The following is a 121,896-nucleotide window of genomic DNA, read 5'->3' on the forward strand; positions in this document are numbered from 1 at the left end:
GTAATTATTCCATCCCACCAAATATGTTAATATCGTTCAGTGATAAGACTAATTTACGATGGCACACGGGTAGCTCATGCCTTCACTCCGATGTAATCACGCATTGCTCACAGTTGGCCCATGTAATCCACTCCTATGTTATCACACAACGGCACACAGGTATCCCACGTCTCCATTTCAATATAACCACACAATGGCACAAAAGTAACCCATGCCTCCACTCCGACGTAACCAGATATTGCTCACAGTTTGCTCATGTCTCCACTCCGATTTAATCACACAGTTGCACACAGGTAACCCATGCCTCCACTCCGACCTAATCAAATAACGGCACATGGGTAACCAATGCCTTTACTCCAATGTAATCACACAATGGCACACAGGTAACCCTTATCTCCACTCTGATGTAATCACACAATGGCACACAGGTAACCCTTATCTCTACTCCGATGTAATCACACACTGGCACAGAGGTGGCCCATGCCTCCACTCCGATGAAATTTAACAATGGCACACAGAAGGTCCATGCCTCCATTCTGAAGTAATCACAGAATACAGCACCTGTGTACAGTTTATTTATATATGTGACATCATAGTATTACAGGTATAATAATAAAATTGTTGAGGGCTGCAAAATAAAAACAACCTGACGAGGCATGACAGTGATTTTCGATGATAGGGAGCAATCGTCATTTCTGGAATTGGGTTTCGCAGAATGTATTTTATTTTATTGTTTTCAGTAATGAACACTAAGTTGATATTCTCTCTGATAACTTATAAGATTTGCTTTCATTTCTATACCTTGGTCGTAAGGCAATATGACTTTATGATATATATTCCTTCGCCCAGCTTGCGTCATACGCCGTCCTTCGTCTGTCAACATTTGCCATTTTAATTTATTCTTAAAGGTCACTGGACCAATTCAACCAAGCTTTGCATCAAGGTCTCTTAGATTTGTACCTTCTTGTACTACCTTCCCGCACCAAAGTTTTGTCTGAAGTTTAGATTGTTTCAAGTTTGTGGAGGTTGCAGGTTTGGAAAAACTTCAAATTCTGCATTGTTTTCAAAAACTGTTTCCTTAGTTTACCGGAAGGACTTTGCGTGGTTCTGACAATAATCACAGTTGTTATTAGATGTGCATGATTACACATATGATCATGTATCCTCGATACTTATTCAGTCTATAAATAAAATGGAATTGTTTACAGGTGTTTTCTTATTTATGATACTAGTGACTGGTTTACATTCCTGAAACCGTTAACGCTTGGGATAGGCAACCGACGCTTTGAAAATCACAGGAATACTTGAATGAACTTTTACTTGCTTGTTGGTGTTATTTGTTTAGTTCGCAACAACGGCATATACAGTAAGCCTAAGAGCTTAGACTAGGCATCTGAAATGGCGAAAATAAAATTCTCGGTTTGTCGAGTTTGCAGACATTGATGAGCTGCACTTCAAGGAAGTACCTCTAAACCTACTAAATATTAAAGTGAATCAAGTGAAAATTTAGATGACTGTGTTCCAAGTTTCTAGGTGATTGTATGTCTCTTTTTTGTCACGGGCAGAGGGCTACCCTCAGGCCAGGGTCTGACAACTCCCATTATAAATGTCCCTCTATATAGGTGGAGGACACAATGTAGTTCGAATCAGGTGTGTTGGGGACTGTAATTATTGTTTCTAATATGCTTGCGTGTGTATGTGTGCATGATTGTATGTATGTGTGCATGTATGTTGTTGTTGTTGTTGTGGGGTTTAACGCCATTTTTCAGCACACGATAGGCTATACATGGCGGCCAGTATTAATGGTGGAGGAAGAACCCGGAAAACCCCCAGAAAGAACCACCGACCCACGAGAAGCTACTGGCAAGCTTTCTCACATACCCACATTGGCCGAATCCGAGACTCGAACCTGTGCATGTATGTATGTATGTATGTATGTATGCATGCATGCATGCATGCATTCATGCATGTATGTATGTATGCATGTATGTACGTACGTACGCACGCACGTACATATGTATGTATGGATATATGTATACGTATGTATGTATGTGTGCATGTGTGTGCATGTATGTATGTATGTATGTACGTACGTACGTACGTATGTATGTATGTATGTATGTAACGTGTACATATGACGAAGGATTAATTTTGAAAAGTGAAGATTTGTGTGGAAAGTAGTTTAGATCATAATGGCCATTATGACCCAGCAATTGCCCTATGATAGTGAATTATGACCCACTATGCCATATGATAGTGAATTATTACCCACTATGCCCAGTGATAGTGAATTATGAGAACCAAATGCCCTATGATATTGAATTATGACCCACCAATTGCCCTATGATAGTGAACAGTCTGAATGATGCTTGTGTGTATAGCCTAATTTGTTCAGCTTCGACGTTTCTATAGAATATCAATTTCGTTGTTTTCGCATTCTGTCTAGACGGTCTGGGGAAAATTTTATTCGACGCAATTGTACTGCGTAAGATCAGTTATAGCGAAATAGTTGTCAATTTTTCTCTTAAGTGGATGAATATCGATGTTTTTACGAATAAGTTATCGTTAAGCGTCATAAACTTATTCATGAACTCAACGTGGTCATGGCAAGCTCCATTATACGACATAAACATAATAAAGTATTAAAACCTACACCATCTTACTTGTATATACATGATTCTCAGAGATCACATTACAAGAATCTAAATTTATATGTGAATAAAACCACAGTTTAACGCTGTTAAATTTCAGATGTCCGTCATTAAACAGCATAGATACGGCATATGGCCATGATGTCTGAATCATATGGCATTCAACTCTGTTTCTTGATTAACACAATTTACGTTTAAAATGGACACGTCCGTCATTAAACAGCATACATACGGCATATGACCATGATGTCTGAATCATATGGCATTCAACTCTGTTTCTTGATTAACAATTTACGTTTAAAATGGACATGTCCGTCATTGAACAGCATGCATACGGCATATGACCATGATGTCTGAATCATATGGCATTCAACTCTGTTTCTTGATTAACACAATTTACATTTAAAATGGACATAACCATGTAAAAATTAGCAACAATAATAGAAGAGTAGGCAAATTACAATGAAGTCTCTTCCACATTACCTAAATATGTATATCAAATTTGATTCATTGCCGTTTGGCAATTTCGTTTTGTGTATTAGTCAACAAAAATAATTTTCAAAAATAACATATACAGAAATGAACTTCAGCAAAGCAATATATTCCTATTTCATCGCAGTGAGGAAACGAGAAGGAAAGAATAAAAAAAGGAAACTTGACTAATACAATGGATCGGTCTTAGTTTGGGATCAGGTATAACCAGTATATCTTCCTTTTATTTTTCAAAACCTCTCATGATACTAAAGAAGAAAAGAGAGAGAGAAAAAGATTGACAAAATATAGTAGTACATATGTATATCTAGACATAAATTATTAAAAGATATTAGTTGAATTTAAGAGCCGTATAATAACATGAAGTCTCTATAAGGGAGGTAATCCACGCTAACGAAATCAAAACCCAAAATGCATGAGCTCGGTTCCTGCAGAAAACAACCTGGATCGACTGCTGTGACATGTCTCTGGGAGAGGCGATTTATTCCCATAGCCTCGGGAAATATATAGTCGTTTTTGTGTTCCTGTGCCGTTAAACACAAACAAACTTTATAGTGAGTATTCAGTATTTCCATTACAGAGCAACATTCATCTACAACCATGGAAGATGCAGAAACGAAACTCATCTTTGATTATTGGTTGCGTATTCGGTCATCAACGAATCAAATAAACGTCCAAAACACATCATCAAAGTCATGCCATGCCAAAGAAACAACCGATGGTTGTATGGAGTACGCGTAAGTGATATATAAACAAAAGTTTTTAGTTGTTATATCATGATCCTTTAGTCTTCAAGATTTTACTTCATGCAGCAGAAGTCTAGAGAATACGTCGTAGAAATATCTATAACGTGTAATAGGCATTCAGTATATTATTGTCAAGTTGAAAGACACTGTCACAAAGGACCTGACAACGATGGGATCAGGGACAGCGGCGTTTGATTTCATTTATCAAAGATCAATATTGCAAAAAGACAATATAAAATTAACTAAATCGCTAGCTTTTCTGTACCACCACGCGTAGTAACCTTTATGAGCGTATTTACGGGGATATTAAACAAAGACGGAGAGGAAAACACTAACCCCTTAACCTTAGCAATCAGTCGACTTATTTTCCTTCCTGGTACAAGAAGTTTTCAATATATCTAAACCTCACGTTTAAAAGCTGCGCCAGCCCGGAACATGCTTGTTTATTTTAACTCGAAGTAAAGGTACGTGGGGTTGAATGGCAATGTGGATAAATGATAAGCGGTATCTTGATCTTAATTTTGTACCACTAATTTCACGAATTACCAGGCCGGACAGTGAGGATTATAATTTTTACACAGGTGGAACAACGGCATGGTTAATTCCCGGGGACAAAATTCAGTTCCAAACTCAACATTTATCTTGATGGGTCCTTAACCGTCTTTGGTGTTTATGTTTAAGATTAGATTTTTGTCATTGTTTCTACGTAATGGAATCTGATCGTGGTGATGTGGTTGCAAAATTTACCTATGAGGTGTTGGATCAGCTGTCAGCGGATGTTAACATTGATAACAATTTCGCTCCACTTGTATAGGAATAGCTGCGTAAAAACCATAATTGTCGTATAATTTCGTTAAGCGCCAAGTAAAAATTGTCATTTAGAATCACCTTGATGTATCACTACCGACTCGATGCCAGCATGAAATCATCGTACTTGCACGCGAAAATCCTCAAGCGTTGATTGCAACATCAGGTGTAAGAACAGCCTGGGAATGTTTCTACAGTGGTTAGGTGGCATTCACCGATGTATCCACCCCATTTATATTCATCATCGAATATTTAAACAAATATTAATTCAAGTCAGAAAAGAAATACCTCGACTGTTACTCCACAAGGATGCACTTGTTCAGAACAGTTACTGGGCAAAGGGGCTGGCGTAATCGGTGTGTTTTTTGTATGAGAGGGGTGCCATGCCACCAGAATACACAATCGCCGGAGATTTCAATATTCCAGAGGCAGAGTTTTTTTTATAACTGCTCGACAATTGTGCCAGTAAAAAATAATAATTGGTTAGAAGCGCGTGTACGTTTTGTGCCTGCGCGTGATGATGAAACCGGATAAGGTCTGCCTGTGGTGCAATTGAAATACCCGATTGTATTATTAATATAAGAACCATGATGTACCCTAAGTCGAACCGTCGTGTAAACTAATCAAAGCGGAACAACAGTTGCGAATTTTTTTAATTAAAAAAATGATTTGCGTTGATCATAAAGTACAAACTCCCGTGTTTGGAAGTAAATGCTACTTGAGTCTTGCTTCACCAGCAACTGTTGTTCTTGGAGTGACTGAAATCAAAACCACAACAATCATTGTAGGTGCACCAATCGGTATTGTTGTCGGGACTTTATCGATAGTAACTGGTGTCTCTGGTGGTGTAAGCGAATTAATTTTGATGCAACTATATTCAAGAGTACGCATCTATTCCGAATTGCTTGCGGCCATACAGAGCAGTCTCAATACGATCAGTAAATTGTACTCGGTCGAAATCAAGCAGAAAATAATCAGTGCGGCCGAGTTTGAGACTGTACTGGTGGAAATTGAAAATCACAGCAGTTACGAGCACTAATTAAAAAAAAACAGCGCGGGTATACAAACATAAAAGTCAAATAAACAAAAATCTTGATGCAGCGTGCATATGAAGATCACTACCATACACTTGCCTGTTTGAGTACATCACTCTCCGCAGAATTTTTTTGTCCGTTTTACAATCACTAGAATAGTACAAAATGGGGGCTGTTTGGCCCTTTGGGCAGCTTTGCCGGCAATCCAATTCGGACGCGACTCTAACCACCATGACTGGATCATATTTGCTTAGTGAATATTAGTTGAAAACGGCATACAAAATTAGTATTGGTGTGAACTCTTTAAACAAGTCATATAAAGCAGTGAGATGCATTCATCTGCCTCAACTCCCCCACCCACAAAATCCCAAACAAACAAGCAATCATATATCCTGTGGGGACAGTAAAACAAACTCATTACCGGTATATCATATCTTTCCGGACGAAAATAGCTGGAAACTTTCAACTACCCGTGTGCAAAGTCCCTACTGGACCTAAAAAAGAATCAGATTTGGAACGTTGTATAACAATACCAACTAGTTTCCCGAGGAAACACTAAGAAACCTTCATGTAGAAATAAAAGTCATGTGGGGATTAAACCCACTTCCGCAAACATTTTCTGAGGAAATAATAATAATTGAGACATTAACGGTCCAATATTATTTGCCCAGCTGTTTATTAAATGAGAGAGAGAGAGAGAGAATTTTAATGTATACCAGACAGAACAGAAGGTACTATCACTGAATTCCTATAGAACAATGCTTGATAACAGTAAGTAGAATTAATATTTTGATACAGATAATACTATCATACAGGTTAGAGAATTTTTAATTCGTACTCTACGGAGATTCGAACCCAGGTCTCTATTCTCCATAATTCTCTATAATTAATTTTATATACCTTGATTTCTTTCATAGGAATCCGGAATGACTGTAGATACATGAAAATTAATTACTAGGTCGTCATGTGAGTGTGTCTGCTACACACGAGTGTATATGACACCGACTGAGTAACATCATTTTTTGGTGATGTGTGCTTAGTCGTGAGGGAATATGGGCTCGTGTGTGCAGGCAAGCCGATGAGTGCCGTTTACCCGCGGACTGGGTTCGAATCTCCGTAGAGTACGAATGAAAAATTTTAAAAGCAGCACATCCCAGGACAATCGTGGTGCTGCGAAATAGTGTGCTGGGCCTAACTTGTTTACCCACACAGCAGGGTCACGAGCGCGTTAAAGACATCAGCGAGCAAAAGCACAGCGTGCGCAAATACATATCGTGATAGTTTCCATGTTGGGGGGGGGGTATTTCTCTTTTATTTTCTTCTTTTTTTTCTTTTTCTGCTGCTTTGATTTGTTGTGTTATGTTTAGTGGAGGGGTGCTTCTTTTGGAACCAAATACGGATCATACGGGTTTGTATTGTTGATAATAATTTTCTGAAATTCTCTCGAGAGGGACAATAATGAATAAAGGGCCTCAATGGGTGGTAACTGAGTTTCTGACAAATTTTCCCAACAGCTCATGTAATCGTAAGGATACATCCCTTTCCTAGCCTGGCTAGTGATAAATTCAGAAACTTAAAAGAATATACTGATTACAATTGTCAAATCCTAAACATAATATATTTTTTCTTATTATTTCGAATTACGCTTATTGGTTCCTTTGATGTTGTTGCTACTACTTGCATAGTTTAATGGCTTTCATACCTAGGTAGGTTATGAAACCACTACAGGAATTTATATTTCGTTTGGTTAATCTGCGGTCACAAATTGCATGCATTGTGTGCAGCTGCTCTATACGTGACAATGATGTGACAGTGATCATGAACTTTGAGGTCTGTGGAGCAAAAGGCGCCATCACAGATCTAACAATAAGTGACTGCATAAGTAATAAGTGACCTTAGTAAAATTATTCATATCAACGTGAGTAGTGAAGGGGGATCCTATAGGGTCTATGGGACTTATCATTAAAAATACCCTTGGGAACATATAGGGTCTATGTAAATTTAACATGGAGAAAAATCGTGGGAACATATAGGGTCTATGGGAATTAACATGGCCAAAAATCGTGGGACAATATAGGGTCTATGGGAATTAACATGGCCAAAAACCCTGGGACAATATAGGGTCTATGTAAATTTAACATGGCCAAAAACCCTTGGGACTGTATAGGGTCTATGTAAAATTGAAACAGGGAGGGTCTCTATTTTTAAAAAAAAAAAAAAAAAAAACAAAAAAAAAAAAAAAAAACAAAATAAAAAAAGGGTAGGCAATGGAAAGGCTATCTCTTTTCGAGAAATATGGGGGCCCTGAAAAGGGCCTTTGGGTTTTCTTCTTCTTCTTCTAATTTCTTCTTTTTCTCCACCAAGTTCTCATTTTATCTCCTACACTCTTTTTCTTCTTTTTTTCTCCTCCTCTTCTTTCTTCTCTTCCTCTTCTTTCTTCTCTTCCTCCTCCTCTTCTTTCTTCCTCTTCTCATTTTCTTCTTCTTTTTCAATTTTTTCGTTCCATTTTGTGACGATCGTCGATAAATACCTATGTATCTATAATCAGCTGAAATTCCTATGAAATCCCACTATCTATTTATAGCTCCAACTTGTGGGTTTTTCCTTTGGAAAATCCCACTATCTTTTTATAGCCTCAGCTTGAGTGACGTTCCTGTTTATGAATTCTAGTATATATGTATAGCTACAAAATGTGGAAATCCCCAAGTCGATATTTATAGTCTCGAAATTTCCAGCGTCAGTGACGTCACTGTACTGAACACTAGGGATAAAATATCAACAGTGTTGCAAGTGGCTGACCTGAATACGCGCTACTGCAGGTAGGTAGGTAGAGTGTACCTGATAGGGATAAAGTGAGTTTTATACGGACAAACAGAGACCAATAGACACACACAACGTACGCGCGCAGACACACACACACACACACAAACACACAAACACACACACACAACGTACGCGCGCCGACATACTGACACACACACACATACTCTCACACACACACACACACACACAGAAACACACAACGTACGCGCGCAGACATACTCACACACACACATAAACACACACACTATAAAATAGATAAAATTAGTAACTACTTACAATATCAACTTCTGTGACGATCGTCGATAAATACCTATGTATCTATAATCAGCTGAAATTCCTATGAAATCCCACTATCTATTTATAGCTCCAACTTGTGGGTTTTTCCTTTGGAAAATCCCACTATCTTTTTATAGCCTCAGCTTGAGTGACGTTCCTGTTTATGAATTCTAGTATATATGTATAGCTACAAAATGTGGAAATCCCCAAGTCGATATTTATAGTCTCGAAATTTCCAGCGTCAGTGACGTCACTGTACTGAACACTAGGGATAAAATATCAACGGTGTTGCAAGTGGCTGACCTGAATACGCGCTACTGCAGATAGGTAGGTAGAGTGTATCTGATAGGGATAAAGTGAGTTTTATACGGACAAACAGAGACCATTAGACACACACAACGTACGCGCGCGCACACACACACACACACACACAAACACACAAACACACACACACACACACAACGTACGCGCGCCGACATACTCACACACACACACATACTCTCTCTCACACACACACACACACACACAGAAACACACAACGTACGCGCGCAGACATACTCACACACACACACATAAACACACACACACTATAAAATAGATAAAATTAGTAACTACTTACAATATCAACTTCTGTGACGATCGTCGATAAATACCTATGTATCTATAATCAGCTGAAATTCCTATGAAATCCCACTATCTATTTATAGCTCCAACTTGTGGGTTTTTCCTTTGGAAAATCCCACTATCTTTTTATAGCCTCAGCTTGAGTGACGTTCCTGTTTATGAATTCTAGTATATATGTATAGCTACAAAATGTGGAAATCCCCAAGTCGATATTTATAGTCTCGAAATTTCCAGCGTCAGTGACGTCACTGTACTGAACACTAGGGATAAAATATCAACAGTGTTGCAAGTGGCTGACCTGAATACGCGCTACTGTAGGTAGGTAGGTAGAGTGTATCTGATAGGGATAAAGTGAGTTTTATACGGACAAACAGAGACCAATAGACACACACAACGTACGCGCGCAGACACACACACACACACACAAACACACAAACACACACACACACACACACACACAACGTACGCGCGCCGACATACTCACACACACACATACTCTCTCTCTCTCACACACACACACACACACACACACACAGAGAAACACACAACGTACGCGCGCAGACATACTCACACACACACATAAACACACACACAATAAAATAGATAAAATTAGTAACTACTTACAATATCAACTTCTGTGACGATCGTCGATAAATACCTATGTATCTATAATCAGCTGAAATTCCTATGAAATCCCACTATCTATTTATAGCTCCAACTTGTGGGTTTTTCCTTTGGAAAATCCCACTATCTTTTTATAGCCTCAGCTTGAGTGACGTTCCTGTTTATGAATTCTAGTATATATGTATAGCTACAAAATGTGGAAATCCCCAAGTCGATATTTATAGTCTCGAAATTTCCAGCGTCAGTGACGTCACTGTACTGAACACTAGGGATAAAATATCAACGGTGTTGCAAGTGGCTGACCTGAATACGCGCTACTGCAGGTAGGTAGGTAGAGTGTATCTGATAGGGATAAAGTGAGTTTTATACGGACAAACAGAGACCAATAGACACACACAACGTACGCGCGCAGACACACACACACACACACAAACACACAAACACACACACACACACAACGTACGCGCGCCGACATACACACACACATACTCTCTCTCTCACACACACACACACACACACACACACACACACACACAGAAACACACAACGTACGTGCGCAGACATACTCACACACACACACATAAACACACACACTATAAAATAGATAAAATTAGTAACTACTTACAATATCAACTTCTGTGACGATCGTCGATAAATACCTATGTATCTATAATCAGCTGAAATTCCTATGAAATCCCACTATCTATTTATAGCTCCAACTTGTGGGTTTTTCCTTTGGAAAATCCCACTATCTTTTTATAGGCTCAGCTTGAGTGACGTTCCTGTTTATGAATTCTAGGATATATGTATAGCTACAAAATGTGGAAATCCCCAAGTCGATATTTATAGTCTCGAAATTTCCAGCGTCAGTGACGTCACTGTACTGAACACTAGGGATAAATATCAACAGTGTTGCAAGTGGCTGACCTGAATGCACGCTACTGCAGGTAGGTAGGTAGAGTGTATGTGATAGGGATAAAGTGAGTTTTATACGGACAAACAGAGACCAATACACACACCCACACAACGTACGCGCGCACACACACACACACACACACACACACATACACACATACACACACACACACATACAGAGGGAAGAGGAAAAAACAAACCCCAAATATACTATCAACACAGAAGGGAGATGATACAAACCCCAAATAAACTATCCACACAAACGTACGCGAACGCATACAAACCCCAAATATACTATCAACACAGAAGGGAGATGATACAAACCCCAAATAAACTATCCACACAAACGTACGCGAACGCATACAAACCCAAAATATACTATCAACACAGAAGGGAGATGATACAAACCCTAAATAAACTATCCACACAAACGTACGCGAACGCATACAAACCCCAAATATACTATCAACACAGAAGGGAGATGATACAAACCCCAAATAAACTATCCACACAAACGTACGCGAACGCATACAAACCCTAAATATATATCAACACAGAATGAAGAAGTAAAAGTTTTTTGAAAGCACCTAAGCCCTCACCTGCAATGACCAACTCTTCCAAACACCTACACCCCACCCCACCCCACCCCCCACTCCCAACACTACAAAACCCATTTGACCCGTTATTTTATGGCATCAGTGTGTGATTTAGGAAGCATCAAGACACAAAATAATGGAGGAATAGACTGACTATTGTTTACCGACTTGCATGCCTAAAGAGCGTGCGTGAAGGAAAACATCCTTCCATTTCAATTCTAACTAAAACATGATCCAGAGGGATAGAGATAGGTGAAAGGGCACAATTTCATAAAGTGTGAGTAGAAAACAAAACACGCCATCCTTATTATACAATGTCAAGACCAAGACACACGTACGTGTTCTTTCTGGTCTATTCTCTTTTAGAAGGTAGTATCAAATTTCACATCAGGGCCAACGCATCGGCTCACATTGTCAATTTTTCCATTTCCATGTCTTTACTGGCACAAGTTCTTCATCATCTTCAATTTCTTCTTCTTCTGAATCCCTCTTCTCTGTTTCGTCTTGTTTTTGTTTCTTCTCTTTTCTCGTAGGGCACTCTGAATTCCAGTGTCCTTTCTCCTGACAACGATATTAGGTATCTTGACTTTTGTCTCTCTTTCTTAGACGAAGCAGGTATTCTGGAGACAAATACCCATTTACCTTTGCAGATATAGCAAACTTCATTAGCACTTACACACTTTCGTATGACTCTCATCAAATCAACGATCAAAAGAGTAAGTTTTGTTGCCACTTTCGCATGTGAATTATGCTTTCGTATGACTTTTAGCAAATATTTGACCAGCAGGTCGATCTGTGCTGACTCTTCCATCTTCTTGATCGTTTGAGAGCGGAATGAATACTCTGACGCTAAGACACTCTCCTTATATACAGGGACCTGCTGCGTATGAAACCTAGTCAAATGTAATTTTGCAATAAGATGAAACGATTTCATTGAGGAAGTAAAAAGCAATGATGTACCGTATCGCCTCACACAAAACCTGAAGTGTTAGTTCAAATCCGTGTCAGCGATTTCGAAGACGACATAACTGAGCTTTAATCAATGCTCTCCAATTATGCCACAAAACCACGAGTCCTGATTCACGCCAAAAGAAATTTCGTTCGGTCCATAAAAAATAGTATCATATCTGAGAAACGCAAAAAGGAACTTCCAGAAAACTGAGAAAGACGGCTTACACCTACAACGTAAATGTATGAGTTCAAGTAGTGCGTAAAACTTAGTCAAATTAAATTTTTATAGTCAAGACGAAACGATCTCTTTTCGAACAAGAAAGCAGACACCAAGCGACAATGGCAATCCGTGTCACACAACACTTTTCAAAATGTATATTATCAGAGGTTTGTTCTAGCGATCTGCACGGTTAAATTAAATGTTGATGTATTTTGCAATAAGACGGACACAATTTCCATGGGATCGCCCATGGTACGAATGTTCGTGCATTAGTTTAATTTTTAAAAATATTTTTTTTATATAAATCGCCTATAGAATAGACCCAGTAAAGCATGGCCATTCTCGTCACTGTCTGAATAGCTACTCAAGTCAATTCGAAGCGAACGCGGTAAGAAAATAAGTATAGCCAATGAAATGGCTTACAACGGGTGATGCATTGTTTTGTTCTAGGACTGTGTGGCATAATAATCCCTATGTTCTTACGTTGTTACCATTACAGTGTAGACAGACTGAAATGTGAACTTACAAGCCCTCTTTGTGTGTGTTGTACCATTTCCTCTTACCACATCAAAATACTGAGCGTCACAGTATTGGTTCGCGTTTTCAAACTGACCATTTTTTTATATCTCACTTAAACATTTCGACATAAACACTCACACTCACATCGGTAGAGTCAGAACAGACGTGTTACAGTATTGAGGGGCATGTTATCTTTTCGTTTTCAAACTAATAAATTTGGGGCTTGTATGAAGTAAAGAACCGAAAGTACAGTGAAACTCAAGGATGATGACCCAATCTGTCTGTCTATTGATGCGTGTATTTACTTAAGAAGAAATATGACCTCTAAAACACAAAGAGATACGGCAAGCATGATTAGATCAAACACAACGATGTTTTCCTTCACGCCCGTGTAATTTAGAGTTTCAATCGTCTTTGAAGACAAACTTGGTCTCCTTTTGTAGGGCTTGAAATAATAAAAGAAACTGAAAAATCTTAAGCACTTTGCTATAGATAATTTCATCAACAGACTAAACAACATAAATACCGTTACAACAATAGAAAGCCTTAAATCTTCTATCAAAAAGAAATGCATGAAAAAAATTAAAGATTAACGATAACTAACCAATGAAACCGAATTTAACAAAGGCAATGACATGTGAACAAATGCCTCTCACTTTGGAAAGGTAGGCGAATGTACTCTGTCATGCACCATCAACTTGAAAAAAATTATAAACAGAGAGAAACCTGAATTCAAAATTCAGTTGTTTCTTTTTCTTCAAAATTGTTTCGTTTCTTTTTTCTTTTTTTTGGAACAAATCTAAGCACTAATATAGAGTGGAAAAGGGAAAATGCACATGCAAGCTTTGATATTTCTGAAAAAATGAGGGGATATTCCTAACGTTCATAACCACCTATATATGCTTGGACTTGTCTGTGACTTATCCACAAAACAAGATGTACATATTTCTGGTCAAGCTGCAAGTGTGTGCGTGTTTTTGAAAATGGTAAAAATGGGATATACAATTTTCTCGTGACACTTATAAAGTGAAGAGTCTGTGCAAGTGTCAAAAGCCAAAGTCATATAAGTTTTGTATTTTGTACGGCTTGTAAAGATTTCCACTTTAGAAAATGTGAAGTATCACAAGTTATTATCACAAACAGAAGTGGAACATAGGGGCATGCAAGAAAGAAAATAACCCAGACAGTTGGTGTCATCAAGAGTGCTAGAGACGGTACCCGAACTTGCTTGCTTGCTTACTTGAATTAAAGTGATTTTCGCTCTAATGGAGCATGTATCACTGGTTTAATAACGCACCGCGTGATTTTTAATTACTCCTGGGGAAGGAAAGAGAGCCTCATCCCCCCAGGCTTTTATGTACTCACAGACTACTTTCAAATTTAGCCAATCAGGTGTAGGACTAACTAGTCCTTAACAACCTGACTGAAAGGCTTTAAACATGAGTGGGAATTGTCTCACCACACACTCATTTTTCTGTCCGAGCGTGGTAAAGGAGGAAAAAGGTGCTCAGCAAGACAGCCATGGATGTTAAGTACTCACCAAAACGCTAGCCCGTACTTATTTCAAATCAAGTCGTGTCACCAAAAAAGACGACGTGTACGACATCAAAGGCATTGTCAAACGCAGAATACCTCAGTGCTAACTGGCTAGGTCTGCATTTCTTGCTCCCGCTGCTGTTGCGTATATTTCTTCCCTCCACACCGAGTTCTGGGCCTAATTCTTTAAATTTCGTTGTACCCGAACTTACATTATCCATATTATCACCAACAAAAAAAAAAACAAAAAAAAAAAAAAACGCACAGACCTAAAAGAAACACTCACTCACTTTTTACAGAACATTACTATTTTTAAAATTTTGATAAGCGACGGAAACGAACAACTTAGAGTCACACTTTCTAACCAAGATAAAGAAATCATGTGCTGATAGACTCACTTCTGTATTTTTTCTTCTAACTGACTAACATATCATAGGCAATGGAATGTTATTTCTTTTCGAGAGTATGGGGTAGCCCTAAAAATTTTGGGGAACTTGAAGCTATGGCTATGGCGATCGCTTCAAGTTCCCCAAAAAATTTTTAGGGCTACCCCATACTCTCGAAAAGAAATAACATTCCATTGCCTATGATATGTTAGTCAGTTAGAAGAAAAAATACAGAAGTGAGTCTATCAGCACATGATTTCTTTATCTTGGTTAGAAAGTGTGACTCTAAGTTGTTCGTTTCCGTCGCTTATCAAAATTTTTAAAATAGTAATGTTCTGTAAAAAGTGAGTGAGTGTTTCTTTTAGGTCTGTGCGTTTTTTTGTTTTTTTTTTGTTTTTTTTTTGTTGGTGATAATATGGATAATGTAAGTTCGGGTACAACGAAATTTAAAGAATTAGGCCCAGAACTCGGTGTGGAGGGAAGAAATATACGCAACAGCAGCGGGAGCAAGAAATGCAGACCTAGCCAGTTAGCACTGAGGTATTCTGCGTTTGACAATGCCTTTGATGTCGTACACGTCGTCTTTTTTGGTGACACGACTTGATTTGAAATAAGTACGGGCTAGCGTTTTGGTGAGTACTTAACATCCATGGCTGTCTTGCTGAGCACCTTTTTCCTCCTTTACCACGCTCGGACAGAAAAATGAGTGTGTGGTGAGACAATTCCCACTCATGTTTAAAGCCTTTCAGTCAGGTTGTTAAGGACTAGTTAGTCCTACACCTGATTGGCTAAATTTAAAAGTAGTCTGTGAGTACATAAAAGCCTGGGGGGATGAGGCTCTCTTTCCTTCCCCAGGAGTAATTAAAAATCACGCGGTGCGTTATTAAACCAGTGATACATGCTCCATTAGAGCGAAAATCACTTTAATTCAAGTAAGCAAGCAAGCAAGTTCGGGTACCGTCTCTAGCACTCTTGATGACACCAACTGTCTGGGTTATTTTCTTTCTTGCATGCCCCTATGTTCCACTTCTGTTTGTGATAATAACTTGTGATACTTCACATTTTCTAAAGTGGAAATCTTTACAAGCCGTACAAAATACAAAACTTATATGACTTTGGCTTTTGACACTTGCACAGACTCTTCACTTTATAAGTGTCACGAGAAAATTGTATATCCCATTTTTACCATTTTCAAAAACACGCACACACTTGCAGCTTGACCAGAAATATGTACATCTTGTTTTGTGGATAAGTCACAGACAAGTCCAAGCATATATAGGTGGTTATGAACGTTAGGAATATCCCCTCATTTTTTCAGAAATATCAAAGCTTGCATGTGCATTTTCCCTTTTCCACTCTATATTAGTGCTTAGATTTGTTCCAAAAAAAAGAAAAAAGAAACGAAACAATTTTGAAGAAAAAGAAACAACTGAATTTTGAATTCAGGTTTCTCTCTGTTTATAATTTTTTTCAAGTTGATGGTGCATGACAGAGTACATTCGCCTACCTTTCCAAAGTGAGAGGCATTTGTTCACATGTCATTGCCTTTGTTAAATTCGGTTTCATTGGTTAGTTATCGTTAATCTTTAATTTTTTTCATGCATTTCTTTTTGATAGAAGATTTAAGGCTTTCTATTGTTGTAACGGTATTTATGTTGTTTAGTCTGTTGATGAAATTATCTATAGCAAAGTGCTTAAGATTTTTCAGTTTCTTTTATTATTTCAAGCCCTACAAAAGGAGACCAAGTTTGTCTTCAAAGACGATTGAAACTCTAAATTACACGGGCGTGAAGGAAAACATCGTTGTGTTTGATCTAATCATGCTTGCCGTATCTCTTTGTGTTTTAGAGGTCATATTTCTTCTTAAGTAAATACACGCATCAATAGACAGACAGATTGGGTCATCATCCTTGAGTTTCACTGTACTTTCGGTTCTTTACTTCATACAAGCCCCAAATTTATTAGTTTGAAAACGAAAAGATAACATGCCCCTCAATACTGTAACACGTCTGTTCTGACTCTACCGATGTGAGTGTGAGTGTTTATGTCGAAATGTTTAAGTGAGATATAAAAAAATGGTCAGTTTGAAAACGCGAACCAATACTGTGACGCTCAGTATTTTGATGTGGTAAGAGGAAATGGTACAACACACACAAAGAGGGCTTGTAAGTTCACATTTCAGTCTGTCTACACTGTAATGGTAACAACGTAAGAACATAGGGATTATTATGCCACACAGTCCTAGAACAAAACAATGCATCACCCGTTGTAAGCCATTTCATTGGCTATACTTATTTTCTTACCGCGTTCGCTTCGAATTGACTTGAGTAGCTATTCAGACAGTGACGAGAATGGCCATGCTTTACTGGGTCTATTCTATAGGCGATTTATATAAAAAAAATATTTTTAAAAATTAAACTAATGCACGAACATTCGTACCATGGGCGATCCCATGGAAATTGTGTCCGTCTTATTGCAAAATACATCAACATTTAATTTAACCGTGCAGATCGCTAGAACAAACCTCTGATAATATACATTTTGAAAAGTGTTGTGTGACACGGATTGCCATTGTCGCTTGGTGTCTGCTTTCTTGTTCGAAAAGAGATCGTTTCGTCTTGACTATAAAAATTTAATTTGACTAAGTTTTACGCACTACTTGAACTCATACATTTACGTTGTAGGTGTAAGCCGTCTTTCTCAGTTTTCTGGAAGTTCCTTTTTGCGTTTCTCAGATATGATACTATTTTTTATGGACCGAACGAAATTTCTTTTGGCGTGAATCAGAACTCGTGGTTTTGTGGCATAATTGGAGAGCATTGATTAAAGCTCAGTTATGTCGTCTTCGAAATCGCTGACACGGATTTGAACTAACACTTCAGGTTTTGTGTGAGGCGATACGGTACATCATTGCTTTTTACTTCCTCAATGAAATCGTTTCATCTTATTGCAAAATTACATTTGACTAGGTTTCATACGCAGCAGGTCCCTGTATATAAGGAGAGTGTCTTAGCGTCAGAGTATTCATTCCGCTCTCAAACGATCAAGAAGATGGAAGAGTCAGCACAGATCGACCTGCTGGTCAAATATTTGCTAAAAGTCATACGAAAGCATAATTCACATGCGAAAGTGGCAACAAAACTTACTCTTTTGATCGTTGATTTGATGAGAGTCATACGAAAGTGTGTAAGTGCTAATGAAGTTTGCTATATCTGCAAAGGTAAATGGGTATTTGTCTCCAGAATACCTGCTTCGTCTAAGAAAGAGAGACAAAAGTCAAGATACCTAATATCGTTGTCAGGAGAAAGGACACTGGAATTCAGAGTGCCCTACGAGAAAAGAGAAGAAACAAAAACAAGACGAAACAGAGAAGAGGGATTCAGAAGAAGAAGAAATTGAAGATGATGAAGAACTTGTGCCAGTAAAGACATGGAAATGGAAAAATTGACAATGTGAGCCGATGCGTTGGCCCTGATGTGAAATTTGATACTACCTTCTAAAAGAGAATAGACCAGAAAGAACACGTACGTGTGTCTTGGTCTTGACATTGTATAATAAGGATGGCGTGTTTTGTTTTCTACTCACACTTTATGAAATTGTGCCCTTTCACCTATCTCTATCCCTCTGGATCATGTTTTAGTTAGAATTGAAATGGAAGGATGTTTTCCTTCACGCACGCTCTTTAGGCATGCAAGTCGGTAAACAATAGTCAGTCTATTCCTCCATTATTTTGTGTCTTGATGTTTCCTAAATCACACACTGATGCCATAAAATAACGGGTCAAATGGGTTTTGTAGTGTTGGGAGTGGGGGGTGGGGTGGGGTGGGGTGGGGTGTAGGTGTTTGGAAGAGTTGGTCATTGCAGGTGAGGGCTTAGGTGCTTTCAAAAAACTTTTACTTCTTCATTCTGTGTTGATATATATTTAGGGTTTGTATGCGTTCGCGTACGTTTGTGTGGATAGTTTATTTGGGGTTTGTATCATCTCCCTTCTGTGTTGATAGTATATTTGGGGTTTGTATGCGTTCGCGTACGTTTGTGTGGATAGTTTATTTAGGGTTTGTATCATCTCCCTTCTGTGTTGATAGTATATTTTGGGTTTGTATGCGTTCGCGTACGTTTGTGTGGATAGTTTATTTGGGGTTTGTATCATCTCCCTTCTGTGTTGATAGTATATTTGGGGTTTGTATGCGTTCGCGTACGTTTGTGTGGATAGTTTATTTGGGGTTTGTATCATCTCCCTTCTGTGTTGATAGTATATTTGGGGTTTGTTTTTTCTCTTCCCTCTGTATGTGTGTGTGTGTGTGTGTGTGTATGTGTGTGTGTGTGTGTGTGTGTGTGTGTGTGTCTGCGCGCGTACGTTGTGTGGGTGTGTGTATTGGTCTCTGTTTGTCCGTATAAAACTCACTTTATCCCTATCACATACACTCTACCTACCTACCTGCAGTAGCGTGCATTCAGGTCAGCCACTTGCAACACTGTTGATATTTATCCCTAGTGTTCAGTACAGTGACGTCACTGACGCTGGAAATTTCGAGACTATAAATATCGACTTGGGGATTTCCACATCTTGTAGCTATACATATATCCTAGAATTCATAAACAGGAACGTCACTCAAGCTGAGCCTATAAAAAGATAGTGGGATTTTCCAAAGGAAAAACCCACAAGTTGGAGCTATAAATAGATAGTGGGATTTCATAGGAATTTCAGCTGATTATAGATACATAGGTATTTATCGACGATCGTCACAGAAGTTGATATTGTAAGTAGTTACTAATTTTATCTATTTTATAGTGTGTGTGTTTATGTGTGTGTGTGTGAGTATGTCTGCGCGCGTACGTTGTGTGTTTCTGTGTGTGTGTGTGTGTGTGTGTGTGTGTGTGTGAGAGTATATGTGTGTGTGTGAGTATGTCGGCGCGCGTACGTTGTGTGTGTGTGTGTTTGTGTGTTTGTGTGTGTGTGTGTGTGTCTGCGCGCGTACGTTGTGTGTGTCTATTGGTCTCTGTTTGTCCGTATAAAACTCACTTTATCCCTATCAGATACACTCTACCTACCTACCTGCAGTAGCGCGTATTCAGGTCAGCCACTTGCAACACTGTTGATATTTATCCCTAGTGTTCAGTACAGTGACGTCACTGACGCTGGAAATTTCGAGACTATAAATATCGACTTGGGGATTTCCACATTTTGTAGCTATACATATATACTAGAATTCATAAACAGGAACGTCACTCAAGCTGAGGCTATAAAAAGATAGTGGGATTTTCCAAAGGAAAAACCCACAAGTTGGAGCTATAAATAGATAGTGGGATTTCATAGGAATTTCAGCTGATTATAGATACATAGGTATTTATCGACGATCGTCACAGAAGTTGATATTGTAAGTAGTTACTAATTTTATCTATTTTATCGTGTGTGTGTTTATGTGTGTGTTTGAGTATGTCTACGCGCGTACGTTGTGTGTTTCTCTGTGTGTGTGTGTGTGTGTGTGTGTGAGAGAGAGAGAGAGAGTATGTGTGTGTGTGTGAGTATGTCGGCGCGCGTACGTTGTGTGTGTGTGTGTGTGTGTGTGTGTGTGTGTTTGTGTGTTTGTGTGTGTGTCTGCGCGCGTACGTTGTGTGGGTGTGTGTATTGGTCTCTGTTTGTCCGTATAAAACTCACTTTATCCCTATCAGATACACTCTACCTATCTACCTACAGTAGCGCGTATTCAGGTCAGCCACTTGCAACACTGTTGATATTTTATCCCTAGTGTTCAGTACAGTGACGTCACTGACGCTGGAAATTTCGAGACTATAAATATCGACTTGGGGATTTCCACATTTTGTAGCTATACATATATACTAGAATTCATAAACAGGAACGTCACTCAAGCTGAGGCTATAAAAAGATAGTGGGATTTTCCAAAGGAAAAACCCACAAGTTGGAGCTATAAATAGATAGTGGGATTTCATAGGAATTTCAGCTGATTATAGATACATAGGTATTTATCGACGATCGTCACAGAAGTTGATATTGTAAGTAGTTACTAATTTTATCTATTTTATAGTGTGTGTGTTTATGTCTGTGTGTGTGAGTATGTCTGCGCGCGTACGTTGTGTGTTTCTCTGTGTGTGTGTGTGTGTGTGTGTGTGTGTGTGTGTGTGAGAGTATGTGTGTGTGTGAGTATGTCGGCGCGCGTACGTTGTGTGTGTGTGTGTGTTTGTGTGTTTGTGTGTGTGTGTGTGTGTCTGCGCGCGTACGTTGTGTGTGTCTATTGGTCTCTGTTTGTCCGTATAAAACTCACTTTATCCCTATCAGATACACTCTACCTACCTACCTGCAGTAGCGCGTATTCAGGTCAGCCACTTGCAACACTGTTGATATTTTATCCCTAGTGTTCAGTACAGTGACGTCACTGACGCTGGAAATTTCGAGACTATAAATATCGACTTGGGGATTTCCACATTTTGTAGCTATACATATATACTAGAATTCATAAACAGGAACGTCACTCAAGCTGAGGCTATAAAAAGATAGTGGGATTTTCCAAAGGAGAAACCCACAAGTTGGAGCTATAAATAGATAGTGGGATTTCATAGGAATTTCAGCTGATTATAGATACATAGGTATTTATCGACGATCGTCACAGAAGTTGATATTGTAAGTAGTTACTAATTTTATCTATTTTATAGTGTGTGTGTGTTTATGTGTGTGTGTGTGAGTATGTCTGCGCGCGTACGTTGTGTGTTTCTGTGTGTGTGTGTGTGTGTGTGAGAGAGAGTATGTGTGTGTGTGTGAGTATGTCGGCGCGCGTACGTTGTGTGTGTGTGTGTGTGTGTGTGTGTGTGTTTGTGTGTTTGTGTGTGTGTGTCTGCGCGCGTACGTTGTGTGTGTCTATTGGTCTCTGTTTGTCCGTATAAAACTCACTTTATCCCTATCAGATACACTCTACCTACCTACCTGCAGTAGCGCGTATTCAGGTCAGCCACTTGCAACACCGTTGATATTTTATCCCTAGTGTTCAGTACAGTGACGTCACTGACGCTGGAAATTTCGAGACTATAAATATCGACTTGGGGATTTCCACATTTTGTAGCTATACATATATACTAGAATTCATAAACAGGAACGTCACTCAAGCTGAGGCTATAAAAAGATAGTGGGATTTTCCAAAGGAAAAACCCACAAGTTGGAGCTATAAATAGATAGTGGGATTTCATAGGAATTTCAGCTGATTATAGATACATAGGTATTTATCGACGATCGTCACAAAATGGAACGAAAAAATTGAAAAAGAAGAAGAAAATGAGAAGAGGAAGAAAGAAGAGGAGGAGGAAGGGAAGAAAGAAGAGGAAGAGAAGAAAGAAGAGGAGGAGAAAAAAAGAAGAAAAAGAGTGTAGGAGATAAAATAAGAACTTGGTGGAGAAAAAGAAGAAATTAGAAGAAGAAGAAGAAAACCCAAAGGCCCTTTTCAGGGCCCCCATATTTCTCGAAAAGAGATAGGCTTTCCATTGCCTACCCTTTTTTTATTTTGTTTTTATTTTTTTTTTTTTTTTTTTTTTTAAAAATAGAGACCCTTCCTGTTTCAATTTTACATAGACCCTATACAGTCCCAAGGGTTTTTGGCCATGTTAAATTTACATAGACCCTATATTGTCCCAGGGTTTTTGGCCATGTTAATTCCCATAGACCCTATATTGTCCCACGATTTTTGGCCATGTTAATTCCCATAGACCCTATATGTTCCCACGATTTTTCTCCATGTTAAATTTACATAGACCCTATATGTTCCCAAGGGTATTTTTAATGATAAGTCCCATAGACCCTATAGGATCCCCCTTCACTACTAACGTGGGTCATTATCATGTCTGCCGCTGATTAGAGCTGTTGTCGGATATGTCACCGTAACATGCAGCGATTTAAGAAACACCTTAACTAACTCCTTATAACGATATAATCTTGTCGACTCGTGTTGTAAGTCACATCTGATACCAGTGTAACCATATCCGCATGCAACGAGTTCCGCAACTTGGAATGAAACGTCTAAAGACTAAAACTCGGCCTAGATGAATATGCGGTACTCTCATTCTCTATTGCATTGTTGTAAAGATTTAGGATATTTTATCAGGTTCTGGCATAGTTGTACCTTGCGGTTCTTCACTGATTTACAGTAAAAAGTAGTGGTCTTCAAGCAACTGCTGAATAAGTTCAAGTAGCGTCTGCAATGAAAATTTCGTACCGTTCAATGTTGTACTTAGTATGTCGATTAAGCAACCATGCAATATTCTTTACGCATACGTAATAAGACTGCGACTCTAAACGATTCATATTGCTCAGCAATAACATATTGATCTGTACACGAAGGGATAGTACAAACGGATAAATGCTTTTGTTCCAAGCGAACACATTAACAGCGACACCCGGGTTAAGAGTTTCAGACTTTTTGAGAGTGGTCTTGTTAACCGGCACTAGGAATTCTACACAATCAAAAACTTAATTCATGGAACTATTGCTGTAATTTCCGAGGCTGGTCTGTATTATCACTCGCGGCATGTAACTAGGACAAGATTGCCCACTGTCATCATTTCTAAGATTTATCACTGACCGTAGCGGAAAATTCTCTAGTTTCGGTATATAAAGTTACCCGCGAATGGGTTCTTAAGGGAAATATGCACCTCAGCAAGCGACCATCTTTTGGGAGTCTATCGTGATTCTGAATTTGTAAATTTTTCAAAGATAATAAGAATCTTTTCAGTGCTAATCGATTTTATTATTTATAGCCTTGGCGTCTTTACGGTTTAAGGCTATAAATAAACCACCGATCTTAATTGCACTCATGTTTGACGACTTACGATGTGTGATGTGTGATTTGGATTTTAACGTAGCTTTTTAAAAAAATTCAGTCATATCGCTACGATGTCTGCAATGGGGCAGTTTAAAGTGATGTCTAGCACTGAGTCATCATGCCACAGACATGTAGCATGATGTCCCACCCAGTCACATTATTCTGACACCAGGCTGACCAGTCCTAACACTAAACTCTTAATGCTGAACGCCAAGCGAGGCACCTGTTAGTACCAATTTTGTAAGTCTCTGGTATGACTCGGCCAGGGGTCGAAACCACGACCTCCCGCATCCGAGGCGGACGCTCTAACCACTAGGCCACAGGAGCGCTTGACTTACGATTAAGCGTCATAGTGAATGCACACTGAGAACAATATCCGCTTGAACTCCTGACGTACAAGAGCGCAATAACATTCCAGGAATAACTTTTTATAGATGTCAAACGTCGTCTCTGCCTGGTTTGTATGTGTGTGGGATAATTGCCTAATTACTCATTTTCTATCCATTTTCTAATTCACTAATACGCTTGTGAAACTTAAACTCGGGTATTTGTAATTGCTGTGTTTTCGCTGCAACCTCAGTAACAATGGAATGTGTAATACGGCGACGGCGGTCTTCGTCATCCTGGACCACATGTGAAATTTCAGCTCGTCTTGCTCGTGGATGAATTTGGATATTTAATTGTGCTGCAGTTCCACAAAACTGTCTCACAGTCTATCGCGGTTCGGTTATAATACCTAAAAGTGTAAGTGTGTCAGCTTTTCTGCCACCGATTAGAATTTGTCAATAACCATCATGCGCAAATTGTTTCAGTTGTTGTAATGGTGTCGTTGCTTTTGGCTGATTTGGGACAACCAGTTGTGGTTGATCCCTGCGGACCAATTGTGGACCTAATAACGTAATATTTCAACTTTACAAATATGGCTTGGTATTGATAGCAACTAATACAACGGATAGTAAGTAATATTACGGATAGTAACTAATGCCACGGATAGTAACTACTGCCACGGATATTAACTAAAACCACGGATAGCAACTAATGCCACGGATATTAACTAATACAACGGATAGTAACTAATACCACGGATAGTAACTAATGCCACGGATATTAACTAATACCACGGATAGCAACTAATGCCATGGATAGTAACTAATGCCACGTAACTAATGCCACGGACAGTAACTAATACCACGGATAGTAACTAATACCACGGATAACAACTAATATCACGGATAGCAACTAACAACCATTGATAGTAACTAATACCACGGATAGTAACTAATAACACGGATAGCAACTAGTATCACAGATAGCAACTAACAACTATTGATAGTAGCTAATACCACGGATATTAACTAATACCACGGATAGCAACTAATAGCATGGATAGCAACTAACCACCATTGATAGTAACTAATACCACGGATAGTAACCAATGCCACGGATAGTGACTAATACCACGGATAGCAACTAATACTACGGATCGTAACAAATATCACTGATAGTAACTAATACCACGTATAGCACCTAACCAATATTGATAGCAACTAACACAAATGATAGGACGATGTTTATGTTAAGTTTTAATCTGTAGGCATGAGCCAGTCTGAAATTCGAAAAAAAATTTGTAGTTAACAATAAAACTTAGACATTCCAAAATTTGTTTCTATGCCAGGGATTAGCATAACATCATTCTTCGGATGGATGGATGGATTGATGGTTTATTTAATTTGTATTATTTATTTATTTTTCTAAATGATTATATGTAATGTACATCTATATTTTGTACTTCAGCTTGTCCAAAAATCAAATTCATGGTGTACCTGACCATTGACATTTATTTTTATAAACTATATACTACATAGCTAGCATTTCTCTCTATGAGATTATATCAAGTATGAAGGTAAACATGCTAATTTTAATTTCAGTCATGGAAATTCATAAAAATGTTGACTACTCTGAATGTTTTATAGATTAGACTGACCTACATCCTCGCTCTGTTATAGTGTCTTAGCTTTTTATATAACATTGTTATCTGAAATTATTAATTCTTTCTTTAGCATGTGAAGCATAATCAGCATTAATGTTATGATCAATTTTTCATGTGTGGATTTATTTATTCAAATATTATTCACTGGAATTACAAAGTGCTCATTCATATTCTTGGGCAAACATTTATTTGGAATAAAAGTGAATTCAGACAGGAAAAATTTAGATAATAGTATTGTCATACATCGAAAGATGATTAAGACGTCGCTCAATCGAGGTTATCGGTACATTAGCACATTCGAGACTACAGTTTCACCAACACATTCAATATAAGAATTCAAAATAGATAGATAGATGTTAAAAGACTGAAAATAATCACACATAATGATATAATATACATGCACGCTTCATGCAATGAATGTAGCCATCATACAATGGCTTGATCAATATCAACGCATAGAGGAAAGTCATTTGTCTAATATTAATAATACTCGTGTTAGACACACCTGGGCCCATATTACTGAAACTAGTAGGTACTAAACTCAAGGTCAGGTTGAAAGTCCGTTAAGCTTTACATTCCCTAGTTTAGTCCAGATGCAGTAAATTCATGGACACGCTTACCATTGCACAAAAGCAGCTGCACTTGACAGTACACGGGCATACAAAATGACGTTACATGATTTATCAGCGGAATCGCAATATAAAAAATTACACTTTCTGGCTCCAAAACTGGCACGTGCCAACCGGCACTATCGTCTATGTTGATTTTCAATAAGGTTCGTATTTTAGATGAATACAGTGGGTGGGGAAGGTTCGTACTAGCATATAAATTCTCCTTCAATCTCTACGAACTTCTTGACTTGACTTTGTAAATTTCCAAATACAAACAACCTAACCGTCTACCTATATGTCTGTCTGTATGTCCGTATATAAACCCACTGAAGTATCAATGTACGTGAGTATTTATGTACCCACCTACCTACCTACATGTGGGGCCCCGAGTGGCCTAGTGGTCTAAAGCGCTCTCCGTTACGGATCACTGCCATCTCACCTCTGTCTGCGTGGGTTCGAGTCTAGGATTCAGCCAATGTGGGCATGTGAGAAAGCTTGCCAGTAGCTTCTCGTGGGTCGGTGGTTCTTCCTGGGGTTTTCCCGGGTTCTTCCTCCACCATTAATACTGGCCGCCATGCATAGCCTATCGTGTGCTGAAATATGGCGTTAAACCCAACAACAACAACAACAACAACCTATCTACATGTCTATCCATTTGGATGTATGTTCAGAGTTCGACATGTAAGGCTATAGCCTTATTTATTTATTGCATACTTTTCTTCCCTGCACACAGTGTTCATGTCACTTGTCGGTTTTTCTCAGTGTCAAAACACCCAGCTGTTGCACATTGTACAATCATGTTGATTCTCTTGTTTGACTGCAGGATATTGAATAGTGTGCGATTGTGTGTCTGAAAGATCTATATGAATATAGTCAGACGTATTTAAAAAAAGATATCGAAACCAAATGGACGCATTTACAAGCATTTGTCTGTCTTTACAATACTATTTGTCTGTCTTTACAATACTATTTGTCTGTCTTTACAATAATATTTGTCTGTCTTTACAATACTATTTGTCTGTCTTTACAATACTATTTGTCTGTATTGTGCCTTTGTGTCTTATACCTTTGTTTCCGTACAGTTACCACTATATATTATTCAGGCATGTATTCATAAGGAAATACGTATCTATATATCTATTTGCCCGTTTGTCTGTCTGTCTGTTCACATCTGACGTACACGTGAATGAGTGATCCAGCAAAAGACTAAGATATCCATACACGTAAGCAATGTTAAAATGGAACAGTTTTTATCTTTATAATGATAAGGTCATTTTGGGGGTTAATATTTATGAAAAAAGGGAACATGTCACGTCGCTTCATTCTCACCACACCAGACTCCGACCTTAAATTTGTTGATTCCAAATGACGGCAGATATTGAATCTCTGAAAAAGAAAAGAGAAAGCCTATCAAAGTTTTCTAATGTCCAAAAAGTATTTAATCCAAACTTTTATCTCCTTTTCTTTCGCTTTTTTAATGTAAAAATGTAGATTCTAAATTAGTAAGCAGCACCCGTTCTTTGTTGTTGTTCTTGTTGTTTTGTTGTTGTTGTTGTTTTTTTTTTGTTTTTTTTTGTTGTTGTTTTGTTGTTGTTGTTGTTTGTTGTTGTTGTTTTGTTGTTGTTTTGTTGTTGTTGTTGTTTTGTTGTTGTTGTTGTTGTTTTGATGTTGTTATTGTTTTGTTGTTGTTGTTGTTTTGTTGTTTTTATGGTATCGTATCGTATCTTATTAGCACCACTTCATACTTTGTTGTATAACTTTCAAATGAAAACTAGTTCCTTCCCACCCTTTCTTTACAATTCTAATCAAACTGCTGATTTTGTATGTTTTCCATGTATTTTCTAAAGTATCGATGACTGTTCCTTCCCTATGACTCTACACACAGTGGATATGAAAATGAGGTCACGTGTCTCAATACAATAGAAGGCCATAAATGGCTGCAGGATTTGCGTTATCGTCTTTTTCAAGAAAGGGAAGAATGAAAACCTCAGAATCCGGAAAAAGCTTTCGCTGGGTGGCCACGTATTCTTGTACATTTCGGAGCATGGGATCGAACAAAGATCTGGAAACTATCCAGCCTGCACCCACTTACCACCCCCGTATGACATTCTTTCCATTCTCATAACATCTGTCTAGAACGTTTCCTATCAGCTGAGGAATTCATCAACCAATCTGACGAGCTGAAATGACTTAATACAGTAATGTCAAATCACTGTGTAAAATTGTATAGTATCACCAGTAAGTAGAATCAAATAAAGAAATGAAGAGGCACTGTCACCATAGATTAGTATTAGCAACACACTGCATAACTGTTGGTGGAAATAGAGTTTCTGACATGTTCACCATACCGAAACATTAGTTAATATACATGCAGCCAGTGTTTCTTTAATAATAATAATAACTTTATTTAAAGAGGTTGACATAAGCAGCTGAAGAATCATTCTACCTACCACCCGCATACAAGGGATGATATATATATATATATATATATATATATATATATATATATATATATATGCATGGGTGCACGCACGCACACGCACATACACATGCATACACACACACATACACACACATACATACATATATACATACATACATACATACGTAATCTCCTCCCCCTCATTAAATCTCTCTACACTTTTATTATTTTTTTTAATTACATCTCTGAAGACTTTTATGGTTTATTCTTGGACGAAGGAAAAAGAGTGGACATTTATAATCAATACTGTAATAGTATTCAAATTTCCCTGGTACTAGTAACTTACTTCGAGTCATTCCTTATTTGGTTTGGGAACTTTTATACTGTTTGGAACACGTGGATTTCAGGTGGAAAGTGTTACCAGACTGTCTTGATTGGAATAGCAACTATAAAAAGATACGAGCACTGCTACTGGATATGTTAACTATATCTACAGATAAGTTAACATACCGGAACCTGGCGAGGGAATTTGAATCCCCCCACCCACCCAATTTCTAGACGCAACAGTCGCTACCGATAGGGTAATCATTATATACACTATCGACGAACTTTAAAAAACAATTATCAACTGTTAAATCAGTGGTAAGAGGATCCCCACTCCGTCCTTTCAATAAAATCACATAAAAATACACACAATACAATGGCTCAATATAATACAATTTCCTCTCTCCTCATATAGATTTGTTGCAGCTACAGCAGCCTGTTGCATGCTGGAAGAGTCGCGGTGCCGTTCCGGAGAACATATGTTACCCTCACATTGATCAACAATACAGTCCTGGGACTCACATGGGCTCTCTCTCTCTCTCTCTCTCTGACACGCAGATAGAGCCAACATAACGAAAGCGGGCAAACTTTTGTACTCCATTTAACCTCTCATATTCGCTCTACTCTAAATTTGATTTTTACTTCCCAGAACATCTTATAAAGCCAGTTTTTCATCAAATATTATGTTGTAGCGATTGTATTAAATTGTTACAAATACGTAAAGAAACGTATACAGTCTTAGCCAGGTGATGAGCTTCGAATATGCATTCAAAGTGTAAGTGGGTGGGGATAGGCGCACACATTATCAAAGCTTCAGAACAGGTTCACTCATCGTCTATTTGCACAGAAAAAAATGGCAAGAAAGAAAGTCTTATATAGAAATATATTAGGTCATAGATGTTTTATTTTCTCGGTAATTAACATTTTTATTATATGAGTCAAATCAGGAGATAGACAATAAGCAAAATATGACTTTGAATTTTTTTATGAAATAAATTAAACACTTCATGGTCGCGGTGAATACTTTTTTAAAACTTCTTTACGTAAGACAATTCCACGGTGATATAAGTCAGTATCACTCCTACACACACACACACACACACACACACACACACACACACACACACACATGTAAACACACACATATACACACATGCAAACACACACATACATGCAAACACACACACATGCAAACACACACATATGCAAACACACACACATGCATACACACAAACACATGCAAACACACACACATGCATACACACACACAGTTGTAATGTCCACAAGCAAATTTCAGATCGATCGCTTTGCTTTTGTCACTTCTGCAACGTTCCTGACAGTGTGCCCCTGAAGAAAATAAAATTGCCGAATATTTACACACACACGAACAAAAAAGAACAGACAAAAGAAGGAAAGAAGAAAGTTTTACGTGAATGGTGTAATTTGGAGGTGAGTTATGGTCTTTTGCCCACTCAGAAATGTAAGATGCAAATTTTTTTTTGGGGGGGGGGGGCAAAATTATAAACAAAGTATGGTATTTTGTGTGCAGAAGGCGTTGGGTGAGAGGTCAAATTTCTATGCAATTCAAAAGTTTCAGCTGGACCTTGCTCCGAAAGTATTGATGGCTCCCAGAGGTGAAAAAAATACGATAGTCATTTTGTAGAACAAAGATAGTGGCATATTACGAAGAGTGTTTAAACACACGACATTTACTGTCAATAAAAATTAACAAAATATTTGATTAAATGGTCATTAGTTAAATTAAGTTCAAACAAATTGTTTTTTTACCCGCTCTTAGCTTTGCCTTAAGAAAGTGTACATTTGCGACCATAAGAATTCAATAAAAATGTACCAAAAGTCACATCTATCCATCAAAAAACACAAAAGCTTATAAAGTGCAATGAAATATGACAGCACTGGGGGGGGGGGGTCCAGTCTTGCACAGTATCCTACAATTAAGGGTTTGCTCCGTGAGGCAATTCCAAAATGTTGCAATTTGACTTGACTTATTCGACTGTCAACCTAGTCATGCCAATATGGTAACTATGATATGTATTTAAAACATAGATGCACAGTTTCAGTATGACCAATTTTATTCCCTTGGGGGTCCCTGTAAACATGTGTTACAACCTGCCGCAAGCATGGTTGACAGTAAAAATGACACTATATGTATCGTCTTCAAACTGAAATCCACTAAATCTGGCTTCATCAATTGCCGGAGGAGAACGTGCGGTCTGGCGCACGCGCCAGCTGACATTTGAATGCTCTTTACTTGACCATCAAATACCCAGCAAATGTCCAGACTACATGAGAAGTAGCAATAACAAAGGGCTGGACGCTATAAATGGTAGGTAGACGTTTGTGCAGATCACATGACTTCAGTTTTGAGAAAGTGACAGAAACATTTCGCACATGGCGTCATCATTTTGAGGATTTTCTTTCTGAAACCGAGTACTCAGTTAGTCCTGAAGATTCGACTTGAGTAAGTATATTATTAACCTACCGCAATGATTACCTTATAAATTCTGAATATTCACAGTAAGCTCAGAAAAGTGTGTGTGTGTGTGACTCAACACCCGAAGTTTACTGTTGCGCTGTGGTTAATTATACTGAACGTTTGATTTGGAGAATCCGATTTTGAAATTCATTATATTCGTAAATGAATCAAAAGCTGAGGCTGTAACTTAAAACATCAGTGGATCTTTTTAAAAAATATAACTCTGTAAATCAATATAATAGAAATGTATCGTTTTATGTACAGCGAATGATTGTTATTCACATGTTTAATCAATACATTGTCGTTTTGTTGTTCTTGTATTTTTACAATATTAACTTTCAGGAGATGGTATTGGAAATGTTTGATGAAAAAGCACATATTTAATGTACATTACCTATCTCAGATTTATTGCGCGTCGGGTGTAATGGCAAAAATTCTGTAATTGTATTATAATTGATCTTTTAAATTTTACCGCATGATATACAGTTAGCATGTTGGACTCAATAAACTAATCAGTCATTATTTAATTATTACAGTCATTAAAATAAATTGTCTTCTTCGGATAGTTAATGGACATTTACTGACCAGTGAACATGTTTCTTTCGTTGAATGGAGAACAACCTTACTATCTAAACAGAAAATAAAATGTTATTGAATTTAGTTTGCCTTTCCTTAGGATGACAAATCGAATAGGTGTGATTCAATTGGTTCCTGAAAGTTCGCTTGTATTTACAATTCCAATCTTTTCATTTGGCTACAACTATATCCAGAACATGCAACATAAGGTATGTTGGCTTTTTCTTCCATGCTGTGTGACAGTTTCTAAGATAAGATGGTTGCATTGGATGCAATTCAATACAGCTCATCCACAATACATGAAAATGAAGGAGACATATTAGCAATAACGAGTGCTGGTACCTGATAGAGAACTCTTAATTTTCTAATAACATTATGTATAATTGCTTAATATTCCTGGGTTTTGACGTAATTTACATAAAATCTCACAATGACTGACCAGCCTCAATTTGCAAGAAATGTATAACAGAATTAAACTTAATTAATTTATAATGGAACCCCGATATGACCATTTTATATGTGACATTTGTTTTTAATGGACCACCTATGTGACCACCATTAGGTATATGTCATTTTTGTAATAGACCACCTATGTGACCATTTGATATGTGGCATGTGTTTTGAATGGATCCACTATATGACCATTTTATGTATGGCATTTGTTTTGAACGGACCACCTATGTGACCATTAGATATGTCATTTGTTTGTAATGGACCACCTATGTGATTGATTTCCATCATTTGTTTTGAATGGACCATCTGTGTGACCATTTGTTATAAGGCATTTCTTTTGAATGGACCACCTATGTGACCATTAGTTATATGGCATTTGATTTAAATGGACCCACCCCCACCCCCGTGGCATTTGATTTGCTTGGCTCACCAGTGTGAACTTTTGATATATGGCTTTTGCTTGAATGGACCACATGTTTGACCATTTGATACATGGAATTTCTTTTGAATGGACAACCTGTGTGACCATTTCATATATGGCATGTGTTTTGACCCAAGAGCAATATTTAGAGATACCTGGAATGTCAAATTTTCCTTGGATACTCCTTGAATTTTAAAATGGTCATAGTTGTTGTTGCTACCTTGTTTCCTTCTTTCTTTCTTTTTTAAACTCGGTATTGCTGTATCTTGGACAATGAGTCATTTGCCTAACGAAAGAGTTTTAAACTAGGGAGATCCCTGTTTGCACAACCTTTTCTTTTTGTCAAAAATACATATTTTGGCCCTGTTGTGGCCTTGTAATGACAAAATGATGTTTCTACTCATTGCAAATCTTACGCACTCATTAAGGCTAGATACTAAATAATAGACCAGAAACAAGTCTTCATTTTTGCAATAAATATAGAACTACACCTATGGAGATTATAACTATAGAACTACACTGAACCATACGGATATACAATTAGAAGGACACCTAACTATGCGGATTATAATATAGAACTACACCTAGCTATGGGGATTATAATATAGAACTACACCTAGCTATGGGAATTATAATATAGAACTACACCTAGCTATGGGGATTATAATATAGAACTACACCTAGCTATGGGGATTATAATATAGAACTACACCTGAATATGGGAATTATAATATAGAACTCCACCTAGCTATGGGAATTATAATATAGAACTACACTTAACTATGCAGATTATAATATAAAAATACACCTAACTATGCGGATTATAATATAGAACTACACCTAACTATGGGATTATAATATAGAACTACACCTGAATATGGGAATTATAATATAGAACTCCACCTAGCTATGGGAATTATAATATAGAACTACACCTGACTATGGGGATTATAATATAAAACTACACCTGACTATGGGATTATAATATAGAACTACGCCTGACTATGGGGATTATAATATAGAACTACACCTGCATATTGTGATTCTAATATAAAACTACATCTGACTATGGGGATTATAATATAGAACTACACCTAATTATGGGGATTAAAATATAGAACTACACCTGACTATGGGGATTATAATATAGAACTACACCAAGCTATGGGGATTATAATATAGAACTACACCTGACTATGGGATTATAATATAGAACTACCCCTGACTATGGGGATTAAAATATAAAACTACACCTGACTATGGGGACTGTAATATAAAATTACACCCAGCTATGGGGAGTATAATATAGAACTGCACCTGACTATGGGGATTATAAAATAAAATACACCTGACACTTGGAATTATAGATATAGAACTAGATCTGACTATGGGGATTATAATATAAAACTACACCTAACTATGGGGAATAAAATATAGAACTACCCCTGACTATTTGGATTATAAGTTCATAACTACACCTTACTGTTGGGATTATAAGTTCAGAACTAAACCTAACTAAGGAGATTATAAATATATAACTTCACCTAGCTATGGGAATGATAATATAAAACTACACCTAACTATGGGGATTATAGCTATAAAACTACACCTAACTATGGGGATTATAGCTATAGAACTACACCTAATTATGGGGGTGATAACATAGAACTACACCTAACTACGTGGATTATAGATATAGGACTACACATAACAATGGGGATTATGAATTTAGAACTACACCTAACTACGGGAATTATAGATATAGGACTACACATAACAATGGGGATTATGAATTTAGAACTACACCTAACTACGTGGATTATAGATATAGGATTACACATAACAATGGGGATTATGAATTTAGAACTACACCTATCTATGGGGATTACAGATATAGGACTACACATAACAATGGGGATTATGAATTTAGAACTACACCTATCTATGGGGATTACAGATATAGGACTACACATAACAATGGGGGATTATGAATTTAGAACTACACCTAACTACGTGGATTATAGATATAGGACTACACATAACAATGGGGATTATGAATTTAGAACTACACCTATCTATGGGGATTATAGATATAGGACTACACATAACAATGGGGATTATGAATTTAGAACTACACCTAACTACGTGGATTATAGATATAGGACTACACATAACAATGGGGATTATGAATTTAGAACTACACCTAACTACGTGGATTATAGATATAGGACTACACATAACAATGGGGATTATGAATTTAGAACTACACCTATCTATGGGGATTACAGATATAGGACTACACATAACAATGGGGATTATGAATTTAGAACTACACCTATCTATGGGGATTACAGATATAGGACTACACATAACAATGGGGATTATGAATTTAGAACTACACCTATCTATGGGGATTATAGATATAGGACTACACATAACAATGGGGATTATGAATTTAGAACTACACCTATCTATGGGGATTACAGATATAGGACTACACATAACAATGGGGATTATGAATTTAGAACTACACCTAACTACGTGGATTATAGATTTAGGACTACACATAACAATGGGGATTATGAATTTAGAACTACACCTATCTATGGGGATTATAGATATAGGACTACACATAACAATGGGGATTATGAATTTAGAACTACACCTATCTATGGGGATTATAGATATAGCACTACACCTAACTATGTTGATCACAAATGTCAGTTCGCGATATTGCAGTAAAATATGTTTGTAAGTGGAATGTTATGCGTAATACTGAAAATCAGAATGTATATTGTATGTATGCATCTCAAATACATAATTATTATTATTTTTTTAAAAATATTCTGTTCTTTTTGTTTATCCAATAACTATTATTTTATTTGAAAAAATATGAAACAAAAATGATTTTGATGATTAGTACTTTTATCTCACTTAATCAAAATTTATCTCTTTACTTCCTGGTCTGATAATTTACGAGCAACAGTTGGACTTTCTTCATATCAGACTCGTGCAGTAACGGCCTTATCAAACGCGGGGCCCGATTTTGATCATTTTGTCGGGGACCCCTGCTCCTATTTGGAAATAAACTTTTAAACAAGTACACATTATATTAAACTTAAAATTCTCCTCCATCGCTCTAAAATTACTTTCTCTGTATAGATAATTTTTAAATATTACTAGCGCGCGGGGACCCTGTGAGCGCGATGACCGATTGGGCCAAATATGTCCAATCGGACATTGGCCGGCCCTGGTTTCATACACTGATCGTACTTTAACTACAGCTAACAGTGTTCAACCATAGAAATTATCTTTAAATAAAGAAAAATAAAGATGAAGAAGAATAGCAACAAATACAATCAGCACGTGATTTCACCCCTAGTTAATATTTTTTTTAAATATTTGTTTTCTTTCTTTCCATCATCCACTTTTTATAACAAAGTGACAGTCCTTTATAACAACTCTGAAATTCATATATGATAGATAACACTGGTCAACAGTGAAATCATTACTGACTTGAAAAGGCCCTAATCTGTAGTATTTTGGTGTGCCGAACACGAATATAACTGTGAAAAATTTGTATTGGCTCTCGTTTTGAAGATATTCATATACCTCATTTTCTATGTTTCACTGTGTAAATTTCTCCAGTAGGACTGCAGCAACATCCGGAATAATGATGTAACATTGCATAATACCATCATGCTCACATCATCCACAGTTGATTGCATCATTTTCTGATGCAATGCAATACTAATGCCATGCGGCTGCTGAAGTAAGTTGACGTCAGCAGTGTACTATACATGTGTAGGCCTATTATACTAATGCCAGGCGGCTGCTGAAGCTGACGTAAGCAGTGTACTATATAAAGCCCAATCAGATAGGTTCAGCATTTAAAATATTTTAGACGTTGTGCGAGACAGTTCAAGCTACTGTTACATAAAACTTATTATTTTATCCATTTACGTACAATAAAGAACAGTAATGCCTCGAAAGTGTGTTAATACCGCGGACAATTTTTGCTATATTTGTGGGGAAGTGACATTTGCCAACCAGAAGAAAAGTATCAATTCTCAAGTGAAGAAGGCATATCATCTTTACTTCGGATGCAAGGTTGGTGACCAAGACAAGCCTTGGGCTCCGCATATATGCTGTGCTACATGTACAACACAGCTTTCACAGTGGTTGAATTGCAAAAGGTCATCAATGCCGTTTGCAGTCCCAATGGTGTGGAGAGAGCCAAGCAACCACCTAAATGACTGTTACTTCTGCTTGGTTCCTCCTCTTTCCGGCGGAATAACGAAGCGAAAGAAGTCTAGAATAGTCTACCCAAACATTCCGTCTGCATTGAGACCAGTTCCACATGGTGAGGGACTTCCTATTCCAGAACCTCCAGCAGAATATTCTCTTGATTCATCTGACGAAGACAAAGGTGAGTCGACCTGTTCTTCTCCTGGTCCATCAGCATGCAGTGATCCAGATTTTCACTGTGGTGCATCATCAACCCCACACAGAATAACACAGGAAGAACTATATGACCTGATTCGTGATTTGGACTTATCAAAGAACAAGGCAGAATTGCTAGGATCAAGACTCCAACAATGGAATCTTCTAGAAGAAGATGTCACAATTACTGCATATCGAAAGCGCCACCAGCAATTGGAGCCTTTCTTCAGAAAGGAAAGTAATCTGATATTCTGTTCCGATATTGAGGGCCTCATGAATGCTTTAAAAATCACTCATGACCCACAAGAATGGAGACTATTTGTGGACTCTTCGAAACTGAGTCTCAAGGCTGTGCTTTTGCACAATGGAAACATTCTTCCATCTATTCCAGTAGCGTATGCTGTCCACATGAAAGAGACATACGATAACTTAAGGCAGCTACTGAATTCCATTGAGTATAACAAGTACAGCTGGCACCTCTGTGGTGATTTGAAGGTAGTTGCCCTTTTAATGGGACTGCAGCAAGGATATACAAAATACATGTGTTTCTTATGCGAGTGGGATAGCCGAGCAAGGGAAATGCACTACATGAGGAAGGAATGGACTCACAGGCAGAATGTAGCCATTGGAGAGAAGAATATCCAACACCCAGCTCTGGTTGAGGCTCAGAAAATCTTGCTACCACCCCTTCACATCAAACTAGGTTTGATGAAGAACTTCGTGAAAGCCATTGACCGGACTTTGCCAGCATTCCGATACCTGCATGAAAAATTCCCTCGACTCAGCGAAGCAAAGATTAAAGAGGGAGTTTTTGTGGGTCCTCAGATTCGAGAGCTTTTCAAAGATGACCGGTTCAACAACTTGCTGGAAGGTGACGCGAAACAAGCATGGAATGCTTTTCGCCTAGTTTCTACAAACTTCCTCGGAAATGTTAGGGCAGAAAACTATAAGGAACTAGTAGAAGACATGTTGATGAAGTATAAGAAACTTGGCTGCAATGTGTCTCTAAAGATTCACTTCCTTCGTTCCCATTTGGATTTCTTTCCTAGCAACTGTGGTATTGTTAGTGATGAACACGGCGAACGTTTTCATCAAGATATCGCAACAATGGAACAAAGATACCAGGGAAAATGGTCCACTACAATGCTGGCTGACTACTGCTGGACACTCCTCAGAGATGCTCCCGAACAGCTGTACAAGAGACAGGCGAAGAAATCTAAGATGTAGTCAATGACTTGATTTTTTATAGGTAGGCTATTACAGTTGACCTTTAACTATTGGAATGCATTTCGTTATGTAAACATTAATTTCTTGCAGATTACAAAAAAACTAGAGCCAATTTTGCAATTTGACTGTCATATTCGTGTTCAGCACATAAAAATTGATAAGAATTGACTAATTTTATTTCAGTAACATGACTTTTGTAAAAATTTGTTGTCCAGTTGTTTATAAACGGGAGAGCGGACTATGCTCACTGAGCAATATGCCAAAAAATGTAATCAATATCAGAGATAATTATGTGAGAGGTGTCAAACATAAGGTCAAAGGTTAAAATCATATTTAGATAAAGTATACCGGGCTAAGTTCTATTAAAGTGCAATAAAATACAAATACGAACACTTCCATTCAGTACAAGATCCAATAGAATATTTGGCTACGTATATTTAACCTGTTATTGCATAAGTTGGAAATTTTTCAAAACTGGATGACAGTGATCATATGGCACGTGATACATAAAACGTCCCGTAAGGTATAGGATTTAATTATGTGGACTGCTGACAGAATTCCGATTTGTGGATTAGTTTTTCCGATTTATATTGAATAATGACCTGTGACCTGGAATAGTGCGTAGGTTTAACAAAGACCGTGCTTGAACAAACTGTGATATAAGTGACCAATGATATATTTACTATGTACGATCACGTAATAAACCCTTGTTAAATCTAGATTTTATTGTTAAATCCAGACTTTATTGTTAAATCCAGATTTTATTGTTAAATCCAGACTTTATTGTTAAATCCAGATTTTATTATTAGATCCAGATCATATTGTTAGATCCAGAGATAAAAGGTCCATCTCTGTTCAAGAGGATCTGAAGGTCATACTTTAGGTATGGATTTAATATTTCAATCATCTAACCTGTTAAACCAATATCCAAGGGATAAACGTTTGCCTACTCCTTATTGGACTGTAAGTTACAAAAACAGTACATAAAAAGATCATTGTCTAGCACGGACGCGAAAGAAAACATCTGAGAATATCTTCATCATGGTACGGATCTAATGGAAGGAAAAAAAAACATCGCGTCTTCTGTATTGTGACCGTTGTAATGGGCATTTAAATAAGATGGAGTGCTCCTTATAACGATCATAATGAAGAGGAGGCTGAGTTGCAATATTCCAAGCTCACTTACAGCATCTTTAAGTTTTCTCGTCCCACTGACTTAATTGTGTATTGACTGATATTTTATTCCCTTTATAAATACAAATCTCTACTTTCATTTCAACTACATAGTTTAAAGTTGCTGCCGTGTTAAGTAGTTATGCCGCAGATATGTTATACAGTACCTGCGTATAGCTGCTTTCCACAACGGCTACTAATACCTTCGAGTCGACACTGAACAATATTATCATCCGACATCATCAGGAACAATCTCGTCTCTTTCCGATACGAGTCGATTACCTTTAACTCTCTGAGAAAGTGTACAAGTAACCTTAGTGATGCTTCCCAAATAGTCTGGTTTCCAGCTTCGTATGCTCTTTGCTTTACGAAGTCAGGCGAAAACCGATGATATATAGTCATGTGATAAAATAAAATGTCAAAAGTGGAAATTATTCTGCACCACGGCCGATAAGTAAACGCTTCTGGTATCCGACGATTTGCTATCCAATTTTTTTATATTATCTCTACACCTACCAACTCCGAAGACACGTCTGCTGTATGTTAAGAGTAGCAAAATACTTGGCTACTCTATTTGTTATGATGACTTCCTAAGGTATATCTATGATATGTCTTGATTGTAATTAAACTAGGTAAATTCTTCGTTAAAATGTTTTTACAAAAATACCCCATACTTTATAGGAGTACTTTAGTTGTCAAGTCTACAGTTTAGACGTACATTCGTAGTTTTGCTTGTTGTCAAGGTCTTCAATTTCGGAAATAAGTAAATCTTGGATGAGGTCACAATCCCACAATGCCCAAACAGAGGTGACCGGTAAGGAAAAACACCGTAATTTTTTTTATGGATAAATTTTGATAATAAGACCAGGCACATTTTATTTCTTTAATTTTCAGTTTGTATGTGACCCAGTTTTACTAATACTTCATGTGTATAAGTGACACGATGCGAATTTTACTAATACATTATGTTTATGGTATCACGGTACCAATTGTTTTTCCATATACCTCAATGCTAATGTTTTGTGAAATAAATATACTTTCTGTCCTACTTGGGCATGCATGTCACACACTGTCATATAGAACAATGCTAGATTGTCAATTTGACAATGACATAACCAGGTACTCCATTGCATTTAAGAGAGATAACTCTACTGGAACTAGACAGGGGTAAGAGTTATCTAGTTACAACAAGCACATTTTCACCCATGTGTACCATATTTAAAAAAAATCATAAAAAATACAAAATATGATCTAGATAGAAATTAACACAAACTCACATGTGGCCAAGAGGCTCAACTTTTTTTTAAGCCAAACAGAAAGTACAACTCTTACATAATGCACCAATCACAGCTAGTGTTGTTCTTTAATTCTGAATACAATGTTCCATACACCTTAAGCTCCGCCCACCTGGACTTGCGCAATTGGTACCGTTATACCTTATAGTAGATTTCTTGATAACTGTTACGTCAGAATAGATATAAGGTGATACAGCATAGGCTTAGACCAAAATACCAACCATCTTCCACATGGACTCGTATAGTTGCTGACAGTTTACCGATGCACATATGCTATATATGAACCCATGTAAATATGCTATATATGTACCTCTCGTATAGTTGCTGACAGTTTACCGATGCACAGATACTGTAAATGAACCTATGGACATATGCTATATATGTACCTATAACATATTATATATGTACCTATACACATATTTTAACCATACAATAATAACTTGGGAGGGCACTTGTCCATCTGGCGTGACCTATTTAAGAATTGATGCTGGTATTTCAAGATACACTTAGAACGCGTCATAAATGCTGTACCAATGTTTAGCTCAGGCATTCGATCAGTTTATGCCTACAGGACGTCTGAGTCACTGTCACACCTTTAAGAAATGCTAGACCATTTTCACAAGTTACAGCTCGACATGCTCATGATCGCGCATACTTAATATGCGAGTGCAATACACTGAATGGAGTACTCCCCCTCCCCTTATACGAGCCCCTGTGTTCTCTTCAATGAATGTGGTGTATGGGGGGGGGGGGGACTGCATCATCAAAAGTATCTTGATCAATTTTACATTGATATTCATTTACCGCTCTGCGTGACAGCCCAGATGTTGCCAAGCATTAATCGTACTATGAATTATCCGCAGAGTGGACTACATTTGCTAAAGGAAAAGCGATTTTTGGGGGGAGAAAAGTACATGTTTTGCGATAAAATGACTTGATATAGCTGATTCTGGTTTTAGTTTTATCTTTTTGTAAATAGAAACAATTAAAAGCTCATTCTTGTTTTTTTTTAATTACATTAGATAAACATGGGAAATAAGATGAGGTTTTTTTCCAACCAAATGTTAAAAAGAGAGTTAACTATGAAAGCAAAGCAAATCAGTGTCAAGAACATTTAAACCTGCAGTACGGCGCTTCACTTTAAAAAAAACCCCACAATAATCAAAATATCATTCAGTTATTGTCATATAATTGGAGTAATTATTTAAAGGATCTTTGCAATAGAAGCATGCTAATAAAACCTAAAAGCAGTTCACAGCATTTGTAGATAAATGCAGGTATTGTCTACTGTTCAAATGTACCCGATTTCTAGAGCATCTTCCATTTGATACAAATGTCAAATCTGATTGCCAGTCTATTTCATTTTAACCTTTGAATTCATGAGATGCGTGTAGATTGCATTAATTTTGACTGAATAGTGTCTTTGTATCAGTCTGGCTATACTATGAATACTGACAGAATAGTATCTTTCTATAAATCTAGCTATAATATGAATGCTGATTGAATAGTTTATAAATCTAGCTATATTATGAATGTGGATTAAATAGTCCAAAAATCAATTCATACAAGGAATGCTGATTGAATATTATCTTTCGATCAATCTAGCTAAACTATGAATGTTGAGTGAATAGCATATTTCTATAAATCTAGTTATATTATGAATACTGATTGTAGAGTGTCTTTCCATCAACCTAGCTATACTATGAATGTAGACTGAAAAATATATTTCTGTAAATCTAGCTATACAATGGATGCCGATTGAATAGTATCTTCTAATAAATCTATTTATACTACGAATGCTGATTGAATAATATATTTCTATAAATCTATTTATACTACAAATGCTGATTGAATAGTATATTTCTATAAATCTATTTATACTACGAATGCCGATTGAATAGTATCTTTCTATAAATCTAGTTATACTACGAATGCCGATTGAATAGTATCTTTCTATAAATCTATCTATGCTATGAATGCCGATTGAATCGTATCTTTCTATAAATCTATTTATACAACGAATGCCGATTGAATCGTATCTTTCTATAAATCTATTTATACTACAAATGCCGATTGAATAGTATCTTTCTATAAATCTAGCTATACTACGAATGCCGATTGAATATTATCTTTCTATAAATTTACTTATACTACGAACGAAGATTGAATAGTATCTTTCTATAAATCTATTTATACTAGGAATGCCGATTGAATATTATCTTTCTATAAATTTACTTATACTACGAACGACGATTGAATAGTATCTTTCTATAAATCTATTTATACTAGGAATGCCGATTGAATAGTATCTTCCTATAAATCAAGTTATACTACGAATACCGATTGAATAGTATCTTTCTATAAATCTATTTATACTACGAATGCTGATTGAATAGTATCTTCCTATAAATCAAGTTATACTACGAATACCGATTGAATAGTATCTTTCTATAAATCTATTTATACTAGGAATGCCGATTGAATATTATCTTTCTATAAATTTACTTATACTACGAACGACGATTGAATAGTATCTTTCTATAAATCTATTTATACTAGGAATGCCGATTGAATAGTATCTTCCTATAAATCAAGTTATACTACGAATACCGATTGAATAGTATCTTCCTATAAATCAAGTTATACTACGAATACCGATTGAATAGTATCTTTCTATAAATCTATTTATACTACGAATGCTGATTGAATAGTATCTTCCTATAAATCAAGTTATACTACGAATACCGATTGAATAGTATCTTTCTATAAATCTATTTATACTACGAATGCTGATTGAATAGTATCTTCCTATAAATCAAGTTATACTACGAATACCGATTGAATAGTATCTTTCTATAAATCTATGCTATGAATGCTGACTGAATAGTATATTTCTATAAATCTAGCAATGCTCTGAATGCTGATTGAATTATATCTTTCTATAAATCTATATATACTATGAATGCTGACAGAATAGTATCTTTCTATAAATCTATATATACTATGAATGCTCATTGAATAACATATTTCTATAAATCTAGCAGTACTTTGAAAGTTGATTGAATAGTCCATAAATCTAGCTAGTTCTTTGAATACTGACCGAATATTATCTTTTTATAAATCTAGTCATACTATGAATGCTGACTGAATAGTATATTTCTTTAAATCAATCATACTATGAATGCCGATTGAATAGTATCTTTCTATAAATATAGCTATACTATGCATGCCGATTGAATAGTATCTTCCTATAAATCAAGTTATACTACGAATACCGATTGAATAGTATCTTCCTATAAATCAAGTTATACTACGAATACCGATTGAATAGTATCTTTCTATAAATCTATTTATACTACGAATGCTGATTGAATAGTATCTTCCTATAAATCAAGTTATACTACGAATACCGATTGAATAGTATCTTTCTATAAATCTATTTATACTACGAATGCTGATTGAATAGTATCTTCCTATAAATCAAGTTATACTACGAATACCGATTGAATAGTATCTTTCTATAAATCTATGCTATGAATGCTGACTGAATAGTATATTTCTATAAATCTAGCAATGCTCTGAATGCTGATTGAATTATATCTTTCTATAAATCTATATATACTATGAATGCTGACAGAATAGTATCTTTCTATAAATCTATATATACTATGAATGCTCATTGAATAACATATTTCTATAAATCTAGCAGTACTTTGAAAGTTGATTGAATAGTCCATAAATCTAGCTAGTTCTTTGAATACTGACCGAATATTATCTTTTTATAAATCTAGTCATACTATGAATGCTGACTGAATAGTATATTTCTTTAAATCAATCATACTATGAATGCTGTTTGAATATTATCTTTCTTTTAAATCTAGCTATACTGTTTAGAAGGTTATGAAGGTACATTATGTTTGCCTTATTTTAGGGAATATCTTACAACACGTCAGCACGTTCAAGTTCATATGATACTGATGAATGTACCTTACCAAATTACACTCGTATGTACAACGATACACCAATATCAATGTAAAACTAATGATGCAGTGGTGTAGCAAGAAATTCTGCCCCCTCCCGGAAACCTTGCCCCCCCCCCCATACAACTCTAGCGGCCCTGCCCCCCCCCCCCCTCCAGCTACGGTAGTTAAGGGGTTCCTAGCACGCTTGCAACTGTTCAAAATATGAACTGGAATGTTTAGATGACAAAGAACTCTCCAACATTTGCCAAAATATGGTCACCCTCACCCACTAATTGAAGATGGTTGGCAATTTGGTCTAAGTCTTAAGCAAACTTTGGGCTCTCATCTAGAACAGTATGTAGTATCAATGTAAAACTGATCAAGGAATGAATTGCAAATAGAACAGTATGTAGTATCAATGTAAAATTGATCAAGGAATGAATTGCAAATAAAAGTTTTAGCTGACGCAGTCTCTAATGTGCAACATTTGGCATAATAGTGTCACCTGACCCACCCCGTTTATCGAGATGATATTTTGGTCTTAATCGTTGGCAAATAAGTCTATCATCTATCATATTATATCAATTCCGACACAAGTTATCGAGGAATAGACTTTGAATTTAATTTTTTAACATCATGCAGCGACAATATACAATATCTGACAAAGGGATCGATCATATAATTTGGCAAAATCTTGGTTTTAGTATATTAAGATACAATGTTGTCGGGCCTTTCTGCGCATTTAAGGTTTCCGTCTCCAATACTGAAGCATACCGAATTCGACGATTGACGAAAATAAAATACTGCAACGCTTACCATTTGAAAAGAGGCAACTGTCACCAAAACATTCTGTTCAAAATAATGTTAATTTTGGAAACACGGGATACCACCACCCTGTTTTCGTAACTCGCTGTTATGTCGGCCTTTTCTGCGCACAGCTCTTAAAAGATGTAATGTTTATCTATCGAGCTATAGAAATGAAATATATTACTATGGACTGTTTCTGTCAGCAGTTCAGTCGAGTAATTAGGTCAGGTTTATAACTAGTTTTACAAAATTCAACGTAACAATGCCAATAAATAGGAAGATATATTAAGCAAACTAAAACGATCCTGTAAATTTTTTTTAGTAAAGTTCAACATTTTTATAATAAAAAAAGTTATTATGTGGAAGAGAAACAACAATGTATATGCTGTAATGTGTTTACAACGTCTTGTTTATAGGGAAAACTTACTAAAGAATTTAGAAACAGACTGTACGCGGGGAATTTCTTGAGAATCCCGTTATAGCGGCAAGTTGACACGAAGGGTAGCAGACGATTTGCAAAATTGGAAACTTGGATTAAGATGCAAACATTTTTTAAGGTATACATTTCCATTTTTTATGTTATGTATTTATTTGTATGATTCTAATTAATACATAGTAAATGGAGTGGGTCTTCATGTTGACATTGAGAAATCACATTTTCATGTGCATTTCGAGTCGAAATGTGAGATATTTTGGTACACTTTATGAATATAACTTTTCTTAATTAAAATACGATCGTTCTTTTACCCAAAATAACACGTGATCCAATGTTTTTCAGAAAGGACTTATCGTTGAGCAGAATTACCCGACGCGCAGAATTGTCCGAAATGGTGGGTATATCAATATCAAAGTAAAACTGATCAAGCCACCGGTGTTAATGCAAAATGCATCAGAGAAACTAATTTATTCTAGTAAAATCTGTTTCTTCGCGAATATTTACCCAATGATGATACCGTAAGATAACTAGTATATACTACCTCACAAATCCCTCCCAGCCTCCCCGCAATTAAATCCGGATAGGGAGCACGCCTTGCACAGTAAGGAACTGTGATATTCATGGATTTTGATGCCAAGCCTATATCAAGGGGAGATCACTCTCTCCGACCACCATATAACTATTAGCTCTTTTTACCAAAATGTTTTATATGGGAGAGCTGGATTTGCGAGGTAGTAGTAGTTCTCCTATGGCATTCTGATCAGGTAACATATTTAAAAAAGGAATTATAGTACAACTAAAGCATTTATCGCTTGGCTCCACTCCATTATGAATTGCACATCACCTCCAGTTTTCGAAAGTATTTACTCAGAACAGTTACTATCTAGCAGAGGATAATTTAATTCCTTTAAGTCTTATTAATTTCAAATCAAACTTTGTCCCATCTGAACATGACTTGCTGATAATTTTTCTTGATTACAAAAGGTGACCACTTGTAATGGAAGAGACCATACGGCATTTCAAGGACCGTACAACCAACTAAGGGACTAATGGAGTCTGTTTTAAGTACTTAAGCCGCGGGAAGTGATGCAATCTCTCGTGACTCAAGTGCTTAATGCAGAGCAAATCAAACATCTGTTTCGCATCAGCTTTCAAGAGAAGAAATTAGTGGAGGCGTAAAAGTGTCTTCCATTGAAACAAAACTTGAAATGGGTAGCCTTATTTTTGCACAAAATGACCAATAAAAAGTTAATAATGTAGTTGCCACTCTTTGTGACGTGACGGAAAATGAATGCAGAGAATACTATTACTACACGAGTCCAAATAAAATCAACAGATGTTTCTGGAGATGATCAAAAGAATAGAACGGTTATATATCAAATAGTCGAAAGACTGAAGACCCTATGGTTTTAATAAAGTCTTCTTGACATAAGGTACGAAAAATGTAAATGTTTACTATCACCACAATCTGTACACGTGATTATAAAACTGAAACATTCAACATAATCCGTTTCGGGAACAGCCTTGTCGAATAAGCATACTCACTGGGGCGCAAGGAAGCTCTGTGTGTGTGTGTGTGTGTGTGTGTGTGTGTGTGTGTGTGTGTGTGCTGTTGAAATAAGCAGGGTTTTTAATGTAAACGTCAAGGTTGGTCCCTTCTTTAATATTTGAGGAAAGGGGGAATAAGGAAGTGACAGTAATGGTCCCTTGACATAATAGTACGGCTTGTATACGAAGTCATACCCAGATAGCCGCCACACAAGTTTAGGGTAATACTAACGTCATACCCAGATAGCCGCCAGATAATTCAGGATGAGTCTTTGCTTTTGGTTTCCTTATTTTCCATACATCTTGAATAGAACTGTGAATAATGTACCTGGCAAATTGCAAGGAATCTACATATAGTAACAGTGGCGTACTAAGAGTAAATGGCACATGGGGCGATGGTGATGGCCTTTCCAACGAATTTTCTGCAATTAAACGTTTAGCAGCTGTTTTGGCGCCGAAAAGACCTCCGGCGCTCATTGTAACCGCCCGGTCCGCCCCTCCCCCCCCCCCCGTTAGTAAGCTATAGTGTATTAATGTTATTACTCAAGACTGTTTGGTTTCTGCAAACATTCGCCTACTGAGAAATAATAATAATAATAATAATAATAATAATGAGGACTTTGTATAGCGCCTAATCTTTAGAAGCTCTAAGCGCTTTACAACATTAGATAACACCTATAAGATAAAAAACATATATAACGATATGATTACAAACACAAATACCATGAAATTAGAAAACCTAGAAAAAATATGCTGAGAATATTTAAGGTAGGAAACATTATTAGGTCTTTAAGTTTGTTCTTGCAGTCGAAATAAGTTTGTTTTGAGAGCACTCTTGAATGTGATCACTGTGTCTTTGTGTCTAAGTTCAGTGGGCAATTCATTCCACGTAGCTGGGCCCTGGTATGCAAAAGAACGCTGTCCATATGACTTTGTTTTCATAGTGGGAATAATGAGTATACGACTGTCAGTAGAGGAGCGTAAGTATCTTGCTGGTGTGTACACATGGGTGAGGTCGGATAGGTATGTTGGACTAGAGTCCGTCAGTGAAACGTAGCACAGAGAACAAATTTTGTGTTTGATTCTGGATCGAATGGATAGCCATTGTAGTGCAAAAAGCAGCGGGGAGGTGTGCTCTGATCTTTCTACTCTAAGTATGATCCGAGCAGCTGTGTTTCGAACTTTTTGAAGATTTTGGAGTAGATATTGAGATGAACCAGACAGAACTGAGTTACACTAGTCCAGTCTTAGTACTAATGAACACATAAGTGTTTTAGTGGCATCAACTGAAAGATATTTGCGAATGGAGCTGATGCATCTCAGCTCAAGATATGCAGCCTTGCATATGTTCATGACATGTTGGTGCGTTGTGATAGTACTGTCCAGAGTAACATCTAGGTTTCGTATTGATTGTGTGAATTTAATGTTGGTGTTGCTGATATTTATTGTTTTAGGTAAAGGATGTGAATGAGAAAGTCTTTGGGTTGTAATCAGAATGGCCTCAGTTTTATTATCATTCATCTGCAGCTTGTTAAATGTCATCCATGATTTCACATCAGATATGCACCTCTTTACACCTTGGATGGTAGCATCTACTTCAGTTGGGTGGCTAGATTTGTATATTTGGGTGTCATCAGCGTACAGTTGGTGAGACACTGGATGATGATCTATGACACTTGAGAGCGGCTGAGTATATAGAATGAAGAGAACAGGTCCAAGAACAGACCCCTGTGGAACACCACAACATAGATCAACTAGGCCGGAGTGTATTCCATTTGCAGACACAATTTGAGTCCTGTTGACCAAGTAGTACTTGAACCACAGTAAGGCTGTATCAGGAATGCCAAATACATGTTGGAGACGGTGAAGTAATATATCATGGTCTATTGTGTCAAAGCTGTAGACAAATCAAGGAGGGTGAGGACTGTAATCTTTCCGCTATCCAAAGCAGAAAGAATGTCATTAGCTACTTTTAGAAGAGTAGTTTCAGTACTGTGGCAAGGACGATATGCAGATTGTACATTGCTAAAAAGATTGTTTGAATTCAGATGAGATACAAGCTGGGATAGAGCAACCTTTTCTAAGATTTTTTTTTTTATATGAATGGGAGATTAGAAACTGGGCGGTAGTTCTTTAAATCGTTATGGTCTAGTGTTGGTTTCTTCAGCAGAGGCTTTACAATGACAGTTTTGAAAAATGATGGGAATTCTCCTGATGAGAGAGAGGTATTAATAACATCAGTTAGTGAAGGCAATACTGGATCTAAGCACTCAAACAGCAGCGATGTTGGAATTGGATCAAGTTCACATGACTTTGGTGCACTCTTCATCAGGTATGTACGTACGAAATCCATAGATACAGGTTCAAATGATGCTAATGGTTGCCGCTCAAATTCTGTATCCCAACTGCATGATGACGACGAGTCAATTGAAGTTGTGGTATCAAGCTTATCTCTAATGGTTTGTACTTTGTCACGGAAGATCGACTGGAGAGAAGATAGTTGGAAGTGGTGTAGATTTGTTCCTTGACATTAGCTTGTTAGTAATCTCGAAGAGCTCTTTGCAGCTGGAACTTTCCATGATCTTAGTAGTGTAATGGGCTCATTTCGCTGCATGGACTATATCTGTGACATTCTTCTTAGCGGCTTCATAGATTTGCTAATGAATTAGTGAGTCTGGTGGAAAGCCAAAGCCTTTCAGCTTTACAGCGGTCTCTTTTAGCAGTGCGAAGCTGGTCCCTAACACTGCTATACCATGGATAACACTTTTGAATTGATACTCTGCACTTGGTAGCTGGGGCATGTTTGTCGAGCAATGAACGCAGGCAGTTATCGAGTTGTTCTGCTGTAGGAGGTAAGCAAGTTGTTAGGTTTTCTTATATGTCATGCATTAGTTTGGTTATATTTATCATACAGAGGTTTCTCTTAGTAGCAGATAAAGGTGGAGGGTTAGGGACTGATACGTCAAGATGGCATATAATGCAGAGGTGATCTGATGCAAATTCATGGGATACCAGGGAGAATGTTATCATCAGGTCTATGAAGAATCCAGTCTAAAATGTGACCATGTTTTATAGGTGGGTTGGTTAACTGACTGTTTGAGGTTGAAAACATTAATGGAATCAATGAGTTTTGATGTGACACCTATTGTTTCTCTCTACTTCCACCAATGATCTTCTTCCCGTCTGATGTTTTCTTCTTGATGGTCCCTTACTTTTTGGCTTAGACTTTTCAGGAAGCTTTCTCTTCGTTCCCTTCATCACATGACTTTCTTTTTTGTAGCGTGAAGCTCGCTTTTCTTGTGTGGTGTAGTCAAATATCAGGTATAATACGTACTGATTGAAAAGTGATATATTATAAACTTTTAAAATAAAACGGTCATGTAAATGTTCAAGTACAATTTATTTTGCGGAAAATGTAGTTATTTGGGCTAAAATAGGCAATATGTAGTATTTCACGCGCAATAATTCACGGCATTGAGATGGATTTTAGCTATTGCTTTGTATTTATAGTGTTGAATGAAGAATAATCAAAATGCAAAGAGAATAGCAAAACATTCCTGAAATACATTCTATAAAATGACATATTTCGCTTCTTTAAATTTTATTTCTGTTCACCACATCCTTCAGGACATGTACTTTTGTAAGTATTAATCCGCTAAAATATATATCGTCGGGTATCATCAGTCTTTCGTTCGTTCTTATACCCATGTAATGATAATGAAAATACTTGCTATTAGTTACTAACCTTAAAAAAAAAAAAAAAAAAAAAAAAAAAAAAAACTTATATGAATGCATACATTTGGATGTATATGAACTGGATTGCACGTATGAGAACTACTCTACGTGTGGTATGCGTTTCCCCTAGTGTGTGAGAAGGCACTTCAAGCAAAACCAGAGCGTGAATCAAATTTAAGTAAAAGACAAATTTTAACTGCTTTGCATCCATTATTGCGGTTTTAAGAAAGTACTTAGAAATTTAAACTCAGAATTCATTAATTAAGAAAGTTTAGAAAACTGAATTACCAGTTGTGATGCAATAGGTTGTTTAGCATGTACAGAAGGATGTGAGCAGAGAAGTGAGGTGAGGTGATCTTGTATTGTTAACGTAGCTTTAAACAATTTTCAGTCATATCGCTACGATGTCTGCAATATGTCAGTGTATAGTGATGTCTACCACTGGGGCATCATGCCACAGACATGTATCATGATGTCCTACTCAGTCACATTATCCTGGCACCACTCCGACCAGTCCTAACACTAAGCTCTTAATGCTGAGCGCCCAACAAGGCAGATGTTAGTACCATTTTTGTGTCTTTGGTATGACTCGGCCGGGGATCGATGAGCAGAGAAAATGAATATTACATAATCATCGTTTAGAGAAGCATCATTATATTTGAGACTAAAATGATGTAAATAATATCATTTTTTTTTTAAATACAAGGAGAACTATGTAGTTGTCTTCATCATTAAATGATGCTTCAGGCAAATACAGGTTTTCATGCCTTTTTAGGAACTACTGTCACGGTTGTTCAGGACTGATCAGAATCCATTGTATTTGCAAGTAGGATGTGCAGAAAAAGAATTTGTGTTCAATGTCTCCAGGTTTTATTCAAAATCCACTTCTACTTCCCACTAATTGGATTATTCATAAGTATCAGGTGTATTTCATTTTCACCACATGCAGACTCCATATTGCTGTAGACTTAGTCCGATAAATCAACCCAACAAATCTGTATTAATACTGATGGACGATGTTGTTCGTCTGATGTCACCTGATCAGCTTTGCTGCGTGCATGAACAAACCCGTGTACACTATAGACACATTCCGGTAATTGGTAACGGCCATATCAAGCGTGAAATTCAAAATGGCCACAGGAGAGATCAACGTGCTATTCCAGGTGGATTTACAAGTCACCAAACATATGAATTGCTCAGGAAATATAATCTACGTGTCACCAAAAGAACCCTTTAGCCGACAGTAGCTACACAGCCACGAGAAATACTCATAAGTGTATAACATGTACACCGATGTGTGTATTCAAATTTGAATGCAAATAATAGCAGCTTTTAATGAATATGTATATCAGCCCCTCATCCGAAAATTTCGGGTGAAAGGCTGATTTGTCGACCTACTGTATACTGAATACATGTCTGTGGATAAAAAGTATGGGATTGCTTGTATTATAAATTATTCTTTCACACACTCTTTGCTAACTGTTGCTTGATACATAACTGAAAGAAAGGGGCTTTACTTTTACCATTATTTGTAACCATTTCTTCGCAATGATAATACTATTCTCCACCACCTGTACAGAATTGTGCATTACTAATGGTTCTCGAATGGATTCATATTGAGGTCAACTGATTTTTTGTTTTGTTTTGTTCCTGTTATACTTTTGAATTCATCGAGGGCGATCACTCATTTATAACGTAGTCTAGTAGCTGAAAAACTGGCCAGGACATAATTCTAGATTCTCACACTAACCACTATTGTAAACCTGGCTTTGACCACATGAACTGGCACTCACTGAGTTGTATAGGTGGTGACACCTCAACATCGTTTGTAGTTTTTGACTCGTATCGACTTGCTGCAGGTCTTGGTCTTGGTGTGGCTTGAATCACAACCAGAGCAGCCATTGAGGTGCACCAATCAGAATAATTGTACATCAATAGTAAACGTTGTCTCTGATGGTGCCAGCAAATTAATTTCGCTTCTATTACATTCACTATTCAGAGTTCGATTGCACCGACACAAAATAGTCTCAGCACGATTAGCATTCTGTATTCCGTGGCTATCGAGTATAAAGTAATCAAAATTTCCGAATTCGAGACCCTGTCGGCGGAAATGCAAAATCACCGACAACCCCGAGCACAAATAAGAAACCGTGCGGTTGCGGATTTACAAAAAATAAAGTCGAATAAAACACTATTCACTTTTGTGGATTATTAATGCTATTCATCCACTAGTTGCACGTTGTAAATCGCTTGCTTCACAAATTATTGGCGGTAGATAATGTGGCGTTGGATCAGGACCCAAAGGAAGAAAAAAACTAAAGCACCCGATATGGCTTTACTCCCTGGAATTGCTGCGAAGAATGGAAATGTTCGACCGTCATGTTTGATCGCTGAGACCCCGCAGCTGACAACTTAAGAGTCGTCCAGCGATATTGATGTTTACCTACTTCAAACTCTTTCAACTGCGTTTGGTGTCATCAACATTAGTGGGGTTATCCGAGAAAACTCTCCCTGGGAAAGTTTCAAAAGAATTACGGTTTGTTTTCTTATCAAAGCTGAGACCTTTTTTAGATGTCCTCGGCTCTACACGACAGATTTACTCAGACGCGACATTTTATTTCACACGTAACAGGTTCAATTACAACAACTATGACTTTAACCTTAACGGAAATCTCTAAAACAAACTAAAATAGGTGTTACGACTCTATTGTCCCAAAATAAGTAGTAGAAAGATTGAGAAACAAAAAAGCTTTGCAAAATTCAACAAATATGTTTCTCTAGAATACAATGTTAAAATAAGAAAAAGAACTTACGGGATTGCGAATTAAATCCCAAAATAATATTAGAATTACAGACACAAGTCCTAATAATAAACGTTCTGAATACATTTTCAATGAAATCTAAATTAAATACAACGATGAAAGTGTTGCTGTGTCTATGGTGCCTTACCGTGGTGTTGTTGCCAACATTTTTTTTATCACGGTATTATAATGCCTTTGTTTGAATTCACTATAATTCCATGTGAATGTCTCTGCCAAAGAATCTTATTTTTTGAGTAATTTGTATGTACAGAAAAATTCACTCGAATTAAATAATTTGAAGAAATAAAGTCCAGCCCAAAAGAATTATCGGACACACCAATAATAGAATTGATTCCTCAGCATTAAGAGGTTAGTGTTAGGACTGGTCGGCCTGGTATCAGGATAATGTGACTGGGTGGGACATCGTGCTGCATGTCTGCAGCATGATGCCCCAGTGCTATACATCACGATAAACTGTCACACTGTAGATATCGTAGCGATATGACTGAACAATTGTTAAAGCTACGTTAAAAATCCAAATCACACACACACACACACACACATAACTGATTCTGCGGGATCGTAATGCACGAATTAATACTGTTTCTAGCAACAAGATTATATAGTAATTTATTTGACTTCAAGTCACAATTAGCACTGAAACAATATAATATTTTAATAAACACGAGAGTGCATCTGCTATCACATTGTCTTTTCCATTGACGTGCATGATGTCATTATTGTATTACTGCAATACCAGTCTCGACCTTAACCATCTCTGATTTTTGTTTTTCATCTGGCCAATCTGGAAGGATCTAAATGTTTACAAGATAAAATGTTTCCTTTAATTAGAGGGTCTGTTATTAAAATTATAAATAGAACCTGGAACGTGCCAGGTATGCCAGGAGAATCCAAATAACTTGGACCCAGACCCAAATAAATCTTTTTACTTCTATTAATTTTGAGATGAGAACCCAAGCATCTTCCAGATACTCTTTCAACTTTTCTTCTCGATTCATCATTAAACATTTTGCAGTGGCTTTTCTTTACTATGATGATCAATTTAGCAGTCATGAATAAGGTAAGAAGTAATTCCTTCAGGCAAGGGACAGACAAACAATAGGCTAATATTGTCTTTGTCTTGGCCATCTTGATATCATGACTGTATATTGTTATCTTTTTCACTTATTGCATGTAACTGTTGTTGTTCTGGTTTGAAAATAAAACATCATCGATGTCTAAGTACATGGTTCATTTTTCTAGTAGTCTAAAGTCACTTCTCTCAAACTGTTCTTTTTCAGAGTGTAATCAAATTCTGCACACAGGAATATTATGAAATACGAGATCTTAGACCAAGCTTAGCGATTTGGGTCATTTTTCAACTCGCGAGTTTACGCGTGCTCGTCTTCAAATTTAATAAGTTTCGTTTGGTCGGCGAGTGGAATGCGTGTGATGCAGTTGAACAAAATATACAACTGCTATTGTTGTGGTGCGGTCCAATTAAAAACATTTTAATTTATTTCAAATATGATATTGCTGTTTATATTTCTGTACCAGTCGTTGATGAGCGGCGTAGACAGGGACACGACCATAATATTCCGGATCTGGCTTATCGGAAATAATCAACTCGGGGATGTAATTCAAATCGTTTTAGCTAAGGTCAGGATCTCATGAAAATACTTGAGCACGTCCTAGTGGACGGGCTCAGATATCACTTCCATAACCGCACGATTATGAGGATAAAACTTTGCCGGATTCATTGTTTATACTGTATTCATTTTATTCAGTTGGTGAAGAACCAGTTAAAGAAAACCAATGCCATTATAAGTAATAGCGTTCAGACAAAGTTTCCAAGATTTTGCGGGTTTCTAGACGAGTTATTACGGGGTTTATTTTGGTAGACCCTATTTCGCTATCGCTGCTAGGTATGAAACGGGTTATTGACGAGTTTTAGCCTCTAAAGTAGAGGAACACCGTCTCAATAAATTTAACTTGATCGTGTACATGCTATTTAGACAAATGGTGGAGGATGATGTCGAGTCTAATTTTTACGTACGGCAGCGAGCTCTTTTTAATGCGGAATATGTCCATGTGATATCGCTTTACAAAAACTTAGCTGAGGATATTGAGAAATACTCCAGATAGGTTTTGATGTGGTGACAGGATTAGTGGTCAACACGGCTAAATATAATCCTCTCACAGCGAGTTCTTGGTTACCATTGCCAAATGATATGCAGAATACAAGAAAAACTGTTAACGTTAAAAACAAGGACAATAACTTTTCCATGTGGGAGGTATCATCAGCACTTTATCCAGCGGCAACAAGTCCTGACATGATAAATTATCACAAAACCAACGAAAACATGAAATTTTACCAGGATACAATTTTTGACAAATGGATGACATCCCTAAATTTGAAAAGCCCATCAACATAGGTATTAATTTATTTGGGTGTAAGGGTAATATTTATCCACTCAGGTTAGCCGGTAATAATATCACCTGCATCTATCTCTTATACCTTCACAATGATAACAAGGACGTACATTGTTGGATTAAAAATTTATCGAGGTTATTACACAAACAAACCAGTAAAAGCGAACATAAAAGTTATTAATGTAAATAATGTTTACCGGATTTAGAAAACAAGACGATCTTTAAAAAAAATGGGCATGACTGCGTTAACATTATCGTGATGAAACCAGCTAAAGTAAAAACAAACGAAAACATAACCTTTAAAATGTTCAATTCAATTATTGCCAGATTAGGATTCCTTTTGTTGTATAAGCTGTTTTTGAAGCATTAATTGTATAGGTGGATAATTAGCAGAAGGATAATGATGAAGAATAATACACTATTGCGTATCAGCAGCAGTACCGTGCAGTTTTTTTGTGTTTTTTTTTTTTACAAATTGCTTTGCGTCAAATAAAAGTTAAAATTCCGAAGTGAAACTATATCGTGGACCAGACTGCGTCCAAAAGTTTGTTCGGGATTTACTGATGGAGGTGGACAAAATAGAATCTGTCTTACCGGCTCAAATGACTTTTACTGAACAAAACAAAATCGATTTTTATAATGCTGCGGATTACTCGATATGCGGAAAATTACTTGGCAGTAGCCGATAGAGGGGCTATTGCCATTACACTGGCAAATACAGAGGAGCTGACCATAATGCTTGTAATTTGCATTTTAAAATCCTAATTTGGTTCCGATGGTGACGCATAACTTGCGTGGGTTCGATTCACACTTAATCGTTAAATGTTTTGGTAAATTCTCTCAGCAAATCGCATGTATTCCAAACAACATGGAAAATACATGTCGTTCTCGTAAGGCTAATTAAGATTCATTGACAGTTTTCAGCTTATGGCCGCTTCGTTAGATGCGATCGTCAAAAACAAAACAATTTAAGCACACCAAAGACAAATATGGGGATCATATACATTCTTTCTTCGCCGAATATATTATTGGTTCTTAACTTGACTGGAAATGACAAGTGTTCTTTATGTATTTACGCATTCTTATCCTGATACTTTCATGGTAATATACCACACACACACACACATGCGCGCGCACGCACACGATTTGCAAATTATCGACGCTCGTATAAATGAATTCATACTGTTTTGTTTTCAATATTGTGCATACTTTACTGTGGGTTGTGACAAAAAGAGCAGTTAAGAAAACTTGGTTTGTAAATGGACGAATATTGATGTTATGGCTATTTAATTCAAAAATGGGAGAAAAAATTTTTAAAAAAGTTTAAAATTTTAAACAAAATTTGTGTGCAGAGGATGGGAACTTCGAACCTTAATTGAGCACATCGAATCTCTACTAATTGAGCTATGAAAGCCATCAATGAACAATCTGTATATAATGCTGATTACAAGTTTCTCACAAGCAGATTTATACATCTGCGCTCGATACTTGTTTTCGCTCAGTTCGTGCTCTAATTGTCAAGAATTAATAGTATTACAATATGAAGACCAACATACTCTAGTTTTCAAGAACTGAAAGCTTCATAGATAGATCATATGAATGGAAATGCACTACAATATCAAGTACCGTACAAAGCAATCAAACGGTTAAGTATCGCGATGGAAATGAACAAAATCCCCCTTTAAAGAAAGAACGAAATGAACGAATAATATTGTCAATAAAATATCTAAATATTTTTCGGGGAATTTATTATTAAAATAATGGAAGAAATAATGAAGTGCACTGTAGAAAATGCGGTTCTAATTATTCATGTGTAGCGATACGTTGGCAGCTACCGTGCAAAAGGGAAAAATGACAGTGTACCTAAACGGTAAAATTCAAGAATTGTTTAGTAGTTAGTGATTAGCGCAACCGTGCTCACGTAAGTTAATATGAGAGAAATAAATTGTCATAAGAAATACTCAATCAGTATGAAGACTATCTTGGAGTAATCCTGTGCTCTGATCTTATTTCCAGTTTTCATTTACTCAAAAGGAGCGTTTTGTTCTCGATTTTCCATACCAGCCCATGACAAATGTCGTGCTTTGGTATGACAAAGAAATTCACAAGCATTATTAATACTAACGGGTGTTATTTGTATATTCAATAATGCAGTGAGACAAATAGTCATCAGATTTACAAGTCACTATTTCACCCATAAAAACAGGGGCAGGAAATGGCCTATTCAATATAATCCTTTACAGAGGGCATTCTCAACAGCGATAATGACGCCGGATACTTTCTCGAAGTGGATTTTTTTTATCCGATGAGCCTTCATACGCTGTTGTTAAAACACTTTAGAATGTGGGCAAAAAAAACCCCATTTAAATTAGTACCTGTTCTACTGAGAATAATCGGCATGGTATTCATTTTTTTTTTTTAAATCAGGCAGTCTATGTCCCTAGCAGTCAAATTAGCGAGATTCGTTGTGTGCTCAAATTTGGTCAGCGGAACTGGTTAGAGAATTATATTAGTTTTAACACTTCAAAATGGACATTAGTCACGAACGACTTCGAAAAAGATTTTATCAAACTTATGAACTACTCGGAGCTCGGGAAAAAAACCTGGAAAATATTCGAAAACGAGTGGATGTAGAATTGGTCAATAAGTTAGTAGCTGGTCCCAATTTTGTCAGCATGAAAATTTTTCACAAAAATTTAGTATCGATTCACTGGGAGGGGGAGTAATTGGTGATGAGCAACCCCATCTAATGTGGTTTTACAGTATTAAACTTATCCTAAGGCAGAATTTGTCGGTTTAAGAAGATGTATTCAGTTACGTTAGCAGGTGGAGATGTCAAAAAACGCGCTAAAGGAATAAAATAAAATGTAAGAGAAGGCTCTGGCACATGATAATTATTTGGCAGCGTTAGGAGAGATTACAGTGTTTTCTCTAATGAACATGATCATATCGAATTGTCATTATTTATATACATAATCGCTTAACAAAGTGGGTTTATCCAGTTAGTACGACAAACGATACGTTATGGAATATGGTATCAAAATTTGGCTTATGGCAATAAAGACATCGGAGGAGTTGATCATTTATTGGTTGATTTCGAGTTGATGTAAAAACCATCATATGACATCAGCGGTAGTCAGATTTTATGGGTTTCCGGTTCTAGCGAAAAATTGGATAACAACACGGGGACCAATGCAAAACATAAAGGCAAATGAATTTGTTATCAATTATCATGTTTTGTGCTAGAATTGTCTTTTTAACAATGTACCAAACAGACCTGTTTATGATAAGATATCATGTTTTGCGCATACAACCAGTGTTTCCCTTTACCCTCGTCTGCGCTTCAGAAACCCCATTTTATTTATTTATTTTAACCCAAGTTTTGATACCAAAGCTTGCTTTTACTCATTCTGACCCCAGTTTGACACTAAGGAGATTGTTTAAACTCTCAGTCTTTCACCCCTAGGGGATACACTTATACTGCTTTGGTTGGCTTGACGACATGCTATATGATGATCGATATAGGATATCATATAGCTCCTGACATTCTGACATTTTGACGATTGCCTCAGCAAAGCTGATCAATTCAACGGGTGACTCTGTCAGTGATAGTTATGAAAGCAGGTTTAAAGCGACAGGTGTAGCTGTCTGGGGTTATTTATATTTGGGTTTTCACCTACTGGTGAACCGAGTGATTTGATATCGAATTTTTCGGCGCCACCTATCTTCCATATCATGATAAACCGTTGTCACATATTCATTTTATCCTTGTGAATCAAGACGAGCATTTTGTAGATCTGCGTTGTGAAACATTAACTATCTAACTGTACATTAGAGACTGACTTGGTTTTAATATGGAAGTGGTACGTTGACGTGTGAACCACGTGCGTGTTGTAAATGCGAGAAAACCTTTTTACGCAACATTTGCAACTGGCCTCGGCGAAATTGTTCGTGGATTATTCATGGGTATACCAATGCGTTTGAGGGATTATCATCGCGGGATGCACCAGTTGCTAAATACGTTGCGATGCGAATCGTTGATAGACTTTAAAATAATACTCCGAATCGGTTGAAAGATCTGGGATCGCGAGCAATTCAATCGCTTCGAGATCGACTACACGAATTAGGCTCTCGAGCATTACCAAAGCCAATTACGCTACCACCAAGAGAATCAATGCCGGCTGCGGATTTTAAATTATTAATGAAGCCGTTCAAACACTACTGTCAGATTATTAATTGCCAATCTAGCAACTGAATTTATTATGGTTGAGGACGTGAGTGAAGTGGAGTGACAATGGCGTGTTTTCCGGTTACTGCTCTGCGTCACAGAATCGATTAATGGATGATTTGAATGCTCCTTAGGATTAACAAAGAGAAGGAACTCACACTAAAAATTAAGATGGTTTAATTAAATCAGTATGGTTAATTAAAAAATATTGCACAATAGTAAAACAAAATAACTGCAGCTTAGCCGTTCTTAAAGGTTATTGATTGCCCCTAAATTAGTAAGACTACTTTGCGGTTCACTGAAAAATCTCACTATGAATTAATTTCTCTCTTAATTGCTCTAAAAGAATTACTTTCTCCTTGCATATCTGAGAGAGCCATAGAAGGCATATATATATATATATATATATATATATATATATATATATATATATATATATATATATATATATATATACCTTCTATGGCTTTCTCACTGTATACGTACACTATGTGTTGGCTTATTCACTGTATAAGTATGCCTTTCAATGGCTTATTCACTGTATAAGTACGCCTTCCAATGGTTTATTCACTGTATAAGTACGCCTTCCAATGGATTCTTCGCTGTATAGTAAATTATGTGGCTGTGACACTCATGTCCCGACGTTCTTAGGACGTCCGCCCTTGTGGCAGGATTCCCTGGATTGTACAATCTCCCTTTTGTAGTCTCCACCTGGTCTTAAGTCACCAGTATTGGAAGCGGCTACAAAACGAAATTCGTTTTGAGTCATAGTATAAAGTTATTTACACTATATGCGTACATTGTTTCACTGGGTGACTGTTACATTCCGAGTCTTCGTGCTATGTTTTATACAAGTGTTTTCTTTGTGTCACGTCTAAATTACGTTCTTATCTCTTATTATACTAAAGTAAAGAAAACTGACATTGTATAAATGAAAATATGAAATATTTACGTTACAAACAAATCACAACATAATAGCATGGTATATTTATGGTACTAGCTTTTGCATACTTGCATATAAATTGCAGTAATATATAGGACATATGTTTAATAAATGCATAAATAGTGAAAACAATCTACTTGAGTTAATTGTAATGAATCAAATAGAATCTCCCAAAACAACTTACATTGTATATAAAACATCAAAATAAGAGAAAAAGAAGAGGAAAAAAAGAAAACCTTTACTACAACATTCGATTCAGCATTTTTAATCATTGATGCAAGATTAAGACAAAAATTCTGAAAATTTTTGTCGTCACTCCATATTCAACACTTCTTTTGATCTCTTAATCGGATCACGGTGTTTTGCTTTTATTGTTCACCGATCATTCACACTATGTCAGGAGTCTAATTTTCTTTGCTACACTATAGGTGAAAACTAAAAGCGTGCGCTACTTCGATTGGTCACTGCACAATGTATACGCGATATGTACGGTCACATAACAGTTAACACCAGAATCCGTTCATGCATGACCGTGAGTGCGTCAGGCTAGCAAAAGTTACATGAATTCAGATGTACGCTAATGTCTGAGTCACACCTCTGCACTGTAAGAATGTGCACAATCACGTTAGCTGAATAACATGAAAAGTTTTCAACCAACACTCTTACCGCCTTTAGAGCTACATCCAACATTAACTCGGAAGATTATGGTAACTTACCAAACGATCTAAACTTTGCCAAAAAGCTATACTGCACTATAAACACAAATAGTTGCATCCGAATATAGTCTTTTCCTTGATATATATCCATGCACTCAATCTGTCAGCTGACCAAACTGCTTTGTAACATTAATTTCCACTTCTTTCAGACATAGAAGGAGATATAAAATATTTACATTTTAAGTAAAGTTTCTGCTTTAATGGTGAGCATTAGTTATTACTATGCTGCACTAATTGGTGTGTATTAATCATTATAATGCTGAACTAACTGGTGTGTATTGATTATTAGTATGCTGCACTAGTTGGTGTGCATACATTATTAGTATGCTGCACTAATTGGTGTCCATTAATTATTAGTATGCAGCACTAATTGATGTGCATTAATTATTAGTATGCTGCACTAATTGGTGTGCATTACTTAATACTATGCTGCACTAATTGGTGTGCATTAATTATTAAAATGCTGCGCTGATTGATGTGCATTAATGATTGTTATGCTGCTTTATGCATTAATTATTAGCATGCTACATTAACTGGTGTGTATTAATTATGAGTATGCTGCTGACTATTTAGCTTTAATTAAATATGACTGTTAAATCCATCTTTATGTTTCATATCACTTACCGTTTGCTCACTTTTTACCTTTAATTCAGTATGATAGTTAAATCTTTATTTATGTTTCATGTCCTATTACCGTTGCAAGGGACACGATTATTAATAAAAGTACTGTGAACTTAATGGGCCATTTCAGTCGTTGTTACTTAAAACTAAAATGAAATACCCTCCTTTCCTCCTCTTATTTCGCTACATACTAAGCAGTTTAATGTTTCATGAATAAAGGAATAAATAACGGGAAAATGCAATAGGCTATAAAAGATGGAAAAAGATACCCCCCCCCAAAAAAAAAAAAACAACCAACAACAACAACAAAACAATAAAATAACAGCAAAATAAAGTTATATCAGCCCCTCCAAGATTTTGTCCTGTAAAACTATGTTAGGACAGTGGAACCAGGAAGTGTGAGTTACCCTGCACGTAACGAGTACATTCTGAGTACAGATTTTCATATCTGAAAGATCGTGATGTTTGTTTTGAATATTATTATGTTCCAACATAAAGCAAACACTAGTACAGAGTTAAATACTTGTACATTAAAGTAAGTACTAGTTTACATGTATGATTAAATACTTAATTAAATAATTAATTACTTGTACCTTTAAGTAAGTACTAATATACATGTATAGTTAAATACTTCTACAGTTAGGTAAGTACTAGTATACATGTATAATTAAATACTTTTACCTTTATGTAAGTACTAGTATACGTGTATAATTAATTACTTGTACCTTCAAGTAAGTACTAATATACATGTATAATTAAATAATTTTACCTTCAAGTAAGTACTAGTATACTAGTATACATGTGTAATTAAAAACTTCTACATTTGTGTGCGGTTCTTACTCTGCAACAAGTGGTTTAAATCTTACGGAATATCACGCATACCTTAATCCTTACCTAAAATAAATTTTAAAAAAATTGATAGCAAACGTCGAAATAATAAGGAATTAGGATTTAAGTTACATTAACGATCATAGCAAACGTCGAAATAATAAGGAATTAGGATTTAAGTTACATTAACGATCATAGCAAACCACATTCATATATCTTTTTTTTTTCTTTAGTAGATATTTATGCCTAAAACTATTTAAGGAACCGATTTTTAAAAACTGATTTTTTTTTAATAAAAATAATACAACAACAAGCTTTGCAATACTTTTTCAGCTGTTCAGTGTTGTATTGCCATTATCATAAACATGGAGAGAAGAGAGCTCTCCCAAATAGCCTTTCCGAAATGAAATGCAAATCATTTCACGTTACATGTGTACCTTCAGTGTACGTGGCCCATATCGTTAGGGCATTGTCCTTCCATGGGGCAGTCCATATGTGACATAACGCAATCTGGACGGAATTTTTATCCCTCTCCCTCGTCACATTTCGTAACAAAAACTCAGACCCATCTCAGACCCGTCAAATTGCTCTCCCCATCCTGAAAATTCCCAAAAGTAAAATTGGTTGTAAATTACTTTGCATTCGAAAAGCACACAGCGGTAATTATTTAATACATTTTTATTTTAAAAAATATCTTGATCAATCACAGATTAGTGTTCTAAAAACCTACACAAGAAAAATTATGGTTAGAAAAAAGACTTAAAATGAAAGGAATAATGTTGTAGATATATCATCTAATGAATATATTTCTTAATGTTCTCTTTCTCACATGGCACTGTTGATGTTGTTTGTCTCAAAACCCCATACCCATATCGTCACTCAATTCGGACCTCACCCCTTCACCCGGTGCGTGACGTATAATATATACGGTCCCTTTCCTTCTTTTCATTAAACACTTCCTTGTTTTTTTAACATTGTATTCAGATCGTAAAGTCTTCGTTTATTTCACCTTTTGTAGAGAGAGGGGAAATACGTCACTAGATCGTGCTGAACAAAAACAAAAATAGTAACAAAACGTGATAATCCATTTGTCCATTCAACAGCTTTCAGATGAGTAAGTTACCCGTATTTTGTTAACCCACCGGCGCCCCTTTACTAGCCTTGTCTTGTAAACAATCGAAGACAGGTATTGAAATATTGCGGAAGAGTAGTATATGTACAAAATGGCGTCAGGTGGTTGGAGTGACAGTGCTGTCAGCTTGATTTTGAAATATTTTTTGTTCTTTCTTAACTTCTTCATATGTGTAAGTATTATATTTATTAATTGGCGTTAGTGAAGTTTACGTTTCATATATTCACTACAGTAGATAATCATATACCTGGTTGATTACACATGTCCGACCGAGTTTACAGTTCTGTACCATAGAGATTTCAGCTCGGAACTCACTAACACGTTTATTTAGTATTCAGATCCTAATCTCAGGTGTGCTTTTATGAAATTGGGTTTTATGCGCTCTCGTGTATTGTGTCAGCGTTTTTCTTAAAAAGAAATAATTAGGTTTAGGGTGTTCTTGTGTATTGATCTGACAACCTTTTATCTTGAATGGAGCATTGTACAAGGGGGAAAGAGGGGCACGGAAATCATTATCAGTTTATGGCGTAAATTATTATCTGCTTGGTACGTATATCCTGTGTGTCGACTTCACGTTGGGGTTGTTATGTTTTCTTAACTGACTCCCTGTTGATATGAAAATGAGGTCCCCAGTCACTGACTGGGTGGTTTAAATTGTGTAATTAGAAGGTCAGATCCCTTCTGTACATCTTGGTCTAATTCTTATTTAGTACAATTTGTGATTCAGATACAACCTATAACTTTAAATCAAATATCAAAATTATACCCAAATCTGTTATTTCCTTTTAAAAGTGAAAAAAGTATTTGCTGAAAGTCACATCAATACATTACGTATGGAATATTCCAGTGTCAGTGGCATTCCACTATGACAGGTGGTTTGCTAGAAAGGAATACTTTTGATCGAAATCACAGTCGACTCAAGTTACGCTAGTACATTTTCATATATTTTACAAAATGTAAGGATATCTGGAATGATCTTTGTCAATAAATAAAGGCAAAACGGATGGTGTACATTATTAGGTAACGTGTTAAGCCCCTGAAAGCCACTGTGGCATGGCAGGTTTTGTTGAGTCAGACAAGAAAAGTTATATCCGTCTGTAATAATAGTCCCAGGTATACATCAGTGTTTGAACATCCTGGTAGTGTGATAAAAGTATGAAAGACGATTACGTATATCAGAAAAGCAGGCTATGCAAACGGTTCTTAGCTTGAATCACTTCGTATTCTGGTCCCGTATAAAAAGGTTGATTACTGTCAAATAAAATTAATGATACATTTCTCTTTCTATCATCTTTTTAGTTTAAACTAGTCAAGCCATCAAATATCTTGACATTTGATTGGTCACTTGGTTTTACTCATACTGTAATTGGTTGCTTGGTTTTGTCGGTTTAACGCCATATATATATATATATATATATATATATATATATATATATATATATATATATATATATCGGACACAATATTTGGTTGAGGAACACCCAGGAAAGATCCACCTAACCATGGGGAGATACCCGCAACCGCAAGCTTTCTCACATACCTACTTTGGCCAAGCCAAGACTTAAGCCCACACGGACAGGTGAGAAATCATTGACTGTAAAGGTGAGCCTCTTAGACCACTTGGTCGCCCGGGGCCCGTTTGTTATGCTCTCGTCATGAGATTGTGACGTAATAAATTGTGAAAATAGATGCCGAGTTTGTGTATTGTATGTAAGTAGGTGGATAAGGGAAGTAGGTTTTAATTACTACCAGATATTTTTTTAAAACTCCATTATCTTCACGTGGATGTATTAATTAGGTTTCGTAACTAATGGCGAATGATAGTTACCTGCCCCAGTTTCTATTTCACGAAGGTATACCATAGTGGCAAGCAGGAAGTGTGTAACTCTTGACCTAGGAAATATCATCATCATCATCAATGCCGTCGTTTTTGTCGTCATATAATCACCATCATCGTCTCAAATCCCGTAAGTACATCTCGGTTATGATTATTACCGAATCATAACCATCATCAGATTAATACATGTGTCGATGGTGTCCTCCAATCCCCCTCCCTATGTCTTCCCCATCCCCTTATTATCATCAACTTCTTTTGCCACATTTGCTGTTACCACTGAACGATAATTATTATAATGTTTCATTAGTCAAACTCCTTAGTATGAAATTTGCGATACAACTTCTGATGCTTTAATACAAGAGACGGACCCTATGTACTCATCACAGTATCAACCAGTATGCATTTTTTAGTTGTAAATGTTCACATTTTTTCACTATCCTTTAAGCATTACGTGATATAACTCGAATGCAGGTTTATAACTCAACTACAGGTATATAACTCCAATACAGGTATGTGATATATGAATTATGTGGATTTTGTTGTTCTTTTTAATTTTTTAAAAATTGTTTTTAAAAATAAATTGTAAAGAAAGGACAGGGCCACTTTATCAATGCATTTGTTCTTAATAATATCCGTTTTGGATGCCCAAAATTGAGTTTCAACACAGGCTATTTTCATATATTTCCTCAAATCATCTTTGAATTATTTGAAAATTCTACAAAAGTGACATTACTGAGCGACATAGTGTCAGCTTCCAGAAAGAATATACAAGACTGTACATTTTTTTAAAAACAAAAATTATGTTTTTCTTCCGTACATTTTCGTCCAAAGAATCGTTTACACTATTAAAGATAAATCACAGAGATACTCAACTGTGCTCTGTTTGAAAACATATTTCTAAATGCGATTTATATCTTTATATATCTTTATAACATGATAGGGACATCTTACAATTTCCCCATGGTGAACCCCGTTCAGGTTAGCTGTGTCAGTAGAGTGATCGAAAAGTTTGATGATATATCGAGATGAAAATCAAATTAAGATGTCGTTTTGTCATTGCCTTATTAGATCTAAGAATAAAGTAGTTATATCTTTTTCTAGATAAAGCAAATCACATATGGTTTTCATTCTAACACTTTTTATGGTTAATGCATATTCAAAGTAATAGAAACCAAGTGGAACACGTGTCAGAGATATTTTTTTACCTTTCATAACATGTATAGAGAGAAAGAATCGAGATTATAAGCATTTAGTTTCAGCTGCCTTCTGCTTCACTGATTAACGTCTTTTTGCACTAACGTGATTTGTTCAACAACGATATAATTTAGTAGCCAGCAAAATGAATATAAAGAATGAAAACATTGTGACGCATGTGGTGTAGTTTACCCTAGTGTGTGATTTGGCTAAATCGTACCCAATCGTACCATGTGACGTATGTGATGTGGCTTATTGGTACCCATTCGTATCACGTGACGCATGTGATAACGCTTACCCAATGATACATTCACATCTGATATAGTTGTTGTACCCAGTCGTACACTATGACGCATGTGACATGGCTTATTCGTACCCAGTCGTACACTATGACGCATGTGACATAGCTTATTTGTACCCAGTCGTACACTATGATGCATGTGATATAGCTTATTCGTACCGAATCGTACACTATGATGCATGTGCCATAGCTTTTTCGTATCCAGTCGTACACTGTGATAGCTTATTCGTACCCAGTTGTACGGTGTAACGCATGTGCTAAATTGTACCCAACCGTGCAGTTAGACATGTGCTGTAACTAAATATTTTAACTAATATTCTGGACGCAGTGAAAATTCAGAAATGTACTTAAAATATAACGAAAGTAATATTTCACAATATTAAGCATTTTGGCCCCTCCGAGCTGTTGGAAAATCACGTACACGTTTTAGACAACCAGAACGGAAGAAAATCACTACGCCCTTTGTGATCGGGTCAAGATCAGGGTAAACATATTTTATGACTACTCATAAGCAACATGTAGCCAATAAAGCTAGCTTTGAGGACTAGTTGTCACGTGTACTGCTATGAAGATTTCAGTTAAGATAATAATCTACACCCATTCGCCTGTAAGTGTAACATGTAAAGCATCTTCATTACCTTTTTACACGCTATTGAGTGGCCGAGTGGTCTAAAGCGCTCACCGTTCCGGATCACTGCCATCTCACGTCTGTCTGCGTCGGTTCTAGTCTCCGGCCTGGCTAACGTGGGTATCTGAGAAAGCCTGCCATTAGCTTCTCGTGGGTCGGTGGTTCTTCCCCGGGTTTTCCAGGGTTCTTCCTCCACCACTTATACTGGCCGCCATGTATAGCCTATCTTGTGCTGAAAATGGCGTTAGACACAACAACAACAACAACAAGCTATTGACAATTTTCGGGCTAAACGACCGTAAAATTTGGCAGTAATTGATTACCATGCTTGTTATGCATGTTGCACGTGTGGTTCAGGGAGTATCGGAAAGTATAGTTGGTATCGGATTTATCTTTCGTTATGTCCCTGATTCAGCAAACCCCTTTCACAAAGTAGTACTTCTAATATGAATTCGGTATCAGATTTACTTTATGTCTGGCAAATTTCACAAATCCTCCTGACAGTATTTCATGTACTTTCATGTAGTGTGAATTCAGTATCAAATTTGTCTGTGTCTAGCTGATTCCCCAAATCATCTTGACGGTGTGTTTCATGTAGTGTGAACTCAGTATCAGACATGTCTGTGTCTGACTGATTCTCCAAATCCTCTTGACAGTGTGTTTCGTGTGCTGTGAATTCAGTATCAGACTTGTCTGTGTCTGGCTGATTCTCCAAATCCTCTTGACAGTGTGTTTCAGGTAGTGTGAATTCATTATCAGATTTGACTGTGTCTGGCCGATTCTTCAAATCCTCTTGACAGCGTATTTCATGTAGTGTGCATTCAGTATCAGATCTGACTATGACTGGCTGATTCTCTAAATCATCTTGACAGTGTGTTTCATGTAGTATGAATTCAGTATCAGATTTGACTGTGACTGACTGATTCTCCAAATCATCTTGACAGTGTATTTCATTTAGTGTGAATTCAGTATCAGACTTGTATGTGTCTGGTTGATTCTCCAAATCCTCTTGACAGTGTGTTTCATGTAGCGTGAATTCTGTATCAGATTTGACTGTGTCTAACTGATTCTCCAAATCCTTTTGACAGTGTGTTTCATTATGTGTGAATTCAGCATCCCATTTGTCTGTGTCTGGCTGATTCTCCAAATCCTCTTAACGGTGTGTTTCATGTAGTGTGAATTCAATATCAGATTTGACTGTGTCTGGCTGATTCTCTAAATCCTCTTCACAGTGTGTTTCATGTGGTGTGCATTCAGTATCAGACTTGTCTGTGTCTGGCTGATTCTCTAAATCCACTTGACAGTTTGTTTCATGTGGTGTGAATTCAGTATCAGACTTGTCTGTGTCTGGCTGATTCTCCAAATCCTCTTGACAGTGTATTTCATATAGTGTGAATTCAGCATCCCATTTGACTGTGTCTGGCTGATTCTCCAAATCCTCTTGACAATGTGTTTCATGTAGTGTGAATTAAGTATCAGATTTGACTGTGTCTGGCTGATTCTCCAAATCATCTTGACGGTGTGTTTCATGTGGTGTGAATTCAGTATCAGACTTGTCTGTGTGTGGCTGATTCTCCAAATCCTCATGACAGTTTGTTTCATGTAGTGTGAATTCAGTATCAGATTTGACTGAGCCTGGCTGATTCTCTAAATCATCTTGACAGTGTGTTTCATGTACTGTGAATTCAGTATCACATTTAACTGTGTCTGACTGATTTTCCAAATCCTTTTGACAGTGTGTTTCATTTAGTGTGAATTCAGTATCCCATTTGACTGTGTCTGGCTGATTCTCCAAATCCTCTTGACAGTGTGTTTCATGTAGCGTGAATTCAGTATCAGATTTGACTGTGTCTGGCTGATTCTCTAAATCCTCTTGACAGTTTGTTTCATGTGGTGTGAATTCAGTATCAGACTTGTCTGTGTCTGGCTGATTCTCCAAATCCTCTTGACAGTTTGTTTCATGTAGTGTCATTGCAGCATCAAACTTGTCTGTGTCTGACTACTTCTACAAATCCTCTTGACATTGTATTTCATATAGTGTGAATTCAATATCATATTTGACTGTGTCAGGCTGATTCCCCAAATCATCTTGATGGTGTGTTTTATGTAGTGTGAACTCAGTATCAGACATGTCTGTGTCTGACTGATTCTCAAAATCCTCTTGACAGTGTGTTTCGTGTGCTGTGAATTCAGTATCAGACTTGTCTCTGTCTGGCTGATTCTCCAAATCCTCTTGACAGTGTGTTTCAGGTAGTGTGAATTCATTATCAGATTTGACTGTGTCTGGCTGATTCTTCAAATCCTCTTGACAGCGTATTTCATGTAGTGTGCATTCAGTATCAGATCTGACTATGACTGGCTGATTCTCCAAATCATCTTGACAGTGTGTTTCATGTAGTATGAATTCAGTATCAGATTTGACTGTGACTGACTGATTCTCCAAATCATCTTGACAGTGTATTTCATTTAGTGTGAATTCAGTATCAGACTTGTCTGTGTCTGGCTGATTCTCCAAATCCTGTTGACAGTTTGTTTCATGTAGTGTCATTGCAGCATCAAACTTGTCTGTGTCTGACTACTTCTACAAATCCTCTTGACATTGTATTTCATATAGTGTGAATTCAATATCATATTTGACTGTGTCAGGCTGATTCTCCAGATCTTTTTGACAGGTTGTTTCCCTTTAGTGTGAATTCAGTATTAGACTTGTCTGTGTGTGGCTGATTCTCCAAATTCTCTTGGCAGTGTCTTTCATGTAGTGTGAATTCAGTATCAGACTTGTCTGTGTCTGGCTGATTCTCCAAATCATCTTGACGGTGTGTTTCATGTGGGGTGAATTCAGTATTAGACTTGTCTGTGTGTGGTTGATTCTCCAAATCCTCTTGGCAGTGTCTTTCATGTAGTGTGAATTCAGTATCAGACTTGTCTGTGTCTGGCTGATTCTCCAAATCCTCTTGACAGTTTGTTTCATGTAGTGTGAATTCAGTATCAGATTTGACTGAGACTGGCTGATTCTCTAAATCATCTTGACAGTGTGTTTCATGTACTGTGAATTCAGTATCACATTTGACTGTGTCTGACTGATTCTCCAAATCCTTTTGACAGTGTGTTTCATTTAGTGCGAATTCAGCATCCCATTTGACTGTGTCTGGCTGATTCTCCAAATCCTCTTGACAGTGTGTTTCATGTAGCGTGAATTCAGTATCAGATTTGACTGTGTCTGGCTGATTCTCTAAATCATCTTGACAGTGTGTTTCATGTACTGTGAATTCAGTATCACATTTGACTGTGTCTGACTGATTCTCCAAATCCTTTTGACAGTGTGTTTCATTTAGTGCGAATTCAGCATCCCATTTGACTGTGTCTGGCTGATTCTCCAAATCCTCTTGACAGTGTGTTTCATGTAGCGTGAATTCAGTATCAGATTTGACTGTGTCTGGCTGATTCTCTAAATCCTCTTGACAGTTTGTTTCATGTGGTGTGAATTCAGTATCAGACTTGTCTGTGTCTGGCTGATTCTCCAAATCCTCTTGACAGTGTGTTTGATGTATCGTGAATTCAGTATCAGATTTGACTGTGTCTGACTGATTCTCCAAATCATCTTGACAGTGTATTTCATTTAGTGTGAATTCAGTATCAGACTTGTCTGTGTCTGGCTGATTCTCCAAATCCTGTTGACAGTTTGTTTCATGTAGTGTCATTGCAGCATCAAACTTGTCTGTGTCTGACTACTTCTACAAATCCTCTTGACATTGTATTTCATAGAGTGTGAATTCAATATCATATTTGACTGTGTCTGGCTGATTTCCCAAATCATCTTGACGGTGTGTTTCATGTAGTGTGAACTCAGTATCAGACATGTCTGTGTCTGACTGATTCTCCAAATCCTCTTGACAGTGTGTTTCGTGTGCTGTGAATTCAGTATCAGACTTGTCTGTGTCTGGCTGATTCTCCAAATCCTCTTGACAGTGTGTTTCAGGTAGTGTGAATTCATTATCAGATTTGACTGTGTCTGGCTGATTCTTCAAATCCTCTTGACAGCGTATTTCATGTAGTGTGCATTCAGTATCAGATCTGACTATGACTGGCTGATTCTCCAAATCCTCTTGACAGTGTGTTTCATGTAGTATGAATTCAGTATCAGATTTGACTGTGACTGACTGATTCTCCAAATCATCTTGACAGTGTATTTCATTTAGTGTGAATTCAGTATCAGACTTGTCTGTGTCTGGCTGATTCTCCAAATCCTGTTGACAGTTTGTTTCATGTAGTGTCATTGCAGCATCAAACTTGTCTGTGTCTGACTACTTCTACAAATCCTCTTGACATTGTATTTCATATAGTGTGAATTCAATATCATGTTTGACTGTGTCAGGCTGATTCTCCAGATCTTTTTGACAGGTTGTTTCATTTAGTGTGAATTCAGTATTAGACTTGTCTGTGTGTGGCTGATTCTCCAAATCCTCTTGGCAGTGTCTTTCATGTAGTGTGAATTCAGTATCAGACTTGTCTGTGTCTGGCTGATTCTCCAAATCATCTTGACGGTGTGTTTCATGTGGGGTGAATTCAGTATGAGACTTGTCTGTGTCTGGCTGATTCTCCAAATCCTCTTGACAGTTTGTTTCATGTAGTGTGAATTCAGTATCAGATTTGACTGAGACTGGCTGATTCTCTAAATCATCTTGACAGTGTGTTTCATGTACTGTGAATTCAGTATCACATTTGACTGTGTCTGACTGATTCTCCAAATCCTTTTGACAGTGTGTTTCATTTAGTGCGAATTCAGCATCCCATTTGACTGTGTCTGGCTGATTCTCCAAATCCTCTTGACAGTGTGTTTCATGTAGCGTGAATTCAGTATCAGATTTGACTGTGTCTGGCTGATTCTCTAAATCCTCTTGACAGTTTGTTTCATGTGGTGTGAATTCAGTATCAGACTTGTCTGTGTCTGGCTGATTCTCCAAATCCTCTTGACAGTTTGTTTCATGTAGTATCATTGCAGCATCAGACTTGTCTGTGTCTGACTACTTCTACAAATCCTCTTGACATTGTATTTCATATAGTGTGAATTCAATATCATATTTGACTGTGTCAGGCTGATTCTCCAGATCTTTTTGACAGGTTGTTTCATTTAGTGTGAATTCAGTATCAGACTTGTCTGTGTGTGGCTGATTCTCCAAATCCTCTTGGCAGTGTCTTTCATGTAGTGTGAATTCAGTATCAGACTTGTCTGTGTCTGGCTGATTCTCCAAATCCTCATGACGGTGTGTTTCATGTGGTATGAATTCAGTATCAGATTTGACTATGTATGGCTGATTTTCCAAATCCTCTTGACGGTGTGTTTGATGTATCGTGAATTCAGTATCAGATTTGACTGTGTCTGACTGATTCTCCAAATGCTTTTGACAGTGTGTTTCATTATGTGTGAATTCAGCATCCGATTTGTCTGTGTCTGGCTGATTCTCCAAATCCTCTTAACGGTGTGTTTCATGTAGTGTGAATTCAATATCAGATTTGACTGTGTCTGGCTGATTCTCTAAATCCTCTTCACAGTGTGTTTCATGTGGTGTGCATTCAGTATCAGACTTGTCTGTGTCTGGCTGATTCTCTAAATCCACTTGACAGTTTGTTTCATGTGGTGTGAATTAGTATCAGACTTGTCTGTGTCTGGCTGATTCTCCAAATCCTCTTGACAGTGTATTTCATATAGTGTGAATTCAGCATCCTATTTGACTGTGTCTGGCTGATTCTCCAAATCCTCTTGACAATGTGTTTCATGTAGTGTGAATTCAGTATCACATTTGACTGTGTCTGACTGATTCTCCAAATCCTTTTGACAGTGTGTTTCATATAGTGTGAATTCAGCATCCCATTTGACTGTGTCTGGCTGATTCTCCAAATCATCTTGACGGTGTGTTTCATGTGGGGTGAATTCAGTATGAGACTTGTCTGTGTCTGGCTGATTCTCCAAATCCTCTTGACAGTTTGTTTCATGTAGTGTGAATTCAGTATCAGATTTGACTGAGACTGGCTGATTCTCTAAATCATCTTGACAGTGTGTTTCATGTACTGTGAATTCAGTATCACATTTGACTGTGTCTGACTGATTCTCCAAATCCTTTTGACAGTGTGTTTCATTTAGTGCGAATTCAGCATCCCATTTGACTGTGTCTGGCTGATTCTCCAAATCCTCTTGACAGTGTGTTTCATGTAGCGTGAATTCAGTATCAGATTTGACTGTGTCTGGCTGATTCTCTAAATCCTCTTGACAGTTTGTTTCATGTGGTGTGAATTCAGTATCAGACTTGTCTGTGTCTGGCTGATTCTCCAAATCCTCTTGACAGTTTGTTTCATGTAGTATCATTGCAGCATCAGACTTGTCTGTGTCTGACTACTTCTACAAATCCTCTTGACATTGTATTTCATATAGTGTGAATTCAATATCATATTTGACTGTGTCAGGCTGATTCTCCAGATCTTTTTGACAGGTTGTTTCATTTAGTGTGAATTCAGTATCAGACTTGTCTGTGTGTGGCTGATTCTCCAAATCCTCTTGGCAGTGTCTTTCATGTAGTGTGAATTCAGTATCAGACTTGTCTGTGTCTGGCTGATTCTCCAAATCCTCATGACGGTGTGTTTCATGTGGTATGAATTCAGTATCAGATTTGACTATGTATGGCTGATTTTCCAAATCCTCTTGACGGTGTGTTTGATGTATCGTGAATTCAGTATCAGATTTGACTGTGTCTGACTGATTCTCCAAATGCTTTTGACAGTGTGTTTCATTATGTGTGAATTCAGCATCCGATTTGTCTGTGTCTGGCTGATTCTCCAAATCCTCTTAACGGTGTGTTTCATGTAGTGTGAATTCAATATCAGATTTGACTGTGTCTGGCTGATTCTCTAAATCCTCTTCACAGTGTGTTTCATGTGGTGTGCATTCAGTATCAGACTTGTCTGTGTCTGGCTGATTCTCTAAATCCACTTGACAGTTTGTTTCATGTGGTGTGAATTAGTATCAGACTTGTCTGTGTCTGGCTGATTCTCCAAATCCTCTTGACAGTGTATTTCATATAGTGTGAATTCAGCATCCTATTTGACTGTGTCTGGCTGATTCTCCAAATCCTCTTGACAATGTGTTTCATGTAGTGTGAATTATGTATCAGATTTGACTGTGTCTGGCTGATTCTCCAAATCATCTTGACGGTGTGTTTCATGTGGTGTGAATTCAGTATCAGACTTGTCTGTGTGTGGCTGATTCTCCAAATCCTCTTGACAGTTTGTTTCATGTAGTGTGAATTCAGTATCAGATTTGACTGAGCCTGGCTGATTCTCTAAATCATCTTGACAGTGTGTTTCATGTACTTTGAATTCAGTATCACATTTGACTGTGTCTGACTGATTCTCCAAATCCTTTTGACAGTGTGTTTCATTTAGTGTGAATTCAGCATCCCATTTGACTGTGTCTGACTGATTCTCCAAATCCTCTTGACAGTGTGTTTCATGTAGCGTGAATTCAGTATCAGATTTGACTGTGTCTGGCTGATTCTCTAAATCCTCTTGACAGTTTGTTTCATGTGGTGTGAATTCAGTATCAGACTTGTCTGTGTCTGGCTGATTCTCCAAATCCTCATCACGGTGTTTTTCATGTAGTATGAATTCAGTATCAGATTTGACTATGTATGGCTGATTCTCTAAATCCTCTTGACAGTGTGTTTCATGTGGTGTGAATTAACTATCAGATTTGACTGTGTCTGGCTGATTCTCCAAATCATCTTGACGGTGTGTTTCATGTAGTGTGAATTCAGTATCAGATTCGACTATGTATGGATGATTCTCAAAATCCTCTTGACAGTGTGTTTCATGTGGTGTGAATTCAGTATCAGATTTGTCTGTGTCTGACTGATTCTCTAAATCCTCTTGACAGTGTGTTTCATGTATTGTAATTTCAGCATCACGTTTGTCTGTGTCTGGCTGATTCTCCAAATCCTCATGACAGTGTGTTTTTTGTAGTGTGAATTCATTATCAGACCTGACTGTGTCTGGCTGATTCTCCAAATCCTCTTGACAGTGTGTTTGATGTAGTGTGAATTCAGTATCACATTTGGCTGTGTCTGGCCGATTCTCCAAATCCTCTTGACATTGTATTTCATATAGTGTGAATTCAGTATCAGATTTGGCTGAGCCTGGCTGATTCTCTAAATCATCTTGACAGTGTGTTTCATGTACTGTGAATTCAGTATCACATTTGACTGTGTCTGACTGATTCTCCAAATCCTTTTGACAGTGTGTTTCATTTAGTGTGAATTCAGCATCCCATATGACTGTGTCTGGCTGATTCTCCAAATCCTCTTGACAGTGTGTTTCATGTAGCGTGAATTCAGTATCAGATTTGACTGTGTCTGGCTGATTCTCTAAATCCTCTTGACAGTTTGTTTCATGTGGTGTGAATTCAGTATCAGACTTGTCTGTGTCTGGCTGATTCTCCAAATCCTCATGACGGTGTGTTTCATGTAGTATGAATTCAGTATCAGATTTGACTATGTATGGCTGATTCTCTAAATCCTCTTGACAGTGTGTTTCATGTGGTGTGAATTAACTATCAGATTTGACTGTGGCTGGCTGATTCTCCAAATCATCTTGACCGTGTGTTTCATGTAGTGTGAATTCAGTATCAGATTCGACTATGTATGGATGATTCTCAAAATCCTCTTGACAGTGTGTTTCATGTGGTGTGAATTCAGTATCAGATTTGTCTGTGTCTGACTGATTCTCTAAATCCTCTTGACAGTGTGTTTCATGTATTGTAATTTCAGCATCACGTTTGTCTGTGTCTGGCTGATTCTCCAAATCCTCATGACAGTGTGTTTTTTGTAGTGTGAATTCATTATCAGACTTGACTGTGTCTGGCTGATTCTCCAAATCCTCTTGACAGTGTGTTTGATGTAGTGTGAATTCAGTATCACATTTGGCTGTGTCTGGCCGATTCTCCAAATCCCCTTAACATTGTATTTCATATAGTGTGAATTCAGTATCTGATTTGACTGCCTGGCTGATTCTCTAGAACCTCATGACAATGTGTTTCAGGTAGTGTTAATTCTTATCAGATTTGACTGTGTCTGGCTGATTCTCTAGAACCTCATGACAATGTGTTTCAGGTAGTGTTAATTCTTAACAGATTTGACTGTGTCTGGCAGATTCTTCAAATCCTATTGACTGTGTTTCATTTAGTGTGAATTCAGCATCACATTTATCTGTGTGTGTCTTATTCTCCAAATCCTGTTGACTGTGTGTATCATGTAGTGTGAATTCATTATCAGATATGAATGTGTCGGGCTGATTCTCCAAATCCTCTTGACAGTGTATTTCATATAGTTTGAAATCAGTGTCAGACTGGACTGTGTCTGGCTGATTCTCTAGAACCTCTTGACAGTGTGTTTCAGGTAGTGTGAATTCAGCATCACATTTGTCTGTGTGTGGCTGATTCTCCAATCTCTCCTGACAGTATTTTACTTACATTGTGAAATCAGAAGCACATGACACGAACATCTTGTTCGTAGAAAATAGTTGGAAGACCACAAGAGAAGTATGTCTTAGTGGAAATTTAACTGCACTGGAAGTGAAAAAAGCATCATCAAGAGAGCAAATCATGAGGTGCATCAGTAGTAAGTAGGAAGAAAATGAGTGAATGAGTAGATGCATGAAACATATGAATGCTAATTTGGTTGATTATAGACTCACCGATTGCAGACAAGCCTTGGAAATATGGGGAGGGGGGTCTCAGTTGGTCGAGTGGTCTAAGGCGTTCGTCCCTACAGATAGCTGCCATCTAACCTCTGTTCACGTGGGTTCGAGGATCGAGCCCGGCAAACGTGGGTACATGAGAAACCTTGCCAGTAGCTTCCCGTTGATGGGTGGTTCTTCCTCCACCAATATACTGGTCTCTATCTATAGCCGATCCCCTGCTTAAAAATGACTTTTTTATGAAAATAAGACCATTAATTCTGCGATACGCTTGTTCGTCCCTATGATCTTGGGGTCAAGATCACAATCGTAGAAAATCTACGTTAAGATTTTGCTTACAGGTTGTTTCTTCGTTCTCATATGCTTATATTTCCTAAACCTCAATGGATTTTCTTCATACTTTGGATGAATCATTATGAAGTTAAACACCTCATTTTGCGTTATGTTTGTACTGCTTTTTTACCTTTTGGTCAGGGTCAGACCTTTTGCAGCAATGCTTTGATCATGGGCTTGGCATGCATGTCCTGGCCTTCTGATAAAGGTGGTTGCAGCAAATGGAAAACAAGTTTAGTCTCTTTCTTAGTCAGGCAAGATATAGAAAATGTTGGTGCTTCTTTATGTGATTCTCCGTCTGGTCCTTGGCTTATTTCTTCACCGGGATGATGGCGGGTAAAGAAAACTAAATATGCAAGCAAAATAACACGATATAGAGCAAGAACTAACGATTTTGACTTGATGTTACTTCCACACGTTTTCAATTAATTTTAAATTTTCTGGGGAAATACAAACAAACAAACAAAAATAAATTCTCTAAGAAGGCGCCCGTCATCGTTTTCTAAAACATTGAAATCCAATAGACCAAAGTACATTACACATTTTATATGCTAAACGCGTTGAAATGTTCGGATTATTTGAATTAAAAATAGTGAAAGTAGACGTCATCTTTGTTATTGCATGTCAGCTTAAAGTGTAACGATTCGTATGGGCATATTGAAAAACTACATGCACATTACAGGGAAACATACCCTGGCGGACACCACACAGTGAACCCTTACACGTGAAGGACAATATGAACGTTCTTCCGTTTTTTCATTTCAAATGTTTCTAACTTCTCAAAAGAGGACACGAGTTCATAAAACGACAAAATGACAACGACGATGGCGCCAGAAACGCAGGAAAAGTAAATTCAATGTGCCATTTAAAAAATCGTTATCTTTTGCATTTCTGTTTTGCCGATGAGGTTCGGGAGGCACAATTTAAAAATGTAACACATCTCCTACATCTGACGACTTGTATAGGGTTGAAAAAGTCCATCTACTTGCCAGAAATTATTAGTAAACACAAAGACATATCTTTTTCATTTATAAATTGTACATAAATTTGGTCAAGCATGAGTGGAATGGGCGGGGGGGGGGGCGGGAAAATAAACGCGAAACAGCCGGAAACATTGGAAATTTCATTAGAGATGGTTAGAATTATCCCTTGAGGTCTCTCTGGGATTTCCTTCGTACAGATCCCTCGCTGACTTGATCGTGCTTCCCCAGAAATGATATATCTGTATCTTTCCCTGCTAAGTGACAGGAAAGTTTCTTGCCACGATTATTATAATAATGTGATCACTCAGTGAGATTGTTGTGATATATAATGGATACATTTTAGCAATCGATGCATCTAATCCTTGGCTGATATTCTATGCCCAGAACAATCGCATTAAGTCAGCCTAGTCAAGATGTACGGCTCTGTAACTATAAATAAAGTTAATGTATGCAGATAAAGTTTAGCTATCCTTTATGGTATATTCACTGAAGAGCAAAATAAAAATAATAAATTAGGAAAGCGTGAAATAGAAAAAGAAAAAGATTTCTTTCACGAAACGAAGTATGGAACTTGTCAATCTTTTCCTCTAGCATGAAGAAGTGAAGAAATCTGTGGTTTTCTAAAGTGGATAGTATTTTGTTATGCTGAGTATATAACAAAATCAGACGTAAAGCATATGTAACGTTTAATTCTCACACCACATAAATACTACAAGATCTGCCCTAGAAGTGCGACTATATCACCACACGTATATAATTATCAAGAATGAGTATAATATTACATCTGTTCAATTGAAATGAAACGATATTTTTTTTTTAAAACTTGGGACAGGCCAAGAGTATCGCCTATTTGTATTTATGCCCCTGTTTAAAGTTGTATTACATTTTAATGGGTTTGTTGTGTTTTGATTACAGGGAATCGGTTTTCGGAAGATATTTCTTAAACCTGGTAATTAGACAATTACGTGGAGCATGCGCCACGACGGAAATATTATTTAATGATCGAGGGAGGGGGACATACTATTTAATGACCGGGAGGGGGCTTGAATTTTCTTTCGAGCCGCTTTAGTTTTTGTCTTATATCCCAGGATAATTTATAGTGTTCAACAACTATATTGGGTAGAAGAGGGTTATTTTTCTATAAATTGGAGCAAGGATATTTCATTCAAGACCCCACCCAACCCCTACATTTTTGAAAGAAGTTAAATGGTTGGTATGTACAGCAGTCACAAAACTCTTAAAATCGTCTCTTTTGTATTTATGCTCTGCCGATGAGGTTCACTAGGCACAAATAAAAAATGTAGCGTTCGTACATCTGACAACTTAGATATGGTTTTAAAAGTCAATTTACTTGTCTCAAATTTATCAATAAACACATACATAAACATGGTTGAGCACGAGTGTATCGGGGGTGGGGGTATGGCTGAAAAATAAACAGCCGGAATGTTTCACAGTGTAAGTAAGTTTTCATTAGAGATGGTAAACATTATCGGGTCATGTTTTATAGCATGTGGCATGATATAACAGTCTACAGCGCAGAAGCGCGAACTGATATATATTATATATCAGTTCGCGCTTCTGCGCTGTACGAAGCAAGAAAAAACATACATGTGTGAAATCATAGTCTCGTAGTTTGATTAGAGGGAATTAGTCATTAATTTGGTTAGAGGGAAACTGTTTGAGGTATTAACGCGTTTCGAACTAGAGCTCGGTACCACGAAAAGTTTGTACCGCGGTATATCGCGTTATTTCTGCACACACCGCGATACGTACCATGGTATACCGCAATTATTTTAGGGATCAACAGTTTAATGATCTGAGACAGGGGCCTGACACGATTTTAAAGTAAAATTATGTATGTCAATAGCTGGGAAAATATATTGCTAAGATATAAAGCAAAAATAGTATTACATATTATATTATATCGATCATATTATTTGAAGAAAACAATCTTGAGATAAATGAAAAATAATGTCTCACCCGAAAAAAAAAAAGAGCACTCTCCCTCCCCCGAAAATTACATTAAACGGCCATTACCTTAAAGCAGATGAGTTACCTAGTGTTGTGTTTTAATTGTTGTGTAAGTTGTCATCTAAAAATGTAACTCCGGTTTGAATGGGTATGCTACGTCATAGATGACATCCTGTAATGGACTTGATGCTGACATTAGAGAGCTTGTCGATAAAAAATAGGTTGTGTTAACAACGAAGACTACTGTTTACTAACTATACGACTGACATAATAGGCAGGGAAACTGAGTTGGGTACCTTGCTGACGGAAGCCACCAAAATACCAGTGCAGTGAAAAAGTAACATGGTACGTACCACCGGCTAACAAAGATACAGTGGTAAATCGGTATACCAGTAATATCGTGCATCTCTATTTAAAACCGTTATATTGACATAAATGTTGTCTTGAGATCCTTGGAAATACGGGAAACATCAGCCTTGTTCCAGCCACACGCATATGTTCGATGTGTTTGCTGCTTTGTCGTAATATTCTGATAGATCCCTGGCATGGTACAAGGATATTTTCTGATGGCAGATGTACGGTATTCGATAGCTAAGCGATATTTTATTTCGATTGTTGCCTTATTGGGGGAGGGATGTAGCTAAAGTCGGCAATCTCATATATGTCAACTGTAGGGAAAAGCGTGCTCGTAATTCGAGCTATATAAGAGACCTATGTTTTTGTCTTCATTTAAAGGCGAACGTATGCAGTCATTTATAAATTAATGCTACCAGTCGGATGTAATTTTGATGTAGAGCGGAGTATATTGAATAGAGAGGGTAGTCGCCTTATTTTAAAATTGGGTATTTAGCAGGCACAAATCCAGTTGAAATGCATACCGAAGTAGACAAGAAACGACTGAAACTACGTAAGTATAATTATTCTAATGAGTTCTTTCCCAGTCAGGATTCATGAATTTATAGTTCATTGTGTCTATGTTTGATAAGAACCTAACGACAGATTTTGCTTCTTACGACAGATTTTGCTTCTTACTATCTCCTAGCCCTCATCTCTCTCTCTCTCTCTCTCTCTCTCTTTTCTGCAGCCCCTCACACCACCCCTGTTTGTACACTAACGAAACTGAATGACCTTTTTATATTACTTTGCAAAGTATGCAGTAGTGACAAATCCGCAGAGCTGTACTCATGTTTATGGTTAGTGGTCATTTTCAAGGGATAACGAGTTATGCATTAATAGTCTGTTCGTTTCACGAATTCGTTAACTAGTCCGTTCCCGTAATAGTTATTAAGCTGGTGAAATTAATGCATTATGGTTGCTGTATATTATGCAATGGTGTTATTTAATCACGTGATCCTTATGCGACGTCGGAAGCAGAGTTTTGGGGGTAAATTGTTTAGTACCTATCATGTCTAGTGTTTTTTTATATATTTTTTTCAGTCTCTTTAGTACCAATGTGTTAGACGTAATGTAGATGAGAGGATGCAGGTGTTAGTCACAATGTAGCTGTGAGGACCTATGTGTTAGTCATAATATAGATGTGCGGATCTATGTATTAGACGTAATGTAGATGTGAGGATGCAGGTATTAGTCATAATGTAGCTATGAAGATGCATTGTCAGCTAGGCTGGTCTGATGTAGTATGATAATAGGGGTTTAAAATTTCGATTACTGCCTTTGCCCCACCTTTGTTCTTACGAGTGCAGGAGAGCCTGCAAAACAAAGTTGCTCTGAGGCACCAAAGAGGCAGGTTATGTCGGGTGGAAGAATATAACCTAGCTCAGTAACCATATTATCATTTTTCTTGCTTACGAAATCATATGAGTATAACCTTTGTCAGCCACATTAGGGAAATTCTTATGAGGCGCCTTAGTCGGGTCAATATTATTTATCATCACTATACTGCATAGATTATATTTTGTGGAGATTACTTTTGTGTGAGACCAAAACACTACTATATGAAGAGGATTATTTATTCTGACTACACTGTAATTAAATATTCTGCTGTCATTGTTTCCTTTGTGTGATAATATTTTATATTGATTGTGGACATATTTATATACATTATATTCTGTACAGTATAATTTGCAGAGATTGTGTAACAATATATTAAACAATTACTGCTATTTTATAATATAATGGTTACAGTTTCACCAGTTGATATGTATACTATTTTGTAAGGACTGATGAGCCAATATAATGCAGGTATCATATTGCCAGAACATTGGACTGTTTGCACTGTCACAGAAAAGATTAATGGCTATTTTGCTTAAATGTATCATACATAGGTGTTTAAGATGGGCATCTATGGGCATCCTATGGACATCTTTATTGAATGCTTGAGGAGCCTGAGCTGAAATTAGATGAGTCCCAGGCATTGGAATATTGGATTTTTGAGCACTGACCATGTGGTTGGTTGGTTGGTTGGCATCCGTTAGTCTCGAGAGACGATGGAAGTGATCCCATGAGAGATGTCTCGGTGGTTGTGCAGTGTCTGCTGTAGCTATGCAGCCCAACAAGCGAGTTTCAGTCCTTGCTGCATTTACTGCACTTGAAGGTTGTTTCTGGTGTGGGTTGGAACTGCTTCTTCATCATATGCAATAGCTTTTCATCAGCTAGTTAGCATAGCTTGTCCTCACCGGCTTTCAGACGAGTGATCAGAGCATGTCGCCAGCTGGACCTGTCTAGAGCAAGCTCTTCCCAGGTGTTGATGTCGATGTCAAGGGCTTTCATGTCCCACTTGCAGACATCCTTCAAGCGGAGATATGGCCATCCAATCGAACTTTTGCCAGAGGCAAGTTTCGAATAAAGAATATATTTTGGGAATCCGTCTGTCATCCATCCATCTGATGCGACATTGGCGGAGGAGTGTGACCATGCTGGGAATCGTGGCATGTTCAAGCACCTTGTTGTTTGTTACTCGATTGCTCCAGGTGATCCACAGTATGTGTCAGAGGCATTGCATGTGAGAGGCACTCAGTTGTTTCTCTTGTGAGGCATACAGAGTCCAGGTTTCATTGGCGTACAGGAGACTGCTTAGCACGTATGCATGGTACACGGAGATATTAATGTTCAGGGCCAGCATGCTGTTGTTCCACACATCTGCGACAACCTTGAGAGAGTTGTTGATGCCTTTCCAATCCGCTTGTTGAGCTCAGCATTGAGCAAGAGGTTGATGGTGATGTTAGATCCAAGGTACATGAACTGAGTACCTCAAGTTGGGGGGCATCCAATCATCGCAAGGATTGTGAAGAGTCCGTCTCTGCTGACCAGATTGAACGCCTTGGTGAGGTCTATAAAGGCCAGGAAGAGGGGTCTTGTGTTGCTCTCTGCATTTCACCTGCAGTTGCCTGATGGAGAAGATCATGTTGATTGTGGACCTCTCTGCGTGGAACCTGCACTGCGACTCTGGATACACTCTGTCAGTAAGCATCTGCAGTCTGTTCAGGATGACATGTGTGAAGACTTTACCCATGATGCTGAGAAGGGATACACTTCTGTAGTTGTTGCAGTCTCTTCTGACGTCCTTGTTCTTGTACAGGGTTATGATGTTGGTGTCTCTCATGTCCTGAGGCACTGCATACTTATCCCAGCACTGACACAGGTCGTGCAGATGCGTGAGCAGCAAGCTGCAGCCGCACTTGATGACTTCTGCTGAGATGCCATCCTTCCCTGGGGCTTTACCTAAGGACAGTTTCTCTAAGGCCTTTTTTGGTTCAGCTAATGTAGGTTTCTTGTCCAGTTTGGCCATGAGAGGTAGGTTTTCAGTGGTGTTCAGGGCATCATTGGTCAAGTGGTTCTCTGGAGTACAGTTCAGGGTAGTACAACACCCATTGCTTCATCTGCTTGCCCTTGTCATGGATGGTATCGCCGGTGGCAGACATCAGTGGTGCTGTCACTTTCTTTGTAGGACTCATTGCTTTCTTTATGCCATCGCACATGCCTCTGGCATCTGACTCTATGCCAATTGAGTGGTGATTTATAACTGGTAAACTGCTACTTCCTGTGTTGTGTCAGTGGTGTAGAGCAAAGCTGGAGTGTCCTCTCCAGGGTGCAAGCCTGGGCAGGGTAATATGGAGAATCAGCTGTTGCCTATGCAGCTGATTCCTCCTCTCCATGCAGCTGATGGATCCAAGGGAAAGGACAAGCCTATACATCATGGCACCAGCTACGTCACAGGAGTTGCCAAGATGACACTGAAAGCAATGCCAAGTCACCTTAGGGACTCATCTCTGGATTTTCTGTTGGGGTTTACTCCCTTAGCCTTTCCCATGAGAGGGTATAGCCACAAGGCAGAGAAGGTTTGAAATCAGAGGTTACCTTCTCTTAGATGGGCAACTACCTGAGGTTAACAACCCTGTCTGCCCGAAGCTTCTGGTTTTGAGGCACCAGGAACTTGCCTGTCATCCCTTCTCCAGTCAGTTTAAACAGGTTCCACCACTGGGGGATTTCCAAGGGAAGATTTTTATATATTGCATTGAAACACAATCACTGCAAAGGTGTATGCCTTGGAAAATTTGAACAATGTGGTAGACATGCCATTATGAATATTGTTCATCACATTTGCTCACATTTCTTTTTGGTCTCTGTGCATAAATATGTCTTAAATGTGAAATCATAGTAAAGTCAGATAATCAGCTTTGGTGACCATGCAGATCTGTTTGTAATTATTGTTGTGTATGATGGCAAGGACTCACCAATGCAACAAATGTCGAACCTATCTGCATGGAAAAACTGGACAATGTCCAAGATACAGAGATCAATGAAATAATAGCCTGGATTGAAGCATTTGCCAACCGTGAATCATCTTTGGCAACTCATGCAAGAGTGTGGGATAAAGAAACCAAGAGGTACAACAAAGGCAAGTATATATACATTATTATGATTTCCATGGTTGAGCCACAAAGACTGTAAAACAACTGTGCACAACTGTGCACATTGGTGACACAGTTAGGTATCAAAATTCCTACACAGTCCAAGTGGCTGAAATAGAACAGGTGGCTGGTGATGAACCATTGCTACTGAGCCTGTCACCAATGATTGCAAGTCCTGATTTTGAGTTAGATGAATGTCTTGGTGATTTATAAGATTGTTGGACAATTATTCAGATTGGTTATGTGCCAGATAATTGTATCAGTAAGTTTTAGTGATTTATCCCTGACATTGCTTTTAATGTATTTGTTTTGAATAAAGAATTTGCATGTGAGTCAACAATACATATACATCAGCAGATTTTATAATAGTGATTGCTGTTGTGCAGTTGTGATGATTTATTTTATGACATGTGTATGAAAGATTTCCATGAAATTTATACCAGCACAGTGAGTACATGTACAAGGGTAGGAAATTTTCATGCAGAAATTGCATTCATCTGTGTGGTACCCAATGTCTTCTTCATGGTGATGACATTCACTGCAGTGAAAAACCACAGTGCATGATCACACCAGAACCAGGTAAAATATTCTAAAATTTGTCATGTTACAATGAAAACTGAAAGTTCTGTACATCATTTATGTGGACTTGAATGCTTGAACATTCCTCAGTGGAATCTTTGTTTTCAATGAAGTTGAGTCAATACAAGTAGCTGAACACATCCCATGTTATATAATGTTTTTATCATGCACTGGAGAAGCAGATCACATGAAACTTTCAGAGGAGTCTTGTTCTTGATATGTTCCTTTTCATTCCAGATCGTGTGTGCAGGCGTGATGAGCCTTATGGCCTGGTTAATAGCTGAGAAAGGCCAGGTCATTGACATTTTTCTGAAATTTATTTTGTGTCCAACCTGCATTATATGTCTTGTGGCGGCTGTTGCTACTGTGGTGTCATTCTTTGGCTGGTTTGGTGCACTAAGAGAAGTCGTCATATGTCTCAAAATTGTGAGTATATATTTTACTGTCTTAAATTTTAGAAATCTTCAACCACAAATTTTCACTTTAAAATGTATGCACCAACACTCACTCATTGAATTTCTGCAGATTAAATCCTTTATTTGTCATGAATACAAGCAAAGCTTTACAAATGAAATACAGATGTTTGATTTAATATTGTCAATCTACTCAGCCAGTAATTGAGGAGAAAGCTCAAACTCAGGCTTCCAGTCTAGACATTTTCCCTTCATGTAAAATCAGTTGGGATAGAGTCATACAACATTCAGGACTTCTTTAATTTATCTAGGATTACCTTCAAGCTCAATCCATTTGTTATATCTGATTTGTGAATTGGGGGTTTGAGAATTGTTTATTAAGGTGTTGAGAATTTAGGTGCAGGTTTACTGGTAAAGGTGTCTCTTGGACTGTAAGTTTTTGTATTGCTTGCTACATGAGAATTTAGGTGCAGGTTTACTGGTAAAGGTGTCTCTTGGACTGAGTTTTTGTATTGCTTGCTACATGTGTGCTTTGCATAATCACTGAAAGTGGGAGGAATCTTTTATTTATAAATTAAAAAAATCCTTGCAATATTGGCCTTTTTAGTAAAATAACTCTACATTTTTTAATAACAAATTTATTGGCATATGTTTATTGACCGTAATTTCTAAATTGCCAAGACATTTCATGTTTCTTTCATTGACCATAATTTCTAAATTGCCAAGACATTTCATATGCTTCTTTTATTGACCGTAATTTCTAAATTGCCAAGACATTTCATGTGCTTTATTTATTAACCATAATTTCTAAATTCTTCTTTCATTTCAGTATCGTTGGATCATTTCACTTTTCCTTTTAATCGTGGTTGCAGGAGTGATCTTCATATTTGTGCTTGTTTACGTCCCAGATGTAAAGAAGCAGACAAACATCTATCCAGAAGATGCTTTAAAAGCAGCTATACCACAGTACAGAGAAGATGAAGATACACAGAACTTGATTGACGGTTTTCAGCAGCTTGTAAGTACTTTGGCTTACCTTTTAAAGTAAGTATTTTGTTGTATTTATTACAAAGGAGAGGGGGGGTATTTGTATGGTTTGTGACCTATATAGTGAAATTGGTGACCATAGCTGCAGATATTTCCACCAAATGTGGTTTTTTAATTAAAGTTGACTCATTTGTGTCAGATCAAGCAGTTTTGTAGATTTTCTAGTCTTAAATTGTATAGAAGTTTCATTGCACTTTACGGAATTCTCCCAGTACTTTTGGTTGATAAATAAATACAAAAGTTTTAGATCCTTGTAGTTAAATAGAAATTGCCCGTAGATATGATACCAGTGTACTTGTAGATTGTGATACTGATGTACATGTAGATTGTGATGCCAATATACATGTAGATTTGATACCAATGTACATGTAGATTGTGATACTGACGTACATGTAGATTGTGATGCCAATATACATGTAGATTTGATACCGATGTACATGTAGATTGTGATGCCAATGTACAAGTAGATTTGATACTGATGTACATGTAGATTGTGATGCCAATATACATGTAGATTTGATACTGATGTACATGTAGATTGTGATACTGATATTCATGTAGACTGTGATACTGATGTACATGTAGATTGTGATGCCAATATACATGTAGATTTGATACCGATGTACATGTAGATTGTGATGCCAATATACAAGTAGATTTGATACCGATGTACATGTAGATTGTGATGCCAATATACATGTAGATTTGATACCGATGTACATGTAGATTGTGATACTGATATTCATGTAGACTGTGATACTGATGTACATGTAGATTGTGATACCGATGTACATGTAGATTGTGATGCCAATATACAAGTAGATTTGATACCGATGTACATGTAGATTGTGATACCAATGTACATATAGATTGTGATACTGATATTCATGTAGATTGTGATACTGATGTACATGTACATTGTGATACCAATGTTCATGTGGAATCTGAAACCAATTTACATGTAGATTGTGATACCAATATACACATAGACTGTGATACTGATGTGCATGTAGAATGTAATACAAATGTACATTTGATTGTGATACAAACATACATGTTGATTGTGACACCAATATACATGTAGATTGTGATACCAATAAACATGTAGATTGTGATATCAATGTACATTTTGTTTGAAGTAAAAGTTTAGGTTCTTTATGGTTGTAAATTTTTGTGGAGACTTAGGTTTAGGTTTGCAGATTAAGTTTAATACAATTTCACGTTCAGCTTGTGAAAAGAATTCTTTGAAGTTACTACTGAAGTATGTTCCAAATATATGTAATGATTCCATGAAGGAACTTCAGATATCCTGATGTGCAGTAACTTGCTGACAACTTTGAATGTTTTATAAAGGATACTGACCTACATCCTGGTTCTATTATTGTGCCTTAGCTGTTTATATAATGTTGTTCAGTTGAGACATTACTCAATCTTGCCTTAACATATTGAAGCAGAATCAGTCCTATTCTTGTGTTCAGTTTTTAATTTGGATGGATTTATCTGTTCAAATTATTCTTCACTGGAAATGCAAAGTGCTCATTAATGAAACTTTTGGACTGGAACATCAGTTTAGAATTATGGTGAATTCAGACAAAGACATTTTTGGATTATATTATTGTGATTCATCCAGAGACTTTTAGCACATCACCACACTCCAGGCTAGGGCATATTAGCACATTTGAGACCACAGGCACATTAATACCTTCAATATTGGAACATATATGGATTACCATTCTAATTCAGTTGGAACTTTATACATTTAAACTGGTGATAGAACTTTTAGGACCATTTGTGATTCACAATGCTGTAAGTTCTTTTTAAATTTTTCACTTTGTCTTATAGGCAAAAAAATGTAGAGTGAATTGTATGTAAATGTTTAGTTTTAACTCTTTTCTGTTAAGACCACAGAGTCATAACCAATGTATCACAGTCATATAATCCAGAATGCCCATAGATGAATTCACTATATTCCCAAGGTAGTGATTTAGTCTGAAAGTATTAATGAGCACTTTGTAATCCTATTGAAAAATCTAAATAAATAATTCTTCTTAAATTATTTGTGAAAACAAATAAAAGACTGATTATACTACATCTGTTAACCCTTTACCTCATAGAGTGTATAGCTTTTTAGCCCTTCTATATACATGTAGCAAAGTTACCCAGTGCAGTGTACTATAAATAGAACACCTGTTACCTATTTGACTCCATACACATAAGCCTGCCTGTTAACTGTTAAGCACTGTAGTGTATGTTACATTTAACATCAATTTTAACCATTTTACATTTCTGGTACACATTAAGTACAGAAAGATTTAAGAGTAAAATCCAATCATTATAGCTGTATAATTATTTTTCACTGAAGAATTTTGTATGTGCTTTAAAATCTTGAGAGAACGCGTTCACCATCAAGCCAGTGAAGCTGCATGGCCATCCATAGCTGCCATTTCTCATACTCAAAATTTACAAGTTCTTTGTTTGTGTCTTTTTCACTAAGTCATCTGAATTTGATAGTTTATAAAAACTAATTGCTGCCTACATCAATATCAGAGCCTTTACCTAAGTTATTGAAGCTTTCAGAGTTGTGATTCTAATCATGAAAAGGGGCTCCGAGTGGCTGAGTGGTCTAAAGTGCTCACCATTATGGATCGTGGCCATCTCACCTCTGTCTGCATGGGTTCTAGTCTTGGGCTCAGCTGATGTGGGTATGTGAGAAAGCTTGCCAGTAGAATTTTGTGGGTCGGTGGTTCTTTCCAGGTTTTCCATGGTTCTTCCTCCACCATTATTTACTGGCCACCATGTATAGCCTATCTTGTGCTGAAAAATGGCGTTAAACCATATAACAACATCAATAACAACTATTCATGAAAACTTAAGTATGTACTGAACGAAATCCATGGCCTACATTTTGGAGAGTGGAGAATATGACCCAGTTACTTTAAATAGCAGATTTTTACCAAATCTTAAACAGTGACCACATGATCTGATGTAATGGTCATTCACACCATTAATGTAGTATCTAACAGGAGGTTTTTCCCAAAGGTGGTGCGATGAAAACACGCTCAAAATGGCTGATGTTTACAGCAGGTGTCAAAAGGTACTTCCATGAAAATAGTGTAGAGGCATCAAAAGGTTCTTCCATGCAAAGTAGGTAGAGGCATCCAAGGCACTTCCATGAGAATGGAGTAGAAACATCCAAAAGGTGCTTGCATGAGGTAAAGGGTTAAGATAGGAATAAATAATTCTGATATAAGCAACCTTAATATAAAAACTTAAGACAAACTAAGAGGATCAGGATGAGGGTCAAAAGTTCATTTCCAGAACATTATCTGCTATTTGAAGTTGAATAAGAACATGACAAACATCAAGTAGACCAGGAATTTCCAAAGGGGAAAACCAATGTCCTGAACTAAGGTCCAAGTACATATGTTAAAAAAATGACATTAGTCTGCTAGGTTCAAACTCCTACCCTTAATTATGGACAAAGGTTGATCACACAGTACAGATTTGATGCATAACAGTATACACAGACTGCTTCAGTGACCTTAGTGGTTAGAACATCTGACTTGGATATGGGAGGTCATGGGGGAAAACCTCAGCCAAGTCATACCAAAGATTTTATAATAATGGTGTTTGGTGCTCAGCATTCAAAGGTCAGTGTTAGGACTGGTTAACCTCGTGTCAGGATAATGTGACTGGGTGGGACATGACACATGCCTGCGACATCATGCCTCAGTGATAGACATCCCTATAAACTGCCATACTGCAGATATCTGTTAAAAATCCAGGGAAAAAACAAACAGAAACAATATGTATAACAGTAATATTAATAATAACTGTATGGTATATATTTGTTGAAACCAAGTTTGAGGTCACCTATTTTAAGAAGATCAGTTTAGCCTTTCCCATAGGCAGGTTTGACTGTATTGTTGTTATTATTATTATTATTATTATTATTATTATTATTATTATTATTATCGGATGTATAATAGTCATTTCTTTTCAGATTGGTTGCTGTGGAATGAGCTCCAGTGATGAAGGTTACAAAGATTGGAATGCCAATATCTATTTCAATTGTTCTTCAAGTAACAAAGGTGGTGAAGCTTGTAGTGTGCCTTATTCATGCTGCAAAACACCGATAGTAAGTACAATGCAAAGCATGTATCTGTATATACCAGCAGTAAATACATGTCAAAGCATGTATCTATGTATATCAGTTGTAAGTACATGTCAAAGTATGTATCTGTGTATACCAACAGTAAGTACCTGTCAAAGCATGTATACATGTATACCAACAGTAAGTGCATGTCAAAGCATGTATCTATGTATACCAACAGTAAGTACCTGTCAAAGCATGTATCTGTGTATACCAACAGTAAGTACCTGTCAAAGCATGTATCTATGTATATCAGTTGTAAGTACATGTCAAAGTATGTATCTGTGTATACCAACAGTAAGTACCTGTCAAAGCATGTATATATGTATGCCAACAGTAAGTACATGTCAAAGAATGTATCTATGTATACCAACAGTAAGTACCTGTCAAAGCATGTATCTGTGTATACCAACAGTAAGTACCTGTCAAAGCATGTATCTGTGTACACCAACAGTAAGTACATGTCAAAGCATGTATCTATGTATATTGATTGTAAGTACATGTCAAAGCATGTATATATGTACACTAGCAGTAAGTACCTGTCAAAGCATGTATCTGTGTATACCAACAGTAAATACATGTCAAAGCATGTATCTATGTATATCAGTTGTAAGTACATGTCAAAGTATGTATCTGTGTATACCAACAGTAAGTACCTGTCAAAGCATGTATATATGTATGCCAACAGTAAGTACATGTCAAAGAATGTATCTATGTATACCAACAGTAAGTACCTGTCAGAGCATGTATCTGTGTATACCAACAGTAAGTACCTGTCAAAGCATGTATCTGTGTACACCAACAGTAAGTACATGTCAAAGCATGTATCTATGTATATTGATTGTAAGTACATGTCAAAGCATGTATATATGTACACTAACAGTAAGTACCTGTCAAAGCATGTATCTGTGTACACCAACAGTAAGTACCTGTCAAAGCATGTATCTGTGTATACCAACAGTAAGTACCTGTCAAAGCATGTATCGGTGTATACCAACAGTAAGTACATGTCAAAGCATGTATCTTTGTATACCAACAGTAAGTACATGTCAAAGCATGTATCTTTGTATACCAACAGTAAGTACATGTCAAAGCATGTATATATGTATACCAACAGTAAGTACATGTCAAAGCATGTATCTGTATACCAACAGTAAGTACATGTCAAAGCATGTATCTATGTATACCAACAGTAAGTACCTGTCAAAGCATGTATCTATGTATACCAACAGTAAGTACATGTCAAAGCACGTATCTGCGTACACCAACAGTAAGTACCTGTCAAAGCATGTATCTGTGTATACCAACAGTAAGTACATGTCAAAGCATGTATCTATGTATACCAACAGTAAGTACTTGTCAAAGCATGTATCTGTGTATGCCAATAGTAAGTACATATCAAAGCATGTATTTGTGTATATTGATTGTAAGTACATGTCAAAGCATGTATATATGTACACTAACAGTAAGTACATGTCAAAGCATGTATCTGTGTATACCAACAGTAAGTACCTGTCAAAGTATGTATCTGTGTATACCAACAGTAAGTACATGTCAAAGCATGTATCTATGTATACCAACAGTAAGTGCCTGTCAAAGCATGTATCTGTGTATACCAACAGTAAATACATGTCAATCCACCATATATGTGTGTACCAGCAGTAAGTACATGTCAAACCATGTATCTGTATATACCAACAGTAAGTACCTGTCAAAGTATGTATATATGTACACTAACAGTAAGTACATGTCAAAGCATGTATCTGTGTATACCAACAGTAAGTACCTGTCAAAGTATGTATCTGTGTATACCAACAGTAAGTACATGTCAAAGCATGTATCTGTGTATACCAACAGTAAGTGCCTGTCAAAGCATGTATCTGTGTATACCAACAGTAAATACATGTCAATCCACCATATATGTGTGTACCAGCAGTAAGTACATGTCAAACCATGTATCTGTATATACCAACAGTAAGTACCTGTCAAAGCATGTATCGGTGTATACCAACAGTAAGTACATGTCAAAGCATGTATCTGTGTATACCAACAGTAAGTACATGTCAAAGCATGTATCTGTGTGTACCAACAGTAAGTACATGTCAAACCACCATATCTGTGTGTACCAGCAGTAAGTACATGTCAAATCATGTATTTGTGTATACCAACAGTAAGTACATTTCAAAGCCTGTATCTGTGTATTCCAACAGTATGTACTTGTCAAAACATATATTTGTGTATACCAACAGTAAGTACATGTCAAAGCATCTATATGTGTATACCAACAGTGTGTACTTGTCAAAACATGTATTTTTGTATACCAACAGTAAGTACATGTCAAAGCATCTATCTGTGTATACCAACAGTGTGTACTTGTCAAAACATGTATCTGTGTATACCAACAGTGTGTACATGTCAAAACATGTATCTGTGTATACCAACAGTGTGTACATGTCAAAACATGTATCTGTGTATACCAACAGTGTGTACATGTCAAAACATGTATCTGTGTATACCAACAGTGTGTACTTGTCAAAACATGTATCTGATGGTGTACACTGACAGTGGTTATGACTCTTCCACCATAAGAAAAAGCTAAATCAATAATTTTGTAAAATTTAGTGAAAATTTTAATTATCAAAGCTATAAATGAAAATGTGAGAGGAACTTACAGTATTACAAAGTGAATCCAAACTAATCCTTATAAAGTTCAATAAACGTCCTCACTGAATGTAAAGTTCCTTATAAATTTCAAGACCAGAAATGTACTGGTTCTCTAAGAACCATAATGTTGTGAAGGCGGCATTGTCCAGAGTTCATTCTAATAATCTGTAACAGTTACAGAATATTATTGTAGTCCAAATAATGAGCACTTTCTATTTCCTTTCAAATAATATCTGAGTACAACATAAAAAAAAGTCTGCAGACTTGCAACTGGAAAAGAAGAAATGAGAATGACTCCAAAATCAGAATGAATCTGATTGCTCAGTTCTATCATTATATACAGCTTCTATTAGGACTAAATTTCACAATATGCCCCACTTGATGAATCTTACTACTCAGTTTATTTCGAACTTTGCTATTGATGTGACCTAGCCCAACCAATGGGAAGTTACTGAATTCTTCTAGAAATGTTGAAAAATTAATCCAAAGGTGCCATTAAGTCTGATTATTAAAATTATTATTAATAATTGTCAACATATTCATCAGCATCTATGTATTGATCCTTTGTAATAAAACGAACTTAAAAAACTCAGGTCACACATGTAAAATCTAACTAAAATTATTCTGCACCATTTGCAGCCATAAATAAAAGTTTGTGTACACCAGCAGTAAGTACATGTCAGAACATATATCTGACAGCATACACTGTCAAAAAGTATATGACTTGGTTCAAAGTTAAACACTGTTCATAACATAATTATCAGTCATGATGACTGTTTAAATCTCTCTTATTACCACACTCATTCAGTAAAAGATCAATGTTTTTTTGTTTGTTTTAAAATTACTTTTTTTGTATAGATAAAGCCAAATATATTCATTTTTAAGGGCAAAAGTACCATTTTTTCTACTTAAAAAAAATGACCATTAATTTCCATCCCCACCACCTTTATATTTATTTGTTTATTCCTTCATCCGAGTTCTAAAATTCTAAAGATAATATATAGTTAAGTGGATTAGCATTGTCATTTTCTTGTGGGGTTACCTGCCTGATTGTTTTAATAGCAACACACTTGTACAAATTGAACCAAAGTTCTTTTTGAAAAGAAGTCTTCAGGTTTATACTATAGTTTACTGTTGTTGCTGTTTTGGAGTTAAATGAAAGTTTTCAGTGCAATATAGGCAGTACATGGTGGCCATTATAGCTGGCAGTGGATGAATCCATGTAAAAACCACTGACCCCCAGGAAGCTACTGGCAGCTTTCTCACACAACCACATTGGCCAAGCCTGAGACTCAAACCCACATGGACAAAGGTGACATGGCAGTGATCAGTAAAGGTGAGTGATTTAGACCACTCAGCCATCTGGGGCCCCTTTTAGTTTGTAGCCAACCATTTCCATCCAGATACTAACATTTGTTTCCAACCATTTCCTAGATTTCACATGTAGATCATTTTCTATTGTTATCATATAAAACATTAAGCCAAGTGTGAAAAATACCAAGAAGTTGAATGTACTTTGCAAAAGTTATATCTACAGTGTCCATATAAATCTTTATTTGTTCTTTTCAGCAAAATTCCATACTAAATTATGCTTGTGGCACAGGTATGCTGAACAAAACAAAGGTGAGCTAACATAATATCATTGATGTACATCAGTTATTCATTTAAGATATGTCTTATAAAATCCAAAGATTTTCCCATGTCTATAAAGATGTTATAACATCAGTTATTCATTAAAGATATGTGTTATAAAATCCATATATTCTGCCATGTTAATAAAGATGTTATAACATCATTTATTTATTTAAGATGTGTTATAAAATCCATATATTCTCTCATGTCTATAAAGATGTTATAACATCACTTATTCATTTAAGATAGGTCTTATATAATCCATATATTCTCCCATGTCTATAAAGATGTTTTAACATCAGTTATTCATTTAAGATATGTGTTATAAAATCCATATATTCTCCCATGTCTATAAAGATGTTATAACATCACTTATTCATTTAAGATAGGTCTTATATAATCCATATATTCTCCCATGTCTATAAAGATGTTTTAACATCAGTTATTCATTTAAGATATGTGTTATAAAATCCATATATTCTCCCATGTCTATAAAGATGTTATAACATCACTTATTCATTTAAGATATGTGTTATAAAATCCATATATTCTCCCATGTTAATAAAGATGTTATAACATCATTTATTTATTTAAGATGTGTTATAAAATCCATATATTCTCCCATGTCTATAAAGATGTTATAACATCAGTTATTCATTTAAGATAGGTCTTATATAATCCATATATTCTCCCATGTCTATAAAGGTGTTATAACATCAGTTATTCATTTAAGATATGTGTTATAAAATCCATATATTCTCCTGTGTCTATAAAGATGTTATAACATCAGATATTCATTTAAGATATGTGTTATAAAATCCATATATTCACCCGTGTCTATAAAGATGTTATAACATCAGATATTCATTTAAGATATGTGTTATAAAATCCATATATTCTGCCATGTTAATAAAGATGTTATAACATCATTTATTTTTTTAAGATGTGTTATAAAATCCATATATTCTCTCATGTCTATAAAGATGTTATAACATCACTTATTCATTTAAGATAGGTCTTATATAATCCATATATTCTCCCATGTCTATAAAGATGTTTTAACATCAGTTATTCATTTAAGATATGTGTTATAAAATCCATATATTCTCCCATGTCTATAAAGATGTTATAACATCACTTATTCATTTAAGATATGTGTTATAAAATCCATATATTCTCCCATGTCTATAAAGATGTTATAACATCAGTTATTCATTTAAGATATGTGTTATAAAATCCATATATTCTCCCGTGTCTATAAAGATGTTATAACATCAGATATTCATTTAAGATATGTGTTATAAAATCCATATATTCTCCCGTGTCTATAAAGATGTTATAACATCAGATATTCATTTAAGATATGTCTTATAAAATCCATATATTCTCATATGTCTGTATAGATGTCAAATGCACAGTTGGCCATGTAAGAATATGCTGATTGTTGCACATTTATAATTATTTAGCACTTTTTATCAAGGATGTTGAACTTTTTCAGTTACTTGAATTTATGTAATGAGGATAGCCAACTTCATCTTTCAAATTGCTGTCAATTAATACCTTTTGTGCTTGCCAATATTTGTGGATATGCAAAAAATTATATTTTGTATACAGTGTTCATACATTCATTAATTTATAAGGGACTCATATTATTTCCATAGAAATTCATAGTTCATGGGAATTTAATATGTGTAGTTTGTAACAATCATGAAATCCAAGTCTATAGCCTATAAAATTAGTGAATTTTGTTATGCCTAGTTTTGTGTCATGGCTGCAGCATTCATTTCTTTTATTAACTTACTACTTAAGTTTTCAAACTGCAACTGTACTTTTCTTTTGTTCCACCCAGAAATCTTTGGCAAAATCAGATTTAAAATGTATTTCAAAATGATATAAATTGATTCACACTAAGGAAAATCTATAACATATTTCTATGGTCAATTTCAGGATGATGCTGTTTTGCAAAAGACAATCTATGCTCGAGGATGTTTCAAAGGGCTAACAGACATTATGGAGCAAAACGTTATTGTGTTTGGTGGCATTATGTTAGGAATCATTCTACCACAAGTAAGTTGTTTCGATGAATTATTCTGTATTATTCTTTTGTTCCCAGAAAAATATGGCCTGGAAACGTTTTGTATTACTTACATATTTACTCAGATGACAATATGTACAAATGGACTATTTTATTATGGTCATTCTGCACTGTGGCTACAACACCACAATTGTTTTATTGTGTTTTCATAGCTGCAGTGCAAGATGATCAAACTAATATAGTACATTTCATAAGGGTATTATTTTCAAACATCCATTTATAATCTCCCCAGTTGTTTTGGGTTTCATATTCATAAAAAAGTTAACTTTTTTTGAGTAGTAGTTTGTAAATTTTTATAAAGTAAGTATTGATGTCAAGATCATGGTAGAAACTCCAGGCTGACCAGAAAAGTAACTTTTCTCACTGTGTAGGTTTACTGCAATTATCTGTGAGCATAGTTTGCTTCAGTCATCAATGTGCATATTTTACTGCAATTATCTGTGTGCATAGTTTGCTTCAGTCATCAATGTGCATAGTTTACTGCAATTATCTGTGAGCATAGTTTGCTTCAGTCATCAATGTGCATAGTTTACTGCAATTATCTGTGTGCATAGTGGGCTTCAGTCATCAATGTGCATAGTTTAACTGCAATTATCTGTGTGCATAGTTGGCTTCAGTCATCAATGTACATAGTTTACTGCAATTATCTGTGTGCATAGTTTGCTTCAGTCATCAATGTGCAAGACATAATCATTGTTTGGGATTAATCATCCAAATGTAACTGACTAATCATCTGTTTAATGCTTTACATTTAATTTACTCATGATTTTAGTCCGATTTGGAGATGAGTACATTGTGGTCATGTTTCCTTGTAATCATCATATACACATGCTTAAGTGTATTTATAAATAGCTGACATCATCTAATATAAACCAGACTAGCTTTCTGAAAACTATTCACAACATGCATTACTTACCTTTGATGAATTGTACTAGAAAATTCATTATTTGCTTTAGTTTTACTTAACTTTTGGTGAATTCTTCAAGCACTCTTACTTGTTGTGTCATATAGTGTATGCATCTAACTAGCAGAGATCTCATGTCAAATGTAGGTTACTATGGGTTACATTTCATATGGTCAGTATTTTCATACAGCTTTGAGTGGTAAGTCATGTAGCTTGGTTTATGAATTTGTTCAATACTAGATCATAACATTAAAAGTTAGACACTGACCTTTATTAAATGCATTCATGACTTTCATTGGGCTGCACTTTCAGGTCAGTTTCTCAAGCAATTTCTTCACATATAGATCTGTCTTGTAAGAGTTCTTGTTCCTTTTTCATCACATATAGATCTGTCTTGTAAGAGTTCTTGTTCCTTTTTCATCACATATAGATCTGTCTTGTAAGAGTTCTTGTTCCTTTTTCATCGCATATAGATCTGTCTTGTAAAAGTTCTTGTTCCTTTTTATCACATATAGATCTATCTTGTAAGAGTTCTTGTTTCTTTTTCATCACATATAAATCTGTCTTGTAAGAGTTCTTGTTCCTTTTTCATCACATATAGATTTATCTTGTAAGAGTTCTTGTTCCTTTTTCATCACATCTGTGTTTGTCTTCTAACAGCTATTGTTCATTTCTCATCATATTTAGGGTTGTCTTGTAACAGCATTCATTCTTTTTCATGCAAAATTAGTGTGTGCAATTTTATTCCTTTGAGTTCATCATATATTCTTTAAGAACATTTTCAAATAATAATAATAATAATAATAATAATAATAATAATAATAATTTTCAGATTCTTCTGATTGGCTTCAGCCAGCGACTTGAAACCCAGATAAGAATTCAGTTAGCCAGACAGAAGAAATCAGTGGACTATCAGCGAGCACCAGCATTACCACATAGATAAATTTATTATTGATGTGAAGTACAGTCACCTTGTTTTATTGCTCACCTCAGTATAGCAGACACCTGTATATCAAGACCATATAATGACCATTTTTGTCAAAAGGTCAACAGAATGATCACTTTTGTTTCAATGTTCATCTGCATTTGTCTGCTGCAAGGTTTTTCTTAACTAAAAAAGTGACGGCTTGACTAAAAGTTGTTCTTTTATTACATTAATTTTAAAACATACAGGTCACTGTGTTTAAGTCTCTGGGGTGACCAGTATAGTCAGGTTTGACTGTACTCTCTGATATTTGTCCAAAAGTAAAGCTCCATCTAAAAGACAACTGTTCAAAGAAAAGAACATGCCCAAGAATAGTAATGAAAACTCTACAGGAACAGTTGGTCAATATCGAAATAATAATCTGTAATAATAATTATATGGATAACATGTATATTCAACCCAACATTCATATTTTGTATATTCATACCTGTTTGAAATTTTTGACTTCTGTTTGTTTCATATCTCCAAGAAGCTGTTGTTGGGAACTACATCTAATTTAACAACCTTCTAGCCTGTGTGATTTGGATTTTTAATGTAGCTTAAAGAATTTTTCCAGTCATATCGCTACGATGTCTGCAGTGTGGCAGTTTATAGTGATTTCTAGCACTGGGGCCTCATGCTGTAGACATGTAGCATGATATCCCACCCAGTCACATTATCCTGACACCAGGCCAGCTAGTGCTAACACTAACCTCTTAATGCTGAGCACCAAACAAGGTAGCTGTTAGTACCATTTTTATAAGTCTTTGGTATGACTCGACCAGGGATTGAACCCACAACTTTCCGCATCTGAGGTGGATGCTTTAACCACTAGGCCACTGTAGTAGTCCTCCCTTCTCACCTTTTAAAGATGCCTTGATGAATGTCTGATGAAAATCTTTTTTTGTGGATGTAATTCCTATTTACAAACTGACCTATCTGAAGTGGACAGAGCATGCAAACACATAATTCCAGTTTTCCTACTGCCTATGAAAGAGACTGTACCCTGTCATGCACAGTATTTATTACCTCTCTTAAGATGTTTCTAATGCACCTGTTTATTCATACATTTCACTGATATGGCACCCTAATGGATTTTTTTGTCGTTTTAAGCTGGTCATGGACCAGAACAGCTTATCATGTGGTCTTTTTGTCTGACATCTGTCCATCCATTAGTGCAAATTTGTTATTACTACTTCTCAAAAACTGCTTGGACCATTTCCATTGTGAGATCTGGTTGGTCCAGCATAAAATGGTACTGCTTAGGCCTCCAATATGGCCACCAAAGCAGCCATCTTGAAAATCTTGGTTTTGCTTTTTCTTTTGAATGGATGATTATACAAGTTATGGAGTTCTGGCTAAATGACTTCCTATGATGTCTGATTGGTCCAAAATGAAAATGCTGCTAATCTGTTGACTAATATGACCACCACAGTAGCCATCTTGTAAATTGTGTTATTGCTCCTGCTCCTGCATGGTAAGTCATAAGGACAGTAGCCTTCATATGATTTTAACTTAGTCCTAAATGAAAATGGTTCAGTTCAGACATGTTTATAACCACGATATGTGTTATCTTGCCAATCATGTTATTGCTATTACCCATGATCAGAACCGCCATGTCAACCTGGGAATTTCACAACAAGACTTATTATGATGTTTGGTTGGTTGTAAATGAACACAGTGCCAATCTGAAATCCAATATGGTCACCAAATCAGAAATCTTTAAAATCTTCCTATTGCTACTCCTTAATGGAAAGTCATATCAACATGGAGTATTCACCAGAAGACTTCTTTTACTGTCCCAGTTCATTAAAATTGTATTGATTTGATATTCAATATGGCCACCAAAACAGCCATCTTGAAATCTTATTGCTACTCCTCAAAATTGTTTGTCATATTGACATAGCATTTTTTACAAACAACGTTTTGTGATATCTAGTTGGTCCTAAATAAAATTGGTTCCCAGCAGACATACAATGTGGCTTCCACAAAATGAAAAACATTGAAAATATAATTTGAAAATCTGATCACTCAAGAATATCAGAGATATTTTCAGTACTCATGATACAAACACAAAATAAATGGTCTCATATTAAATTTTTGGAAATTCTTTTCAGACAGCATAGCATCAGGCCATTAGAGAGGCTTTTATTTATAGATGGCTTCTTCGGTATCAACTATTAAGTTTACCACCCTCTGTCAAGGAAATCAATATATATATATATTCTTTAAAGGTACATAATTTTTCATGTCCCTGTATTGTCCTTTATGGACAGGTTTTAATGTAATTTACAAATGTGAACAATAATTTTATTTTTTTATCATTCTTTCTATGCAGAATTTTGTATTATGATAACACCGAAGTTGTATTTTCCAGAAAAGGGGTTCATTTTTCTATAAATATTTCAAGTTACTGATAGTCATTTAAATCCAATGTAGAACTGTGTCCAGTAATTCCATCTAATAACCATGTCCAGTAATTCTGTCTAATAACTGTGTCCAGTAATTTTGTCTAATAACCGTGTCCAGTAATTCTGTCTAATAACTGTGTCCAGTAATTCTGTCTAATTGTGTCCAGTAATTTTGTCTAATAACCGTGTCCAGCAATTCTGTCTAATAACTGTGTCCAGTAATTCTGTCTAATAACCATGTCCAGTAATTCTGTCTAATAACTGTGTCCAGTAATTTTGTCTAATAACCATGTTCATTAATTCTGTCTAATAACTGTGTCCAGTAATTCTGTCTAATAACCATGTCCATTAATTCTGTCTAATAACTGTGTCCAGTAATTCAATAACTTTGTCCAGTAATTCTGTCTAATAACTGTGCCCAGTAATTCTGTCTAATAACCATGTCCAGTAATTCTGTCTGATAACTGTGTCCAGTAATTCTGTCTAATAACTGTGTCAGATAAATTTGCAAGATAAGATTAACCCAGTTGTTAGTTACATAGATTTGTAATGATCTGGACCTATCATAAAATGTTCTTATAACTGCATTTCCAGGGCAGTGAGTCATAAGCAGCTACCAAAGGGATTGATAAATTCTGGATGGGTAAGATGGTCACTTGTAAGGAGAAGATAAATATAAAGACAGAACTGAAAATCAGCCCTTGACTGGATATGAAAGGTTATTGTATATAATAGGTGACTCTTATGGGTGGCTACATTATAAATTAAGTTAGATATATATAAGGCAGGACCTTGTATTCAATTTCTGATTATTACTTTATCTGAAAAAAATCCCATAGTTAGCAATGAGTCTGGATAATTCAAATGTTTCAAATTGTATCTGTGTTGCTATTGTATAATCTATGCAGTCATACATTTTAAAACTATGTGGATGTATGTATGACTTTGATAGGATGAGTTTCTGTATGAGTGAATAAGCATTTCTAATCATCTGTAACTTTGTGTATTTGTTTACTCTTGTCTTCCAGTCATGTGATTTTCAATTTTTAATTATTTTATATAAAGTTTTATAAATCAGCTTCATATCTCACTATTTTTAGTTCAATTGGGCATCTTGCTAATCTCCTTATCACTGCTCTTACACAGTTGATGGTCTTATATTTATATGGTATTGCCACTAATAGATGTCTTATAATGGTCTTATATTTATATGGTATTGCCACTAATAGATGTCTTAGGATGGTCTTATATTCATATGGTATTGCCATTAATAGATGTCTTAGGATGGTCTTATATTTATATGGTATTGCCACTAATAGATGTCTTAGGAAGGTCTTATTTTTAGATGGTATTGCCACTAATTGATGTCTTATAATGGTCTTATATTTATATGGTATTACCACTAATGTCTTAGGATGGTCATATATTTATATGGTATTGCCACTGATAGATGTGTTAGGATGGTCTTATATTTATATAGTATTGCTACTAATAGACGTGTTAGGATGGTCTTATATTTATATGGTATTGCCACTAATAGATGTCTCAGGATGGTCTTATATTTATATGGTATTGCCACTAATAGATGTCTTAGGAAGGTCTTATTTTTAGATGGTATTGCCACTAATAGATGTCTTAGGATGGTCTTATATTTATATGATATTGCCACTAATAGATGTGTTGTGATGTCTGGTTGGTACTAAATGAAAACAATGATGATTTGACATCCAGCATGGCTGCCATCATTTTGATATGGGTCCTTTGCCAAAAGACATCTTATGATATCTGGTTGGTACAAAATGAAAACAATGATGATTTGACATCCAGCATGGCTGCCATCATTTTGATATGGGTCCTTTGCCAAAAGATATCCTTTGATATCTGGTTGGTACAAAATGAAAACAATGATGATTTGACATCTTGAAACTCTTGAAGTGTCTCCTCTTGCACAAATGGTTGTTTTGATATGGGTGTTTCACCAAAAGACTTCTTATGATGTCTGGTTGGTACAAAATGAAAATGGTGTCAGTTGCACTGCTGATGTGTCTTGAAAAACTTGTTACTGCTATTTCTTCTAAGGGCTATTCCATTTAAACATACCCCTGGGTGGGGGGAGGCACATTCAAAAATGGGTGACCACCCATAGAAGTGATTTTTTTCTACCACCACCAGTCATAGCAGTGAATTTTGGACACCCATGCCCATGCATCTTTTGATATGGCACAGAAGTAATTATTGCTTATTGATGACCATGCATGGAAGTTTTTTTATTTTGCTGTCCGTGGGGTAGTGGTATGTTTAAATGGAATAGCCCTAAAGAGATGGCCTTAGTAAAGTGGTTTTCACTAAAATACTTTTTCTGATGTGTAGCTGTTCCTACTTGCAAATGGTGCCAATCAGATCTCTGAAATGATTGACATCTGAAAAGGTCTTCTTTAAGAATGGAAAATCATATTGACCTGGTGTTTTCATCTTGAAAATTTTGTTATTTCTGATAATCCTGAACAGTCAGACTTAGCAGCAGGGATTTCGCTAAAAACCTGTGTTGATCTTAGTTATAAATGATAGTAAACAGACCTTCAGGATGATAGCCCAGGTGGCCATGTTGTATATCAATATTACTATTCCAAATGAAGGTGGCCATGTTGTATATCAATATCACTATTCCAAATGAAGGTTAAATCAAGATTGGTCTTTCTCTGAATCACTTCTTACTATGTGCAATCGTAAAATAAAAGTAGGCTGATGCTACCTCCCAAAATGTGAAAAATCTCATTATAGCATCTTCTGGATGGATGGCCATGCTGTTGACCAGTTTTTTATATTAAAAAAAACATTCTTTCCTGCAAGATGTGCTTTTCTATGTTGCAATGATGTTGATCCAAGCTCCACAACAACAGCTTTGATAGCTATCCTAAAATTTCTTATAGAGCTAGTTTTCCTGAATAAATATTCATATATGGGGTTTTCACAAAACCACCGTAACAGCATGTAACTATTTCTGTAGAAAATGGTGCTTATCTAACACCAACATGGCACCATCGAGACTGTCTACAAAATCCAGTCATTACTACTCCTCTTACATGAATTGTGGCATTGACGATAGGCATTATAACTTAAACATTTCTTGCAAAATGTAATTGGATTCTGAATGTTAATATCTAACTACAAACATATCTTTACTCTGTAAAGGATATTGAAAACTAGACTAATTTTCTGTGGTGGTGGCAAGTCAAAGGCTAATTAATTCTTGAAGGGCTAAGGAGCAAGGACAAAGTCCATTACATGCATTTTATGCTCATTGAACTTGGTAACTTGTACATATACAAATCAGATTGTCCAGGTAACTTGGTAACTTGTACATATACAAATCAAATTGACAAGGCTTTATACAGAATATAGTTGCATGCAAGTAAGCAAGAAAGTATGTAAGCTGCACTGGTTTGGGTTAGGGTCAGGATGCCAGATGTAGTGGTTTGGGTTAGGGTCATGATGTCAGCTGTAGTGGTTTGGGTTAGGGTCAGATCGTCAACTGTAGTGGCTTGGGTTAGGGTCATGATGTCAGCTGTAGTGGTTTGGGTTTGGGTCATGTCAGCTGTAGTGGTTTGGGTTAGGGTCAGGATATCAGATGTAGTGGTTTGGGTTAGGGTCAGGATGTCAGCTGTAGTGGCTTGTGTTAGGGTCATGATGTCAGATGTAGTGGTTTGGGTTAGAGTCATGATGTCAGATGTAGTGGTTTGGTTTAGGGTCATGATGTCAGATGTAGTGGTTTGGGTTAGGGTCATGATGTCAGCTGTAGTGGTTTGGGTTAGGGTCAGGGTGTCAGCTGTAGTGGTTTGGGTTAAGGTCAGGATGTCAGATGTAGTGGTTTTGGGTTAGGGTCATGATGTCAGATGTAGTGGTTTGGGTTAGGGTCATGATGTCAGATGTAGTGGTTTGGGTTAGGGTCATGATGTCAGCTGTAGTGGTTTGGGTTAGAGTCAGGGTGTCAGCTGTAGTGGTTTGGGTTAGGGTCAGGGTGTCAGCTGTAGTAGCTTGTGTTAGGGTCAGGATGTCAGATGTCGTGGTTTTGGGTTAGGGTCAGGATGTCAGATGTAGTGGTTTGGGTTGATTTAACTAAACTTTGCATGTGGGGACTTCTTTACATTCAGTGAGTTCATAACCATACTTTTCATATGGGTACTTCGTGACATTCATTAAATTTGAATCAATAATTTTCTATCCATGTTATCAGGTTGAAGTTTAAAGACCAAGAAAAAGACTTTTGTACTACAGTTAACAGCTGTCATATCATCATGTTAACCATACTTACAACTGTCATATCAACATGTTAACTGGAGTAACAGTTTACTGAGAAAATTTGTAACCAGATTTGGTATATTGGAGTTTCTCAGGAATATCTGTGATGGTTTTGATGCAAAGTAGTTAATAGGAAAGAATGGACAGAAGAAATGGACTTATTTTGAATTCCTGACATTTTATAAGCCATTAGAGTGCTTGCCAGTCCCTTCATGGGACTCTTGTTTCTTAAACTTACCATATTAGGAGACATATTTGAGCAAAGTTAAAACGCTTCTTTATTTTACATTGCAATCATTTGATAGTCTAGCTGGAATATTTTATATTGCAACAACCCCAATCATATGATAGTCTAGCTGGAATATTTTATATTGCAACACCCCAATCATTTGATAGTCTAGCTGGAATATTTTATATTGCAACACCCCAATCATTTGATTGTCTAGCTGGAATATTTTATATTGCAACACCCCAATCATATGATAGTCTAGCTGGAATATTTTATATTGCAACACCCCAATCATTTGATTGTCTAGCTGGAATATTTTATATTGCTACAACCTAGACCTTTGATAGGTTAGAAAATTTGTGTTCTGTCAACTCTGTCCTTTCATAGGCTAGCTGGAATATTTTACACTGAAACAACCCAGTCCTTTCATTGGCATTTCATCCTCTGTTATTGTTCATAATAAGATGCTGGCTTCCTCCAGCATGAAATCACCATACTGCATTGCCATTTTAATTGAGTTGGTATGCAAGGTAGTTACACAGGTGTTTATTTGATGAAATTGTGGGAAGACTTGAGATCAGACAAGTGTTTATTTCATAAATGGCAGGAAGACTAGATCAGACTTTATATTGATGAGTGAAGGATGATTCTTTGTGAAATGTTGCATTAAGTACAGTAACATTTTTTAAAATTTATACTTTTACATAGCTAAGGGTCAGAGAAATCCAAAATTGGCAAAGAAATATTGAGGATTTATATAGGTTTAAGATCATAGATTTAAAGACGTGGAAATGAGAGTGAGTAAATTTTTCTAGTATGACAATTATTGAGATCAAATTTATGTAATAGAACACAGCCTATGTATGTGCCAATGTGTGACATGTACAGCCTATGTATGACATGTACAGCCTATGTATGACATGTATTGCCTATATATGACATGCACAGCCTTTGTATGGCAGGTCATAATTTGCTACAAATTTTACAAGGTATTGTATACTTTTCATTGACTTAATTACTTTTATTTAAAGGTTGATAATGAGATTGTTACAGCAATATGAACATAATTTTTCTTTCTTATTACTTAACACATTAATCCCTGGAGTTTTTTGTTGTTTTTGCCTGAAATTCGAGTAGGGAACAAATTTTGAAAGCTATTTCTGAATAAATCATAATACATCAACTTCCAGGTGGTTTTCAAATAACCTAATGCCTAGTTGTGCTAGAAACATTGTTTTTTATTGGCTATTTGGCTCACGCATGAGCAGATGGGTAAAAGTTGGAGTTCTTTTTTCTTTTTCTTTTTTTCTGTATTTTGCTTAATGGACCCATTATTTTTGTATCAAGACCACTCTTCATTCCAAGTGCCCATCTTTTCTTACTTTTTGCAAAGGTTCATCTGTCTGTCTGTAGTTCTAACTGGTCTGCCTTAGATCCGAGACCAAAAAGTCTCAAATCCGGGCACAAAATCGGATTCCGACCACAGGCGAATTTTGGGTGGGAAAAAATCGGGTCCAAAAATATGAGGTTTTTCCCTCAGTATTTTGTAGTGCAACTAGAACTTCCAGATTATTTGGTATCATTGTAAAGCTACATCTGTCTACCTTTTTATAATACTACCCACTTTAGTGTATCTTACATGACCTTGATGCTAGAGAGCTTGGCAGAAGGCTACTACCTCCTGCCACATAAACTCGTCGGCAGGGGTTAATGTTTTAACAAGAGACTGAAGTGTTTATGATACACCAGGATAAAATATGATGTCATATTGATGACATTATGTAATGCTTGCATCATGTTATCTCATTGACATCATGAAATGCTTGAATCATTTCATATTGTTGATATTATGTAATGCTTGCATCATTTCATATTGATTACATTATTTGATACTGCTTGCATCATTCAGTATTTGGATTTCACAAAAGCATAATACACCTTAAACTGTAACTTGAATGATTGCAAACAACATTTTCAATTAAAGCCAACATTCAAGTCCTGCTATTAGAAATGTTGTATGTACTATGATCTATACTTAAATAAAATTGATAAATAATAAATCCATATTAATAACCTTACCTATATACAGTATAAAATTTACATGTCATGCTACAATGATTTTTGTATTTTTTATATTAAGTTCTGTAGCCACATAGATCTTCACTTCAGTGCAAATAGCTGGATATAAATATAACAGAAGAAATCCATTTATACAAACTTGGGATGAAGTTAAAATACAAAGAATGCCATGTCCATCGCCTATTTATATTTTTAAATATGTTGGGGATGGAAGAGAATGTGTCTGTTTTAACTATGTCAGTGATGGGAGAGAATGTGTGTTTTAGCTATGTCAAGAAGGGAAAAGAATGTGTGTGTTTTAACTGTGTCAAGGAGGGAAGAGAATGTGAGTATTTTGAACTACCGGTATGTCATGGAGTGAGGAGAGTGTGTGTGTGTTGCGAGTTTATTTCCAGTCCATTTGATGTGTGTGTTTTGACTATGTCAAGAAGGGAAAAGAATGTGTGTGTTTTGACTATGTCAGGAAGGGAAAAGAATTTGTGTGTTTTAACTATGTCAAGGAGGGAAGAGAATGTGTTTGTTTTAGCTTTGTCAAGGAGGGACAAGACTCCGAGTATTTTGAACTATCATGGAGTGAGGAGATTGTGTGTGTGTGTGTTGCGAGTTTTTTCCAGTCCATTTGCTTCTATTTTGTTTGTATAAATCCCTGCAATAAACCAAAATACAAATCAAATATATATATTTCATGTCAAAATTAAATGTTCATTTCTTATTTTTAACTCATCTCTACCAGGTAGAGGAGACATATTGTACTAACTTGTGAATTGGCATCTCCATTGGTGCTGGCATCCTCTCATGCAGAAAATTGGCATCTCCATTGGTGCTGGCATCCTCTCATGCAGAAAATTGACATCTGCATAGGTGTTGGCATCCTTGCATGTAAAGGTATTTACATATGTACAGCCTCATTGCATCTTAACAAGTCTTTCTTTATATGTCCTATGCACCAATTTGTAGTGACTTTTACCTCACCTCTTTTGAAGTTGAGAGGGCAAAGGGAGTTAACTCTGTACATGCAGACTCATGATTTGTATATTCCTGGTTTAGATTTTGCCTTCAGCTAAGGCTTTGGCAGTCTGTAAACATACTGTTGCATCTGGAATCATGCAGGTTATTGAGAGTCTATGCATCTTGGCTAGTACTACACCCTTGGCACAAAATTAGATAACTGACCTAAATTCCATGCTTAATGTTAAATTTTCTCATTTAAATTTATTTCTCAAGGTCTGTTCAGATTTATCAGACTAGACCTGCATCTCCTAATACCATGCATGTACTACAAAGAAGGTCACTAGTGTTCTCTACATTTCACATTTTGTTGGCTTATGTCAAGTGTTAGCATTTAACTTATCATGACAGGTTGTTTGTACCCTCTATAGATACATTTAACTTATCATGACAGGTTGTTTGTACCCTCTATAGATACATTTAACTTATCATGACAGGTTGTTTGTACCCTCTATAGATACATTTTTACCAGGAATCATAACACTTGGTAAGTAGATTATTTTAAGGAGTCCTTGTCACATATATTTGTCACTGTGACCTATATTTCATGTTTCACGGACTTTAGATCTTGTATTTCTCAAGATATGATCATGCAGAAATCATTAGACTAGATAATTGTATGCATCTCTATTAGTACCACACTCTTGCAGCAAAAGGTCTGTGTGACCTACATTTAACATTTTACTGGATATTTGCATTTAGCTCATGTCCATATAGATTTGTTGAACCTTAAATACATAATGTTATACCTGGAATACTGAAACTTGGTGAGGAGATGCATCTAAACCAGAATTATTCCCTTATCACAGAAGTAAATGATTATTATTTTATTCTTTAAGTGGATCAGAGCTTGTATTTGATGTTCAGACATTCTTCATTGCAAGACTCATGCATCCCTGTTATTACCACACCCTTATATCAAAAGAAGTTTATCATTAAATATATCTCCGGTTAGGTTTTTGTGTTTTGGTCGCAACTACATGAGCTTTTGATTTGCTACTGTTTTACTTAGGAAACTTGTTGAGGAGATGAACATTGATAAATTCTATATATTAATTGCAAGAGGTTTCTTTGACATGTATTTCATTGTTTGGTGAATTTTGTGGGTAATGTTCTTGGGTGCTGTTGACATATATATATATTAGTACTAAACACTTAGGAGCCCCTGGTGGCTGAGTGATCAAAAGTGCTCACCTTTACCAATCACTGCCATCTCACCTTTTCCCACATGGGTTCAAGCCACAGGCTCAGCCATTATTGGTATGTGAGGAAGCTCCCAGTAGCTTTCAGCAAGTCTGAGATTCTTACCAGGTTTTTCCAGGTTATGCCTTTGCCAATTATACTGGCTGCCATGTACAGCATATCTTGCACTAAGAAATGGCATTCAACCCAAAACAACAACTAAATACTTGCAACCAAAAGGTCATTTAACATAGATTTTATGCCTTAATAACAAAGGTTGTCTTTTTATCTTGTTCATGACCAGATAGATTTTTGAATACTAGATGCGTCACAGCCTATTCAGAAATTCATCAGAGAGCACACGTTATTGAGTAATCATAGTGCCTTCTGCACTAGCAGTGCTTAATGCCTTTGTAACTGAGCTCAGAGCTGGTTGTCACTCCAAGGCCACTCAAAGCCTGTACCTTTATCACTCCAAGGCCACTCAAAGCCTGTACCTTTATCACAACAAGACCACTCAAAGCCTGTAATTTTATAACAAGGCCACTCAGAGCCTGTTACATTATCAAAACAAGGCCATTCAAAGCCTGTAACATTATCACAAAGCCACTCAAAGCCTGTAACATTATCACAAAGCCACTCAAAGCCTGTAACATTATCAAAAAGCCACTCAAAGCCTGTAACTTTATCCCAAGGCCACTCAAAGCCTGTAACTTTTTCCCAAGGCCACTCAAAACCTGTAATGTTATCACAACAAGGCCTCTCAAAGTCTGTAACTTTGTCATGCCAAGGCCACTTTAAGTCTGTAACTTTGTCCCTCCAAGGCCACTCAAAGCTTGTAACATTATCACAAGGCCACTCAAAGCCTGTAACTTCATCACTCCAAAGCCACTCAAAGCCTATAACATTATCAAAACAAGGCCACTCAAAGTCTGTAACTTTTTCATGGCAAGGCCACTCAAAGCCTGTAACTTTGTCATGGCAAGGCCACTCAGAGCCTGTAACTTTGTCATGGCAAGGCCACTCAGAGCCTGTAACTTTTTCATGGCAAGGCCACTCAAAGCCTGTAACTTTGTCATGGCAAGGCCACTCAGAGCCTGTAACTTTTTCATGGCAAGGCCACTCAAAGCCTGTAACTTTGTCATGGCAAGGCCACTCAAAGCCTGTAACTTTTTCATGGCAAGGCCACTCAAAGCCTAACTTTTTCATGGCAAGGCCACTCAAAGCCTGTAATTTTGTCATGGCAAGGCCACTCAAAGCCTGTAACTTTGTCATGGCAAGGACACTCAAAGCCTGTAACTTTTTCATGGCAAGACCACTCAAAGCCTGTAACTTTGTCATGGCAAGGACACTCAAAGCCTGCAACATTATCACAAGGCCACTCAAAGCTTGTATCTTCATCACTCAAAGCCTGTAACATTATCACAACAATGCCACTCAAAGCCTCTAACTTTGTCACTATAAGGCCACTCAAAGTCTGTAATATTAAAACAAGGCCACTCAAAGCCCGTAGCTTTGTCATTACAAGGCCACTCAAAGCCTGTAACTTTGTCATTACAAGGCCACTCAAAGCCTGTAACATTATCACAAGGCCATTCAAAGCTTGTAACTTTGTCATGGCAAGGCCACTCAAAGCCTCTAACTTTGTCACTATAAGGCCACTCAAAGCCTGTAACATTATCACAACAAGGCCACTCAAAGCCTGTAACTTTGTCATTACAAGGCCACTCAAAGCCTGTAACATTATCACAAGGCCACTCAAAGCCTGTAACTTTGTAACAATAAAGTCACTCATAACCTGTAAATTTATCACTCCAGTTCCACTCAAAGCCTGTAACATTTGCCCCTTAAAATCAGTTTTATAGTTATTGACAATGACAGCAGCTTCAGAAGCCGATTTTCAGAGCAATGATTCGAAGAAACCAAGAAGAAAAAGAAAATCTTTGGGATTTTTGCTTCAATATATTACCATTGAATTGTTCTTAAAATAATGGCCATTTTAATTGTTGCAATGTTTAATTGTCAAGACCTTTTAGTCTTAATTTTTTTCTGTGTGGTAATTAATGTTTTCGAACAGTAGACTGCTAAAAGCTTCTTAGAGATACACTTTGTAATCATTATGAATCGCTTTCTGTTTTTGGTATCTGCTCACATTTTAGTTCAAGCAGTCATATCTAACATCCCCCAAAATATATTTTTTATGAATCTTTTTAATGTTACTGTTAAGACATAGTCACAGTCAGTATTAAATTAGGTATCATGCCTATTAGATGTACCCTGTGTATCTAAATAGGTGAGGATCAATGAAAGACCTATATAGCTAGATTATGGAATTCTCTGATTGAATTTTCAAGTGCTTTCTGCTTATTTTTGTGTTGAGACTAAACCAGAAACATAACGCAGTCTTGTGAAAACCAAGCATTGCCCCTGTTGATGCAAAAAAAACCCCACAGATTAAGTTGCAAAGGCTGCATAGCACTACCTGTTGTGTTTTCAAGTTGTCAATTTGTAAAGATCACATATCTAACACAATTCAGAGTGCTGGACTTGATCAACTCACTTAGGAAAATATTATTTACTGGATTTAATCCTTATTGAATACATGCAAGTTTAAGATAGCACCATTTTTATTTTGAAAGAAAAAAAGGGTTGAGCATTTATTAGGCAGAATATGGTATGTGTCAAACATATCTTCTAGAATTACAATTAATTATATTTTTTATGAACCACCTTCTCAAGTCACAGATAGGTTTTATTGCAACTTAATTAATACTTAGATTTTTAATTGTTTTCTTTTCTATTTATTAATAATATTTTGTGTTACTTTTACATTGTTGGAAAAATTATTTTGTTTGTATGTGCATGTGCATTTATAGCTTTTGTTCTGCTTATTCTGTGAGAATATTTTAAATTTTGTTATTGCTGTTACTATAAATGACACTGTGATTTGAAGCACTGACCAATCAGATTGCTCGAAATGCAAGTAGTATATCAACCTTTTATCTACTGAAAACTTTGTGTAATTCTCATATGTTTAATTTTAAATGTGTTACTGATATTCAGAAAATCATTACTTAATAATTTTACATACTGTTCTGAATAGAATATGATTTAAAAAAATCTCATTTTATTGAACATTTAAAATTGATGGATGTTTGAATAAAGGATGATTTTTATGCTTGCAATAATTTTTTCTTTCATGATAGATTGGAGATGCTGCATCACATGATACTGTTGGTTACTGTCTTTCATATATACCATATCTAATACTTGCTTATAAGGGCAAGTCCAACTGCAAATTGCACAGACACATATCTGCCATTGCATAATGCATCAACAGATCTGGTTCTATGCAGTTTGTTAGGACTCATCAGTAAAACAAACAACATAGACCATAATCTGCAGGCACATTATAATATGGCAGATCTAGGACTTTGCTGTTTGCAATTTTACTCAGGCTATAATCGAATACATATGGTACTGAGACCTTGCAAAGAAACCATTTTGCAACTTTCTGTGATTCCCTTTCTATAATGACAGCATTGCAAGACCTTGAATCAGTGAACATATCAGGTCCTACAGAAGTATGACTCTTTCATTTGAACAAAGTATTCTTCAATGTTAGCTGCCAAATCATGTTAGTATAATGATAACAAAAGCAGCCATAGCTACATTGTAGTCACCAGTTGATGAATTTAAGATTCTATATAACATTAATCATCATGCTGCATCAACTTGGCAAAAGTTTTGAAATTAAAACTATAAACAAGCTACATGGAATCAGACACTTTATTGGAAAGCCTGAATGTAGAACATGACATGGTACTGCGTGCACGCATACCTGACCCATGTACGAACTGTAGAGATGGTACTTTGTGCACATGTGCCTGATCCATGTACGAACTGTAGAGATGGTACTTTGTGCACATATGCCTGATCCATGTTTATATCATGAAGGGTGAATTAACCACAACCAGAATGTGTGCCTTGCTAAGGAGAGTAAAGAAAATTCTTGCTGAGTGCACTGTCTTTCATCCTGTGGGCCAAAAGCATAATTTTATCTCAATTACTTTATTTATAAACTTAATAATGATGTACCACCAGAGGAAATTGTTACCTGTTAAAAAGAGTGATTTATATAACAAAAAAAGATCTAATATTTGAAAGGTTTTATCTTCTATCCGATATACTATTTAAAGAAATTTGTTTGCAGTTTTTACAGTTTATCTTTTACAAATTTACTTTTATTTGGACAAAAAATTTCTAGAACATTTTAGTTATTCTTACTTTAACAGTTTTACAACCTAACATTTATTCAGTACTATGTAGCCAGGTATGTGCTGATGTGATATTAAACACTATATATTATATATTTTATAATTGTTTTAGAAATCATAAATGAATATTCACAGAAATCACTGCACAAATATTTATTGTACATGTAAAAATGTTCAAGCAGTTTTATTTTCACAACTTTAATAGGGCCGCTCCAGTGGCCTAGTGGTTAGAGCATCCGCCTCAGATGTGGGAGGTTGTGGGTTTGATCCCCAGCCGAGTCATACCAAAGACTTACAAAAATGGTACTAACAGCTGCCTCACTTGATGCTCAGCATTAAGAGGTTAGTGTTAGGACTGGGTCAGCCTGGTGTCAGGATATTGTGACTTTTATTGACATCACTATAAACTGTGACACTGCAGATATCGTAGAGATATGACTGAAATTTTTAAAAGTTACATTAAAAATGCAAATCACACACACACACAACTTTAATAGTTGGGTGGAAAATTGTAAAACTTAAAGCTCATTGATATGTAGTGAGTAAAGCCATTTGTTTCACTTTCTCTCAGATCACCAAAAACTAAATACATTGATTCTACAACATCCTAATTGACAAAAGTGTAAAAGCCCAGAATTTCTGCTTATTTATATAATGTATGTTATCTGTAGATACTTCAGTCAGTATAAAGCTAGATGGAATTGAAACACTTATGTTAATTGTGACATTAATTAGGTAAGATCTGATAGAAGAATGCAACTACTGCAATAATGCTATTTACAGTGATACATCAATGGAGATTACTATATGATCTTTTCATTGGCCTAAATTTAAGTTGCCTCCCTTGACAGAAAAGTGACTGAAAGACCAGTGATCTGTACTCAGTTTAAATGCAACTTTAATATGCAGTATGTTCTTCCTTGAGTTACAATGCAACTTTAATACACAGTATGTCCTTCCATGAGTTTAAATGCAACTTTAATACACAGTATGTCCTTCCATGAGTTAAAATGCAACTTTAATACACAGTATGTCCTTCCATGAGTTTAAATGCAACTTTAATACACAGTATGTCCTTCCATGAGTTAAATTCAACTTTAATACACAGTATGTCCTTCCATGAGTTTAAATGCAACTTTAATATGCAGTATGTCCTTCCATGAGTTAAAATGCAACTTTAATATGCAGTCTGTCCTTCCATGAGTTTAAAGGCAACTTTAATACACAGTATGTCCTTCCATGAGTTACAATGCAACTTTAATACACAGTATGTCCTTCATGAGTTACAGAGCAACTTTAATACATAGTATGTCCTTCCATGAGTTACAGAGCAACTTTAATACACAGTATGTCCTTCCATGAGTATAAATGCAACTTTAATACACAGTATATCCTTCCATGAGTTACAATTCAACTTTAATACACAGTATGTCCTTCCATGAGTTACAGAGCAACTTTAATACACAGTATGTCCTTCCATGAGTTTAAATGCAACTTTAATATGCAGTATGTCCTTCCATGAGTTAAAATGCAACTTTAATATGCAGTCTGTCCTTCCATTAGTTAAAATGCAACTTTAATACACAGTATGTCCTTCCATGAGTTACAATGCAACTTTAATATGCAGTCTGTCCTTCCATTAGTTAAAATGCAACTTTAATACACAGTATGTCCTTCCATGAGTTACAATGCAACTTTAATACACAGTATGTCCTTCCATGAGTTTAAATGCAACTTCAGTATGCAGTATGTCCTTCCATGAGTTACAGAGCAACTTTAATACACAGTATGTCCTTCCATGAGTTTAAATGCAACTTTAATAGGCAGTATGTCCTTCCATGAGTTAAAATGCAACTTTAATATGCAGTCTGTCCTTCCATGAGTTTAAAGCAACTTTAATACACAGTATGTCCTTCCATGAGTTACAATGCAACTTTAATACACAGTATGTCCTTCCATGAGTTACAGAGCAACTTTAATACACAGTATGTCCTTCCATGAGTTACAGAGCAACTTTAATACACAGTATGTCCTTCCATGAGTATAAATGCAACTTTAATATACAGTATATCCTTCCATGAGTTACAATCAACCTTAATACACAGTATGTCCTTCCATGAGTTACAGAGCAACTTTAATACACAGTATGTCCTTCCATGAGTTACAGAGCAACTTTAATACACAGTATGTCCTTCCATGAGTTACAGAGCAACTTTAATACACAGTATGTCCTTCCATGAGTTACAATGCAACTTTAATACACAGTATGTCCTTCCATGAGTTTAAATGCAACTTTAATATGCAGTCTGTCCTTCCATGAGTTTTAAGGCAACTTTAATACACAGTGTGTCCTTCCATGAGTTACAATGCAACTTTAATACACAGTATGTCCTTCCATGAGTTACAGAGCAACTTTAATACACAGTATGTCCTTCCATGGGTTACAATGCAACTTTAATATGCAGTCTGTCCTTTCATGAGTTTAAAGGCAACTTTAATACACAGTATGTCTTTCCATGAGTTACAATGCAACTTTAATACACAGTATGTCCTTCCATGAGTTACAGAGCAACTTTAATACACAGTATGTCTTTCCATGAGTTACAATGCAACTTTAATACACAGTTATGTCTTTCCATGAGTTACAATGCAACTTTAATACACAGTATGTCCTTCCATGGGTTACAATGCAACTTTAATATGCAGTCTGTCCTTTCATGAGTTTAAAGGCAACTTTAATACACAGTATGTCTTTCCATGAGTTACAATGCAACTTTAATACACAGTATGTCTTTCCATGAGTTACAATGCAACTTTAATACACAGTATGTCCCTCCATGAGTTTAAATGCAACTTTAATATGCAGTATGTCCTTCCATGAGTTACAGTGCGACTTTAATGCACAGTATGTCCTTCCATGAGTATAAATGCAACTTTAATACACAGTATGTCCTTCCACGAGCTACAATGCAACTTTAATATGCAGTATGTCCTTCCATGAGTTACAATGCAACTTTAATACACAGTATGTCCTTCCATGAATTACAATGCAACTTTAATACACAGTATGTCCTTCCATGAGTTACAATGCAACTTTAATATGCAGTATGTCCTTCCATTAGTTAAAATGCAACTTTAATACACAGTATGTCCTTCCATGAGTTACAATGCAACTTTAATACACAGTATGTCCTTCCATGAGTTTAAATGCAACTTTAGTATGCAGTATGTCCTTCCATGAGTATAAATGCAACTTTAATACACAGTATGTCCTTCCATGAGTTTAAATGCAACTTTAATACACAGTATGTCCTTCCATGAGTATAAATGCAACTTTAATACACAGTATGTCCTTCCATGAGTTTAAAGGCAACTTTAATACACAGTATGTCCTTCCATGAGTTACAATGCAACTTTAATATGCAGTCTGTCCTTTCATGAGTTTAAAGGCAACTTTAATACACAGTATGTCTTTCCATGAGTTACAATGCAACTTTAATACACAGTATGTCTTTCCATGAGTTACAATGCAACTTTAATACACAGTATGTCCTTCCATGAGTTACAGTGCGACTTTAATAAACAGTATGTCCTTCCATGAGTTACAGAGCAACTTTAATATGCAGTATGTCCTTCCATGAGTTACAGTGCGACTTTAATATGCAGTATGTCCTTCCATGAGTTACAGTGCGTCTTTAATATACAGTATGTCCTTCCATGAGTTTAAATGCAACTTTAATATGCAGTATGTCCTTCCATATGTTAAAATGCAACTTTAATATACAGTATGTCCTACCATGAGTTTAAATGCAACTTTAATATACAGTTATGTCCTACCATGAGTATAAATGCAACTTTAATATGCAGTATGTCCTACCATGAGTTTAAATGCAACTTTAATATACAGTATGTCCTTCCATGAGTATAAATGCAACTTTAATACACAGTATGTCCTTCCATGAGTATAAATGCAACTTTAATATACAGTATGTTCTACCATGAGTATAAATGCAACTTTAATACACAGTATGTCCTTCCATTAGTTAAAATGCAACTTTAATATACAGCATGTCCTACAATGAGTATAAATGCAACTTTAATACACAGTATGTCCTTCCAGGAGTATAAATGCAGCTTTAATACACAGTATGTCCTACCATGAGTATAAATGCAACTTTAATATGCAGACAATGTAGATCCCGTGAAACAAGATCTTTATGGGATGAATCTTCTCAAACAGGAAAGTTTGAAAAAAAGAAATTCAATATTTGCTGGAGAATGATTTCATAGAACCAAGTAAAAGTAATTGCATTTCAACATGTATGTCAAAACCTGGTATTAATATACCAAGTAAAAGTAATTGCATTTCAACATGTATGCCAAAACCTGGTATTAATATACCAAGTAAAAGTAATTGCATTTCAACATGTATGCCAAAACCTGGTATTAAT

General features: G+C 36.4%; 1 protein-coding gene across 3 annotated transcripts; it reads left to right on the forward strand.

The window, feature by feature from the left end:
* Positions 1-31,627: 31,627 nt before the first annotated feature.
* LOC149772392 (tetraspanin-33-like) lies at positions 31,628-116,344 on the forward strand. Of its 3 annotated transcripts, XR_016417711.1 has the most exons (8): positions 65,686-65,819; positions 88,326-88,514; positions 89,331-89,519; positions 93,552-93,686; positions 97,935-97,988; positions 99,945-100,064; positions 101,829-112,337; positions 112,424-116,344. XR_016417711.1 is itself a non-coding variant. In XM_089947875.1 (7 exons), exons 2-7 carry the CDS (start codon positions 88,344-88,346, stop codon positions 101,937-101,939), a joined length of 780 nt encoding a protein of 259 aa, XP_089804001.1. In that variant the 5' UTR covers positions 31,628-31,854; positions 88,326-88,343; the 3' UTR covers positions 101,940-116,344. The 3 variants fall into 3 exon arrangements, 2 of the variants coding, with proteins under 2 accessions (XP_089804001.1, XP_089804000.1); XM_089947875.1 differs by lacking the exon at positions 65,686-65,819 and adding an exon at positions 31,628-31,854 and having other exon boundaries at positions 101,829-116,344; XM_089947874.1 differs by having other exon boundaries at positions 101,829-116,344.
* Positions 116,345-121,896: the final 5,552 nt, after the last annotated feature.

The sequence above is a fragment of the Sinohyriopsis cumingii genome, unplaced genomic scaffold, assembly GCF_028554795.1.
Source record: "Sinohyriopsis cumingii isolate HCF-2022 unplaced genomic scaffold, ASM2855479v2 utg001510l, whole genome shotgun sequence".
In the NCBI taxonomy this organism is placed as follows: domain Eukaryota; kingdom Metazoa; phylum Mollusca; class Bivalvia; order Unionida; family Unionidae; genus Sinohyriopsis; species Sinohyriopsis cumingii.

Coding starts and splice junctions, on each gene's coding strand:
- LOC149772392 (XM_089947874.1), top strand. CDS start 65,730: ATGTACAAAATGGCGTCAGGTGGTTGGAGTGACAGTGCTGTCAGCTTG. Junction 88,515..89,330: donor TCGTCATATGTCTCAAAATT/GTGAGTATATAT, acceptor CTTTCATTTCAG/TATCGTTGGATCATTTCACT. Junction 89,520..93,551: donor TTGACGGTTTTCAGCAGCTT/GTAAGTACTTTG, acceptor ATTTCTTTTCAG/ATTGGTTGCTGTGGAATGAG.